The sequence below is a fragment of the Gorilla gorilla genome, chromosome 11 (assembly GCF_029281585.2).
Source record: "Gorilla gorilla gorilla isolate KB3781 chromosome 11, NHGRI_mGorGor1-v2.1_pri, whole genome shotgun sequence".
Classification (NCBI taxonomy): Eukaryota; Metazoa; Chordata; class Mammalia; order Primates; family Hominidae; genus Gorilla; species Gorilla gorilla.
This window is the reverse complement of record NC_073235.2, coordinates 4,198,828-4,343,006: the sequence shown is the minus strand read 5'-3', so window position 1 is coordinate 4,343,006 and position 144,179 is coordinate 4,198,828.

Genomic DNA, 144,179 nt, shown 5'->3' with positions numbered 1-144,179 from the left:
ATATTTCCATGTTCATACAGACAGCGGTGCTGATATTTCCATGTTCATCTAGATGGCTGTGTAGATATATCCATGTTCATAGAGATGGCGGTGATGATATTTCCATGTTCATACAGATGGCGGTGTAGATATTTCCATGTTTATAGAGATATCGGTGTAGTTATTTCCATGTGTAAAGAGATAGCTTTGTAGATATTTCCATGTATATGCAGATAGCTGTGTAGATATTTCTATTTTCATGCAGATAGCGGTGTAGATATTTCCATGTTGAAACAGATAGCGGTGTAGTTATTTCCATGTGTAAAGAGATAGCTGTGTGGATATTTCCATGTATATGCAGATAGCAGTGTAGGTATTTCCATTTTCTTTCAGATAGCGGTGTAGATATTTCCATGGTCCAACAGATAGCGGTGTAGATATTTCCATGTTCATACAGATAGCGTTGTTGATATTTCCATGTTCATACAGATAGCGATGTAGATATTTCCATGTTTATACAGATAGCGGTGAAGATGTATGCATGTTTACACAGATAGCGGTGTAGATATTTCCATCTTCATACAGATAGCGGTGTAGATATTTCCATGTTCATCCAGATGGCTGTGTACATATATCCATGTTCATACAGATGGCGGTGAAGATATTTCCATGTTCATACAGATAGCGGTGTAGGTATTTCCATGTTCATACAGATAGCGGTATAGATATTTCCATGTTCATCCAGATTGCTGTGTAGATATTTCCATGTTCATAAAGATAGCGGTGCTGATATTTTCACGTTTATACAGGTAGCGGTGTAGATATTTCTATGTTTATACAGATTGCGGTGTAGATATTTCCATGTTTATACAGATAGCGGTGTAGATATTTCCAAGTTTATACAGATAGCGGTGTTGATATTTCCATGTTTATACCGGTAGCGGTGAAGATGTATGCATGTTTATACAGATAGCGGTGTTGATATTTCCATGTTTATACATATAGCGGTGAAGATGTATGCATGTTTACACAGATAGCGGTGTAGATATTTCCATGTTCATACAGATAGCGGTGTAGATATTTCCATGTTCATCCAGATGGATGTGTACACATTTCCATGTTCATACAGATAGCGGTGTAGATATTTCCATGTTCATACAGATAGCAGTGTAGCTATTTCCATGTTCGTACAGTTAGCGGTGTAGCTATTTCCATGTTCATACATATAGAGGTGTAGATATTTCCATGTTCATCCAGATGGCTGTGTAGATATATCCATGTTCATACACATGGCGGTGAAGATATTTCCATGTTCATACAGATAGCGGTGTAGATATTTCCATGTTCATTCAGATAGCGTTGTAGCTATTTCCATGTTCATACAGATAGCGGTGTAGATATTTCCATGTTCATCCAGATGGCTGTGTAGATATTTCCATGTTCATACAGATAGTGGTGCTGATATTTCCATGTTTATACAGGTAGCGGTGAAGATATTTCCATGTTTATACAGATAGCAGTGAAGATGTATGCACGTTTACTCAGATAGCGGTGTAGATGTTTCCATGTTCATACAGATAGCGGTGTAGATATTTCCATGTTCATCCAGATGGCTGTGTAGATATATCCATGTTCATACAGATGGCGGTGAAGATATTTCCATGTTCATACAGATAGCGGTGCAGATATTTCCATGTTCATACGGATAGCGGTGTAGATATTTCCATGTTCATACAGACAGCGGTGCTGATATTTCCTTGTTCATCCAGATGGCTGTGTAGATATATCCATGTTCATACATATGGCGGTGAAAATATTTCCATGTTCATACAGATATCAGTGTAGATATTTCCATGTTCATAGATATAGCGGTGTAGATATTTCCATGTTCATACAGATAGCGGTGCTGCTATTTCCATGTATATACAGGTAGCGGTGTAGATATTTCCATGTTTATACAGATAGTGGTGTACATATTTCCATGTTCATACAGATTGCGGTGTAGATATTTCCATGTTCATACAGATAGTGGTGTAGATATTTCCATGTTCATACAGATATCAGTGTAGATATTTCCATGTTCATAGATATAGCGGTGTAGATATTTCCAGGTTTATACAGATAGCGGTGTTGATATCTCCATCTTAATACAGATGGCGGTGTAGATATTTATATGTTCATGCAGATGGTGGTGCAGATATTTCCATGTTCATCCAGAAGGCGGTGTAGATATTTCCATGTTTATAGAGATAGCGGTGTAGTTATTTCCATGTGTAAAGAGATAGCTTTGTAGATATTTCCATGTATATGCAGAGAGCTGTGTAGATATTTCCATTTTCATGCAGATAGCGGTGTAGATATTTCCAAGTTCAAACAGATAGCGGTGTAGATATTTCCATGTATATGCAGATAGCTGTGTAGATATTTCCATGTTCATACAGATAGAGGTGTAGCTATTTCCATGTTCATACAGATAGCGGTGTAGATATTTCCATGTTCATCCAGATGGCTGTGTAGATATATCCAGGTTCATACAGATGGCGGTGAAAATATTTCCATGTTCATACAGATATCGGTGTAGATATTTCCATGTTCATAGAGATAGCGGTGTAGATATTTCCATGTTCATACAGATAGCGGTGCTGATATTTCCATGTTTATACAGGTAGCGGTGTAGATATTTCCATGTTTATACAGATAGCGGTGTAGACATTTCCATGTTTATACAGATAGTGGTGAAGATGTATGCATGTTTACACAGATAGCGGTGTAGATATTTCCATGTTCATACAGACAGCGGTGCTGATATTTCCATGTTCATCTAGATGGCTGTGTAGATATATCCATGTTCATAGAGATGGCGGTGATGATATTTCCATGTTCATACAGATGGCGGTGTAGATATTTCCATGTTTATAGAGATATCGGTGTAGTTATTTCCATGTGTAAAGAGATAGCTTTGTAGATATTTCCATGTATATGCAGATAGCTGTGTAGATATTTCAATTTTCATGCAGATAGCGGTGTAGATATTTCCATGTTGAAACAGATAGCGGTGTAGTTATTTCCATGTGTAAAGAGATAGCTGTGTGGATATTTCCATGTATATGCAGATAGCAGTGTAGGTATTTCCATTTTCATTCAGATAGCGGTGTAGATATTTCCATGGTCCAACAGATAGCGGTGTAGATATTTCCATGTTCATACAGATAGCGTTGTTGATATTTCCATGTTCATACAGATAGCGATGTAGATATTTCCATGTTTATACAGATAGCGGTGAAGATGTATGCATGTTTACACAGATAGCGGTGTAGATATTTCCATCTTCATACAGATAGCGGTGTAGATATTTCCATGTTCATCCAGATGGCTGTGTACATATATCCATGTTCATACAGATGGCGGTGAAGTTATTTCCATGTTCATACAGATAGCGGTGTAGGTATTTCCATGTTCATACAGATAGCGGTATAGATATTTCCATGTTCATCCAGATTGCTGTGTAGATATTTCCATGTTCATAAAGATAGCGGTGCTGATATTTTCACGTTTATACAGGTAGCGGTGTAGATATTTCTATGTTTATACAGATTGCGGTGTAGATATTTCCATGTTTATACAGATAGCGGTGTAGATATTTCCAAGTTTATACAGATAGCGGTGTTGATATTTCCATGTTTATACCGGTAGCGGTGAAGATGTATGCATGTTTATACAGATAGCGGTGTTGATATTTCCATGTTTATACATATAGCGGTGAAGATGTATGCATGTTTACACAGATAGCGGTGTAGATATTTCCATGTTCATACAGATAGCGGTGTAGATATTTCCATGTTCATCCAGATGGATGTGTACACATTTCCATGTTCATACAGATAGCGGTGTAGATATTTCCATGTTCATACAGATAGCAGTGTAGCTATTTCCATGTTCGTACAGTTAGCGGTGTAGCTATTTCCATGTTCATACATATAGAGGTGTAGATATTTCCATGTTCATCCAGATGGCTGTGTAGATATATCCATGTTCATACACATGGCGGTGAAGATATTTCCATGTTCATACAGATAGCGGTGTAGATATTTCCATGTTCATTCAGATAGCGTTGTAGCTATTTCCATGTTCATACAGATAGCGGTGTAGATATTTCCATGTTCATCCAGATGGCTGTGTAGATATTTCCATGTTCATACAGATAGTGGTGCTGATATTTCCATGTTTATACAGGTAGCGGTGAAGATATTTCCATGTTTATACAGATAGCAGTGAAGATGTATGCACGTTTACTCAGATAGCGGTGTAGATGTTTCCATGTTCATACAGATAGCGGTGTAGATATTTCCATGTTCATCCAGATGGCTGTGTAGATATATCCATGTTCATACAGATGGCGGTGAAGATATTTCCATGTTCATACAGATAGCGGTGCAGATATTTCCATGTTCATACGGATAGCGGTGTAGATATTTCCATGTTCATACAGACAGCGGTGCTGATATTTCCTTGTTCATCCAGATGGCTGTGTAGATATATCCATGTTCATACATATGGCGGTGAAAATATTTCCATGTTCATACAGATATCAGTGTAGATATTTCCATGTTCATAGATATAGCGGTGTAGATATTTCCATGTTCATACAGATAGCGGTGCTGCTATTTCCATGTTTATACAGGTAGCGGTGTAGATATTTCCATGTTTATACAGATAGTGGTGTACATATTTCCATGTTCATACAGATTGCGGTGTAGATATTTCCATGTTCATACAGATAGTGGTGTAGATATTTCCATGTTCATACAGATATCAGTGTAGATATTTCCATGTTCATAGATATAGCGGTGTAGATATTTCCAGGTTTATACAGATAGCGGTGTTGATATCTCCATCTTAATACAGATGGCGGTGTAGATATTTATATGTTCATGCAGATGGTGGTGCAGATATTTCCATGTTCATCCAGAAGGCGGTGTAGATATTTCCATGTTTATAGAGATAGCGGTGTAGTTATTTCCATGTGTAAAGAGATAGCTTTGTAGATATTTCCATGTATATGCAGAGAGCTGTGTAGATATTTCCATTTTCATGCAGATAGCGGTGTAGATATTTCCAAGTTCAAACAGATAGCGGTGTAGATATTTCCATGTTCATACAGATAGCGGTGTAGATATTTCCATGTTTATACAGATAGCGGTGAAGATGTATGCATGTTTTCACAGATAGCGGTGTATATATTTCCATGTTCATACAGATAGCGGTGTAGATATTTCCATGTTCATACAGATAGCGGTGTAGATATTTCCATGTTCATACAGATAGCGGTGTAGCTATTTCCATGTTCATACAGATAGTGGTGTAGATATTTCCATGTTCATACAGACAGCGGTGTAGATATTTCCATGTTCATCCAGATGTCTGTGTAGATATATCCATGTTCATGCAGATGGCGGTGAAGATATTTCCATGTTCATACAGATAGCTGTGTAGATATTTCCATGTTCATACAGAGAGCGGTGTAGGTATTTCCATGTTCATACAGATAGAGGGGCTGATATTTCCATGTTCATACAGATAGCGGTGCTGATATTTCCATGTTTATACAGGTAGCAGTGTAGATATTTCCATGTTTATACAGATAGCGGTGTAGATATTTCCATGTTTATACAGATAGCGGTGTAGATATTTCCATGTTTATACAGATAGCGGTGTAGATATCTCCATCTTAATTCAGATGGCCGTGTAGATATTTATATGTTAATACAGATGTCGGTGCAGCTATTTCCATGTTCGTACAGATGGTGGTGTAGATATTTCCATGTTCCTACAGATAGCGGTGTAGTTATTTCCATGTGAAAAGAGATAGCTGTGAAGATATTTCCATGTATATGCAGATAGCTGTGTAGATATTTCCATTTTCATGCAGATAGCGGTGTAGATATTTCCATGTTCAAACAGATTGCGGTGTAGATATTTCCATGTTCATACAGATAGCGGTGTAGATACTTCCATGTTTATACAGATTGCGGTGAAGATGTATGCATATTTACACAGATAGCGGTGTAGATATTTCCATGTTCATACAGATAGCAGTGTAGATATTTCCGTGTTCATCCAGATGGCTGTGTAGATATATCCATGTTCATACAGATAGCAGAGTAGATATTTCCATGTTCATACAGGTAGTGGTGTAGACATTTCCACGTTCATACAGATAGCGTTGTAGCTTTTTCCATGTTCATACAGATAGCAGTGTAGAAATTTCCATGTTCATAGAGATAGCGGTGTAGATATTTCCACGTTCATACAGATAGCGGTGCTGATATTTCCATGTTTATACAGGTAGCGGTGTAGATATTTCCATGTTTATACAGATAGCGGTGTAGATATTTCCATGTTCATACAGATAGCGGTGTAGATATTTCCATGTTTATACAGATTGCGGAGAAGATGTATGCATATTTACACAGATAGCTGTGTAGATATTTCCATGTCCATACAGATAGCGGTGTATATACTTCCGTGTTCATCCAGATGGCTGTGTAGATATATAAATGTTCATACAGATAGCAGTGTAGATATTTCCATGTTCATACAGGTAGTGGTGTAGATATTTCCATGTTCATACAGGTAGCGGTGTAGGTATTTCCATGTTCATACAGATAGCGGTGTAGAAATTTCCATGTTCATAGAGATAGCGGTGTAGATATTTCCAAGTTCATACAGATAGCGTTGCTGATATTTCCATGTTTATACAGGTAGCGGTGTAGATATTTCCATGTTTATACAGATTGCGTTGTAGATATTTCCATGTATATACAGATAGCAGTGTAGATATTTCCAAGTTTATACAGATAGCGGTGTAGATATCTCCATCTTAATATAGATGGCGGTGTAGATGTTTATATGTTCATACAGATGGCGGTGCAGATATTTCGATGTTCATACTGATGGCGGTGTAGATATTTGTATGTTTATAGAGATAGCGCTGTAGATATTTCCATGTGTAAAGTGATAGCTTTGTAGATATTTCCATGTATATGCAGATCGCTGTGTAGATATTTCCATTTTCATGCAGATAGCGGTGTAGATATTTCCATGTTCAAACAGATAGCGGTGTAGATATTTCCATGTTCAAACAGGTAGCAGTGTAGATATTTCCATGTTTGTACAGATAGTGGTGAAGATGTATGCATGTTTACACGGATAGCGGTGTAGATATTTCCATGTTCATACAGATAGCGTTGTAGATATTTCCATGTTTATACAGATAGCGGTGTAGATATATACATCTTAATACAGATGGCGGTGTAGATATTTATAAGTTCATACACATGGCTGTGCAGATATTTCCATGTTCATACAGATGGCGGTGTAGATATTTCCATATTCATACAGATAGCGGTGTAGTTATTTCCATGGGTAAAGTGATAGCTGTGTAGATATTTCCATGTATATGCAGATAGCTGTGTAGATATTTCCATTTTCGTGCTGATAGCGGTTTAGATATTTCCATGTTCAAACAGATAGTGGTGTACATATTTCCATTTTCATACAGATAGCGGTGCAGATATTTCCATGCTTATACAGATTGCGGTGAAGATGTATGCATGTTTACACAGATAGCGGTGTAGATATTTCCATGTTCATGCAGATGGCTGTGTAGATATATCCATGTTCATACAGATAGCGGTGTAGATATTTCCATGTTCATACAGATAGCCATGTAGATATTTCCATGTTCATAACGATAGCGGTGTAGATATTTGCATGTTCATACAGATAGCGGTGCTGATATTTCCATGTTTATACAGGTAGCGGTGCAGATATTTCCATGCTTATACAGATTGCGGTGAAGATGTATGCATGTTTACACAGATAGCAGTGTAGATATTTCCATGTTCATAAAGATAGCGGTGTAGATATTTCCATGTTAATACAGATAGCAGTGTAGATATCTCCTTCTTAATACAGATGGCGGTGTAGATATTTGTATGTTCATACAGATGGCGGTGCAGTTATTTCCATGTTCATACAGATTGCGGTGTAGATATTTCCATGTTTATAGAGATAGCGGTGTAGTTATTTCCATGTGTAATGAGATCGCTGTGTAGATATTTCCATGCATATGCAGACAGCTGTGTAGATATTTCCATTTTCATGCAGACAGCGGTGTAGATATTTCCATGTTCATACAGATATCAGTGTAGATATTTCCATGTTCATACAGATAGTGGTGTAGATATTTCCTTGTTCATACAGAGAGCGTTGTAGCTATTTCCATGTTCATACATATAGCGGTGTAGATATTTCCATGTTCGTACAGATAGCGGTGTAGATATTTCCATGTTCATACATATAGCGGTGCTGATATTTCCATGTTTATACAGGTAGCGGTGTAGATATCTCCATCTTAATATAGATGGCGGTGTAGATATTTATGTGTTCATACTGATGGCGGTGCAGATATTTCCATGTTCATACTGATGGCGGTGTAGATATTTGTATGTTTATAGAGATAGCGCAGTAGTTATTTCCATGTGTAAAGTGATAGCTTTGTAGATATTTCCATGTATATGCAGATCGCTGTGTAGATATTTCCATTTTCATGCAGATAGCGGTGTAGATATTTCCATGTTCAAACAGATAGCGGTGTAGATATTTCCATGTTCAAACAGATAGCAGTGTAGATATTTCCATGTTTGTACAGATAGTGGTGAAGATGTATGCATGTTTACACAGATAGCGGTGTAGATATTTCCATGTTCATGCAGATAGCGGTGTAGATATTTCCATGTTCATCGAGATGGCTGTGTAGATATATCCATGTTCATACAGATGGCGGTGAAGATATTTCCGTGTTCATACAGATAGCGGTGTAGTTATTTCCATGTGTAAAGAGATAGCTCTGTAGATATTTCCATGTATATGCAGATAGCTCTGTTGATATTTCCATTTTCATGCAGATAGCGGTTTAGATATTTCCATGTTCAAACAGATAGCGGTGTAGATATTTCCATGTTCATAGAGATAGCGGTGTAGATATTTCCATGTTCATACAGATAGAGGGGCTGATATTTCCATGTTCATACAGATAGCGGTGTAGATATTTCCATGTTCATACAGGTAGTGGTGTAGATATTTCCATGTTCATACAGATAGCGGTGTAGCTATTTCCATGTTCGTACAGATAGCGGGGTAGAAATATCCATGTTCATAGAGATAGCGGTGTAGATATTTCCATGTTCATTCATATAGCGGTGCTGATATTTCCATGTTTATACAGGTAGCGGTGTAGATATTTCCATGTTTATACAGATTGCGGTGTAGATATTTCCATGTTTATACAGATAGCGGTGTAGATATTTCCAAGTTTATACCGATAGCGGTCTAGATATCTCCATCTTAATATAGATGGCGGTGTAGATATTTATTTGTTCATACAGATAGCGGTGTAGAAATATCCATGTTCATAGAGATAGCGGTGTAGGTATTTCCATGTATATGCAGATAGCTGTGTAGGTATTTCCATTTTCATGCAGATAGCGGTGTAGATATTTCCATGTTCAAACAGATAACGGTGTAGATATTTCCATGTTCATACAGATAGCGGTGTAGATATTTCCATGTTTATACAGATTGCGGTGAAGATGTATGCATATTTACACAGATAGCGGTGTAGATATTTCCATGTTCATACAGATAGCAGTGTAGATATTTCCGTGTTCATCCAGATGGCTGTGTAGATATATCCATGTTCATACAGATAGCAGTGTAGATATTTCCATGTTCATACAGGTTGTGGTGTAGATATTTCCATGTTCATACAGATAGCGGTGTAGTTTTTTCCATGTTCATACAGATAGCGGTGTAGAAATTTCCATGTTCATAGAGATAGCGGTGTAGATATTTCCATGTTTATACAGGTAGCGGTGAAGATGTATGCATGTTTACAAAGATAACGGTGTAGATATTACCATGTTCATACAGATAGCAGTGTAGATATTTCCATGTTCATGCAGATTCCTGTGTAGATATATCCATGTTCATACAGATGGCGGTGAAGATATTTCCATGTTCATACAGATAGCGGTGTAGTTATTTCCATGTGTAAAGAGATAGCTGTGTAGATATTTCCATGTATATGCAGACAGCTGTGTAGATATTTCCATTTTCATGCAGATAGTGGTTTAGATATTTCCATGTTCAAACAGATAGCGCTGTAGATATTTCCATGTTCATAGAGAGAGCGGTGTAGATATTTCCATGTTCATACAGATAGAGGGGCTGATATTTCCATGTTCAGACAGATAGCGGTGCTCATATTTCCATGTTTATACAGATAGCGGTGTAGATATTTCCATGTTTATACAGATAGCACTGTAGATATTTCCATGTTTATACAGATAGCGGTGTAGATATATACACCTTAATACAGATGGCGGTGTAGATATTTATAAGTTCATACACACGGCTGTGCAGATATTTCCATGTTCATACAGATATTGGTGTAGATATTTCCATGTATATACAGATAGCGGTGTAGATATTTCCATGTTCATGCAGATGGCTGTGTGGATATATCCATGTTCATACAGATAGCGGAGTGTATATTTCCATGTTCATACAGATAGCGCTGTAGATATTTCCATGTTCATAGAGATAGCGGTGTAGATATTTCCATGTTCATACAGATAGCGGTGCTGATATTTCCATGTTTATACAGGTAGCGGTTCAGATATTTATATGCTTATACAGATTGTGGTGAAGATGTATGCATGTTTACACAGATAGCGTTGTAGATATTTCCATGTTCATACAGATAGCGGTGTAGATATTTCCATGTTCATCCAGATGGCTGTGTAGATATATCCATGTTTATACAGATAGCGTTGTAGTTATTTCCATGTGAAATGAGATCGCTGTGTAGATATTTCCATGCATATGCAGACAGCTGTGTAGATATTTCCATTTTCATGCAGACAGCGGTGTAGATATTTCCATGTTCATACAGATAGCGGTGTAGATATTTCCATGTTCATACTGATAGTGTTGTAGATATTTCCATGTTCATACAGAGAGCGGTGTAGCTATTTCCATGTGCATACATATAGCGGTGTAGATATTTCCATGTTCGTACAGATAGCGGTGTAGATATTTCCATGTTCATACAGATAGCGGTGCTGATATTTCCATGTTTATACAGATAGCGGTGTAGATATCTCCATCTTAATATAGAAGGCCGTGTAGATATTTATATGTTCATACAGATGTCGGTGCAGCTATTTCCATGTTTAAACAGATGGTGGTTTAGATATTTCCATGTTCATACAGATAGCGGTGTAGATATTTCCTTGTTCATACAGATAGCGGTGCTGATATTTCCATGTTTATACAGGTAGCAGTGTAGATATTTCCATGTTTATACAGATAGCGGTGTAGACATTTCAATGTTTATACAGATAGCGGTCAAGATGTATGCATGTTTACACAGATAGCGGTGTAGATATTTCCATGTTCATACAGATAGAGGGGCTGATATTTCCATGTTCATCCAGATGGTTGTGTAGATATATCCATGTTCATACACATGGCGGTGAAGATATTTCCATGTTCATACAGATATCGGTGTAGATATTTCCATGTTCATCCAGATGGCTGTGTAGATATGTCCATGTTCACACAGATAGCGGTGTTGATATTTCCATGTTCATACAGATAGCGGTGTAGCTATTTCCATGTTAATACAGATAGCGGTGTAGATATTTCCATGTTTATACAGATAGCGGTGTAGATATTTCCATGTTTATACAGATAGCAGTGTAGATATCTCCATCTTAATACAGATGGCGGTGTAGATATTTATATGTTCATACAGATGGCGGTGTAGATATTTCCACGTTCATACAGATGGCGGTGTAGATATTTCCATGTTTATAGAGATAGCGGTGTAGTTATTTCCATGTGTAAAGAGATAGCTGTGTAGATATTTCCATGTATATGCAGATAGCTGTGTAGATATTTCCATTTTCATGCAGATAGCGGTTTAGATATTTCCATGTTCAAACAGATAGCGGTGTAGATATTTCCATGTTCATAGAGATAGCGGTGTAGATATTTCCATGTTCATAGAGATAGAGGGGCTGATATTTCCATGTTCATACAGATAGCGGTGTAGATATTTCCCAGTTCATACAGGTAGTGGTGTAGATATTTCCATGTTCATACAGATAGCGGTGTAGATATTTCTATGTTTATACAGATAGCGGTGAAGATGTATGCATGTTTTCACAGATAGCGGTGTATATATTTCCATGTTCATACAGATAGCGGTGTAGATATTTCCATGTTCATACAGATAGCGGAGTAGCTATTTCCATGTTCATACAGATAGCGGTGTAGCTATTTCCATGTTCATACAGATAGCGGTGTAGATATTTCCATGTTCATACAGACAGCGGTGTAGATATTTCCATGTTCATCCAGATGTCTGTGTAGATATATCCATGTTCATGCAGATGGCGGTGAAGATATTTCCTTGTGCATACAGATAGCGGTGAAGATATTTCCATGTTCATACAGAGAGGGGTGTAGGTATTTCCATGTTCATACAGATAGAGGGGCTGATATTTCCATGTTCATACAGATAGCGGTGTAGATATTTCCAGGTTTATACAGATAGCGGTGTAGATATATCCATCTTAATACAGATGCCCGTGTAGATATTTATATGTTCATTCAGATGTTGGTGCAGCTATTTCCTTGTTCATACAGATGGTGGTGTAGATATTTCCATGTTCCTACAGATAGCGGTGTAGTTATTTCCATGTGTAAAGAGATTGCTGTGAAGATATTTCCATGTATAAGCAGATAGCTGTGTAGATATTTCCATTTTCATGCAGATAGCGGTGTAGATATTTCCATGTTCAAACAGATAGCGGTGTAGATATTTCCATGTTCATACAGATAGCGGTGTAGATATTTCCATGTTTATACAGATTGCGGTGAAGATGTATGCATATTTACACAGATAGCGGTGTAGATATTTCCATGTTCATACAGATTGCAGTGTAGATATTTCCGTGTTCGTCCAGATGGCTGTGTAGATATATCCATGTTCATACAGATAGCAGTGTAGATATTTCCATGTTCATACAGGTAGTGGTGTAGATATTTCCATGTTCATACAGATAGCGGTGTAGCTTTTTCCATGTTCATACAGACAGTGGTGTAGAAATTTCCATGTTCATAGAGATAGCGGTGTAGATATTTCCATGTTCATACAGATAGCGGTGCTGATATTTCCATGTTTATACAGGTAGCGGTGTAGATATTTCCATGTTTATACAGATTGCGGTGTAGATATTTCCATGTTTATACAGATAGCAGTGTAGATATTTCCAAGTTTATACAGATAGCGGTGTAGTTATTTCCATGTGTAAAGTGATAGCTTTGTAGATATTTCCATGTATATGCAGATCGCTGTGTAGATATTTCCATTTTCATGCAGATAGCGGTGTAGATATTTCCATGTTCATAGAGATAGCGGTGTAGTTATTTCCATGTTCAAACAGATAGCAGTGTAGATATTTCCATGTTTGTACAGATAGTGGTGAAGATGTATGCATGTTTACAGAGATAGTGGTGAAGGTGTATGCATGTTTACAGAGATAGCGGTGTAGATATTTCCAAGTTCATACAGATAGCGGTGTAGATATTTCCATGTTCATCCAGATGGCTGTGTAGATATATCCATGTTCTTACAGATGGCGGTGAAGATATTTCCATGTTCATACAGATAGCGGTGTAGTTATTTCCATGTGTAAAGAGATAGCTGTGTAGATATTTCCATGTATATGCAGATAGCTGTGTAGATATTTCCATTTTCATGCAGATAGCGGTTTAGATATTTCCATGTTCAAACAGATAGCGGTGTAGATATTTCCATGTTCATAGAGATAGCGGTGTAGATATTACCATGTTCATACAGATAGAGGGGCTGATATTTCCATGTTCATACAGATAGCGGTGTAGATATTTCCATGTTCATACAGGTAGTGGTGTAGATATTTCCATGTTCATACAGATAGCGGTGTAGCTATTTCCATGTTCATTCAGATAGCGGTGTAGATATTTCCATGTTGATAGAGATAGCGGTGTAGATATTACCATGTTCATACAGATAGAGGGGCTGATATTTCCATGTTCATACAGATAGCGGTGTAGATATTTCCATGTTCATACAGATAGCGGTGCTGTTATTTCCATGTTTATACAGGTAGCGGTGTAGATATTTCCATGTTTATTCAGATTGCGGTGCAGATATTTCCATGTTTATACAGATAGCGGTGTAGATATCTACATCTTAATATAGATGGTGGTGTAGATATTTATATGTTCTTACAGATGGCGGTGCAGATATTTCCATGTTCATACAGATGGCGGTGTAGATATCTCCTTCTTAATACAGATGGCGGTGTAGATATTTGTATGTTCATACAGATGGTGGTGCAGATATTTCTATGTTCATACAGATGGCGGTGTAGATATTTCCATGTTTATACAGATAGCGTTGTAGTTATTTCCATGTGTAATGAGATCGCTGTGTAGATATTTCCATGCATATGCAGACAGCTGTGTAGATATTTCCATTTTCATGCAGACAGCGGTGTAGATATTTCCATGTTCATACAGATAGCGGTGTAGATATTTCCATGTTCATACTGATAGTGGTGTAGATATTTCCATGTTCATACCGAGAGCGGTGTAGCTATTTCCTTGTTCATACATATAGCGGTGTAGATATTTCCATGTTCGTACAGATAGAGGTGTAGATATTTCCATGTTCATACAGATAGCGGTGCTGATATTTCCATGTTTATACAGGTAGTGGTGTAGATATTTCCATGTTTATACAGATAGCGGTGTAGATATCTCCATCTTAATACAGATGGCCGTGTAAATATATATATGTTCATACAGATGTCGATGCAGCTATTTCCATGTTTATGCAGATGGTGGTGTAGATATTTCCATGTTCATACAGATTGCGGTGTAGATATTTCCATGTTCATACAGATAGCGGTGCTGATATTTCCATGTTTATACAGGTAGCAGTGTAGATATTTCCATGTTTATCCAGATAGCGGTGTAGACATTTCCATGTTTATACAGATAGCGGTGAAGATGTATGCATGTTTACACAGATAGCGGTGTAGATATTTCCATGTTCATACAGATAGAGGGGCTGATATTTCCATGTTCATCCAGATGGTTGTGTAGATATATCCTTGTTCATACAGATGGCGGTGAAGATATTTCCATGTTCATACAGATATCCGTGTAGATATTCCCATGTTCATCCAGATGGCTGTGTAGATATATCCATGTTCACACAGATAGCGGTGTTGATATTTCCATGTTCATACGGATAGCGGTGTAGCTATTTCCATGTTCATACAGATAGCGGTGTAGATATTTCCATGTTCATACAGATAGCGGTGTACATATTTCCATGTTCATACAGATAGTGGTGTAGATATTTCCATGTTCATACAGAGAGCGGTGTAGCTATTTCCATGTTCATACAGATAGCGGTGTAGATATTTCCATATTTATACAGATAGCGGTGCTGATATTTCCATGTTTATACAGGTAGCGGTGTAGATATTTCCATGTTTATACAGATAGCGGTGTAGTTATTTCCATGTGTAAAGTGATAGCTTTGTAGATATTTCCATGTATATGCAGATCGCTGTGTAGATATTTCCATTTTCATGCAGATAGCGGTGTAGATATTTCCATGTTCATAGAGATAGCGGTGTAGTTATTTCCATGTTCAAACAGATAGCAGTGTAGATATTTCCATGTTTGTACAGATAGTGGTGAAGATGTATGCATGTTTACAGAGATAGTGGTGAAGGTGTATGCATGTTTACAGAGATAGCGGTGTAGATATTTCCAAGTTCATACAGATAGCGGTGTAGATATTTCCATGTTCATCCAGATGGCTGTGTAGATATATCCATGTTCTTACAGATGGCGGTGAAGATATTTCCATGTTCATACAGATAGCGGTGTAGTTATTTCCATGTGTAAAGAGATAGCTGTGTAGATATTTCCATGTATATGCAGATAGCTGTGTAGATATTTCCATTTTCATGCAGATAGCGGTTTAGATATTTCCATGTTCAAACAGATAGCGGTGTAGATATTTCCATGTTCATAGAGATAGCGGTGTAGATATTACCATGTTCATACAGATAGAGGGGCTGATATTTCCATGTTCATACAGATAGCGGTGTAGATATTTCCATGTTCATACAGGTAGTGGTGTAGATATTTCCATGTTCATACAGATAGCGGTGTAGCTATTTCCATGTTCATTCAGATAGCGGTGTAGATATTTCCATGTTGATAGAGATAGCGGTGTAGATATTACCATGTTCATACAGATAGAGGGGCTGATATTTCCATGTTCATACAGATAGCGGTGTAGATATTTCCATGTTCATACAGATAGCGGTGCTGTTATTTCCATGTTTATACAGGTAGCGGTGTAGATATTTCCATGTTTATTCAGATTGCGGTGCAGATATTTCCATGTTTATACAGATAGCGGTGTAGATATCTCCATCTTAATATAGATGGTGGTGTAGATATTTATATGTTCTTACAGATGGCGGAGCAGATATTTCCATGTTCATACAGATGGCGGTGTAGATATCTCCTTCTTAATACAGATGGCGGTGTAGATATTTGTATGTTCATACAGATGGTGGTGCAGATATTTCTATGTTCATACAGATGGCGGTGTAGATATTTCCATGTTTATACAGATAGCGTTGTAGTTATTTCCATGTGTAATGAGATCGCTGTGTAGATATTTCCATGCATATGCAGACAGCTGTGTAGATATTTCCATTTTCATGCAGACAGCGGTGTAGATATTTCCATGTTCATACAGATAGCGGTGTAGATATTTCCATGTTCATACTGATAGTGGTGTAGATATTTCCATGTTCATACCGAGAGCGGTGTAGCTATTTCCTTGTTCATACATATAGCGGTGTAGATATTTCCATGTTCGTACAGATAGAGGTGTAGATATTTCCATGTTCATACAGATAGCGGTGCTGATATTTCCATGTTTATACAGGTAGTGGTGTAGATATTTCCATGTTTATACAGATAGCGGTGTAGATATCTCCATCTTAATACAGATGGCCGTGTAAATATATATATGTTCATACAGATGTCGGTGCAGCTATTTCCATGTTTATGCAGATGGTGGTGTAGATATTTCCATGTTCATACAGATAGCGGTGTAGATATTTCCATGTTCATACAGATAGTGGTGCTGATATTTCCATGTTTATACAGGTAGCAGTGTAGATATTTCCATGTTTATCCAGATAGCGGTGTAGACATTTCCATGTTTATACAGATAGCGGTGAAGATGTATGCATGTTTACACAGATAGCGGTGTAGATATTTCCATGTTCATACAGATAGAGGGGCTGATATTTCCATGTTCATCCAGATGGTTGTGTAGATATATCCTTGTTCATACAGATGGCGGTGAAGATATTTCCATGTTCATACAGATATCCGTGTAGATATTCCCATGTTCATCCAGATGGCTGTGTAGATATATCCATGTTCACACAGATAGCGGTGTTGATATTTCCATGTTCATACGGATAGCGGTGTAGCTATTTCCATGTTCATACAGATAGCGGTGTAGATATTTCCATGTTCATACAGATAGCGGTGTACATATTTCCATGTTCATACAGATAGTGGTGTAGATATTTCCATGTTCATACAGAGAGCGGTGTAGCTATTTCCATGTTCATACAGATAGCGGTGTAGATATTTCCATATTTATACAGATAGCGGTGCTGATATTTCCATGTTTATACAGGTAGCGGTGTAGATATTTCCATGTTTATACAGATAGTGGTTTAGATATTTCCACGTTTATACAGATAGCGGTGCAGATATTTCCAAGTTTATGCAGGTAGCGGTTTAGATATCTCCATCTTAATACAGATGGCGGTGTAGATATTTATATGTTCTTACAGATGGCGGTGCAGATATTTCCATGTTCATACAGATGGCGGTGTAGATATTTGTATGTTAATAGAGATAGCGCTGTAGTTATTTCCATGTGTAAAGAGATATCTTTGTAGATATTTCCATGTATATGCAGATCGCTGTGTAGATATTTCCATTTTCATGCAGATAGCGGTGTAGATATCTCCATGTTCAAACAGATAGCGGTGTAGATATTTCCATGTTCAAACAGATAGCAGTGTAGATATTTCCATGTTTATACAGATAGCGGTGAAGATGTATGCATGTTTACACAGATAGCGGTGTAGATATTTTCATGTTCATACAGATAGCGGTGTAGATATTTCCATGTTCATCCAGATGGCTGTGTAGATATATCCATGTTCATACAGATGGCGGTGAAGATATTTCCATGTTCATACAGATAGCGGTGTAGTTATTTCCATGTGTAAAGAGATAGCTGTGTAGATATTTCCAAGTATATTCAGATAGCTGTGTAGATATTTCCATTTTCATGCAGATAGCGGTGTAGATATTTCCATGTTCAACCAGAAAGCGGTGTTGATATTTCCATGTTCATAGAGATAGCGGTGTAGATATTTCCATGTTCATACAGATAGAGGGGCTGATATTTCCATGTTCATACAGATAGCGGTGTAGATATTTCCATGTTTATACAGATAGTGGTGTAGATATCTACATCTTAATACAGATGGCGGTGGAGATATTTTTATGTTCACACAGATGGCGGTGCAGATATTTCCATGTTCATACAGATGGCGGTGTAGATATTTCCATATTCATACAGATAGCGGTGTAGTTATTTCCATGTGCAAAGAGATATCTTTGTAGATATTTCCATGTATGTGCAGATCGCTGTGTAGATATTTCCATTTTCATGCAGATAGCGGTGTAGATATCTCCATGTTCAAACAGATAGCGGTGTAGATATTTCCATGTTCAAACAGATAGCAGTGTAGATATTTCCATCTTTATACAGATAGCGGTGAAGATGTATGCATGTTTACACAGATAGCGGTGTAGATATTTCCATGTTCATACAGATAGCGGTGTAGATATTTCCATGTGCATCCAGATGGCTGTGTAGATATATCCATGTTCATACAGATGGCGGTGAATATATTTCCACGTTCATACAGATAGCGGTGTAGATATTTCCATGTTTATACAGGTAGCGGTGTAGATATCTCCATCTTAATACAGATGGCGGTGTAGATATTTATATGTTCATACAGATGGCGGTGCAGTTATTTCCATGTTTATAGAGATAGCGGTGTAGTTATTTCCATGTGTTAAGAAATAGCTTTGTAGATATTTCCATGTATATGCAGATTGCTGTGTAGATATTTCCATTTTCATGCAGATAGCGGTGTAGATATTTCCATGTTCAAACAGATAGCGGTGTAGATATTTCCATGTTCATACAGATAGCGGTGTAGATATTTCCATGTTCATCCAGATGGCTGTGTATATATATCCATGTTCATACAGATGGCGGTGTAGATATTTCCATGTTCATACAGACGGCGGTGAAGATATTTCCATGTTATTTCAGATATCGGTGTAGATATTTCCATGTTCATACAGATAGCGGTGTAGATATTTCCATGTTCATACAGATAGCGGTGCTGATTTTTCCATGTTTATACAGGTAGCGGTGTAGATATTTCCATGTTTATACAGATAGCGGTGTAGATATTTCCATGTTTATGCAGATAGCAGTGTAGATATTTCCATGTTTATAGAGATAGTTGTGTAGATATCTCCATCTTAATACAGATGGCGGTGTAGATATTTATATGTTCATACTGATGGCGGTGCAGATATTTCCATGTTCATACAGATGGGGGTGTAGATATTTCCATGTTTATAGAGATAGCGGTGTAGTTATTTCCATGTGTAAAGAAATAGCTTTGTATATATTTCCATGTATATGCAAATAGCTGTGTAGTTATTTCCATTTTCATGCACATAGCGGTGTAGATATTTCCATGTTCAAACAGATAGCGGTGTAGATATTTCCATGTTCATACAGATAGCGGTGTAGATATTTCCATGTTTATACAGATAGCGGTGAAGATGTATGCATGTTTACACAGATAGCGGTGTAGATATTTCCTAGTTCATACAGATAGTGGTGTAGATATTTCCATGTTCATCCAGATGGCTGTGTAGATATATCCATGTTCATACAGATGGCGGTGGAGATATTTCCATTTTCATACAGATGGCGGTGTAGATATTTACATGTTCATAAAGATGGCGGTGTGGATATTTCCATGTTCATACAGATAGCGGTGTTGCTATTTCCATGTTCATACAGATAACGGTGTAGATATTTCCATGTTCATCCAGATGGCTGTGTAGATATATCCATGTTCATACAGATGGCGGTGAAGATATTTCCATGTTCATACAGATAGCGGTGTAGGTATTTCCATATTCATACAGATAGCGGTGTAGATATTTCCATGTTCATACAGATGGCAGTATAGATATTTCCATGTTCATCCAGATTGCTGTGTAGATATTTCCATGTTCATACAGATGGCGGTGTAGATATTTCCATGTTTATAGAGATAGCGGTTTAGTTATTTCCATGTGTAAAGAAATAGCTTTGTAGATATTTCCATGTATACCCAGATAGCTGTGTAGTTATTTCCATTTTCATGCAGATAGCGGTGTAGATATTTCCATGTTCAAACAGATAGCGGTGTAGATATTTCCATGTTCAGATAGCGGTGTAGATATTTCCTTGTTCATACAGATAGCGGTGCTGATATTTCCATGTTTATACAGGTAGCAGTGTAGATATTTCCATGTTTATCCAGATAGCGGTGTAGACATTTCCATGTTTATACAGATAGCGGTGAAGATGTATGCATGTTTACACAGATAGCGGTGTAGATATTTCCATGTTCATACAGATAGAGGGGCTGATATTTCCATGTTCATCCAGATGGTTGTGTAGATATATCCTTGTTCATACAGATGGCGGTGAAGATATTTCCATGTTCATACAGATATCCGTGTAGATATTCCCATGTTCATCCAGATGGCTGTGTAGATATATCCATGTTCACACAGATAGCGGTGTTGATATTTCCATGTTCATACGGATAGCGGTGTAGCTATTTCCATGTTCATACAGATAGCGGTGTAGATATTTCCATGTTCATACAGATAGCGGTGTACATATTTCCATGTTCATACAGATAGTGGTGTAGATATTTCCATGTTCATACAGAGAGCGGTGTAGCTATTTCCATGTTCATACAGATAGCGGTGTAGATATTTCCATATTTATACAGATAGCGGTGCTGATATTTCCATGTTTATACAGGTAGCGGTGTAGATATTTCCATGTTTATACAGATAGTGGTTTAGATATTTCCACGTTTATACAGATAGCGGTGCAGATATTTCCAGGTTTATGCAGGTAGCGGTTTAGATATCTCCATCTTAATACAGATGGCGGTGTAGATATTTATATGTTCTTACAGATGGCGGTGCAGATATTTCCATGTTCATACAGATGGCGGTGTAGATATTTGTATGTTAATAGAGATAGCGCTGTAGTTATTTCCATGTGTAAAGAGATATCTTTGTAGATATTTCCATGTATATGCAGATCGCTGTGTAGATATTTCCATTTTCATGCAGATAGCGGTGTAGATATCTCCATGTTCAAACAGATAGCGGTGTAGATATTTCAATGTTCAAACAGATAGCAGTGTAGATATTTCCATGTTTATACAGATAGCGGTGAAGATGTATGCATGTTTACACAGATAGCGGTGTAGATATTTTCATGTTCATACAGATAGCGGTGTAGATATTTCCATGTTCATCCAGATGGCTGTGTAGATATATCCATGTTCATACAGATGGCGGTGAAGATATTTCCATGTTCATACAGATAGCGGTGTAGGTATTTCCATGTGTAAAGAGATAGCTGTGTAGATATTTCCAAGTATATTCAGATAGCTGTGTAGATATTTCCATTTTCATGCAGATAGCGGTGTAGATATTTCCATGTTCAACCAGAAAGCGGTGTTGATATTTCCATGTTCATAGAGATAGCGGTGTAGATATTTCCATGTTCATACAGATAGAGGGGCTGATATTTCCATGTTCATACAGATAGCGGTGTAGATATTTCCATGTTTATACAGATAGTGGTGTAGATATCTACATCTTAATACAGATGGCGGTGGAGATATTTTTATGTTCACACAGATGGCGGTGCAGATATTTCCATGTTCATACAGATGGCGGTGTAGATATTTCCATATTCATACAGATAGCGGTGTAGTTATTTCCATGTGCAAAGAGATATCTTTGTAGATATTTCCATGTATGTGCAGATCGCTGTGTAGATATTTCCATTTTCATGCAGATAGCGGTGTAGATATCTCCATGTTCAAACAGATAGCGGTGTAGATATTTCCATGTTCAAACAGATAGCAGTGTAGATATTTCCATCTTTATACAGATAGCGGTGAAGATGTATGCATGTTTACACAGATAGCGGTGTAGATATTTCCATGTTCATACAGATAGCGGTGTAGATATTTCCATGTTTATACAGGTAGCGGTGTAGATATCTCCATCTTAATACAGATGGCGGTGTAGATATTTATATGTTCATACAGATGGCGGTGCAGTTATTTCCATGTTTATAGAGATAGCGGTGTAGTTATTTCCATTGATATACAGATAGCGGTGTAGATATTTCCATGTTCATCCAGATGGCTGTGTAGATATATCCATCTTCATACAGATGGCGGTGAAGATATTTCCATGTTCATACAGATAGCGGTGTAGATACTTCCATGTTCATACAGATAGCGGTGTAGATATTTCCATGTTCATACAGATAGCGGTGTAGATATTTCCATGTTCATACATATAGCGGTGTAGATATTTCCATGTTTATACAGATGGCTGTGTAGATATATCCATGTTCATACAGATGGCGGTGAAGATACTTCCATGTTCATACAGACGGCGGTGTAGATATTTCCATGTTCATACAGATAGCGGTGTGGGCATTTCCATGTTCATACAGATAGCGGTGTAGCTATTTCCATGTTCATACAGATAGCGGTGTAGATATTTCCATGTTCATCCAGATGGCTGTGTAGATATTTCCATGTTCATACAGATAGCGGTGCTGATATTTCCATGTTTATACAGGTAGCGGTGTAGATATTTCCATGTTTATACAGATAGCGGTGTAGATATTTCCATGTTTATACAGATAGTGGTGAAGATGTATGCATGTTTACACAGATAGCGGTGTAGATATTTCCATGTTCATACAGACAGCTGTGCTGATATTTCCATGTTCATCCAGATGGCTGTGTAGATATATCCATGTTCATAGAGATGGCGGTGATGATATTTCCATGTTCATACAGATATCGGTGTAGATATTTCCATGTTCATAGAGATAGCAGTGTAGGTATTTCCATGTTCATACAGATAGCGGTGCTGATATTTCCATGTTTATACAGGTAGCGGTGTAGATATTTCCATGTTTATACAGATAGCGGTGTAGATATTTCCATGTTTATACAGATAGCTGTGTAGATATTTCAATGTTTATACAGAGAGCGGTGTAGATATCTCCATCTTAATACAGATGGCGGTGCGGTTATTTATATGTTCATACAGACGGAGGTGCAGATGTTTCCGTGTTCATACAGATGGTGGTGTAGATATTTCCATGTTTATAGGGATAGCAGTGTAGTTATTTCCATGTGTAAAGAGATAGCTTTGTAGATATTTCCATGTATATGCAGATAGCTGTGTAGATATTTCCATTTTCATGCAGATAGCGGTGTAGATATTTCCATGTTCAAACAGATAGCTATGTAGATATTTCCATGTTCATACAGATAGCGGTGTAGATATTTCCATGTTTATACAGATAGCAGTGAAGGTGTATGCATGTTAACTCAGATGGCCGTGTAGATATTTCCATGTTCATATAGATAGCGGTGTAGATATTTCCATGTTCATACAGATAGCGGTGAAGATATTTCCATGTTTATACAGATAGCGGTGAAGATATATGCATGTTTACACAGATAGCGGTGCAGATATTTCCATGTTCATCCAGATGGCAGTGTAGATATATTCATGTTCATACAGATGGCGGCGAAGATATTTCCATTTTCATACAGATATCGGTGTAGATATTTCCAAGTTCATACAGATAGTGGTGTAGATATTTCCATGTTCATACAGATAGCGGTGTAGATATTTCTATGTTCATCCAGATGGCTGTGTAGCTATTTCCATGTTCATATAGATAGTGGTGTAGATATTTCCATGTTCATACAGATAGCGGTGTAGATATTTCCATGTTCATACAGATTGCGGTGCTGATATTTCCATGTTTATACAGGTTGCAGTGTAGATATTTCCATGTTTATACAGATTGCTGTGTAGATATTTCCATGTTTATACAGATAGCGGTGTAGATATTTCCATGTTTATTCAGACAGCCGTGTGGATATCTCCATCTTAATACAGATGGCGGTGCAGATATTTATATGTTCATACAGACGGAGGTGCAGATATTTCCATGTTCATACAGATAGTGGTGTAGATATTTTCATGTTTATAAGGATAGCAGTGTAGTTATTTCCATGTGTAAAGAGATAGCTCTGTAGATATTTCCATGTTTATGCAGATAGCTGTGTTGATATTTCCATTTTCATGCAGATAGCGGTTTAGATATTTCCATGTTCAAACAGATAGCGGTGTAGATATTTCCATGTTCATAGAGATAACGGTGTAGATATTTCCATGTTCATACAGATAGAGGGGTTTATATTTCCATGTTCATACAGATAGCGGTGTAGATATTTCCAGGTTTATACAGATAGCGGTGTAGATATATACATCTTAATACAGATGGCGGTGTAGATATTTATAAGTTCATACACATGGCTGTGCCGATATTTCCATGTTCATACAGATGGCGGTGTAGATATTTCCATGTTCATACAGATAGCGGTGTAGTTATTTCCATGGGTAAAGAGATAGCTGTGTAGATATTTCCATGTATATGCAGATAGCTGTGTAGATATTTCCATTTTCATGCTGATAGCGGTTTACATATTTCCATGTTCAAACAGATAGCGGTGTAGATATTTGCATTTCCATACAGATAGCGGTGCAGATATTTCCATGCTTATACAGATTGCGGTGAAGATGTATGCATGTTTACACAGATAGCGGTGTAGATATTTCCATGTTCATGCAGATGGCTGTGTAGATATATCCATGTTCATACAGATAGCGGTGTAGATATTTCCATGTTCATACAGATAGCCGTGTAGATATTTCCATGTTAATAGAGATAGCGGTGTAGATATTTCCATGTTCATACAGATAGCGGTGCTGATATTTCCATGTTTATACAGGTAACGGTGCAGATATTTCCATGCTTATACAGATTGCGGTGAAGATGTATGCATGTTTACACAGATAGCGGTGTAGATATTTCCATGTTCATACAGATAGCAGTGTAGATATTTCCATGTTCATACAGATAGCGGTGTAGACATCTCCTTCTCAATACAGAGGGCGGTGTAGATATTTGTATGTTCATACAAATGGCGGTGCAGATATTTCCATGTTCATACAGATTGCGGTGTAGATATTTCCATGTTTATAGAGATAGCGGTGTAGTTATTTCCATGTGTAATGAGATCGCTGTGTAGATATTTCCATGCATATGCAGACAGCTGTGTAGATATTTTCATTTTCATGCAGACAGTGGTGTAGATATTTCCATGTTCATACAGATATCAGTGTAGATATTTCCATGTTCATACAGATAGTGGTGTAGATATTTCCATGTTCATACAGAGAGCGGTGTAGCTATTTCCATGTTCATACATATAGCGGTGTAGATATTTCCATGTTCGTACAGATAGCGGTGTAGATATTTCCAAGTTCATACAGATAGCGGTGCTGATATTTCCATGTTTATACAGGTAGCGGTGTAGATATTTCCATGTTTATACAGATAGCGGTGTAGATATCTCCATCTTAATATAGGTGGCGGTGTAGATATTTATATGTTCATACTGATGGCGGTGCAGATATTTCCATGTTCATACTGATGGCGGTGTAGATATTTGTATGTTTATAGAGATAGCTCAGTAGTTATTTCCATGTGTAAAGTGATTGCTTTGTAGATATTTCCATGTATATGCAGATCGCTGTGTAGATATTTCCATTTTCAAGCAGAGAGCGGTGTAGATATTTCCATGTTCAAACAGATAGCGGTGTAGATATTTCCATGTTTGTACAGATAGTGGTGAAGATGTATGCATGTTTACACAGATAGCGGTGTAGATATTTCCATCTTCATGCAGATAGCGGTGTAGATATTTCCATGTTCATCCAGATGGCTGTGTAGATATATCCATGTTCATACAGATGGCGGTGAAGATATTTCCATGTTCATACAGATAGCGGTGTAGTTATTTCCATGTGTAAAGAGATAGCTCTGTAGATATTTCCATGTATATGCAGAAAGCTGTGTAGATATTTCCATTTTCATGCAGATAGCGGTTTAGATATTTCCATGTTCAAACAGATAGCGGTGTAGTTATTTCCATGTTCATAGAGATAGCGGTGTAGATATTTCCATGTTCATACAGATAGAGGGGCTGATATTTCCATGTTCATACAGATAGCGGTGTAGATATTTCCATGTTCAAACAGGTAGTGGTGTAGATATTTCCATGTTCATACAGATAGCGGTGTAGATATTTCCATGTTCATACAGGTAGTGGTGTAGATATTTCCATGTTCATACAGATAGCGGTGTAGCTATTTCCATGTTCATACAGATAGCGGTGTAGAAATATCCATGTTCATAGAGATAGCGGTGTAGATATTTCCATGTTCATTCATATAGCGGTGCTGATATTTCCATGTTTATACAGGTAGCGGTGTAGATATTTCCAGGTTTATACAGATTGCGGTGTAGATATTTCCATGTTTATACAGATAGCGGAGTAGATATTTCCAAGTTTATACAGATAGCGGTGTAGATATCTCCATCTTAATATAGATGGCAGTGTAGATATTTATTTGTTCATACAGATAGCGGTGTAGAAATATCCATGTTCATAGAGATAGCGGTGTAGATATTTCCATGTATATGCAGATAGCTGTGTAGATATTTCCATTTTCATGCAGATAGCGGTGTAGATATTTCCATGTTCAAACAGATAGCGGTGTAGATATTTCCATGTTCATACAGTTAGCGGTTTAGATATTTCCATGTTTATACAGATTGCGGTGAAGATGTATGCATATTTACACAGATAGCGGTGAAGATATTTCCATGTTCATACAGATAGCAGTGTAGATATTTCCGTGTTCATCCAGATGGCTGTGTAGATATATCCATGTTCATACTGATAGCAGTGTAGGTATTTCCATGTTCATACAGGTAGTGGTGTAGATATTTCCATGTTCATACAGATAGCGGTGTACATATTTCCAAGTTTATACAGATAGCGGTGTAGATATCTCCATCTTAATATAGATGGCGGTGTAGATATTTATTTGTTCATACTGATGGCAGTGCAGATATTTCCATGTTCTTACTGATGGCTGTGTAGATATATCCATGTTCATACAGATAGCGGTGTAGATATTTCCATGTTCAAACAGATAGCAGTGCAGATATTTCCACGTTTATACAGATAGCGGTGAAGATGTATGCATGTTTACAAAGATAGCGGTGTAGATATTACCATGTTCATACAGATAGCGGTGTAGATATTTCCATGTTCATGCAGATTCCTGTGTAGATATATCCATGTTCATACAGATGGCGGTGAAGATATTTCCATGTTCATACAGATAGCGGTGTAGTTATTTCCATGTGTAAAGAGATAGCTGTGTAGATATTTCCATGTATATGCAGATAGCTGTGTAGATATTTCCATTTTCATGCATACAGCTGTTTAGATATTTCCATGTTCAAACAGATAGCGCTGTAGATATTTCCATGTTCATAGAGATAGCGGTGTAGATATTTCCATGTTCATACAGATAGAGGGGCTGATATTTCCATGTTCATACAGATAGCGGTGCTCTTATTTCCATATTTATACAGATAGCGGTGTAGATATTTCCATGTTTATACAGATAGCAGTGTAGATACTTCTATGTTTATACAGATAGCGGTGTAGATATATACATCTTAATACAGATGGCGGTGTAGATATTTATAAGTTCATAAACATGGCTGTGCAGATATTTCCATGTTCATACAGATGTCGGTGTAGATATTTCCATGTTCATACAGATAGGGGTGTAGTTATTTCCATGGGTAAAGAGATAGCAGTGTAGATATTTCCATGTATATGCACATAGCTGTGAAGATATTTCCATTTTCATGCTGATAACGGTTTAGATATTTCCATGTTCAAACAGATAGCGGTGTAGATATTTCCACGTTCATACAGATAGCGGTGCAGATATTTCCATGCTTATACAGATTGCGGTGAAGATGTATGCATGTTCACACAGATAGCGGTGTAGATATTTCCATGTTCATGCAGATGGCTGTGTAGATATATCCATGTTCATACAGATAGCGGTGTAGATATTTCCAAGTTCATACAGATAGCGGTGTAGATATTTCCATGTTCATAGAGATAGCGGTGTAGATATTTCCATGTTCATACAGATAGCGGTGCTGATATTTCCATGTTTATACAGGTAGCGGTGCAGATATTTCCATGCTTACACAGATTGCGGTGAAGATGTATGCATGTTTACACAGATAGCGGTGTAGATATTTCCATGTTCATACAGATAGCGGTGTAGATATTTCCATGTTTATACAGGTAGCGGTGTTGATATTTCCATGTTTATACAGATTGCGGTGTAGATATTTTCATGTTTATATAGATAGCGGTGTAGATATTTCCAAGTTTATACAGATAGCGGTGTAGATATCTCCATCTTAATATAGATGGCGGTGTAGATATTTATTTGTTCATACAGATGGCGGTGCAGATATTTCCATGTTCATACAGATGGCTGTGTAGATATATCCATGTTCATACACATGGCGGTGAAGATATTTCCATGTTCATACAGATAGCGGTGAAGATATTTCCATGTTCATACAGATAGCGGTGTAGATATTTCCATGTTCATGCAGATAGTGGTGTAGATATTTCCATGTTCATTCAGATAGCGGTGTAGATATTTTCATGTTCGTACACATAGCGGTGTAGATATTTCCATGTTCATACAGATAGCGGTGCTGATATTTCCATGTTTATACAGGTAGCGGTGTAGATATTTCCATGTTTATACAGATAGTGGTGTAGATATTTCCATGTTTATAAAGATAGCGGTGTAGATATTTCCAGGTTTATACAGATAGCGGTGTTGATATCTCCATCTTAATACAGAGGGCGGTGTAGATATTTATATGTTCATACAGATGGTGGTGCAGATATTTCCATGTTCATCCAGAAGGCGGTGAAAATATTTCCATGTTTATAGAGATAGCGGTGTAGTTATTTCCATGTGTAAAGAGATAGCTTTGTATATATTTCCATGTATATGCAGAGAGCTGTGTAGATATTTCCATTTTCATGCAGATAGCGGTGTAGATATTTCCAAGTTCAAACAGATAGCGGTGTAGATATTTCCATGTTCATACAGATAGCAGTGTAGATATTTCCATGTTTATACAGATAGCGGTGAAGATGTATGCATGTTTTCACAGATAGCGTTGTATATATTTCCATGATCACACAGATAGCGGTGTAGATATTTCCATGTTCATACAGATAGCGGTGTAGATATTTCCATGTTCATACAGATAGCGGTGTAGCTATTTCCATGTTCGTACAGATAGTGGTGTAGATATTTCCATGTTCATACAGACAGCGGTGTAGATATTTCCATGTTCATCCAGATGTCTGTGTAGTTATATCCATGTTCATGCAGATGGCAGTGAAGATATTTCCATGTTCATACAGATAGCGGTGTAGATATTTCCATGTTCATACAGAGAGCGGTGTAGGTATTTCCATGTTCATACAGATAGAGGGGCTGATATTTCCATGTTCATACAGATAGCGGTGCTGATATTTTCATGTTTATACAGGTAGCGGTGTAGATATTTCCATGTTTATACAGATAGCGGTGTAGATATTTCCATGTTTATACAGATAGCGGTGTAGATATTTCCATGTTTATACAGATAGCGGTGTAGACATCTCCATCTTAATACAGATGGCCGTGTAGATATTTATATGTTCATACAGATGTCGGTGCAGCTATTTCCATGTTCATACAGATGGTGGTGTAGATATTTCCATGTTCCTACAGATAGCGGTGTAGTTATTTCCATGTGAAAAGAGATAGCTGTGAAGATATTTCCATGTATATGCAGATAGCTGTGTAGATATTTCCATTTTCATGCAGATAGCGGTGTAGATGTTTCCATGTTCAAACAGATTGCGGTGTAGATATTTCCATGTTCATACAGATAGCGGTGTAGATATTTCCATGTTTATACAGTTAGCGGTGTAGATATTTCCATGTACATGCAGATAGCTGTGTAGATATTTCCATTTTCATGCAGATAGCGGTTAAGATATTTCCATGTTCAAACAGATAGCGGTGTAGATATTTCCATGTTCATACAGATAGCGGTGTAGATATTTCCATGGTTATACAGATAGCGGTGAAGGTGTATGCATGTTTACACAGATGGCGGTGAAGATATTTCCATGTTCATACAGATAGCGGTGTAGATATTTCCATGTTCATACAGGTAGCGGTGTAGATATTTCCATGTTCATACAGATGGCTGTGTAGATATATCCATGTTCATACAGATGGCGGTGAAGATATTTCCATGTTCATACAGTTGGCGGTGTAGATATTTCCATGTTCATACAGATAACGGTGTAGTTATTTCCATGTGTAAAGAGATAGCTGTTTAGATATTTAAATGTATATGCAGATAGCAGTGTAGATATTTCCATTTTCATGCAGATAGCGGTGTAGATATCTCCATCTTAATATAGACGGCGGTGTAGATATTTATATGTTCATACAGATGTCATTGCAGATATTTCCATGTTCATACAGATGGCGGTGTAGATATTTGTATGTTTATAGAGATAGCACTGTAGTTATTTCCATGTGTAAAGAGATAGCTTTGTAGATATTTCCATGTATATGCAGATCGCTGTGTAGATATTTCCATTTTCATGCAGATAGCGGTGTAGATATTTCCATGTTCAAACAGATAGCAGTGTAGATATTTCCTTTTTCATACAGATAGCAGTGTAGATATTTCCACGTTTATACAGATAGCGGTGAAGATGTATGCATGTTTACACAGATAGCGGTGTAGATATTTCCATCTTCATACAGATAGCGGTGTAGATATTTCCATGTTCATCCAGATGGCTGTGTAGATATATCCATGTTCATACAGATGGCGGTGAAGATATTTCCATGTTCATACAGATAGCGGTGTAGATATTTCCATGTTTATACAGATAGCGGTGTAGATATTTCCATTTTCATGCAGATAGCGGTGAAGATATTTCCATGTTCAAACAGATAGCGGTGTAGATATTTCCATGTTCATACAGATAGCGGTGTAGATATTTCCATGTTTATACAGATAGCGGTGAAGATGTATGCATGGTTACACAGATAGCGGTGTAGATATTTCCATGTTCATGCAGATAGCGGTGTAGATATTTCCATGTTCATCCAGATGGCTGTGTACATATATCCATGTTCATACAGATGGCGGTGAAGTTATTTCCATGTTCATACAGATGGCGGTGTAGATATTTCCATGTTCATACAGATAGCGGTGTGGACATTTCCATGTTCATACAGATAGCGGTGTAGCTATTTCCATGTTCATACAAATAGCGGTGTAGATATTTCTATGTTCATACAGATAGCGGTGTAGATGTTTCCATGTTCGTACAGATTGCGGTGCTGATATTTCCATGTTTATTCAGGTAGCGGTGTAGATATTTCCATGTTTATACAGATAGCGGTGTAGATATTTCCATGTTTATACAGATAGCGGTTTAGATATTTCCATGTTTATACAGATAGCGGTGTAGATATCTTCATCTTAATACAGATGGCGGTGTAGATATTTATATGTTCATACAGATGGCGGTGAAGGTATTTCCATGTTCATACAGATGGCGGTGTAGATATTTCCATGTTCATACAGATAGCGATGTGGACATTTCCATGTTCATACAGATAGCGGTGTAGCTATTTCCATGTTCATACAGATAGCGGTGAAGATATTTCTATGTTCATACAGATAGCGGTGTAGATATTTCCATGTTCATACAGATTGTGGTGCTGATATTTCCATGTTTATACAGGTAGCGGTGTAGATATTTCCATGTTCATACAGATAGCGGTGTTGATATTTCCATGTTTATACAGATAGCGGTGTAGATATTTCCATGTTTATACAGATAGCGGTGTAGATATCTTCATCTTAATACAGATGGCGGTGTAGATATTTATATGTTCATACAGACGGCGATGTAGATATTTCCATGTTCATACAGATGGCGGTGTAGATATTTCCATGTTTATAGAGATAGCGGTGTAGTTATTTCCATGTGTAAAGAGATAGCTGTATAGATATTTCCATGTATATGCAGATAGCTTTGTAGATATTTCCATTTTCATGCTGATACCGGTGTATATATTTCCATGTTCAAACAGATAGTGGTGTAGATATTTCCATGTTCATACAGAGAGCAGTGTAGATATTTCCATGTTTATACAGATAGTGGTGAAGATGTACGCATGTTTACACAGATAGCGGTGTAGATATTTCCATGTTCATACAGATAGCGGTGTAGATATTTCCATGTTCATCCAGATGGCTGTGTAGATATATCCATGTTCTAACAGATGGCGGTGAAGATATTTCCATGTTCATACAGATAGCGGTGTAGATATTTCCATGTTCATACAGATAGCGGTGTAGATATTTCCATTTTCATGCAGATAGCGGTTAAGATATTTCCATGTTCAAACAGATAGCGGTGTAGATATTTCCATGTTCATACAGATAGCGGTGTAGATATTTCCATGGTTATACAGATAGCGGTGAAGGTGTATGCATGTTTACACAGATGGCGTTGAAGATATTTCCATGTTCATACAGATAGAGGTGTAGATATTTCCATGTTCATACAGGTAGCGGTGTAGATATTTCCATGTTCATACAGATGGCTGTGTAGATATATCCATGTTCATACAGATGGCGGTGAAGATATTTCCATGTTCATACAGTTGGCGGTGTAGATATTTCCATGTTCATACAGATAACGGTGTAGTTATTTCCATGTGTAAAGAGATAGCTGTTTAGATATTTAAATGTATATGCAGATAGCAGTGTAGATATTTCCATGTTTACACAGATAGCGGTGTAGATATTTCCATGTTTATACAGATAGCGGTTTAGATATTTCCATGTTTATACAGATAGCGGAGTAGATATCTTCATCTTAATACAGATGGCGGTGTAGATATTTATATGTTCATACAGACGGCGGTGTACATATTTCCATGTTCATACAGATGGCGGTGTAGAAATTTCCATGTTTATAGAGATAGCGGTGTAGTTATTTCCATGTGTAAAGAGATAGCTGTATAGATATTTCCATGTATATGCAGATAGCTTTGTAGATATTTCCATTTTCATGCTGATACCGGTGTAGATATTTCCATGTTCAAACAGATAGTGGTATAGATATTTCCACGTTCATACATATAGCGGTGTAGATATTTCCATGTTCATCCAGATGGCTGTGTAGATATATCCATGTTCACACAGATGGCGGTGAAGATATTTCCATGTTCATACAGATAGCGGTGTAGATATTTCCGTGTTCATACAGATAGCGGTGTAGGTATTTCCATGTTCATACAGATAGAGGGGCTGATATTTTCATGTTCATACAGATACCGGTGCTGATATTTCCATGTTTATACAGGTAGCGGTGTAGATATTTCCATGTTTATAGAGATAGCGGTGTAGATATTTCCATGTTTATACAGATAGCGGTGTAGATATTTCCATGTTTATACAGATACCGGTGTAGATATATCCATCTTTATACAGATGGCCGTGTAGATATTTATATGTTCATACAGATGGCGGTGCAGATATTTCCGTGTTCATACAGATGGCGGTGTAGATATTTCCATGTTCATACAGTTAGTGGTGTAGTTATTTCCATGTGTAAAGAGATAGCTGTGTAGATATTTCCATGTATATGCAGATAGCTGTGTAGATATTTCCATTTTCATGCAGATAGCGGTGTAGATATTTCCATGTTCAGATAGCGGTGTAGATATTTCCATGTTCATACAGATAGCGGTGTAGATATTTCCATGTTTATACAGATTGCGGTGAAGATGTATGCATATTTACACAGATAGCGGTGTAGATATTTCCATGTTCATACAGATAGCAGTGCAGATATTTCTGTGTTCATCCAGATGGCTGTGTAGATATATCCATGTTCATACAGATAGCGGTGTAGATATTTCCATGTTCATACAGGTCGTGGTGTAGATATTTCCCTGTTCATACAGATAGCGGTGCAGCTATTTCCAAGTTCATATAGATAGTGGTGTAGAAATTTCCATGTTCATAGAGATAGCGGTGTAGATATTTCCATGTTCATACAGATAGCGGTGCTGATGTTTCCATGTTTATACAGGTAGCGGTGTAGATATTTCCATGTTTATACAGATTGCAGTGTAGATATTTCCATGTTTATACAGATAGCGGTGTAGATATTTCCAAGTTTATACAGATAGTGGTGTAGATATCTCCATCTTAATATAGATGGCGGTGTAGATATTTATATGTTCATACAGATGGCGGTGCAGATATTTCCATGTTCATACAGATGGCGGTGTAGATATTTGTATGTTTATAGAGATAGCGCTGTAGATATTTCCATGTGTAAAGAGATAGCTTTGTAGATATTTCCATGTATATGCAGATCGCTATGTAGATATTTCCATTTTCATGCAGATAGCGGTGTAGATATTTCCTTGTTCAAACAGATATCGGTGTAGATATTTCCAAGTTCATAGAGATAGCAGTGTAGATATTTCCATGTTTATATAGATAGCGGGGAAGATGTACGCATGTTTTCACAGATAGCATTGTAGATATTTCCATCTTCATACAGATAGCGGTGTAGATATTTCCATGTTCATCCAGATGGCTGTGTAGATATATCCATGTTCATATAGATGGCGGTGAAGATATTTCCATGTTCTTACAGATAGCGGTGTAATTATTTCCAAGTGTAAAGAGATAGCTGTGTAGATATTTCCATGTACATGCAGATAGCTGTGTAGATATTTCCATTTTCATGCAGATAGAGGTTAAGATATTTCCATGTTCAAACAGATAGCGGTGTAGATATTTCCATGTTCACACAGATGGTGGTGTAGATATTTCCATGTTCATACAGATAGCTGTGCTGATATTTCCATGTTTATACAGGTAGTGGTGTAGATATTTCCATGTTTATACAGATAGCGGTGTAGATATTTCCATGTTTATACAGATAGCGGTGGAGATATTTCCATGTTTATACAGATAGCAGTGTAGATATCTCCATCTTAATACAGATGGCGGTGTAGATATTTATATGTTCATACAGATGGCGGTGCAGATATTTCCATGTTCATACAGATGGCGGTGTAGATATTTCCATGTTCATACAGATAGCGGTGTAGTTATTTCCATGTGTAAAGAGATAGCTGTGTAGATATTTAAATATATATGCAGATAGCAGTGTAGATATTTCCATTTTCATGCAGATAGCGGTGTAGATATTTCCATGTTCAAACAGATAGCGGTGTAGATATTTCCATGTTCATACAGATAGCGGTGTAGATATTTCCATGTTCATACAGATAGCGGTGTAGATATTTCCATGTTTATACAGATAGCGGTGAAGATCTATGCATGTTTACAGAGACAGCGGTGTATATATTTCCATGTTCATCCAGATGGCTGTGTAGATATATCCATGTTCATACAATTAGCGGTGTAGCTATTTCCATGTTCATACAGATAGCGGTGTAGATATTTCCATGATCATACAGATAGCGGTGTAGATATTTCCATGTTCATACAGATAGCGGTGCTGATATTTCCTTGTTTATACAGGCAGCGGTGTAGATATTTCCATGTTTATACAGATAGCGGTTTAGATATTTCCTTCTTAATACAGATGGCGGTGTAGATATTTATATGTTCATACAGATGGCGGTGTAGATATTTCCATATTTATACAGATATCAGTGTAGATATCTCCATCTTAATACAGATGGCGGTGTAGATATTTATATGTTCATACAGATGGCGGTGCAGATATTTCCGTGTTCATACAGATGGCGGTGTAGATATTTCCATGTTCAAACAGATAGCGGTGTAGTTATTTCCATGTGTAAAGAGATAGCTGTGCAGATATTTAAATGAATATGCAGATAGCAGTGTAGATATTTCCATTTTCATGCAGATAGCGGTGTAGATATTTCCATGTTCAAACAGATAGCAGTGTAGATATTTCCATGCTCATACAGATAGCGGTGTGGATATTTCCATGTACATACAGATAACGGTGTAGATATTTCCATGTTCATACAGAAAGCAGTGTAGATATTTCCATGTTCATACAGATAGCGGTGTAGATATTTCCATGTTCATACAGATAGCGGTGCTGATATTTCCATGTTTATACAGATAGCGGTGAAGATCTATGCATGTTTACAGAGATAGCTTTGTAGATATTTCCATGTTCATCCAGATGGCTGTGTAGATATATCCATGTTCATACAGATAGCGGTGTAGCTATTTCCATGTTCATACAGATAGCGGTGTAGATATTTCCATGATCATACAGATAGCGGTGTATATATTTCCATGTTCATACAGATAGCGGTGCTGATATTTCCTTGTTTATACAGGCAGCGGTGTAGATATTTCCATGTTTATACAGATAGCGTTTTAGATATTTCCTTCTTAATACAGATGGCGGTGTAGATATTTATATGTTCATACAGATTTCGGTGTAGATATTTCCATGTTTATACAGATATCAGTGTAGATATCTCCATCTTAATACAGATGGCGGTGTAGATATTTATATTTTCATACAGATGGCGGTGCAGATATTTCCGTGTTCATACAGATGGCGGTGTAGATATTTCCATGTTCAAACAGATAGCGGTGTAGTTATTTCCATGTGTAAAGAGATAGCTGTGCAGATATTTAAATGAATATGCAGACAGCAGTGTAGATATTTCCATTTTCATGCAGATAGCGGTGTAGATATTTCCATGTTCAAACAGATAGCAGTGTAGATATTTCCATGCTCATACAGATAGCGGTGTGGATATTTCCATGTTCATACAGATAGCGGTGTAGATATTTCCATGTTTATACAGATAGCGGTGAAGTTCTATGCATGTTTACACAGATAGCGGTGTAGATATTTCCATGTTCATCCAGATGGCTGTGTAGATATATCCATGTTCATACAAATAGCGGTGTAGATATTTCCATGTTCAGACAGATAGTGGTGTAGCTATTTCCATGTTCATACAGATAACGGTGTAGATATTTCCATGTTCATACAGAAAGCAGTGTAGATATTTCCATGTTCATACAGATAGCGATGTAGATATTTCCATGTTCATACAGATAGCGGTGCTGATATTTCCATGTTTATACAGGCAGCGGTGTAGATATTTCCATGTTTATACAGATAGCGGTTTAGATATTTCCTTCTTAATACAGATGGCGGTGTAGATATTTATATTTTCATAGAGACGGCGGTGCAGATATTTCCATGTTCATACAGATAGCAGTGTAGATATTTCCATGTTCATACAGATAGCGGTGTAGATATTTCCATGGTTATACAGATAGCGTTGTAGATATTTCCATGTTTATACAGATAGCGGTGTAGATATTTCCATGTTTATTCAGATAGCGGTGTAGATATCTCCATCTTAATACAGATGGCGGTGTAGATATTTATATGTTCATACAGATGGCGGTGCAGATATTTCCATGTTCATACAGACGGCGGTGTAGATATTTCCATGTTCATACAGATAGCGGTGTAGTTATTTCCATGTGTAAAGGGATAGCTGTGTAGATATTTCCATGTATATGCAGATAGCTGTGTAGATATTTCCATTTTCATGCAGATAGCGGTGTATGTATTTCCATCTTCAAACAGATAGCGGTGTAGATATTTCCATGCTCATACAGATAGCGGTGTAGATATTTCCATGTTTATACAGATAGCGGTGAAGATGTATGTATGTTTACACAGATAGCGGTGTGGATATTTCCATGTTCATCCATAGGGCTGTGTAGATATATCCATGTTCATACAGATAGCGGTGTAGATATTTACTTGTTCATACTGATAGCGGTGTAGATATTTCCATGTTCATTCAGATAGCAGTGTAGATATTTCCATGTTCATACAGATAGCGGTGTAGATATTTCCATGTTCATACAGATAGCGGTGCTGATATTTCCATGTTTATACAGGTAGCAGTGTAGATATTTCCATGTTTATACAGATAGCGGTGTAGATGTTTCCTTGTTTATACAGATATCGGTGTAGATATCTCCATCTTCATACAGATGGCGGTGTAGATATTTATATGTTCATACAGATGGCGGTGCAGATATTTCCATGTTCATACAGATGGCGGTGTGGATATTTCCATGTTCATACAGATAGTGGTGTAGTTATTTCCATGTGTAGTGATATAGCTGTGTAGATATTTCCATGTATATGCAGATAGCAGTGTAGATATTTCCATTTTCATGCAGATAGCGGCGTAGATATTTCCATGTTCAAACAGATAGCGGTGTAGATATTTCCATGTTCATACAGATAGCGGTGTAGATATTTCCATGTTCATACAGATAGCGGTGTAGATATTTCCATGTTTATACAGATAGCGGTGAAGATGTATGCTTGTTTACACAGATAGCTGTGTAGATATTTCCATGTTCATACAGATAGTGGTGTAGATATTTCCATGTTCATCCAGATGGCTGTGTTGATATATCCATGTTCATACAGATAGAGGTGTAGATATTTCCATGTTCATACAGATAGCGGTGCTGATATTTCCATGTTTATACAGGCAGCGGTGTAGCTATTTCCATGTTCCTACAGATAGCGGTGTAGATATTTCCATGTTCATACAGATAGCGGTGCTGATATTTCCATGTTTATACAGGCAGCGGTGTAGATATTTCCATGTTTATACAGATAGTGGTTTAGATATTTCCTTCTTAATACAGATGGCGGTGTATTTATATGTTCGTACATATGGCGGTGTAGATATTTCCATGTTTATACAGATTGCAGTGTAGATATCTCCATCTTAATACAGGTGGCGGTGTAGATATTTATATGTTCATACAGATGGCGGTGCAGATATTTCCATGTTCATACAGATGGCGGTGTAGTTATTTCCATGTTCATACAGATAGTGCTGTAGTAATTTCCATGTGTAAAGAGATAGCTGTGTAGATATTTAAATGTATATGCAGATAGCAGTGTAGATATTTCCATTTTCATGCAGATAGCGGTGTAGTTATTTCCATGTCCAAACAGATAGCGGTGTAGGTATTTCCATGTTCATACAGATAGCGGTGCAGATATTTCCATGTTCATACCGATAGCGGTGCAGATATTTCCATGTTTATACAGATAGTGGTGAAGATGTATGCATGTTTACACAGATAGCGGTGTAGATATTTCCATGTTCATCCAGATGGCTGTGTAGATATATCCATGTTCATACAGATAGCGGTGTAGATATTTCCATGTTCATACAGATAGCGGTGTAGATATTTCCATGTTCATCCAGATGGCTGTGTAGATATATCCATGTTGATACAGATAGCGGTGTAGATATTTCCATGTTCATACAGATAGCGGTGTAGCTATTTCCATTTTCATACACATAACGGTGTAGCTATTTCCATGTTCATACAGATAGCAGTGTAGATATTTCCATGTTCATACAGATAGCGGTGTAGATATTTCCATTTTCATACAGAGAGCGGTGCTGATATTTCCGTGTTTATACAGATAGCGGTTTAGATATTTCCTTCTTAATACAGAATGCGGTGTAGATATTTATATGTTCAAACAGATGGCGGTGCAGATATTTCCATGTTCATACAGATGGTGGTGTAGATATTTCCATGTTTATAGTTATAGCGGTGTAGTTATTTCCATGTGTAAAGAGATAGCTTTGTAGATATTTCCATGTATATGCAGATCGCTGTGTAGATAATTACATTTTCATGCAGATAGCGGTGTAGATATTTCCATGTTCAAATAGATAGCAGTGTAGATATTTCTTTTTTCATACAGATAGCAGTGTAGATATTTCCACGTTTATACAGATAGCGGTGAAGATGTATGCATGTTTACACAGATAGCGGTGTAGATGTTTCCATCTTCATACAGATAGCGGTGTAGATATTTCCATGTTCATCCAGATGGCTGTGTAGATATATCCATGTTCATACAGATGGCGGTGAAGATATTTCCATGCTCATACAGATAGCGGTGTAGTTATTTCCATGTGTAAAGAGATAGCTGTGTAGATATTTCCATGTATATGCAGATAGCTGTGTAGATATTTCCATTTTCATGCAGATAGCGGTTAAGATATTTCCATGTTCAAACAGATAGCGGTGTAGATATTTCCATGTTCACACAGACGGTGGTGTAGATATTTCCATGTTCATACAGATAGCGGTGCTGATATTTCCATGTTTATACAGGTAGTGGTGTAGATATTTCCATGTTTATACAGATAGCGGTGTAGATATTTCCATGTTTATACAGATAGCGGTGGAGATATTTCCATGTTTATACAGATAGCAGTGTAGATATCTCCATCTTAATACAGATGGCGGTGTAGATATTTATATGTTCATACAGATGGCGGTGCAGATATTTCCATGTTCATACAGATGGCGGTGTAGATATTTCCATGTTCATACAGATAGCGGTGTAGTTATTTCCATGTGTAAAGAGATAGCTGTGTAGATATTTAAATGTATATGCAGATAGCAGTGTAGATATTTCCATTTTCATGCAGATAGCGGTGTAGATATTTCCATGTTCAAACAGATAGCGGTGTAGATATTTCCATGTTCATACAGATAGCGGTGTAGATATTTCCATGTTCATACAGATAGCGGTGTAGATATTTCCATGTTTATACAGATAGCGGTGAAGATCTATGCATGTTTACAGAGATAGCGTTGTAGATATTTCCATGTTCATCCAGATGGCTGTGTAGATATATCCATGTTCATACAGATAGCGGTGTAGCTATTTCCATGTTCATACAGATAGCGGTGTAGATATTTCCATGCTCATACAGATAGCGGTGTGGATATTTCCAGGTTCATACAGATAGCGGTGCTGATATTTCCATGTTTATACATGTAGCGGTGTAGATATTTCCATGTTTATGCAGATAGCGGTGTAGATATTTCCATGTTTATACAGATAGCGGTGTAGATATTTCCATGTTTATTCAGATAGCGGTGTAGATATCTCCATCTTAATAGAGATGGCGGTGTAGATATTTATATGTTCATACAGATGGCGGTGCAGATATTTCCATGTTCATGCAGATGGCGGTGTAGATATTTCCATGTTCATACAGATTGCGGTGTAGTTATTTCATGTGTAAAGAGATAGCTGTGTAGATATTTCCATCTATAGGCAGATAGCTGTGTAGATATTTCCATTTTCATGCAGATAGCGGTGTATATATTTCCATCTTCAAACAGATAGCGGTGTAGGTATTTCCATGTTCATAGAGATAGCGGTATAGATATTTCCATGTTTCTACAGATAGCGGTGAAGATGTATGCATGTTTACACAGATAGCGGTGTGGATATTTCCATGTTCATCCAGAGGGCTGTGTAGATATATCCATGTTTATACAGATAGCGGTGTAGATATTTCCATGTTCATACAGATAGCAGTGTAGATATTTCCATGTTCATACAGACAGCGGTGCTGATATTTCCATGTTTATACAGGTAGCGGTGTAGATATTTCCATGTTTATACAGATAGCGGTGTAGATATTTCCATGTTTATACAGATAGCGGTGTAGATATTTCCATGTTTATACAGATAGCGGTGTAGATATCTCCATCTTAATACAGATGGCGGTGTAGATATATATATGTTCATACAGATGGCGGTGCAGATATTTCCATGTTCATACAGATGGCGGTGTAGATATTTCCATGTTCATACAGATAGCGGTGTAGTTATTTCCATGTGTAAAGAGATAGCTGTGTAGATATTTCCATGTATATGCAGATAGCAGTGTAGATATTTCCATTTTCATGCAGATAGCGGTGTAGATATTTCCATGTTCAAACAGATAGCGGTGTAGATATTTCCATGTTCTTACAGATAGCGGTGCAGATATTTCCATGTTCATACAGATAGCAGTGTAGATATTTCCATGTTTATACACATAGCGGTGAAGATGTATGCATGTTTACACAGATAGCGGTGTAGATATTTCCATGTTCATCCAGATGGCTGTGTAGATATATCCATGTTCATACAGATAGCGGTGTAGATATTTCCATGTTCATACAGATAGCGGTGTAGTTATTTCCATGTGTAAAGAGATTGCTGTGTAGATATTTCCATCTATATGCAGATAGCTGTGTAGATATTTCCATTTTCATGCAGATAGCGATGTATATATTTCCATCTTCAAACAGATAGCGGTGTAGATATTTCCATGTTCATACAGATAGCGGTGTAGATATTTCCATGTTTATACAGGTAGCGGTGAATATGTATGCATGTTTACACAGATAGCGGTGTGGATATTTCCGTGTTCATTCTGAGGGCTGTGTAGATATATCCATGTTCATACACATAGCGGTGTATATATTTCCATGTTCATACAGATAGCGGTGTAGGTATTTCCATGTTCATACAGATAGCGGTGCTGATATTTCCATGTTCATTCAGATAGCGGTGTAGGTATTTCAATGTGTAAAGAGATAGCTGTGTAGATATTTCCATCTATATGCAGATAGCTGTGTAGATATTTCCCTTTTCATGCAGATAGCTGTGTATATATTTCCATCTTCAAACAGATAGCGGTGTAGATATTTCCATGTTCATAGAGATAGCGGTGTAGATATTTCCATGTTTATACAGATAGCGGTGAAGATGTATGCATGTTTACACAGATAGCGGTGTAGAGATTTCCATGTTCATCCAGAGGGCTGTGTACGTATATCCATGTTCATACAGATAGCGGTGTAGATATTTCCATGTTCATACAGATAGCGGTGTAGATATTTCCATGTTCATACAGATAGCGGTGCTGATATTTCCATGTTTATACAGGTAGTGGTGTAGATATTTCCATGTTTATACAGATAGCGGTGTAGGTATTTCCATGTTTATACAGATAGCGGTGTTGATATTTCCATGTTTATGCAGATAGCGGTGTAGATATCTCCATCTTAATACAGATGGCGGTGTAGATATTTATATGTTCATACAGATGGCGGTGCAGATATTTCCATGTTCATACAGATGGCGGTGTAGATATTTCCATGTTTATACAGATAGCGGTGTAGTTATTTCCATGTGTAAAGAGATAGCTGTGTAGATATTTCCATCTATATGCAGATAGCTGTGTAGATATTTCCATTTTCATGCAGATAGCGGTGTATATATTTCCATCTTGAAACAGATAGCGGTGTAGATATTTCCATATTCATAAGGATAGCAGTGTAGATATTTCCATGTTTATACAGATAGCGGTGAAGATGTATGCATGTTTACACAGATAGCGGTGTGGATATTTCCATGTTCATCCAGAGGGCTGTGTAGATATATCCATGTTCATACAGATAGCGGTGTAGATATTTCCATGTTCATACAGATAACGGTGTAGATATTTCTATGTTCATACAGATAGCGGTGCTGATATTTCCATGTTTATACAGGTAGCGGTGTAGATATTTCCATGTTTATACAGATAGCGGTGTAGATATTTCCATGTTTACACAGATAGCGGTGTAGATATTTCCATGTTTATACAAATAGCGGTGTACATATCTCCATCTTAATACAGATGGCGGTGTAGATATTTATATGTTCATACAGATGGCGGTGCAGATATTTCCATGTTCATACAGATGGCGGTGTAGATATTTCCATGTTCATACAGATGGAGGTGTAGATATTTCCATGTTTATACAGATAGCGGTTTAGATATTTCCTTCTTAATACAGATGGCGGTGTAGATATTTATATGTTCATACAGATGGCGGTGCAGGTATTTCCATGTTCATAAAGATGGCGGTGTAGATATTTCCATGTTTATAGATATAGCGGTGTAGTTATTTCCATGTGTAAAGAGATAGCTGTGTAGATATTTCCATGTATATGCAGATAGCTTTGAAGATATTTCCATTTTCATGCAGATAGCGGTGTAGATATTTCCATGTTCAAACAGATAGCGGTGTAGATATTTCCAGGTTCATACAGATAGCGGTGCTGATACTTCCATGTTTATACAGGCAGCGGTGTAGATATTTCCATGTTTATACAGATAGCGGTTTAGATATTTCCTTCTTAATACAGATGGCGGTGTATTTATATGTTCATACAGATGGCGGTGTAGATATTTCCATGTTTATACAGATAGCAGTGTAGATATCTCCATCTTAATACAGATGGCTGTGTAGATATTTATATGTTCATACAGATGGCGGTGCAGATATTTCCATGTTCATACAGATGGCGGTGTAGTTATTTCCATGTTCATACTGATAGTGGTGTAGTTATTTCCATGTGTAAAGAGATAGCTGTGTAGATATTTAAATGTATATGCAGATAGCAGTGTAGATATTTCCATTTTCATGCAGATAGCGGTGTAGATATTTCCATGTCCAAACAGATAGCGGTGTAGGTATTTCCATGTTCATACAGATAGCGGTGTTGATATTTCCATCTTCATACCGATAGCGGTGCAGATATTTCCATGTTTATACAGATAGTGGTGAAGATGTATGCATGTTAACACAGATAGCGGTGTAGATATTTCCATGTTCATCCAGATGGCTGTGTAGATATATCCATATTCATACAGATAGAGGTGTAGATATTTCCATGTTCATACAGATAGCGGTGTAGATATTTCCATGTTCATCCAGAAGGCTGTGTAGATATATCCATGTTCATACAGATAGAGGTGTAGATATTTCCATGTTCATTCAGATAGCGGTGTAGATATTTCCATGTTCATCCAGAAGGCTGTGTAGATATATCCATGTTCATACAGATAGCGGTGTAGATATTTCCATGTTCATACAGATAGCGGTGTAGCTATTTCCATTTTCATACACATAACGGTGTAGCTATTTCCATGTTCATACATATAGCAGTGTAGATAATTCCATGTTCATACAGATAGCGGTGTAGATATTTCCATTTTCATACAGAGTGCGGTGCTGATATATCCGTGTTTATACAGATAGCAGTTTAGATATTTCCTTTTTAATACAGATGGCGGTGTAGATATTTATATGTTCAAACAGATGGCGGAGCAGATATTTCCATGTTCATACAGATGGTGGTGTAGATATTTCCATGTTTATAGATATAGCGGTGTAGTTATTTCCATGTGTAAAGAGATAGCTGTGTAGATATTTCCATGTATATACAGATAGCTTTGTAGATATTTCCATTTTCATGCAGATAGCGGTGTAGATATTTCCATGTTCAAACACATAGTGGTGTAGATATTTCCATGTTCATTCAGATAGCTTTGTAGATATTTCCATGTTCATACAGATAGCGGTGTAGATATTTCCATGTTCATACAGATAGCGGTGTAGAAATTTCCAGGTTCATACAGATAGCGGTGATGATATTTCCATGTTTATACAGGTAGCGGTGTAGATATTTCCATGTTTATACAGATAGCGGTTTAGATATTTCCATGTTTATACAGATAGCGGTGTAGATATTTCCATGTTTATTCAGATAGCGGTGTAGATATCTCCATCTTAATAGAGATGGCGGTGTAGATATTTATATGTTCATACAGATGGCGGTGCAGATATTTCCATGTTCATACAGATGGCGGTGTAGATATTTCCATGTTCATACAGATAGCGGTGTAGTTATTTCCGTGTGTAAAGAGATAGCTGTGTAGATATTTCCATCTATATGCAGATAGCTGTGTAGATATTTCCATTTTCATGCAGATAGCGGTGTATATATTTCCATCTTCAAACAGATAGCGGTGTAGATATTTCCATGTTCACAGAGATAGCGGTGTAGATATTTCCATGTTTATACAGATAGTGGTGAAGATGTATGCATGTTTACACAGATAGCGCTGTGGATATTTCCATGTTCATCCAGAGGGCTGTGTAGATATATCCATGTTCATACAGATAGCGGTGTAGATATTTCCATGTTCATACAGATAGCAGTGTAGATATTTCCATGTTCATACAGATAGCGGTGCTGATATTTCCATGTTTATACAGGTAGCGGTGTAGATATTTCCATGTTTATACAGATAGCGGTGTAGATATTTCCATGTTTATACAGATAGCGGTGTAGATATTTCCATGTTTATACAGATAGCCGTGTAGATATCTCCATCTTAATACAGATGGCGGTGTAGATACTTATATGTTCATACAGATGGCGATGCAGATATTTCCATGTTCATACAGATGGCGGTGTAGATATTTCCATGTTCATACAGATAGCGGTGTAGTTATTTCCATGTGTAATGAGATAGCTGTGTAGATATTTCCATGTATATGCAGATAGCAGTGTAGATATTTCCATGTTCATACAGATAGCGGTGTAGATATTTCCATGTTCATATAGATAGCGGTGTAGATATTTCCATGTTCATACAGATTGCGGTGCAGATATTTCCATGTTCGTACAGATAGCAGTGTAGATATTTCCATGTTTATACAGATAGCGGTGAAGATGTATGCATGTTTACACAGATAGCGGTGTAGATATTTCCATGTTCATCCAGATGGCTGTGTAGATATATCCATGTTCATACAGATAGCGGTGTAGATATTTCCATGTTCATACAGATAGCGGTGTAGATATTTCCATGTTCATGCAGATGGCTGTGTAGATATATCCATGTTCATACAGATCGCGGTGTAGATATTTCCATGTTCCTACAGATAGCGGTGTAGCTATTTCCATGTTCATACAGATAACGGTGTAGCTATTTCCATGTTCATACAGATAGCAGTGTAGATATTTCCATGTTCATACAGATATCGGTGTAGATATTTCCATGTTTATTCAGATAGCGGTGTAGATATCTCCATCTTAATACAGATGGCGGTGTAGATATTTATATGTTCATACAGATGGCCGTGCAGTTATTTCCATGTTCATACACATGGCGGTGTAGATATGTCCATGTTCATACAAATAGCGGTGTAGTTATTTCAAGTGTAAAGAGATTGCTGTGTAGATATTTCCATCTATATGCAGAGAGCTGTGTAGATATTTCCATTTTCATGCAGATAGCGATGTATATATTTCCATCTTCAAACAGATAGTGTTGTAGATATTTCCATGTTCATACAGATAGCGGTGTAGATATTTCCATGTTTACACAGATAGCGGTGAAGATGTATGCATGTTTACACAGATAGCGGTGTGGATATTTCCATGTTCATCCAGAGGGCTGTGTAGATATATCCATGTTCATACAGATAGCGGTGTAGATATTTCCATGTTCATACAGATAGCGGTGTAGATATTTCCATGTTCATACAGATAGCGGTGCTGGTATTTCCATGTTCATCCAGATGGCTGTGTAGTTATTTCCATGTTCATACAGATAATGGTGTAGTTATTTCCATGTGTAAAGAGATAGCTGTGTAGATATTTAAATGTATATGCAGATAGAAGTGTAGATATTTCCATTTTCATGCAGATAGCGGTGTAGTTATTTCCATGTCCAAACAGATAGCGGTGTCGGTATTTACATGTTCATACAGATAGCGGTGTAGATATTTCCATGTTCATACCGATAGCGGTGCAGATATTTCCATGTTTATACAGATAGTGGTGAAGATGTATGCATGTTTACACAGATAGCGGTGTAGATATTTCCATGTTCATTAAGATGGCTGTGTAGATATATCCATGTTCCTACAGATAGCGGTGTAGATATTTCCATGTTCATACAGATAGCGGTGTAGATATTTCCATGTTCATCCAGATGGCTGTGTAGATATATCCATGTTCATACAGATAGCGGTGTAGATATTTCCATGTTCATACAGATAGCTGTGTAGCTATTTCCATTTTCATACACAAAACGGTGTAGCTATTTCCATGTTCATACAGATAGCAGTGTAGATATTTCCATGTTCATACAGATAGCGGTGTAGATATTTCCATTTTCATACAGAGAGCGGTGCTGATATTTCCATGTTTATACAGACAGCGGTTTAGATATTTCCTTCTTAATACAGATGGCGGTGTAGATATTTATATGTTCAAACAGATGGCGGTGCAGATATTTCCATGTTTATTCAGATAGCGGTGTAGATATCTCCATCTTAATAGAGATGGCGGTGTAGATATTTATATGTTCATACAGATGGCGGTGCAGATATTTCCGTGTTCATACAGATGGCGGTGTCGGTATTTCCATGTTCATACAGATAGCGGTGTAGTTATTTCCATGTGTAAAGAGATAGCTGTGTAGATATTTCCATCTATATGCAGCTAGCTGTGTAGATATTTCCATTTTCATGCAGATAGCTGTGTATATATTTCCATCTTCAAACAGATAGCGGTGTAGATATTTCCATGTTCATAGAGATAGCGGTGTAGATATTTCCATATTTTTACAGATAGCGGTGAAGATGTATGCATGTTTACACAGATAGCGGTGTGGATATTTCCATGTTCATCCAGAGGGCTGTGTAGATATATCCATGTTCATACAGATAGCGGTGTAGATATTTCCATGTTCATACAGATAGTAGTGTAGATATTTCCATGTTCATACAGATAGCGGTGCTGACATTTCCATGTTTATACAGGTAGCGGTGTAGATATTTCCATGTTTATACAGATAGCGGTGTAGATATTTCCATGTTTATACAGATAGCGGTGTAGATATTTCCATGTTTATACAGATAGCCGTGTAGATATCTCCATCTTAATCCAGATGGCGGTGTAGATATTTATATGTTCATACAGATGGCGGTGCAGATATTTCCATGTTCATACAGATGGCGGTGTAGATATTTCCATGTTCATACAGATAGCGGTGTAGTTATTTCCATGTGTAAAGAGATAGCTGTGTAGGTATTTCCATGTATATGCAGATAGCAGTGTAGATATTTCCATTTTCATGCAGATAGCGGTGTAGATATTTCCATGTTCAAACAGATAACGGTGTAGATATTTCCATGTTCATACAGATAGCGGTGCAGATATTTCCATGTTCATACAGATAGCAGTGTAGATGTTTCCATGTTTATACAGATAGCGGTGAAGATGTATGCATGTTTACACAGATAGCGGGGGAGATATTTCCATGTTCATCCAGATGGCTGTGTAGATATATCCATGTTCATACAGATAGCGGTGTAGATATTTCCATGTTCATACAGATAGCGGTGTAGATATTTCCATGTTCATCCAGATGGCTGTGTAGATATATCCATGTTCATACAGATAGCGGTGTAGATATTTCCATGTTCATCCAGATGGCTGTGTAGATATATCCATGTTCATACAGATAGCGGTGTAGATATTTCCATGTTCATACAGATAGCGGTGTAGCTATTTCCATGTTCATACAGATAACGGTGTAGCTATTTCCATGTTCATACAGATAGCAGTGTAGATATTTCCATGTTCATACAGATAGCGGTGTAGATATTTCCATGTTTATTCAGATAGCGGTGTAGATATCTCCATCTTAATAGAGATGGCGGTGTAGATATTTATATGTTCATACAGATGGCGGTGCAGATATTTCCATGTTCATACAGATGGCGGAGTAGATATTTCCATGTTCATACAGATAGCGGTGTAGATATTTCCATGTGTAAAGAGATAGCTGTGTAGATATTTCCATTTATATGCAAATAGCTGTGTAGATATTTCCATTTTCATGCAGATAGCGGTGTATATATTTCCATCTTCAAACAGATAGCGGTGTAGATATTCCCATGTTCATAGAGATAGCGGTGTAGATATTTCCATGTGTATACAGATAGCGGTGAAGATGTATGCATGTTTACACAGATAGCGGTGTGGATATTTCCATGTTCATCCAGAGGGCTGTGTAGATATATCCATGTTCATACAGATAGCGGTGTAGCTATTTCCATGTTCATACAGATAGCGGTGTAGATATTTCCATGATCATACAGATAGCGGTGTAGATATTTCCATGTTCATACAGATAGCGGTGCTGATATTTCCTTGTTTATACAGGCAGCGGTGTAGATATTTCCATGTTTATACAGATAGCGGTTTAGATATTTCCTTCTTAATACAGATGGCGGTGTAGATATTTATATGTTCATACAGATGGCGGTGTAGAGATTTCCATGTTTATACAGATATCAGTGTAGATATCTCCATCTTAATACAGATGGCGGTGTAGATATTTTTTTGTTCATACAGATGGCGGTGCAGATATTTCCGTGTTCATACAGATGGCGGTGTAGATATTTCCATGTTCAAACAGATAGCGGTGTAGTTATTTCCATGTGTAAAGAGATAGCTGTGCAGATATTTAAATGTATATGCAGATAGCAGTGTAGATATTTCCATTTTCATGCAGATAGCGGTGTAGATATTTCCATGTTCAAACAGATAGCAGTGTAGATATTTCCATGCTCATACAGATAGCGGTGTGGATATTTCCATGTTCATACAGATAGCGGTGTAGATATTTCCATGTTTATACAGATAGCGGTGAAGTTCTATGCATGTTTACACAGATAGCGGTGTAGATATTTCCATGTTCATCCAGATGGCTGTGTAGATATATCCATGTTCATACAGATAGCGGTGTAGATATTTCCATGTTCATACAGATAGCGGTGTAGATATTTCCATGTTCATCCAGATGGCTGTGTAGATATATCCATGTTCATACAGACAGCGGTGTAGATATTTCCATGTTCAGACAGATAGTGGTGTAGCTATTTCCATGTTCATACAGATAACGGTGTAGATATTACCATGTTCATACAGAAAGCAGTGTAGATATTTCCATGTTCATACAGATAGCGATGTAGATATTTCCATGTTCATACAGATAGCGGTGCTGATATTTCCATGTTTATACAGGCAGCGGTGTAGATATTTCCATGTTTATACAGATAGCGGTTTAGATATTTCCTTCTTAATACAGATGGCGGTGTAGATATTTATATGTTCATAGAGACGGCGGTGCAGATATTTCCATGTTCATACAGATAGCAGTGTAGATATTTCCATGTTCATACAGATTGCGGTGTAGATATTTCCATGGTTATACAGATAGCGTTGTAGATATTTCCATGTTTATACAGATAGCGGTGTAGATATTTCCATGTTTATTCAGATAGCGGTGTAGATATCTACATCTTAATACAGATGGCGGTGTAGATATTTATATGTTCATACAGATGGCGGTGCAGATATTTCCATGTTCATACAGATGGCGGTGTAGATATTTCCATGTTCATACAGATAGCGGTGTAGTTATTTCCATGTGTAAAGAGATAGCTGTGTAGATATTTCCATGTATATGCAGATAGCTGTGTAGATATTTCCATTTTCCTGCAGATAGCGGTGTATGTATTTCCATCTTCAAACAGATAGCGGTGTAGATATTTCCATGTTCATACAGATAGCGGTGTAGATATTTCCATGTTTATACAGATAGCGGTGAAGATATATGTATGTTTACACAGATAGCGGTGTTGATATTTCCATGTTCATCCAGAGGGCTGTGTAGAAATATCCATGTTCATACAGATAGCGGTGTAGATATTTCCTTGTTCATACTGATAGCGGTGTAGATATTTCCATGTTCATTCAGATAGCGGTGTAGATATTTCCATGTTCATGCAGATAGCGGTGTAGATATTTCCATGTTCATACAGATAGAGGTGCTGATATTTCCATGTTTATACAGGTAGCGGTGTAGATATTTCCATGTTTATACAGACAGCGGTGTAGATATTTCCATGTTTACAGATAGCGGTGCAGATATTTCCATGTTTATACAGATAGCGGTGTAGATATCTCCATCTTAATACAGATGGCGGTGTAGATATTTATATGTTCATACAGATGGTGGTGCAGATATTTCCATGTTCATGCAGATGGCGGTGTGGATATTTCCATGTTCATTCAGATAGCGGTGTAGTTATTTCCATGTGTAGTGATATAGCTGTGTAGATATTTCCATGTATATGCAGATAGCAGTGCAGATATTTCCATGTATATGCAGATAGCAGTGTAGATATTACCATTTTCATGCAGATAGCGGTGTAGGTATTTCCATGTTCAAACAGAGAGCGGTGTAGATATTTCCATGTTCATACAGATAGCGGTGTAGATATTTCCATGTTCATACAGATAGCGGTGTAGATATTTCCATGTTTATACAGATAGCGGTGAAGATGTATGCCTGTTTACACAGATAGCGGTGTAGATATTTCCATGTTCATACAGATAGTGGTGTAGATATTTCCATGTTCCTCCAGATGGCTGTGTACATATATCCATGTTCATACAGATAGTGGAGTAGATATTTCCATGTTCATACAGATAGCGGTGCTGATATTTCCTTGTTTTTACAGGCAGCGGTGTAGCTATTTCCATGTTCCTACAGATAGCGGTGTAGATATTTCCATGTTCATACAGATAGCGGTGCTGATATTTCCATGTTTATACAGGCAGCGGTGTAGATATTTCCATGTTTATACAGATAGCGGTTTAGATATTTCCTTCTTAATACAGATGGCAGTGTATTTATATGTCCATACAGATGGCGGAGTAGATATTTCCATGTTTATACAGATAGCAGTGTAGATATCTCCATCTTAATACAGGTGGCGGTGTAGATATTTATATGTTCATACAGATGGCGGTGCAGATATTTCCATGTTCATACAGATGGCGGTGTAGTTATTTCCATGCTCATACAGATAGTGGTGCAGTTATTTCCATGTGTAAAGACATAGCTGTGTAGATATTTAAATGTATATGCAGATAGCAGTGTATATATTTCCATTTTCATGCAGATAGCGGTGTAGTTATTTCCATGTCCAAACAGATAGCGGTGTAGGTATTTCCTTGTTCATACAGATAGCTGTGCAGATATTTCCATGTTCATACCGAGAGCGGTGCAGATATTTCCATGTTTATACAGATAGTGGTGAAGATGTATGCATGTTTACACAGATAGCGGTGTAGATATTTCCATGTTCATCCAGATGGCTGTGTAGATATATCCATGTTCATACAGATAGCGGTGTAGATATTTCCATGTTCATACAGATAGCGGTGTAGCTATTTCCATTTTCATACACATAACGGTGTAGCTATTTCCATGTTCATACAGATAGCAGTGTAGATATTTCCATGTTCATACAGATAGCCGTGTAGATACTTCCATTTTCATACAGAGAGCGGTGCTGATATTTCCGTGTTTATACAGATAGCGGTTTAGATATTTCCTTCTTAATACAGATGGCGGTGTAGATATTTATATGTTCAAAGAGATGGCGGTGCAGATATTTCCATGTTCATACAGATGGTGGTGTAGATATTTCCATTTTTATAGATATAGCGGTGTAGTTATTTCCATGTGTAAAGAGATAGCTGTGAAGATATTTCCATGTATATGCAGATAGCTTTGTAGATATTTCCATTTTCATGCAGATAGCGGTGTAGATATTTACATGTTCAAACAGATAGCGGTGTAGATATTTCCATGTTCATGCAGATAGCGGTGTAGATATTTCCATGTTCATACACATAGCGGTGTAGATATTTCCAGGTTCATACAGATAGCGGTGCTGATATTTCCATGTTTATACAGGTAGCGGTGTAGATATTTCCATGTTTATACAGATAGCGGTGTAGATATTTCCATGTTTATACAGATAGCGGTGTAGATATTTCCATGTTTATTCAGATAGCCGTGTAGATATCTCCATCTTAATAGAGATGACGGTGTAGATATTTATATGCTCATACAGATGGCGGTGCAGAAATTTTCATGTTCATACAGATGGCGGTGTAGATATTTCCATGTTCATACAGATAGCGGTGTAGCTATTTCCATGTGTAAAGAGAAAGCTGTGTAGATATTTCCATCTATATGCAGACAGCTGTGTAGATATTTCCATTTTCATGCAGATAGCGGTGTATATATTTCCATCTTCAAGCAGATAGCGGTGTAGATATTTCCATGTTCATAGAGATAGCGGTGTAGATATTTCCATGTTTATACAGATAGCGGTGAAGATGTTTGCATGTTTACACAGATAGCGGTGTGGATATTTCCATGTTCATCCAGAGGGCTGTGTAGATATATCCATGTTCATACAGATAGCGGTGTAGGTATTTCCATGTTCATACAGATAGCAGTGTATATATTTCCATGTTCATACAGATAGCGGTGCTGATATTTCCATGTTTATACAGGTAGCGGTGTAGATATTTCCATGTTTATACAGATAGCGGTGTAGATATTTCCATGTTTATACAGATAGCGGTGTAGATATTTCCATGTTTATACAGATAGCGGTGTAGATATCTCCATCTTAATACAGATGGCGGTGTAGATATTTATATGTTCATACAGATGGCGGTGCAGATATTTCCATGTTCATACAGATGGCGGTGTAGATATTTCCATGTTCATACAGATAGCGGTTTAGTTATTTCCATGTGTAAAGAGATAGCTGTGTAGATATTTCCATGTATATGCAGATAGCAGTGTAGATATTTCCATCTATATGCAGATAGCGGTGTAGATATTTCCATGTTCAAACAGATAGCGGTGTAGATATTTCCATGTTCATACAGATAGCGGTGCAGATATTTCCATGTTCATACAGATAGCAGTGTAGATATTTCCATGTTTATACAGATAGCGGTGAAGATGTATGCATGTTTACACAGATAGCGGTGCATATATTTCCATGTTCATCCAGGTGGCTGTGTAGATATATCCATGTTCATACAGATAGCGGTGTAGGTATTTCCATGTTCATACAGATAGCGGTGTAGATATTTCCATGTTCATGCAGATGGCTGTGTAGATATATCCATGTGCATTCAGATAGCGGTGTAGATATTTCCATGTTCATACAGATAGCGGTGTAGCTATTTCCATGTTCATACAGATAACGGTGTAGCTATTTCCATGTTCATACAGATAGCAGTGCAGATATTTCCATGTTCATACAGATATCGGTGTAGATATTTCCATGTTTATTCAGATAGCGGTGTAGATATCTCCATCTTAATACAGATGGCGGTGTAGATATTTATATGTTCATACAGATGGCCGTGCAGATATTTCCATGTTCATACACATGGCGGTGTAGATATGTCCATGTTCATACAAATAGCGGTGTAGTTATTTCCATGTGTAAAGAGATTGCTGTGTAGATATTTCCATCTATATGCAGAGAGCTGTGTAGATATTTCCATTTTCATGCAGATAGCGATGTGTATATTTCCATGTTAAAACAGATAGTGTTGTAGATATTTCCATGTTCATACAGATAGCGGTGTAGATATTTCCATGTTTATACAGATAGCGGTGAAGGTGAATGCATGTTTACACAGATAGCGGTGTGGATATTTCCATGTTCATCCAGAGGACTGTGTAGATATATCCATGTTCATACAGATAGCGGTGTAGATATTTCCATGTTCATACAGATAGCGGTATAGATATTTCCATGTTCATACAGATAGCGGTGCTGATATTTCCATGTTCATCCAGATGGCTGTGTAGTTATTTCCATGTTCATACAGATAGTGGTGTAGTTATTTCCGTGTGTAAAGGGATAGCTGTGTAGATATTTTAATGTATATGCAGATAGCAGTGTAGATATTTCCATTTTCATGCAGATAGCGGTGTAGTTATTTCCATGTCCAAACAGATAGCGGTGTAGGTATTTCCATGTTCATACAGATAGCGGTGAAGATATTTCCATGTTCATACCGATAGCGGTGCAGATATTTCCATGTTTATACAGATAGTGGTGAAGATGTATGCATGTTTACACAGATAGCGGTGTAGATATTTCCATGTTCATCCAGTTGGCTGTGTAGAAATATCCATGTTCATACAGATAGCGGTGTAGATATTTCCATGTTCATACAGATAGCGGTGTAGCTATTTCCATTTTCATACACATAACGGTGTAGCAATTTCCATGTTCATACAGATAGCAGTGTAGATATTTCCATGTTCATACAGATAGCGGTTTAGATATTTCCATTTTCATACAGAGAGCGGTGCTGATATTTCCGTGTTTATACTGATAGCGGTTTAGATATTTCCTTCTTAATACAGATGGCGGTGTAGATATTTATATGTTCAAACAGATGGCGGTGCAGATATTTCCATGTTCATACATATGGTGGTGTAGATATTTCCATGTTTATAGATATAGCGGTGTCGTTATTTCCATGTGTAAAGAGATAGCTGTGTAGATATTTCCATGTATATGCAGATAGCTTTGTAGATATTTCCATTTTCATGCAGATAGCGGTGTAGATATTTACATGTTCAAACAGATAGCGGTGTAGATATTTCCTTGTTCATTCAGATAGCTTTGTAGATATTTCCATGTTCATGCAGATAGCGGTGTAGATATTTCCAGGTTCATACAGATAGCAGTGCTGATATTTCCATGTTCATGCAGATAGCGGTGTAGATATTTCCATGTTCATCCAGAGGGCTGTGTAGATATATCCATGTTCATACAGATAGCGGTGTAGATATTTCCATGTTCATACAGATAGCGGTGTAGGTATTTCCATGTTCATACAGATAGCGGTGCTGATATTTCCATGTTCATTCAGATAGCGGTGTAGATATTTCAATGTGTAAAGAGATAGCTGTGTAGATATTTCCATCTATATGCAGATAGCTGTGTAGATATTTCCATTTTCATGCAGATAGCTGTGTATATATTTCCATCTTCAAACAGATAGCGGTGTAGATATTTCCATGTTCATAGAGATAGCGGTGTGGATATTTCCATGTTTATACAGATAGCGGTGAAGATGTATGCATGTTTACACAGACAGCGGTGTAGAGATTTCCATGTTCATCCAGAGGGCTGTGTACGTATATCCATGTTCATACAGATAGCGGTGTAGATATTTCCATGTTCATACAGATAGCGGTGTAGATATTTCCATGTTCATACAGACAGCGGTGCTGATATTTCCATGTTTATACAGGTAGCGGTGTAGATATTTCCATGTTTATACAGATAGCGGTGTAGATATTTCCATGTTTATACAGATAGCGGTGTTGATATTTCCATGTTTATACAGATAGCGGTGTAGATATCTCCATCTTAATACAGATGGCGGTGTAGATATTTATATGTTCATACAGATGGCGGTGCAGATGTTTCCATGTTCATACAGATGGCGGCGTAGATATTTCCATGTTCATACAGATAGCGGTGTGGTTATTTCCATGTGTAAAGAGATAGCTGTGTAGATATTTCCATCTATATGCAGATAGCTGTGTAGATATTTCCATTTTCATGCAGATAGTGGTGTATATATTTCCATCTTCAAACAGATGGCGGTGTAGATATTTATATGTTCATAAAGATGGCGGTGCAGGTATTTCCATGTTCATACAGATGGCGGTGTAGATATTTCCATGTTCATACAGATAGCGGTGTAGATATTTCCGTGTTCATACAGATAGCGGTGTAGATATTTCCATGTTCATACAGATAGCGGTGTAGATACTTCCATGTTCATACAGATAGAGGGGCTGATATTTCCAAGTTCATACAGATAGCGGTGCTGATATTTCCATGTTTATACAGATAGCGGTGTAGATATTTCCATGTTTATACAGATAGCGGTGTAGATATTTCCATGTTCATACAGATAGCGGTGTAGGAATCTCCATCTTAATACAGATGGCGGTGTAGATATTTATGTGTTCATACAGATGGCGGTGAAGATATTTCCATGTTCATACAGATGGCGGTGTAGATATTTCCATGTTCATACAGATAGCGGTGAAGCTATTTCCATGTTAATACAGATAGCGGTGTAGATATTTCCATGTTCATCCAGATGGCTGTGTAGATATATCCATGTTCATACAGATAGCGGTGTAGATATTTCCATGTTCGTACAGATTGCGGTGTAGATATTTCCATGTTCATACAGATAGCCTTGTAGACATTTCCATGTTTATACAGATAGCGGTGAAGATGTATGCATGTTTACACAGATAGCGGTGTAGATATTTCCATGTTCATACAGATAGCGGTGAAGATATTTCAATGTTCATACACATAGCGGTTTAGATATTTCCTTCTTAATACAGATGGCGGTGTAGATATTTATATGTTCATACAGATGGCGGTGCAGATATTTCCAATTTCATACAGATGGCGTTGTAGATATTTCCATGTTTATAGAGATAGAGGTGTAGTTATTTCCATGTGTTAAGAGACAGCTGTGTAGATATTTCCATGTATATGCAGATAGCTGTGTAGGTATTTCCATTTTCATGCAGACAGGGGTGTAGATATTTCCATGTTCAAACAGATAGCGGTGTAGATATTTCCATGTTCATACAGATAGCGGTGTAGATATTTCCATGTTCATACAGATAGCGGTGTAGATATTTCCATGTTCATACAGATGGCGGTGTAGATATTTCCATGTTCATTCAGATAGCGGTGCTGACATTTCCATGTTTATACAGGTAGTGGTGTAGATATTTCCATGTTTATACAGATAGCGGTGTAGATATTTCCGTGTTTATACAGATAGCGGTGCAGATATTTCCATGTTTATGCAGATAGCAGTGTAGATATCTCCATCTTAATACAGATGGCGGTGTAGATATTTATATGTTCATACAGATGGCGGTGCAGATATTTCCATGTTCATACAGATGGCGGTGTAGATATTTCCATGTTCATACAGATAGCGGTGTAGTTATTTCCAAGTGTAAAGAGGTAGCTGTGTAGATATTTAAATGTATATGCAGATAGCAGTGTAGATATTTCCATTTTCATGCAGATAGCGGTGTAGATATTTCCATGTTCATACAGATAGCGGTGTAGATATTTCCATGTTCATACAGATAGCGGTGTAGATATTTCCATGTTTATACAGATAGCGGCGAAGATCTATGCATGTTTACAGAGATAGCGGTGTAGATATTTACATGTTCATCCAGATGGCTGTATAGATATATCCATGTTCATACAGATAGCGGTGTAGCTATTTGCATGTTCATACAGATAGCGGTGTAGATATTTCCATGTTCATACAGATAGCGGTGTAGATATTTCCATGTTCATACAGATAGCGGTGCTGATATTTCCTTGTTTATACAGGCAGCGGTGTAGATATTTCCATGTTTATACAGATAGCTGTTTAGATATTTCCTTCTTAATACAGATGGCGGTGTAGATATTTATATGTTCATACAGATGGCGGTGTAGATATTTCCATGTTTATACAGATATCAGTGTAGATATCTCCATCTTAATACAGATGGTGGTGTAGATATTTATATGTTCATACAGATGGCGGTGCAGATATTTCCGTGTTCATTCAGATGGCGGTGTAGATATTTCCATGTTCAAACAGATAGCGGTGTAGTTATTTCCATGTGTAAAGTGATAGCAGTGCAGATATTTAAGTGAATATGCAGATAGCAGTGTAGATATTTCCATTTTCATGCAGATAGCGGTGTAGATATTTCCATGTTCAAACAGATAGCGGTGTAGATATTTCCATGCTCATACAGATAGCGGTGTGGATATTTCCATGTTCATACAGATAGCGGTGTAGATATTTCCATGTTTATACAGATAGCTGTGAAGATCTATGCATGTTTACACAGATAGCGGTGTAGATATTTCCATGTTCATCCAGATGGCTGTGTAGATATATCCATGTTCATACAGACTGCGGTGTAGATATTTCCATGTTCATACAGATAGCGGTGTAGATATTTCCATGTTCATCCAGAAGGCTGTGTAGATCTATCCATGTTCATACAGATAGCGGTGTAGATATTTCCATGTTCATACAGATGGTGGTGTAGCTATTTCCATGTTCATACAGATAACGGTGTAGCTATTTCCATGTTCATACAGACAGCAGTGTAGATATTTCCATGTTCATACAGATAGTGATGTAGATATTTCCATGTTCATACAGATAGCGGTGCTGATATTTCCATGTTTATACAGGCAGCGGTGTATATATTTCCATGGTTATACGTATAGCAGTTTAGATATTTCCTTCTTAATACAGATGGCGGTGTAGATATTTATATGTTCATACAGATGGCGGTGCAGATATTTCCATGTTCATACAGATGGCGGTGTAGATATTTCCATGTTCATACAGATAGCGGTGTAGATATTTCCATGTTCATACAGATAGCCTTGTAGACATTTCCATGTTTATACAGATAGCGGTGAAGATGTATGCATGTTTACACAGATAGCGGTGTAGATATTTCCATGTTCATACAGATAGCGGTGTAGATATTTCAATGTTCATACAGATAGCGGTTTAGATATTTCCTTCTTAATACAGATGGCGGTGTAGATATTTATATGTTCATACAGATGGCGGTGCAGATATTTCCAATTTCATACAGATGGCGTTGTAGATATTTCCATGTTTATAGAGATAGAGGTGTAGTTATTTCCATATGTTAAGAGACAGCTGTGTAGATATTTCCATGTATATGCAGATAGCTGTGTAGGTATTTCCATTTTCATGCAGACAGGGGTGTAGATATTTCCATGTTCAAACAGATAGCGGTGTAGATATTTCCATGTTCATACAGATAGCGGTGTAGATATTTCCATGTTCATACAGATAGCGGTGTAGATATTTCCATGTTCATACAGATGGCGGTGTAGATATTTCCATGTTCATTCAGAAAGCGGTGATGATATTTCCATGTTTATACAGGTAGTGGTGTAGATATTTCCATGTTTATACAGATAGCGGTGTAGATATTTCCATGTTTATACAGATAGCGGTGCAGATATTTCCATGTTTATACAGATAGCAGTGTAGATATCTCCATCTTAATACAGATGGCAGCAGATATTTATATGTTCATACAGATGGCGGTGCAGATATTTCCATGTTCATACAGATGGCGGTGTAGATATTTCCATGTTCATACAGATAACGGTGTAGCTATTTCCATGTTCATACAGATAGCAGTGCAGATATTTCCATGTTCATACAGATATCGGTGTAGATATTTCCATGTTTATTCAGATAGCGGTGTAGATATCTCCATCTTAATACAGATGGCGGTGTAGTTATTTATATGTTCATACAGATGGCCGTGCAGATATTTCCATGTTCATACACATGGCGGTGTAGATATGTCCATGTTCATACAAATAGCGGTGTAGTTCTTTCCATGTGTAAAGAGATTGCTGTGTAGATATTTCCATCTATATGCAGAGAGCTGTGTAGATATTTCCATTTTCATGCAGATAGCGATGTATATATTTCCATGTTAAAACAGATAGTGTTGTAGATATTTCCATGTTCATACAGATAGCGGTGTAGATATTTCCATGTTTATACAGATAGCGGTGAAGATGAATGCATGTTTACACAGATAGCGGTGTGGATATTTCCATGTTCATCCAGAGGGCTGTGTAGATATATCCATGTTCATACAGATAGCGGTGTAGATATTTCCATGTTCATACAGATAGCGGTATAGATATTTCCATGTTCATACAGATAGCGGTGCTGATATTTCCATGTTCATCCAGATGGCTGTGTAGTTATTTCCATGTTCATACAGATAGTGGTGTAGTTATTTCCGTGTGTAAAGAGATAGCTGTGTAGATATTTTAATGTATATGCAGATAGCAGTGTAGATATTTCCATTTTCATGCAGATAGCGGTGTAGTTATTTCCATGTCCAAACAGATAGCGGTGTAGGTATTTCCATGTTCATACAGATAGCGGTGAAGATATTTCCATGTTCATACCGATAGCGGTGCAGATATTTCCATGTTTATACAGATAGTGGTGAAGATGTATGCATGTTTACACAGATAGCGGTGTAGATATTTCCATGTTCATCCAGATGGCTGTGTAGATATATCCATGTTCATACAGATAGCGGTGTAGATATTTCCATGTTCATACAGATAGCGGTGTAGCTATTTCTATTTTCATACACATAACGGTGTAGCAATTTCCATGTTCATACAGATAGCAGAGTAGATATTTCCATGTTCATACAGATAGCGGTTTAGATATTTCCATTTTCATACAGAGAGCGGTGCTGATATTTCCGTGTTTATACAGATAGCGGTTTAGATATTTCCTTCTTAATACAGATGGCGGTGTAGATATTTATATGTTCAAACAGATGGCGGTGCAGATATTTCCATGTTCATACATATGGTGGTGTAGATATTTCCATGTTTATAGATATAGCGGTGTCGTTATTTCCATGTGTAAAGAGATAGCTGTGTAGATATTTCCATGTATATGCAGATAGCTTTGTAGATATTTCCATTTTCATGCAGATAGCGGTGTAGATATTTACATGTTCAAACAGATAGCGGTGTAGATATTTCCATGTTCATTCAGATAGCTTTGTAGATATTTCCATGTTCATGCAGATAGCGGTGTAGATATTTCCATGTTCATGCAGATAGCGGTGTAGATATTTCCAGGTTCATACAGATAGCGGTGCTGATATTTCCATGTTTATACTGGTAGCGGTGTAGATATTTCCATGTTTATACAGATAGCGGTGTAGATATTTCCATGTTTATACAGATAGCGGTGTAGTTATTTCCATGTGTAAAGAGATAGCTGTGTAGATATTTCCATCTATATGCAGATAGCTGTGTAGATATTTCCATTTTCATGCAGATAGCGGTGTATATATTTCCATCTTCAAACAGATAGCGGTGTAGATATTTTCATGTTCATAGAGATAGCGGTGTAGATATTTCCATGTTTATACAGATAGCGGTGAAGATGTATGCATGTTTACACAGATAGCTGTGTGGATATTTCCATGTTCATCCAGAGGGCTGTGTAGATATATCCATGTTCATACAGATAGCGGTGTAGATATTTCCATGTTCATACAGATAGCAGTGTAGATATTTCCATGTTCATACAGATAGCGGTGCTGATATTTCCATGTTTATACAGGTAGCGGTGTAGATATTTCCATGTTTATACAGATAGCGGTGTAGATATTTCCATGTTTATACAGATAGCAGTGTAGATATTTCCATGTTTATACAGATAGCGGTGTAGATATCTCCATCTTAATACAGATGGCGGTGTAGATATTTATATGTTCATACAGATGGCGGTGCAGATAGTTCCAAGTTCATACAGACGGCGGTGTAGATATTTCCATGTTCATACAGATAGCGGTGTAGTTATTTCCATGTGTAAAGAGATAGCTGTGTAGATATTTCATGTATATGCAGATAGCAGTGTAGATATTTCCATTTTCATGCAGATAGCGGTGTAGATATTTCCATGTTCAAACAGATAGCAGTGTAGATATTTCCATGTTCATACAGATAGCGGTGCAGATATTTCCATGTTCATACAGATAGCAGTGTAGATATTTCCATGTTTATACAGATAGCGGTGAAGATTTATGCATGTTTACACAGATAGCGGTGTAGGTATTTCCATGTTCATCCAGATGGCTGTGTAGATATATCCATGTTCATACAGATAGCGGTTTAGATATTTCCATGTTCATACAGATAGCGGTGTAGTTATTTCCATGTGTAAAGAGATTGCTGTGTAGATATTTCCATCTATATGCAGATAGCTGTGTAGATATTTCCATTTTCATGCAGATAGTGGTGTATATATTTCCATCTTCAAACAGATGGCGGTGTAGATATTTATATGTTCATAAAGATGGCGGTGCAGGTATTTCCATGTTCATACAGATGGCGGTGTAGATATTTCCATGTTCATACAGATAGCGGTGTAGATATTTCCGTGTTCATACAGATAGCGGTGTAGATATTTCCATGTTCATACAGATAGCGGTGTAGATACTTCCATGTTCATACAGATAGAGGGGCTGATATTTCCAAGTTCATACAGATAGCGGTGCTGATATTTCCATGTTTATACAGATAGCGGTGTAGATATTTCCATGTTTATACAGATAGCGGTGCTGATATTTCCATGTTCATACAGATAGCGGTGTAGATATTTCCATGTTTATACAGATAGCGGTGAAGATGTATGCATGTTTACACAGATAGCGGTGTGGATATTTCCATGTTCATCCAGAGGGCTGTGTAGATATATCCATGTTCATACAGATAGCGGTGTAGATATTTCCATGTTCATACAGATAGCGGTGTAGGTATTTCCATGTTCATACAGATAGCGGTGCTGATATTTCCATGTTCATTCAGATAGCGGTGTAGATATTTCAATGTGTAAAGAGATAGCTGTGTAGATATTTCCATCTATATGCAGATAGCTGTGTAGATATTTCCATTTTCATGCAGATAGCTGTGTATATATTTCCATCTTCAAACAGATAGCGGTGTAGATATTTCCATGTTCATAGAGATAGCGGTGTGGATATTTCCATGTTTATACAGATAGCGGTGAAGATGTATGCATGTTTACACAGACAGCGGTGTAGAGATTTCCATGTTCATCCAGAGGACTGTGTACGTATATCCATGTTCATACAGATAGCGGTGTAGATATTTCCATGTTCATACAGATAGCGGTGTAGATATTTCCATGTTCATACAGATAGCGGTGCTGATATTTCCATGTTTATACAGGTAGCGGTGTAGATATTTCCATGTTTATACAGATAGCGGTGTAGATATTTCCATGTTTATACAGATAGCGGTGTTGATATTTCCATGTTTATACAGATAGCGGTGTAGATATCTCCATCTTAATACAGATGGCGGTGTAGATATTTATATGTTCATACAGATGGCGGTGCAGATGTTTCCATGTTCATACAGATGGCGGCGTAGATATTTCCATGTTCATACAGATAGCGGTGTGGTTATTTCCATGTGTAAAGAGATAGCTGTGTAGATATTTCCATCTATATGCAGATAGCTGTGTAGATATTTCCATTTTCATGCAGATAGTGGTGTATATATTTCCATCTTCAAACAGATGGCGGTGTAGATATTTATATGTTCATAAAGATGGCGGTGCAGGTATTTCCATGTTCATACAGATGGCGGTGTAGATATTTCCATGTTCATACAGATAGCGGTGTAGATATTTCCGTGTTCATACAGATAGCGGTGTAGATATTTCCATGTTCATACAGATAGCGGTGTAGATACTTCCATGTTCATACAGATAGAGGGGCTGATATTTCCAAGTTCATACAGATAGCGGTGCTGATATTTCCATGTTTATACAGATAGCGGTGTAGATATTTCCATGTTTATACAGATAGCGGTGTAGATATTTCCATGTTCATACAGATAGCGGTGTAGGAATCTCCATCTTAATACAGATGGCGGTGTAGATATTTATGTGTTCATACAGATGGCGGTGAAGATATTTCCATGTTCATACAGATGGCGGTGTAGATATTTCCATGTTTATACAGATATCAGTGTAGATATCTCCATCTTAATACAGATGGTGGTGTAGATATTTATATGTTCATACAGATGGCGGTGCAGATATTTCCGTGTTCATTCAGATGGCGGTGTAGATATTTCCATGTTCAAACAGATAGCGGTGTAGTTATTTCCATGTGTAAAGTGATAGCAGTGCAGATATTTAAGTGAATATGCAGATAGCAGTGTAGATATTTCCATTTTCATGCAGATAGCGGTGTAGATATTTCCATGTTCAAACAGATAGCGGTGTAGATATTTCCATGCTCATACAGATAGCGGTGTGGATATTTCCATGTTCATACAGATAGCGGTGTAGATATTTCCATGTTTATACAGATAGCTGTGAAGATCTATGCATGTTTACACAGATAGCGGTGTAGATATTTCCATGTTCATCCAGATGGCTGTGTAGATATATCCATGTTCATACAGACTGCGGTGTAGATATTTCCATGTTCATACAGATAGCGGTGTAGATATTTCCATGTTCATCCAGAAGGCTGTGTAGATCTATCCATGTTCATACAGATAGCGGTGTAGATATTTCCATGTTCATACAGATGGTGGTGTAGCTATTTCCATGTTCATACAGATAACGGTGTAGCTATTTCCATGTTCATACAGACAGCAGTGTAGATATTTCCATGTTCATACAGATAGTGATGTAGATATTTCCATGTTCATACAGATAGCGGTGCTGATATTTCCATGTTTATACAGGCAGCGGTGTATATATTTCCATGGTTATACGTATAGCAGTTTAGATATTTCCTTCTTAATACAGATGGCGGTGTAGATATTTATATGTTCATACAGATGGCGGTGCAGATATTTCCATGTTCATACAGATGGCGGTGTAGATATTTCCATGTTCATACAGATAGCGGTGTAGATATTTCCATGTTCATACAGATAGCCTTGTAGACATTTCCATGTTTATACAGATAGCGGTGAAGATGTATGCATGTTTACACAGATAGCGGTGTAGATATTTCCATGTTCATACAGATAGCGGTGTAGATATTTCAATGTTCATACAGATAGCAGTTTAGATATTTCCTTCTTAATACAGATGGCGGTGTAGATATTTATATGTTCATACAGATGGCGGTGCAGATATTTCCAATTTCATACAGATGGCGTTGTAGATATTTCCATGTTTATAGAGATAGAGGTGTAGTTATTTCCATATGTTAAGAGACAGCTGTGTAGATATTTCCATGTATATGCAGATAGCTGTGTAGGTATTTCCATTTTCATGCAGACAGGGGTGTAGATATTTCCATGTTCAAACAGATAGCGGTGTAGATATTTCCATGTTCATACAGATAGCGGTGTAGATATTTCCATGTTCATACAGATAGCGGTGTAGATATTTCCATGTTCATACAGATGGCGGTGTAGATATTTCCATGTTCATTCAGAAAGCGGTGATGATATTTCCATGTTTATACAGGTAGTGGTGTAGATATTTCCATGTTTATACAGATAGCGGTGTAGATATTTCCATGTTTATACAGATAGCGGTGCAGATATTTCCATGTTTATACAGATAGCAGTGTAGATATCTCCATCTTAATACAGATGGCAGCAGATATTTATATGTTCATACAGATGGCGGTGCAGATATTTCCATGTTCATACAGATGGCGGTGTAGATATTTCCATGTTCATACAGATAACGGTGTAGCTATTTCCATGTTCATACAGATAGCAGTGCAGATATTTCCATGTTCATACAGATATCGGTGTAGATATTTCCATGTTTATTCAGATAGTGGTGTAGATATCTCCATCTTAATACAGATGGCGGTGTAGTTATTTATATGTTCATACAGATGGCCGTGCAGATATTTCCATGTTCATACACATGGCGGTGTAGATATGTCCATGTTCATACAAATAGCGGTGTAGTTCTTTCCATGTGTAAAGAGATTGCTGTGTAGATATTTCCATCTATATGCAGAGAGCTGTGTAGATATTTCCATTTTCATGCAGATAGCGATGTATATATTTCCATGTTAAAACAGATAGTGTTGTAGATATTTCCATGTTCATACAGATAGCGGTGTAGATATTTCCATGTTTATACAGATAGCGGTGAAGATGAATGCATGTTTACACAGATAGCGGTGTGGATATTTCCATGTTCATCCAGAGGGCTGTGTAGATATATCCATGTTCATACAGATAGCGGTGTAGATATTTCCATGTTCATACAGATAGCGGTATAGATATTTCCATGTTCATACAGATAGCGGTGCTGATATTTCCATGTTCATCCAGATGGCTGTGTAGTTATTTCCATGTTCATACAGATAGTGGTGTAGTTATTTCCGTGTGTAAAGAGATAGCTGTGTAGATATTTTAATGTATATGCAGATAGCAGTGTAGATATTTCCATTTTCATGCAGATAGCGGTGTAGTTATTTCCATGTCCAAACAGATAGCGGTGTAGGTATTTCCATGTTCATACAGATAGCGGTGAAGATATTTCCATGTTCATACCGATAGCGGTGCAGATATTTCCATGTTTATACAGATAGTGGTGAAGATGTATGCATGTTTACACAGATAGCGGTGTAGATATTTCCATGTTCATCCAGATGGCTGTGTAGATATATCCATGTTCATACAGATAGCGGTGTAGATATTTCCATGTTCATACAGATAGCGGTGTAGCTATTTCTATTTTCATACACATAACGGTGTAGCAATTTCCATGTTCATACAGATAGAAGAGTAGATATTTCCATGTTCATACAGATAGCGGTTTAGATATTTCCATTTTCATACAGAGAGCGGTGCTGATATTTCCGTGTTTATACAGATAGCGGTTTAGATATTTCCTTCTTAATACAGATGGCGGTGTAGATATTTATATGTTCAAACAGATGGCGGTGCAGATATTTCCATGTTCATACATATGGTGGTGTAGATATTTCCATGTTTATAGATATAGCGGTGTCGTTATTTCCATGTGTAAAGAGATAGCTGTGTAGATATTTCCATGTATATGCAGATAGCTTTGTAGATATTTCCATTTTCATGCAGATAGCGGTGTAGATATTTACATGTTCAAACAGATAGCGGTGTAGATATTTCCATGTTCATTCAGATAGCTTTGTAGATATTTCCATGTTCATGCAGATAGCGGTGTAGATATTTCCATGTTCATGCAGATAGCGGTGTAGATATTTCCAGGTTCATACAGATAGCGGTGCTGATATTTCCATGTTTATACTGGTAGCGGTGTAGATATTTCCATGTTTATACAGATAGCGGTGTAGATATTTCCATGTTTATACAGATAGCGGTGTAGTTATTTCCATGTGTAAAGAGATAGCTGTGTAGATATTTCCATCTATATGCAGATAGCTGTGTAGATATTTCCATTTTCATGCAGATAGCGGTGTATATATTTCCATCTTCAAACAGATAGCGGTGTAGATATTTTCATGTTCATAGAGATAGCGGTGTAGATATTTCCATGTTTATACAGATAGCGGTGAAGATGTATGCATGTTTACACAGATAGCTGTGTGGATATTTCCATGTTCATCCAGAGGGCTGTGTAGATATATCCATGTTCATACAGATAGCGGTGTAGATATTTCCATGTTCATACAGATAGCAGTGTAGATATTTCCATGTTCATACAGATAGCGGTGCTGATATTTCCATGTTTATACAGGTAGCGGTGTAGATATTTCCATGTTTATACAGATAGCGGTGTAGATATTTCCATGTTTATACAGATAGCAGTGTAGATATTTCCATGTTTATACAGATAGCGGTGTAGATATCTCCATCTTAATACAGATGGCGGTGTAGATATTTATATGTTCATACAGATGGCGGTGCAGATAGTTCCAAGTTCATACAGACGGCGGTGTAGATATTTCCATGTTCATACAGATAGCGGTGTAGTTATTTCCATGTGTAAAGAGATAGCTGTGTAGATATTTCATGTATATGCAGATAGCAGTGTAGATATTTCCATTTTCATGCAGATAGCGGTGTAGATATTTCCATGTTCAAACAGATAGCAGTGTAGATATTTCCATGTTCATACAGATAGCGGTGCAGATATTTCCATGTTCATACAGATAGCAGTGTAGATATTTCCATGTTTATACAGATAGCGGTGAAGATTTATGCATGTTTACACAGATAGCGGTGTAGGTATTTCCATGTTCATCCAGATGGCTGTGTAGATATATCCATGTTCATACAGATAGCGGTTTAGATATTTCCATGTTCATACAGATAGCGGTGTAGTTATTTCCATGTGTAAAGAGATTGCTGTGTAGATATTTCCATCTATATGCAGATAGCTGTGTAGATATTTCCATTTTCATGCAGATAGTGGTGTATATATTTCCATCTTCAAACAGATGGCGGTGTAGATATTTATATGTTCATAAAGATGGCGGTGCAGGTATTTCCATGTTCATACAGATGGCGGTGTAGATATTTCCATGTTCATACAGATAGCGGTGTAGATATTTCCGTGTTCATACAGATAGCGGTGTAGATATTTCCATGTTCATACAGATAGCGGTGTAGATACTTCCATGTTCATACAGATAGAGGGGCTGATATTTCCAAGTTCATACAGATAGCGGTGCTGATATTTCCATGTTTATACAGATAGCGGTGTAGATATTTCCATGTTTATACAGATAGCGGTGCTGATATTTCCATGTTCATACAGATAGCGGTGTAGATATTTCCATGTTTATACAGATAGCGGTGAAGATGTATGCATGTTTACACAGATAGCGGTGTGGATATTTCCATGTTCATCCAGAGGGCTGTGTAGATATATCCATGTTCATACAGATAGCGGTGTAGATATTTCCATGTTCATACAGATAGCGGTGTAGGTATTTCCATGTTCATACAGATAGCGGTGCTGATATTTCCATGTTCATTCAGATAGCGGTGTAGATATTTCAATGTGTAAAGAGATAGCTGTGTAGATATTTCCATCTATATGCAGATAGCTGTGTAGATATTTCCATTTTCATGCAGATAGCTGTGTATATATTTCCATCTTCAAACAGATAGCGGTGTAGATATTTCCATGTTCATAGAGATAGCGGTGTGGATATTTCCATGTTTATACAGATAGCGGTGAAGATGTATGCATGTTTACACAGACAGCGGTGTAGAGATTTCCATGTTCATCCAGAGGACTGTGTACGTATATCCATGTTCATACAGATAGCGGTGTAGATATTTCCATGTTCATACAGATAGCGGTGTAGATATTTCCATGTTCATACAGATAGCGGTGCTGATATTTCCATGTTTATACAGGTAGCGGTGTAGATATTTCCATGTTTATACAGATAGCGGTGTAGATATTTCCATGTTTATACAGATAGCGGTGTTGATATTTCCATGTTTATACAGATAGCGGTGTAGATATCTCCATCTTAATACAGATGGCGGTGTAGATATTTATATGTTCATACAGATGGCGGTGCAGATGTTTCCAGGTTCATACAGATGGCGGCGTAGATATTTCCATGTTCATACAGATAGCGGTGTGGTTATTTCCATGTGTAAAGAGATAGCTGTGTAGATATTTCCATCTATATGCAGATAGCTGTGTAGATATTTCCATTTTCATGCAGATAGTGGTGTATATATTTCCATCTTCAAACAGATGGCGGTGTAGATATTTATATGTTCATAAAGATGGCGGTGCAGGTATTTCCATGTTCATACAGATGGCGGTGTAGATATTTCCATGTTCATACAGATAGCGGTGTAGATATTTCCGTGTTCATACAGATAGCGGTGTAGATATTTCCATGTTCATACAGATAGCGGTGTAGATACTTCCATGTTCATACAGATAGAGGGGCTGATATTTCCAAGTTCATACAGATAGCGGTGCTGATATTTCCATGTTTATACAGATAGCGGTGTAGATATTTCCATGTTTATACAGATAGCGGTGTAGATATTTCCATGTTCATACAGATAGCGGTGTAGGAATCTCCATCTTAATACAGATGGCGGTGTAGATATTTATGTGTTCATACAGATGGCGGTGAAGATATTTCCATGTTCATACAGATGGCGGTGTAGATATTTCCATGTTCATACAGATAGCGGTGAAGCTATTTCCATGTTCATACAGATAGCGGTGTAGATATTTCCATGTTCATCCAGATGGCTGTGTAGATATATCCATGTTCATACAGATAGCGGTGTAGATATTTCCATGTTCGTACAGATTGCGGTGTAGATATTTCCATGTTCATACAGATAGCCTTGTAGTCATTTCCATGTTTATACAGATAGCGGTGAAGATGTATGCATGTTTACACAGATAGCGGTGTAGATATTTCCATGTTCATACAGATAGCGGTGTAGATATTTCAATGTTCATACACATAGCGGTTTAGATATTTCCTTCTTAATACAGATGGCGGTGTAGATATTTATATGTTCATACAGATGGCGGTGCAGATATTTCCAATTTCATACAGATGGCGTTGTAGATATTTCCATGTTTATAGAGATAGAGGTGTAGTTATTTCCATGTGTTAAGAGACAGCTGTGTAGATATTTCCATGTATATGCAGATAGCTGTGTAGGTATTTCCATTTTCATGCAGACAGGGGTGTAGATATTTCCATGTTCAAACAGATAGCGGTGTAGATATTTCCATGTTCATACAGATAGCGGTGTAGATATTTCCATGTTCATACAGATAGCGGTGTAGATATTTCCATGTTCATACAGATGGCGGTGTAGATATTTCCATGTTCATTCAGATAGCGGTGCTGACATTTCCATGTTTATACAGGTAGTGGTGTAGATATTTCCATGTTTATACAGATAGCGGTGTAGATATTTCCGTGTTTATACAGATAGCGGTGCAGATATTTCCATGTTTATGCAGATAGCAGTGTAGATATCTCCATCTTAATACAGATGGCGGTGTAGATATTTATATGTTCATACAGATGGCGGTGCAGATATTTCCATGTTCATACAGATGGCGGTGTAGATATTTCCATGTTCATACAGATAGCGGTGTAGTTATTTCCAAGTGTAAAGAGGTAGCTGTGTAGATATTTAAATGTATATGCAGATAGCAGTGTAGATATTTCCATTTTCATGCAGATAGCGGTGTAGATATTTCCATGTTCATACAGATAGCGGTGTAGATATTTCCATGTTCATACAGATAGCGGTGTAGATATTTCCATGTTTATACAGATAGCGGCGAAGATCTATGCATGTTTACAGAGATAGCGGTGTAGATATTTACATGTTCATCCAGATGGCTGTATAGATATATCCATGTTCATACAGATAGCGGTGTAGCTATTTGCATGTTCATACAGATAGCGGTGTAGATATTTCCATGTTCATACAGATAGCGGTGTAGATATTTCCATGTTCATACAGATAGCGGTGCTGATATTTCCTTGTTTATACAGGCAGCGGTGTAGATATTTCCATGTTTATACAGATAGCGGTTTAGATATTTCCTTCTTAATACAGATGGCGGTGTAGATATTTATATGTTCATACAGATGGCGGTGTAGATATTTCCATGTTTATACAGATATCAGTGTAGATATCTCCATCTTAATACAGATGGAGGGGTAGATATTTATATGTTCATACAGATGGCGGTGCAGATATTTCCGTGTTCATTCAGATGGCGGTGTAGATATTTCCATGTTCAAACAGATAGCGGTGTAGTTATTTCCATGTGTAAAGTGATAGCAGTGCAGATATTTAAGTGAATATGCAGATAGCAGTGTAGATATTTCCATTTTCATGCAGATAGCGGTGTAGATATTTCCATGTTCAAACAGATAGCGGTGTAGATATTTCCATGCTCATACAGATAGCGGTGTGGATATTTCCATGTTCATACAGATAGCGGTGTAGATATTTCCATGTTTATACAGATAGCTGTGAAGATCTATGCATGTTTACACAGATAGCGGTGCAGATATTTCCATGTTCATCCAGATGGCTGTGTAGATATATCCATGTTCATACAGACTGCGGTGTAGATATTTCCATGTTCATACAGATAGCGGTGTAGATATTTCCATGTTCATCCAGAAGGCTGTGTAGATCTATCCATGTTCATACAGATAGCGGTGTAGATATTTCCATGTTCATACAGATGGTGGTGTAGCTATTTCCATGTTCATACAGATAACGGTGTAGCTATTTCCATGTTCATACAGACAGCAGTGTTGATATTTCCATGTTCATACAGATAGTGATGTAGATATTTCCATGTTCATACAGATAGCGGTGCTGATATTTCCATGTTTATACAGGCAGCGGTGTATATATTTCCATGGTTATACGTATAGCAGTTTAGATATTTCCTTCTTAATACAGATGGCGGTGTAGATATTTATATGTTCATACAGATGGCGGTGCAGATATTTCCATGTTCATACAGATGGCGGTGTAGATATTTCCATGTTCATACAGATAGCGGTGTAGATATTTCCATGTTCATACAGATAGCCTTGTAGACATTTCCATGTTTATACAGATAGCGGTGAAGATGTATGCATGTTTACACAGATAGCGGTGTAGATATTTCCATGTTCATACAGATAGCGGTGTAGATATTTCAATGTTCATACAGATAGCGGTTTAGATATTTCCTTCTTAATACAGATGGCGGTGAAGATATTTATATGTTCATACAGATGGCGGTGCAGATATTTCCAATTTCATACAGATGGCGTTGTAGATATTTCCATGTTTATAGAGATAGAGGTGTAGTTATTTCCATATGTTAAGAGACAGCTGTGTAGATATTTCCATGTATATGCAGATAGCTGTGTAGGTATTTCCATTTTCATGCAGACAGGGGTGTAGATATTTCCATGTTCAAACAGATAGCGGTGTAGATATTTCCATGTTCATACAGATAGCGGTGTAGATATTTCCATGTTCATACAGATAGCGGTGTAGATATTTCCATGTTCATACAGATGGCGGTGTAGATATTTCCATGTTCATTCAGATAGCGGTGCTGATATTTCCATGTTTATACAGGTAGTGGTGTAGATATTTCCATGTTTATACAGATAGCGGTGTAGATATTTCCATGTTTATACAGATAGCGGTGCAGATATTTCCATGTTTATACAGATAGCAGTGTAGATATCTCCATCTTAATACAGATGGCGGTGCAGATATTTATATGTTCATACAGATGGCGGTGCAGATATTTCCATGTTCATACAGATGGCGGTGTAGATATTTCCATGTTCATACAGATAACGGTGTAGCTATTTCCATGTTCATACAGATAGCAGTGCAGATATTTCCATGTTCATACAGATATCGGTGTAGATATTTCCATGTTTATTCAGATAGCGGTGTAGATATCTCCATCTTAATACAGATGGCGGTGTAGTTATTTATATGTTCATACAGATGGCCGTGCAGATATTTCCATGTTCATACACATGGCGGTGTAGATATGTCCATGTTCATACAAATAGCGGTGTAGTTATTTCCATGTGTAAAGAGATTGCTGTGTAGATATTTCCATCTATATGCAGAGAGCTGTGTAGATATTTCCATTTTCATGCAGATAGCGATGTATATATTTCCATGTTAAAACAGATAGTGTTGTAGATATTTCCATGTTCATACAGATAGCGGTGTAGATATTTCCATGTTTATACAGATAGCGGTGAAGATGAATGCATGTTTACACAGATAGCGGTGTGGATATTTCCATGTTCATCCAGAGGGCTGTGTAGATATATCCATGTTCATACAGATAGCGGTGTAGATATTTCCATGTTCATACAGATAGCGGTATAGATATTTCCATGTTCATACAGATAGCGGTGCTGATATTTCCATGTTCATCCAGATGGCTGTGTAGTTATTTCCATGTTCATACAGATAGTGGTGTAGTTATTTCCGTGTGTAAAGAGATAGCTGTGTAGATATTTTAATGTATATGCAGATAGCAGTGTAGATATTTCCATTTTCATGCAGATAGCGGTGTAGTTATTTCCATGTCCAAACAGATAGCGGTGTAGGTATTTCCATGTTCATACAGATAGCGGTGAAGATATTTCCATGTTCATACCGATAGCGGTGCAGATATTTCCATGTTTATACAGATAGTGGTGAAGATGTATGCATGTTTACACAGATAGCGGTGTAGATATTTCCATGTTCATCCAGATGGCTGTGTAGATATATCCATGTTCATACAGATAGCGGTGTAGATATTTCCATGTTCATACAGATAGCGGTGTAGCTATTTCTATTTTCATACACATAACGGTGTAGCAATTTCCATGTTCATACAGATAGCAGTGTAGATATTTCCATGTTCATACAGATAGCGGTTTAGATATTTCCATTTTCATACAGAGAGCGGTGCTGATATTTCCGTGTTTATACAGATAGCGGTTTAGATATTTCCTTCTTAATACAGATGGCGGTGTAGATATTTATATGTTCAAACAGATGGCGGTGCAGATATTTCCATGTTCATACATATGGTGGTGTAGATATTTCCATGTTTATAGATATAGCGGTGTCGTTATTTCCATGTGTAAAGAGATAGCTGTGTAGATATTTCCATGTATATGCAGATAGCTTTGTAGATATTTCCATTTTCATGCAGATAGCGGTGTAGATGTTTACATGTTCAAACAGATAGCGGTGTAGATATTTCCATGTTCATTCAGATAGCTTTGTAGATATTTCCATGTTCATACAGATAGCGGTGTAGATATTTCCATGTTCATGCAGATAGCGGTGTAGATATTTCCAGGTTCATACAGATAGCGGTGCTGATATTTCCATGTTTATACTGGTAGCGGTGTAGATATTTCCATGTTTATACAGATAGCGGTGTAGATATTTCCATGTTTATACAGATAGCGGTGTAGTTATTTCCATGTGTAAAGAGATAGCTGTGTAGATATTTCCATTTTCATGCAGATAGCGGTGTATATATTTCCATCTTCAAACAGATAGCGGTGTAGATATTTTCATGTTCATAGAGATAGCGGTGTAGATATTTCCATGTTTATACAGATAGCGGTGAAGATGTATGCATGTTTACACAGATAGCTGTGTGGATATTTCCATGTTCATCCAGAGGGCTGTGTAGATATATCCATGTTCATACAGATAGCGGTGTAGATATTTCCATGTTCATACAGATAGCAGTGTAGATATTTCCATGTTCATACAGATAGCGGTGCTGATATTTCCATGTTTATACAGGTAGCGGTGTAGATATTTCCATGTTTATACAGATAGCGGTGTAGATATTTCCATGTTTATACAGATAGCAGTGTAGATATTTCCATGTTTATACAGATAGCGGTGTAGATATCTCCATCTTAATACAGATGGCGGTGTAGATATTTATATGTTCATACAGATGGCGGTGCAGATATTTCCAAGTTCATACAGACGGCGGTGTAGATATTTCCATGTTCATACAGATAGCGGTGTAGTTATTTCCATGTGTAAAGAGATAGCTGTGTAGATATTTCATGTATATGCAGATAGCAGTGTAGATATTTCCATTTTCATGCAGATAGCGGTGTAGATATTTCCATGTTCAAACAGATAGCAGTGTAGATATTTCCATGTTCATACAGATAGCGGTGCAGATATTTCCATGTTCATACAGATAGCAGTGTAGATATTTCCATGTTTATACAGATAGCGGTGAAGATGTATGCATGTTTACACAGATAGCGGTGTAGGTATTTCCATGTTCATCCAGATGGCTGTGTAGATATATCCATGTTCATACAGATAGCGGTTTAGATATTTCCATGTTCATACAGATAGCGGTGTAGTTATTTCCATGTGTAAAGAGATTGCTGTGTAGATATTTCCATCTATATGCAGATAGCTGTGTAGATATTTCCATTTTCATGCAGATAGTGGTGTATATATTTCCATCTTCAAACAGATGGCGGTGTAGATATTTATATGTTCATAAAGATGGCGGTGCAGGTATTTCCATGTTCATACAGATGGCGGTGTAGATATTTCCATGTTCATACAGATAGCGGTGTAGATATTTCCGTGTTCATACAGATAGCGGTGTAGATATTTCCATGTTCATACAGATAGCGGTGTAGATACTTCCATGTTCATACAGATAGAGGGGCTGATATTTCCAAGTTCATACAGATAGCGGTGCTGATATTTCCATGTTTATACAGATAGCGGTGTAGATATTTCCATGTTTATACAGATAGCGGTGCTGATATTTCCATGTTCATACAGATAGCGGTGTAGATATTTCCATGTTTATACAGATAGCGGTGAAGATGTATGCATGTTTACACAGATAGCGGTGTGGATATTTCCATGTTCATCCAGAGGGCTGTGTAGATATATCCATGTTCATACAGATAGCGGTGTAGATATTTCCATGTTCATACAGATAGCGGTGTAGGTATTTCCATGTTCATACAGATAGCGGTGCTGATATTTCCATGTTCATTCAGATAGCGGTGTAGATATTTCAATGTGTAAAGAGATAGCTGTGTAGATATTTCCATCTATATGCAGATAGCTGTGTAGATATTTCCATTTTCATGCAGATAGCTGTGTATATATTTCCATCTTCAAACAGATAGCGGTGTAGATATTTCCATGTTCATAGAGATAGCGGTGTGGATATTTCCATGTTTATACAGATAGCGGTGAAGATGTATGCATGTTTACACAGACAGCGGTGTAGAGATTTCCATGTTCATCCAGAGGGCTGTGTACGTATATCCATGTTCATACAGATAGCGGTGTAGATATTTCCATGTTCATACAGATAGCGGTGTAGATATTTCCATGTTCATACAGATAGCGGTGCTGATATTTCCATGTTTATACAGGTAGCGGTGTAGATATTTCCATGTTTATACAGATAGCGGTGTAGATATTTCTTTGTTTATACAGATAGCGGTGTTGATATTTCCATGTTTATACAGATAGCGGTGTAGATATCTCCATCTTAATACAGATGGCGGTGTAGATATTTATATGTTCATACAGATGGCGGTGCAGATGTTTCCATGTTCATACAGATGGCGGCGTAGATATTTCCATGTTCATACAGATAGCGGTGTGGTTATTTCCATGTGTAAAGAGATAGCTGTGTAGATATTTCCATCTATATGCAGATAGCTGTGTAGATATTTCCATTTTCATGCAGATAGTGGTGTATATATTTCCATCTTCAAACAGATGGCGGTGTAGATATTTATATGTTCATAAAGATGGCGGTGCAGGTATTTCCATGTTCATACAGATGGCGGTGTAGATATTTCCATGTTCATACAGATAGCGGTGTAGATATTTCCGTGTTCATACAGATAGCGGTGTAGATATTTCCATGTTCATACAGATAGCGGTGTAGATACTTCCATGTTCATACAGATAGAGGGGCTGATATTTCCAAGTTCATACAGATAGCGGTGCTGATATTTCCATGTTTATACAGATAGCAGTGTAGATATTTCCATGTTTATACAGATAGCGGTGTAGATATTACCATGTTCATACAGATAGCGGTGTAGGAATCTCCATCTTAATACAGATGGCGGTGTAGATATTTATGTGTTCATACAGATGGCGGTGAAGATATTTCCATGTTCATACAGATGGCGGTGTAGATATTTCCATGTTCATACAGATAGCGGTGAAGCTATTTCCATGTTAATACAGATAGCGGTGTAGATATTTCCATGTTCATCCAGATGGCTGTGTAGATATATCCATGTTCATACAGATAGCGGTGTAGATATTTCCATGTTCGTACAGATTGCGGTGTAGATATTTCCATGTTCATACAGATATCCTTGTAGACATTTCCATGTTTATACAGATAGCGGTGAAGATGTATGCATGTTTACACAGATAGCGGTGTAGATATTTCCATGTTCATACAGATAGCGGTGTAGATATTTCAATGTTCATACACATAGCGGTTTAGATATTTCCTTCTTAATACAGATGGCGGTGTAGATATTTATATGTTCATACAGATGGCGGTGCAGATATTTCCAATTTCATACAGATGGCGTTGTAGATATTTCCATGTTTATAGAGATAGAGGTGTAGTTATTTCCATGTGTTAAGAGACAGCTGTGTAGATATTTCCATGTATATGCAGATAGCTGTGTAGGTATTTCCATTTTCATGCAGACAGGGGTGTAGATATTTCCATGTTCAAACAGATAGCGGTGTAGATATTTCCATGTTCATACAGATAGCGGTGTAGATATTTCCATGTTCATACAGATAGCGGTGTAGATATTTCCATGTTCATACAGATGGCGGTGTAGATATTTCCATGTTCATTCAGATAGCGGTGCTGACATTTCCATGTTTATACAGGTAGTGGTGTAGATATTTCCATGTTTATACAGATAGCGGTGTAGATATTTCCGTGTTTATACAGATAGCGGTGCAGATATTTCCATGTTTATGCAGATAGCAGTGTAGATATCTCCATCTTAATACAGATGGCGGTGTAGATATTTATATGTTCATACAGATGGCGGTGCAGATATTTCCATGTTCATACAGATGGCGGTGTAGATATTTCCATGTTCATACAGATAGCGGTGTAGTTATTTCCAAGTGTAAGGAGGTAGCTGTGTAGATATTTAAATGTATATGCAGATAGCAGTGTAGATATTTCCATTTTCATGCAGATAGCGGTGTAGATATTTCCATGTTCATACAGATAGCGTTGTAGATATTTCCATGTTCATACAGATAGCGGTGTAGATATTTCCATGTTTATACAGATAGCGGCGAAGATCTATGCATGTTTACAGAGATAGCGGTGTAGATATTTACATGTTCATCCAGATGGCTGTATAGATATATCCATGTTCATACAGATAGCGGTGTAGCTATTTGCATGTTCATACAGATAGCGGTGTAGATATTTCCATGTTCATACAGATAGCGGTGTAGATATTTCCATGTTCATACAGATAGCGGTGCTGATATTTCCTTGTTTATACAGGCAGCGGTGTAGATATTTCCATGTTTATACAGATAGCGGTTTAGATATTTCCTTCTTAATACAGATGGCGGTGTAGATATTTATATGTTCATACAGATGGCGGTGTAGATATTTCCATGTTTATACAGATATCAGTGTAGATATCTCCATCTTAATACAGATGGTGGTGTAGATATTTATATGTTCATACAGATGGCGGTGCAGATATTTCCGTGTTCATTCAGATGGCGGTGTAGATATTTCCATGTTCAAACAGATAGCGGTGTAGTTATTTCCATGTGTAAAGTGATAGCAGTGCAGATATTTAAGTGAATATGCAGATAGCAGTGTAGATATTTCCATTTTCATGCAGATAGCGGTGTAGATATTTCCATGTTCAAACAGATAGCGGTGTAGATATTTCCATGCTCATACAGATAGCGGTGTGGATATTTCCATGTTCATACAGATAGCGGTGTAGATATTTCCATGTTTATACAGATAGCTGTGAAGATCTATGCATGTTTACACAGATAGCGGTGTAGATATTTCCATGTTCATCCAGATGGCTGTGTAGATATATCCATGTTCATACAGACTGCGGTGTAGATATTTCCATGTTCATACAGATAGCGGTGTAGATATTTCCATGTTCATCCAGAAGGCTGTGTAGATCTATCCATGTTCATACAGATAGCGGTGTAGATATTTCCATGTTCATACAGATGGTGGTGTAGCTATTTCCATGTTCATACAGATAACGGTGTAGCTATTTCCATGTTCATACAGACAGCAGTGTAGATATTTCCATGTTCATACAGATAGTGATGTAGATATTTCCATGTTCATACAGATAGCGGTGCTGATATTTCCATGTTTATACAGGCAGCGGTGTATATATTTCCATGGTTATACGTATAGCAGTTTAGATATTTCCTTCTTAATACAGATGGCGGTGTAGATATTTATATGTTCTACAGATGGCGGTGCAGATATTTCCATGTTCATACAGATGGCGGTGTAGATATTTCCATGTTCATACAGATAGCGGTGTAGTTATTTCCATGTGTAAAGAGATAGCTGTGTAGATATCTCCATCTATATGCAGATAGCTGTGTAGATATTTCCATTTCCATGCAGATAGTGGTGTATATATTTCCATCTTCAAACAGACAGCGGTGTAGATATTTCCATGTTCATAGAGATAGCGGTGTAGATATTTCCATGTTTATACAGATAGCGGTGAAGATGTATGCATGTTTACACAGATAGCGGTGTGGATATTTCCATGTTCATCCAGAGGGCTGTGTAGATATATCCATGTTCATACAGATAGCGGTGTAGTTATTTCCATGTTCATACAGATAGCAGTGTAGATATTTCCATGTTCATACAGATAGCGGTGCTGATATTCCCATGTTTATACAGGTAGCGGTGTACATATTTCCATGCTTATACAGATAGCGGTGTAGATATTTCCATGTTTATACAGATAGCGGTGTAGATATCTCCATGTTAATACAGATGGCGGTGTAGATATTTATATGTTCATACAGATGGCGGTGCAGATATTTCCATGTTCATACAGATGGCGGTGTAGATATTTCCATATTCATACAGATAGCGGTGTAGTTATTTCCATGTGTAAAGAGATAGCTGTGTAGATATTTCCATGTATATGCAGATAGCAGTGTATATATTTCCATCTATATGCAGATAGCGGTGTAGATATTTCCATGTTCAAACAGATAGCGGTGTAGTTATTTCCATGTTCATACAGATAGCGGTGCAGATATTTCCATGTTCATACTGATAGCAGTGTGGATATTTCCATGTTTATACAGATAGCGGTGAAGATGTATGCATGTTTACACAGATAGCGGTGTGGATATTTCCATGTTCATCCAGAGGGCTGTGTAGATATATCCATGTTCATACAGATAGCGGTGTAGATATTTCCATGTTCATACAGATCACGGTGTAGATTTTTCGATGTTCAACCAGATGGATGTGTAGACATATCCATGTTCATACAGATGGCTGTGAAGGTATTTCCATGTTCATACAGATAGCGGTGTAGATATTTCCATGTTCATACAGATAGCGGTGTAGATATTTCCATGTTCATACAGATGGCTGTGTAGATATATCCATGTTCATACAGATGGCGTTGAAGATATTTCCATGTTCATACAGATAGTGGTGTAGCTATTTCCATGTTCATACAGATATCGGTGTAGATATTTCCATGTTGTACCTATAGCTGTGCTGATATTTCCACGTTTATACAGGTAGCGGTGTAGATATTTCCATGTTTATACAGATAGCGGTGTAGATATTTCCAAGTTTTTTCAGATAGCGGTGTAGATATCTCCATCTTAATACAGATGGCGGTGTAGATATTTATATGTTCATACAGATGGCGGTGCAGGTATTTCCATGTACATACAGATGGCGGTGTAGATATTTCCATGTTCATACAGATAGCGGTGTAGTTATTTCCATGTGTAAAGAGATAGCTGTGTAGATATTGCCATGTATATGCAGATAGCTGTGTAGATATTTCCATTTTCATGCAGGTAGCGGTGTATATATTTCCATCTTCAAACAGATAGCGGTGTAGATATTTCCATGTTCATACAGATAGCGGTGTAGATATTTCCATGTTTATTCAGATAGCGGTGAAGGTGTATGCATGTTTACACATATAGCGGTGTGGATATTTCCATGTTCATCCAGAGGGCTGTTTAGATATATCCATGTTCACACAGATGGCGGTGAAGATTTTTCCATGTTCATCCAGATGGCTGTGTAGATATATCCATGTTCATACAGATGGCGGTGAAGATATTTCCATGTTCATACAGATAGCGGTGTAGATATTTCCATGTTTATTCAGATAGCGGTGTAGATATTTCCATTTTCATGCAGATAGCGGTGCAGATATTTCCATGTTCATACAGATAGCAGTGTAGATATTTCCATGTTTATACAGATAGCGGTGAAGATGTATGCATGTTTACACAGATAGCGGTGTAGATATTTCCATGTTCATCCAGATGGCTGTGTAGATATATCCATGTTCATACAGATAGCGGTGTAGATATTTCCATGTTCTTACAGATAGCGGTGTAGGTAATTCCGTGTTCATCCAGATGGCTGTGTAGATATATCCATGTTCATACAGATAGCGGTGTAGATATTTCCATGTTCATCCAGATAGCGGTGTAGCTATTTCCATGATCATACAGAAAGCGGTGTAGCTATTTCCATGTTCATACAGATAGCAGTGTAGATATTTCCATGTTCATACAGATAGCGGTGTAGATATTTCCATGTTTATTCAGATAGCGGTGTAGATATCTCCATCTTAATACAGATGGTTGTGTAGATGTTTATATGTTCATACAGATGGCCGTGCAGATATTTCCAATTTCATACAGATGGCGGTGTAGATATTTCCATGTTTATAGAGATAGAGGTGTAGTTATTTCCATGTGTTAAGAGATAGCTGTGTAGATATTTCCATGTATATGCAGATAGCTGTGTAGGTATTTCCATTTTCATGCAGACAGCGGTGTAGATATTTCCATGTTCAAACAGATATCGGTGTAGATATTTCCATGTTCATACAGATAGCGGTGTAGATATTTCCATGTTCATACAGATAGCGGTGTAGATATTTCCATGTTCATACAGATGGCGGTGCAGATATTTCCATGTTCATACAGATAGCGGTGCTGATATTTCCATGTTTATACAGGTAGTGGTGTAGATATTTCCATGTTTATACAGGCAGCGGTGTAGATATTTCCATGTTCATACAGATAGCGCTGTAGATATTTCCATGTTCATACAGATAGCAGTGCTGATATTTCCTTGTTTATACAGATAGCGGTGAAGATGTATGCATGTATACACAGATAGCGGTGTGGATATTTCCATGTTCATCCAGAGGGCTGTGTAGATATATCCATGTTCATACAGATAGCGGTGTAGATATTTCCATGTTCATACAGATAGCGGTGTAGATATTTCCATGTTCATTCAGATAGCGGTGCTGATATTTCCATGTTCATCCAGATGGCTGTGTAGTTATTTCCATGTTCATACAGATAGTGGTGTAGTTATTTCCATGTGTAAAGAGATAGCTGTGTAGATATTTTAATGTATATGCAGATAGCAGTGTAGATATTTCCATTTTCATGCAGATAGCGGTGTAGTTATTTCCATGTCCAAACAGATAGCGGTGTAGATATTTCCATGTTCATACAGATAGCGGTGTAGATATTTCCATGTTCATACCGATAGCGGTGCAGATATTTCCATGTTTATACAGATAGTGGTGAAGATGTATGCATGTTTACACAGATAGCGGTGTAGATATTTCCATGTTCATCCAGATGGCTGTGTAGATATATCCATGTTCATACAGATAGCGGTGTAGATATTTCCATGTTCATACAGATAGCGGTGTAGATATTTCCATGTTCATCCAGATGGCTGTGTAGATATATCCATGTTCATACAGATAGCGGTGTAGATATTTCCATGTTCATACAGATAGCGGTGTAGATATTTCCTTGTTCATACTGATAGCGGTGTAGATATTTCCGTGTTCATTCAGATAGCGTTGTAGATATTTCCATTTTCATACAGATAGCGGTGTAGATATTTCCATGTTCATACAGATAGCGGTGCTGATATTTCCATGTTTATACAGGTAGCGGTGTAGATATTTCCATGTTTATACAGATAGCGGTGTAGATGTTTCCATGTTTATACAGATCGCGGTGTAGATATTTCCATGTTTATACAGATATCGGTGTAGATATCTCCATCTTAATACAGATGGCGGTGTGGATATTTCCATGTTCATACAGATAGCGGTGTAGTTATTTCCATGTGTAGTGATATAGCTGTGTAGATATTTCCATGTATATGCAGATAGCAGTGTAGATATTTCCATTTTCATGCAGATAGCGGTGTAGATATTTCCATGTTCAAACAGATAGCTGTGTAGATATTTCCAAGTTCATACAGATAGCGGTGTAGATATTTCCATGTTCATACAGATAGTGGTGTAGATATTTCCATGTTTATACAGATAGCGGTGAAGATGTATGCTTGTTTACACAGATAGCGGTGTAGATATTTCCATGTTCATACAGATAGTGGTGTAGATATTTCCATGTTCATCCGGATGGCTGTGTAGATATATCCATGTTCACACAGATAGAGGTGTAGATATTTCCATGTTCATACAGATAGCGGTGCTGATATTTCCATGTTTATACAGGCAGCGGTGTAGCTATTTCCATGTTCCTACAGATAGCGGTGTAGATATTTCCATGTTCATACAGATAGCGGTGCTGATATTTCCATGTTTATACAGGCAGCGGTGTAGATATTTCCATGTTTATACAGATAGCGGTTTAGATATTTCCTTCTTAATACAGATGGCAGTGTATTTATATGTTCGTACATATGGCGGTGTAGATATTTCCATGTTTATACAGATTTCAGTGTAGATATCTCCATCTTAATACAGGTGGCGGTGTAGATATTTATATGTTCATACAGATGGCGGTGCAGATATTTCCATGTTCATACAGATGGCGGTGTAGTTATTTCCATGTTCATACAGATAGCAGTGTAGATATTTCCATGTTCATACAGATAGCAGTGTAGATATTTCCATGTTCATACAGATAGCGGTGTAGATATTTCCATTTTCATACAGAGAGCGGTGCTGATATTTCCGTGTTTATACAGATAGCGGTTTAGATATTTCCTTCTTAATACAGAATGCGGTGTAGATATTTATATGTTCAAACAGATGGCGGTGCAGATATTTCCATGTTCATACAGATGGTGGTGTAGTTATTTCCATGTTTATAGATATAGCGGTGTAGTTATTTCCATGTGTAAAGAGATAGCTTTGTAGATATTTCCATGTATATGCAGATCGCTGTGTAGATATTTCCATTTCCATGCAGATAGCGGTGTAGATATTTCCATGTTCAAACAGATAGCAGTGTAGATATTTCCTTTTTCATACAGATAGCAGTGTAGATATTTCCACGTTTATACAGATAGCGGTGAAGATGTATCAATGTTTACACAGATAGCGGTGTAGATATTTCCATCTTCATACAGATAGTGGTGTAGATATTTCCATGTTCATCCAGATGGCTGTGTAGATATATCCATGTTCATACAGATGGCGGTGAAGATATTTCCATGCTCATACAGATAGCGGTGTAGTTATTTCCATGTGTAAAGAGATAGCTGTGTAGATATTTCCATATATATGCATATAGCTGTGTAGATATTTCCATTTTCATGCAGATAGTGGTTAAGATATTTCCATGTTCAAACAGATAGCGGTGTAAATATTTCCATGTTCACACAGACGGTGGTGTAGATATTTCCATGTTCAAACAGATAGCGGTGTAGATATTTCCATGTTCATACAGATAGCGGTGTAGATATTTCCATGTTCATACAGATAGCGGTGTAGATATTTCCATGTTTATACAGATAGCGGTGAAGATCTATGCATGTTTACAGAGATAGCGGTGTAGATATTTCCATGTTCATCCAGATGGCTGTGTAGATATATCCATGTTCATACAGATAGCGGTGTAGCTATTTCCATGTTCATACAGATAGCGGTGTAGATATTTCCATGATCATACAGATAGCGGTGTAGATATTTCCATGTTCATACAGATAGCGGTGCTGATATTTCCTTGTTTATACAGGCAGCGGTGTAGATATTTCCATGTTTATACAGATAGCGGTTTAGATATTTCCTTCTTAATACAGATGGCGGTGTAGATATTTATATGTTCATACAGATTTCGGTGTAGATATTTCCATGTTTATACAGATATCAGTGTAGATATCTCCATCTTAATACAGATGGCGGTGTAGATATTTATATGTTCATACAGATGGCAGTGCAGATATTTCCGTGTTCATACAGATGGCGGTGTAGATATTTCCATGTTCAAACAGATAGCGGTGTAGTTATTTCCATGTGTAAAGAGATAGCTGTGCAGATATTTAAATGAATATGCAGACAGCAGTGTAGATATTTCCATTTTCATGCAGATAGCGGTGTAGATATTTCCATGTTCAAACAGATAGCAGTGTAGATATTTCCATGCTCATACAGATAGCGGTGTGGATATTTCCATGTTCATACAGATAGTGGTGTAGATATTTCCATGTTTATACAGATAGCGGTGAAGTTCTATGCATGTTTACACAGATAGCGGTGTAGATATTTCCATGTTCATCCAGAGGGCTGTGTAGATATATCCATGTTCATACAGATAGCGGTGTAGATATTTCCATGTTCATACAGATAGCGGTGTAGATATTTCCATGTTCATCCAGATGGCTGTGTAGATATATCCATGTTCATACAGATAGCGTTGTAGATATTTCCATGTTCAGACAGATAGTGGTGTAGCTATTTCCATGTTCATACAGATAACGGTGTAGATATTTCCATGTTCATACAGAACGCAGTGTAGATATTTCCATGTTCATACAGATAGCGATGTAGATATTTCCATGTTCATACAGATAGCGGTGCTGATATTTCCATGTTTATACAGGCAGCGGTGTAGCTATTTCCATGTTTATACAGATAGCGGTTTAGATATTTCCTTCTTAATACAGATGGCGGTGTAGATATTTATATGTTCATAGAGACGGCGGTGCAGATATTTCCATGTTCATACAGATAGCAGTGTAGATATTTCCATGTTCATACAGATAGCGGTGTAGATATTTCCATGGTTATACAGATAGCGTTGTAGATATTTCCATGTTTATACAGATAGCGGTGTAGATATTTCCATGTTTATTCAGATAGCGGTGTAGATATCTCCATCTTAATACAGATGGCGGTGTAGATATTTATATGTTCATAGAGATGGCGGTGCAGATATTTCCATGTTCATACAGATGGCGGTGTAGATATTTCCATGTGTAGTGATATAGCTGTGTAGATATTTCCATGTATATGCAGATAGCAGTGTAGATATTTCCATTTTCATGCAGATAGCGGTGTAGATATTTCCATGTTCAAACAGATAGCGGTGTAGATATTTCCATGTTCATACAGATAGCGGTGTAGATATTTCCATGTTCATACAGATAGCGGTGTAGATATTTCCATGTTTATACAGATAGCGGTGAAGATGTATGCTTGTTTACACAGATAGCTGTGTAGATATTTCCATGTTCATACAGATAGTGGTGTAGATATTTCCATGTTCATCCAGATGGCTGTGTTGATATATCCATGTTCATACAGATAGAGGTGTAGATATTTCCATGTTCATACAGATAGCGGTGCTGATATTTCCATGTTTATACAGGCAGCGGTGTAGCTATTTCCATGTTCCTACAGATAGCGGTGTAGATATTTCCATGTTCATACAGATAGCGGTGCTGATATTTCCATGTTTATACAGGCAGCGGTGTAGATATTTCCATGTTTATACAGATAGTGGTTTAGATATTTCCTTCTTAATACAGATGGCGGTGTATTTATATGTTCGTACATATGGCGGTGTAGATATTTCCATGTTTATACAGATTGCAGTGTAGATATCTCCATCTTAATACAGGTGGCGGTGTAGATATTTATATGTTCATACAGATGGCGGTGCAGATATTTCCATGTTCATACAGATGGCGGTGTAGTTATTTCCATGTTCATACAGATAGTGGTGTAGTAATTTCCATGTGTAAAGAGATAGCTGTGTAGATATTTAAATGTATATGCAGATAGCAGTGTAGATATTTCCATTTTCATGCAGATAGCGGTGTAGTTATTTCCATGTCCAAACAGATAGCGGTGTAGGTATTTCCATGTTCATACAGATAGCGGTGCAGATATTTCCATGTTCATACCGATAGCGGTGCAGATATTTCCATGTTTATACAGATAGTGGTGAAGATGTATGCATGTTTACACAGATAGCGGTGTAGATATTTCCATGTTCATCCAGATGGCTGTGTAGATATATCCATGTTCATACAGATAGCGGTGTAGATATTTCCATGTTCATACAGATAGCGGTGTTGATATTTCCATGTTCATCCAGATGGCTGTGTAGATATATCCATGTTGATACAGATAGCGGTGTAGATATTTCCATGTTCATACAGATAGCGGTGTAGCTATTTCCATTTTCATACACATAACGGTGTAGCTATTTCCATGTTCATACAGATAGCAGTGTAGATATTTCCATGTTCATACAGATAGCGGTGTAGATATTTCCATTTTCATACAGAGAGCGGTGCTGATATTTCCGTGTTTATACAGATAGCGGTTTAGATATTTCCTTCTTAATACAGAATGCGGTGTAGATATTTATATGTTCAAACAGATGGCGGTGCAGATATTTCCATGTTCATACAGATGGTGGTGTAGATATTTCCATGTTTATAGATATAGCGGTGTAGTTATTTCCATGTGTAAAGAGATAGCTTTGTAGATATTTCCATGTATATGCAGATCGCTGTGTAGATATTTCAATTTTCATGCAGATAGCGGTGTAGATATTTCCATGTTCAAATAGATAGAAGTGTAGATATTTCTTTTTTCATACAGATAGCAGTGTAGATATTTCCACGTTTATACAGATAGCGGTGAAGATGTACGCATGTTTACACAGATAGCGGTGTAGATGTTTCCATCTTCATACAGATAGCGGTGTAGATATTTCCATGTTCATCCAGATGGCTGTGTAGATATATCCATGTTCATACAGATGGCGGTGAAGATATTTCCATGCTCATACAGATAGCGGTGTAGTTATTTCCATGTGTAAAGAGATAGCTGTGTAGATATTTCCATGTATATGCAGATAGCTGTGTAGATATTTCCATTTTCGTGCAGATAGCGGTTAAGATATTTCCATGTTCAAACAGATAGCGGTGTAGATATTTCCATGTTCACACAGACGGTGGTGTAGATATTTCCATGTTCATACAGATAGCGGTGCTGATATTTCCATGTTTATACAGGTAGTGGTGTAGATATTTCCATGTTTATACAGATAGCGGTGTAGATATTTCCATGTTTATACAGATAGCGGTGGAGATATTTCCATGTTTATACAGATTGCAGTGTAGATATCTCCATCTTAATACAGATGGCGGTGTAGATATTTATATGTTCATACAGATGGCGGTGCAGATATTTCCATGTTCATACAGATGGCGGTGTAGATACTTCCATGTTCATACAGATAGCGGTGTAGTTATTTCCATGTGTAAAGAGATAGCTGTGTAGATATTTAAATGTATATGCAGATAGCAGTGTAGATATTTCCATTTTCATGCAGATAGCGGTGTAGATATTTCCATGTTCAAACAGATAGCGGTGTAGATATTTCCATGTTCATACAGATAGCGGTGTAGATATTTCCATGTTCATACAGATAGCGGTGTAGATATTTCCATGTTTATACAGATAGCGGTGAAGATCTATGCATGTTTACAGAGATAGCGGTGTAGATATTTCCATGTTCATCCAGATGGCTGTGTAGATATATCCATGTTCATACAGATAGCGGTGTAGCTATTTCCATGTTCATACAGATAGCGGTGTAGATATTTCCATGATCATACAGATAGCGGTGTAGATATTTCCATGTTCATACAGATAGCGGTGCTGATATTTCCTTGTTTATACAGGCAGCGGTGTAGATATTTCCATGTTTATACAGATAGCGGTTTAGATATTTCCTTCTTAATACAGATGGCGGTGTAGATATTTATATATTCATACAGATTTCTGTGTAGATATTTCCATGTTTATACGGATATCAGTGTAGATATCTCCATCTTAATACAGATGGCGGTGTAGATATTTATATGTTCATACAGATGGCGGTGCAGATATTTCCGTGTTCATACAGATGGCGGTGTAGATATTTCCATGTTCAAACAGATAGCGGTGTAGTTATTTCCATGAGTAAAGAGATATCTGTGCAGATATTTAAATGAATATGCAGATAGCAGTGTAGATATTTCCATTTTCATGCAGATAGCGGTGTAGATATTTCCATGTTCAAACAGATAGCAGTGTAGATATTTCCATGCTCATACAGATAGCGGTGTGGATATTTCCAGGTTCATACAGATAGCGGTGCTGATATTTCCATGTTTATACATGTAGCGGTGTAGATATTTCCATGTTTATGCAGATAGCGGTGTAGATATTTCCATGTTTATACAGATAGCGGTGTAGATATTTCCATGTTTATTCAGATAGCGGTGTAGATATCTCCATCTTAATAGAGATGGCGGTGTAGATATTTATATGTTCATACAGATGGCGGTGCAGATATTTCCATGTTCATGCAGATGGCGGTGTAGATATTTCCATGTTCATACAGATAGCGGTGTAGTTATTTCATGTGTAAAGAGATAGCTGTGTAGATATTTCCATCTATAGGCAGATAGCTGTGTAGATATTTCCATTTTCATGCAGATAGCGGTGTATATATTTCCATCTTCAAACAGATAGCGGTGTAGGTATTTCCATGTTCATAGAGATAGCGGTATAGATATTTACATGTTTCTACAGATAGCGGTGAAGATTTATGCATGTTTACACAGATAGCGGTGTGGATATTTCCATGTTCATCCAGAGGGCTGTGTAGATATATCCATGTTTATACAGATAGCGGTGTAGATATTTCCATGTTCATAAAGATAGCAGTGTAGATATTTCCATGTTCATACAGACAGCGGTGCTGATATTTCCATGTTTATACAGGTAGCGGTGTAGATATTTCCATGTTTATACAGATAGCGGTGTAGATATTTCCATGTTTATACAGATAGCGGTGTAGATATTTCCATGTTTATACAGATAGCGGTGTAGATATCTCCATCTTAATACAGATGGCGGTGTAGATATTTATATGTTCATACCGATGGCGGTGCAGATATTTCCATGTTCATACAGATGGCGGTGTAGATATTTCCATGTTCATACAGATTGCGGTGTAGTTATTTCCATGTGTAAAGAGATAGCTGTGTAGATATTTCCATGTATATGCAGATAGCAGTGTAGATATTTCCATTTTCATGCAGATAGCGGTGTAGATATTTCCATGTTCAAACAGATAGCGGTGTAGATATTTCCATGTTCATACAGATAGCGGTGCAGATATTTCCATGTTCATACAGATAGCAGTGTAGATATTTCCATGTTTATACACATAGCGGTGAAGATGTATGCATGTTTACACAGATAGCGGTGTAGATATTTCCATGTTCATCCAGATGGCTGTGTAGATATATCCATGTTCATACAGATAGCGGTGTAGATATTTCCATGTTCATACAGATAGCGGTGTAGTTATTTCCATGTGTAAAGAGATAGCAGTGTAGATATTAAAATGTATATGCAGATAGCAGTGTAGATATTTCCATTTTCATGCAGATAGCGGTGTAGATATTTCCATGTTCAAACAGATAGCGGTGTAGATATTTCCATGTTCATACAGATAGCGGTGTAGATATTTCCATGTTCATACAGATAGCGGTGTAGATATTTCCATGTTTATACAGATAGCGGTGAAGATCTATGCATGTTTACAGAGATAGCGGTGTAGATATTTCCATGTTCATCCAGATGGCTGTGTAGATATATCCATGTTCATACAGATAGCGGTGTAGCTATTTCCATGTTCATACAGATAGCGGTGTAGATATTTCCATGATCATACAGATAGCGGTGTAGATATTTCCATGTTCATACAGATAGCGGTGCTGATATTTCCTTGTTTATACAGGCAGCGGTGTAGATATTTCCATGTTTATACAGATAGCGGTTTAGATATTTCCTTCTTAATACAGATGGCGGTGTAGATATTTATATGTTCATACAGATTTCGGTGTAGATATTTCCATGTTTATACGGATATAAGTGTAGATATCTCCATCTTAATACAGATGGCGGTGTAGATATTTATATGTTCATACAGATGGCGGTGCAGATATTTCCGTGTTCATACAGATGGCGGTGTAGATATTTCCATGTTCAAACAGATAGCGGTGTAGTTATTTCCATGTGTAAAGAGATAGCTGTGCAGATATTTAAATGAATATGCAGATAGCAGTGTAGATATTTCCATTTTCATGCAGATAGCGGTGTAGATATTTCCCTGTTCAAACAGATAGCAGTGTAGATATTTCCATGCTCATATAGATAGCGGTGTGGATATTTCCAGGTTCATACAGATAGCGGTGCTGATATTTCCATGTTTATACATGTAGCGGTGTAGATATTTCCATGTTTATGCAGATAGCGGTGTAGATATTTCCATGTTTATACAGATAGCGGTGTAGATATTTCCATGTTTATTCAGATAGCGGTGTAGATATCTCCATCTTAATAGAGATGGCGGTGTAGATATTTATATGTTCATACAGATGGCGGTGCAGATATTTCCATGTTCATGCAGATGGCGGTGTAGATATTTCCATGTTCATACAGATAGCGGTGTAGTTATTTCATGTGTAAAGAGATAGCTGTGTAGATATTTCCATCTATAGGCAGATAGCTGTGTAGATATTTCCATTTTCATGCAGAGAGCGGTGTATATATTTCCATCTTCAAACAGATAGCGGTGTAGGTATTTCCATGTTCATAGAGATAGCGGTATAGATATTTCCATGTTTATACAGATAGCGGTGAAGATGTATGCATCTTTACACAGATAGCGGTGTGGATATTTCCATGTTCATACAGAGGGCTGTGTAGATATATCCATGTTCATACAGATAGCGGTGTAGATATTTCCATGTTCATACAGATAACGGTGTAGATATTTCCATGTTCATACAGATAGTGGTGCTGATATTTCCATGTTTATACAGGTAGCGGTGTAGATATTTCCATGTTTATACAGATAGCGGTGTAGATATTTCCATGTTTACACAGATAGCGGTGTAGATATTTCCATGTTTATACAAATAGCGGTGTACATATCTCCATCTTAATGCAGATGGCGGTGTGGATATTTATATGTTCATACAGATGGCGGTGCAGATATTTCCATGTTCATACAGATGGCGGTGTAGATATTTCCATGTTCATACAGATGGCGGTGTAGATATTTCCATGTTTATACAGATAGCGGTTTAGATATTTCCTTCTTAATACAGATGGCGGTGTAGATATTTATATGTTCATACAGATGGCGGTGCAGATATTTCCATGTTCATAAAGATGGTGGTGTAGATATTTCCATGTTTATAGATATAGCGGTGTAGTTATTTCCATGTGTAAAGAGATAGCTGTGTAGATATTTCCATGTATATGCAGATAGCTTTGAAGATATTTCCATTTTCATGCAGATAGCGGTGTAGATATTTCCATGTTCAAACAGATAGCGGTGTAGATATTTCCAGGTTCATACAGATAGCGGTGCTGATACTTCCATGTTTATACAGGCAACGGTGTAGATATTTCCATGTTTATACAGATAGCGGTTTAGATATTTCCTTCTTAATACAGATGGCGGTGTATTTATATGTTCATACAGATGGCGGTGTAGATATTTCCATGTTTATACAGATGGCAGTGTAGATATCTCCATCTTAATACAGATGGCTGTGTAGATATTTATATGTTCATACAGATGGCGGTGCAGATATTTCCATGTTCATACAGATGGCGGTGTAGTTATTTCCATGTTCATACAGATAGTGGTGTAGTTATTTCCATGTGTAAAGAGATAGCTGTGTAGATATTTAAATGTATATGCAGATAGCAGTGTAGATATTTCCATTTTCATGCAGATAGCGGTGTAGATATTTCCATGTCCAAACAGATAGCGGTGTAGGTATTTCCATGTTCATACAGATAGCGGTGTTGATATTTCCATCTTCATACCGATAGCGGTGCAGATATTTCCATGTTTATACAGATAGTGGTGAAGATGTATGCATGTTTACACAGATAGCGGTGTAGATATTTCCATGTTCATCCAGATGGCTGTGTAGATATATCCATGTTCATACAGATAGAGGTGTAGATATTTCCATGTTCATACAGATAGCGGTGTAGATATTTCCATGTTCATCCAGAAGGCTGTGTAGATATATCCATGTTCATACAGATAGAGGTGTAGATATTTCCATGTTCATACAGATAGCGGTGTAGATATTTCCATGTTCATCCAGAAGGCTGTGTAGATATATCCATGTTCATACAGATAGCGGTGTAGATATTTCCATGTTCATACAGATAGCGGTGTAGCTATTTCCACTTTCATACACATAACGGTGTAGCTATTTCCATGTTCATACAGATAGCAGTGTAGATATTTCCATGTTCATACAGATAGCGGTGTAGATATTTCCATTTTCACACAGAGTGCGGTGCTGATATATCCGTGTTTATACAGATAGCAGTTTAGATATTTCCTTTTTAATACAGATGGCAGTGTAGATATTTATATGTTCAAACAGATGGCGGTGCAGATATTTCCATGTTCATACAAATGGTGGTGTAGATATTTCCATGTTTATAGATATAGCGGTGTAGTTATTTCCATGTGTAAAGAGATAGCTGTGTAGATATTTCCATGTATATGCAGATAGCTTTGTAGATATTTCCATTTTCATGCAGATAGCGGTGTAGATATTTCCATGTTCAAACAGATAGTGGTGTAGATATTTCCATGTTCATTCAGATAGCTTTGTAGATATTTCCATGTTCATACAGATAGCGGTGCTGATATTTCCATGTTTATACAGGTAGTGGTGTAGATATTTCCATGTTTATACAGATAGCGGTGTAGATATTTCCATGTTTATACAGATAGCGGTGGAGATATTTCCATGTTTATACAGATAGCAGTGTAGATATCTCCATCTTAATACAGATGGCGGTGTAGATATTTATATGTTCATACAGATGGCGGTGCAGATATTTCCATGTTCATACAGATGGCGGTGTAGATATTTCCATGTTCATACAGATAGCGGTGTAGTTATTTCCATGTGTAAAGAGATAGCTGTGTAGATATTTAAATGTATATGCAGATAGCAGTGTAGATATTTCCATTTTCATGCAGATAGCGGTGTAGATATTTCCATGTTCAAACAGATAGCGGTGTAGATATTTCCATGTTCATACAGATAGCGGTGTAGATATTTCCATGTTCATACAGATAGCGGTGTAGATATTTCCATGTTTATACAGATAGCGGTGAAGATCTATGCATGTTTACAGAGATAGCGGTGTAGATATTTCCATGTTCATCCAGATGGCTGTGTAGATATATCCATGTTCATACAGATAGCGGTGTAGCTATTTCCATGTTCATACAGATAGCGGTGTAGATATTTCCATGATCATACAGATAGCGGTGTAGATATTTCCATGTTCATACAGATAGCGGTGCTGATATTTCCTTGTTTATACAGGCAGCGGTGTAGATATTTCCATGTTTATACAGATAGCGGTTTAGATATTTCCTTCTTAATACAGATGGCGGTGTAGATATTTATATGTTCATACAGATTTCGGTGTAGATATTTCCATGTTTATACGGATATAAGTGTAGATATCTCCATCTTAATACAGATGGCGGTGTAGATATTTATATGTTCATACAGATGGCGGTGCAGATATTTCCGTGTTCATACAGATGGCGGTGTAGATATTTCCATGTTCAAACAGATAGCGGTGTAGTTATTTCCATGTGTAAAGAGATAGCTGTGCAGATATTTAAATGAATATGCAGATAGCAGTGTAGATATTTCCATTTTCATGCAGATAGCGGTGTAGATATTTCCATGTTCAAACAGATAGCAGTGTAGATATTTCCATGCTCATACAGATAGCGGTGTGGATATTTCCAGGTTCATACAGATAGCGGTGCTGATATTTCCATGTTTATACATGTAGCGGTGTAGATATTTCCATGTTTATGCAGATAGCGGTGTAGATATTTCCATGTTTATACAGATAGCGGTGTAGATATTTCCATGTTTATTCACATAGCGGTGTAGATATCTCCATCTTAATAGAGATGGCGGTGTAGATATTTATATGTTCATACAGATGGCGGTGCAGATATTTCCATGTTCATGCAGATGGCGGTGTAGATATTTCCATGTTCATACAGATAGCGGTGTAGTTATTTCATGTGTAAAGAGATAGCTGTGTAGATATCTCCATCTATAGGCAGATAGCTGTGTAGATATTTCCATTTTCATGCAGATAGCGGTGTATATATTTCCATCTTCAAACAGATAGCGGTGTAGGTATTTCCATGTTCATAGAGATAGCGGTATAGATATTTACATGTTTCTACAGATAGCGGTGAAGATGTATTCATGTTTACACAGATAGCGGTGTGGATATTTCCATGTTCATCCAGAGGGCTGTGTAGATATATCCATGTTTATACAGATAGCGGTGTAGATATTTCCATGTTCATAAAGATAGCAGTGTAGATATTTCCATGTTCATACAGACAGCGGTGCTGATATTTCCATGTTTATACAGGTAGCGGTGAAGATATTTCCATGTTTATACAGATAGCGGTGTAGATATTTCCATGTTTATACAGATAGCGGTGTAGATATTTCCATGTTTATACAGATAGCGGTGTAGATATCTCCATCTTAATACAGATGGCGGTGTAGATATTTATATGTTCATACAGATGGCGGTGCAGATATTTCCATGTTCATACAGATGGCGGTGTAGATATTTCCATGTTCATACAGATAGCGGTGTAGTTATTTCCATGTGTAAAGAGATAGCTGTGTAGATATTTCCATGTATATGCAGATAGCAGTGTAGATATTTCCATTTTCATGCAGATAGCGGTGTAGATATTTCCATGTTCAAACAGATAGCGGTGTAGATATTTCCATGTTCATACAGATAGCGGTGCAGATATTTCCATGTTCATACAGATAGCAGTGTAGATATTTCCATGTTTATACACATAGCGGTGAAGATGTATGCATGTTTACACAGATAGCGGTGTAGATATTTCCATGTTCATCCAGATGGCTGTGTAGATATATCCATGTTCATACAGATAGCGGTGTAGATATTTCCATGTTCATACAGATAGCGGTGTAGTTATTTCCATGTGTAAAGAGATTGCTGTGTAGATATTTCCATCTATATGCAGATAGCTGTGTAGATATTTCCATTTTCATGCAGATAGCGATGTATATATCTCCATCTTCAAACAGATAGCGGTGTAGATATTTCCATGTTCATACAGATAGCGGTGTAGATATTTCCATGTTTATACAGATAGCGGTGAATATGTATGCATGTTTACACAGATAGCGGTGTGGATATTTCCGTGTTCATTCAGAGGGCTGTGTAGGTATATGCATGTTCATACACATAGCGGTGTATATATTTCCATGTTCATACAGATAGCGGTGTAGGTATTTCCATGTTCATACAGATAGCGGTGCTGATATTTCCATGTTCATTCAGATAGCGGTGTAGGTATTTCAATGTGTAAAGAGATAGCTGTGTAGATATTTCCATCTATATGCAGATAGCTGTGTAGATATTTCCCTTTTCATGCAGATAGCTGTGTATATATTTCCATCTTCAATCAGATAGCGGTGTAGATATTTCCATGTTCATAGAGATAGCGGTGTAGATATTTCCATGTTTATACAGATAACGGTGAAGATGTATGCATGTTTACACAGATAGCGGTGTAGAGATTTCCATGTTCATCCAGAGGGCTGTGTAGATATATCCATGTTCATACAGATAGCGGTGTAGATATTTCCATGTTCATACAGATAGCGGTGTAGATATTTCCATGTTCATACAGATAGCGGTGCTGATATTTCCATGTTTATACAGGTAGCGGTGTAGATATTTCCATGTTTATACAGATAGCGGTGCAGATATTTCCATGTTTATACAGATAGCGGTGTAGATATTTCCATGTTTATACAGATAGCCGTGTAGATATCTCCATCTTAATCCAGATGGCGGTGTAGATATTTATATGTTCATACTGATCGCGGTGCAGATATTTCCATGTTCATACAGATGGCGGTGTAGATATTTCCATGTTCATACAGATAGCGGTGTAGTTATTTCCATGTGTAAAGAGATAGCTGTGTAGATATTTCCATGTATATGCAGATAGCAGTGTAGATATTTCCATTTTCATGCAGATAGCGGTGTAGATATTTCCATGTTCAAACAGATAGCGGTGTAGATATTTCCATGTTCATACAGATAGCGGTGCAGATATTTCCATGTTCATACAGATAGCAGTGTAGATGTTTCCATGTTTATACAGATAGCGGTGAAGATGTATGCATGTTTACACAGATAGCGGTGTAGATATTTCCATGTTCAACCAGATGGCTGTGTAGATATATCCATGTTCATACAGATAGCGGTGTAGATATTTCCATGTTCATACAGATAGCGGTGTAGATATTTCCATGTTCATCCAGCTGGCTGTGTAGATATATCCATGTTCATACAGATAGCGGTGTAGATATTTCCATGTTCATCCAGATGGCTGTGTAGATATATCCATGTTCATACAGATAGCGGTGTAGATATTTCCATGTTCATACAGATAGCGGTGTAGCTATTTCCATGTTCATACAGATAACGGTGTAGCTATTTCGATGTTCATACAGATAGCAGTATAGATATTTCCATGTTCATACAGATAGCGGTGTAGATATTTCCATGTTTATTCAGATAGCGGTGTAGATATCTCCATCTTAATAGAGATGGCGGTGTAGATATTTATATGTTCATACAGATGGCGGTGCAGATATTTCCATGTTCATACAGATGGCGGAGTAGATATTTCCATGTTCATACAGATAGCGGTGTAGATATTTCCATGTGTAAAGAGATAGCTGTGTAGATATTTCCATCTATATGCAAATAGCTGTGTAGATATTTCCATTTTCATGCAGATAGCGGTGTATATATTTCCATCTTCAAACAGATAGCGGTGTAGATATTCCCATGTTCATAGAGATAGCGGTGTAGATATTTCCATGTGTATACTGATAGCGGTGAAGATGTATGCATGTTTACACAGATAGCGGTGTGGATATTTCCATGTTCATCCAGAGGCCTGTGTAGATATGTCCATGTTCATACAGATAGCGGTGTAGCTATTTCCATGTTCATACAGATAGCGGTATAGATATTTCCATGATCATACAGATAGCGGTGTAGATATTTCCATGTTCATACAGATAGCGGTGCTGATATTTCCTTGTTTATACAGGCAGCGGTGTAGATATTTCCATGTTTATACCGATAGCGGTTTAGATATTTCCTTCTTAATACAGATGGCGGTGTAGATATTTATATGTTCATACAGATGGCGGTGTAGAGATTTCCATGTTTATACAGATATCAGTGTAGATATCTCCATCTTAATACAGATGGCGGTGTAGATATTTTTATGTTCATACAGATGGCGGTGCAGATATTTCCGTGTTCATACAGATGGCGGTGTAGATATTTCCATGTTCAAACAGATAGCGGTGTAGTTATTTCCATGTGTAAAGAGATAGCTGTGCAGATATTTAAATGAATATGCAGATAGCAGTGTAGATATTTCCATTTTCATGCAGATAGCGGTGTAGATATTTCCATGTTCAAACAGATAGCAGTGTAGATATTTCCATGCTCATACAGATAGCGGTGTGGATATTTCCATGTTCATACAGATAGCGGTGTAGATATTTCCATGTTTATACAGATAGCGGTGAAGTTCTATGCATGTTTACACAGATAGCGGTGTAGATATTTCCATGTTCATCCAGATGGCTGTGTAGATATATCCATGTTCATACAGATAGCGGTGTAGATATTTCCATGTTCATACAGATAGCGGTGTAGATATTTCCATGTTCATCCAGATGGCTGTGTAGATATATCCATGTTCATACAGACAGCGGTGTAGATATTTCCATGTTCAGACAGATAGTGGTGTAGCTATTTCCATGTTCATACAGATAACGGTGTAGATATTTCCATGTTCATACAGAAAGCAGTGTAGATATTTCCATGTTCATACAGATAGCGATGTAGATATTTCCATGTTCATACAGATAGCGGTGCTGATATTTCCATGTTTATACAGGCAGCGGTGTAGATATTTCCATGTTTATAGAGATAGCGGTTTAGATATTTCCTTCTTAATACAGATGGCGGTGTAGATATTTATATGTTCATAGAGACGGCGGTGCAGATATTTCCATGTTCATACAGATAGCAGTGTAGATATTTCCATGTTCATACAGATTGCGGTGTAGATATTTCCATGGTTATACAGATAGCGTTGTAGATATTTCCATGTTTATACAGATAGCGGTGTAGATATTTCCATGTTTATTCAGATAGCGGTGTAGATATCTACATCTTAATACAGATGGCGGTGTAGATATTTATATGTTCATACAGATGGCGGTGCAGATATTTCCATGTTCATACAGATGGCGGTGTAGATATTTCCATGTTCATACAGATAGCGGTGTAGTTATTTCCATGTGTAAAGAGATAGCTGTGTAGATATTTCCATGTATATGCAGATAGCTGTGTAGATATTTCCATTTTCATGCAGATAGCGGTGTATGTATTTCCATCTTCAAACAGATAGCGGTGTAGATATTTCCATGTTCATACAGATAGTGGTGTAGATATTTCCATGTTTATACAGATAGCGGTGAAGATATATGTATGTTTACACAGATAGCGGTGTGGATATTTCCATGTTCATCCAGAGGGCTGTGTAGAAATATCCATGTTCATACAGATAGCGGTGTAGATATTTCCTTGTTCATACTGATAGCGGTGTAGATATTTCCATGTTCATTCAGATAGCGGTGTAGATATTTCCATGTTCATGCAGATAGCGGTGTAGATATTTCCATGTTCATACAGATAGCGGTGCTGATATTTCCATGTTTATACAGGTAGCGGTGTAGATATTTCCATGTTTATACAGACAGCGGTGTAGATATTTCCATGTTTACAGATAGCGGTGCAGATATTTCCATGTTTATACAGATAGCGGTGTAGATATCTCCATCTTAATACAGATGGCGGTGTAGATATTTATATGTTCATACAGATGGTGGTGCAGATATTTCCATGTTCATGCAGATGGCGGTGTGGATATTTCCATGTTCATACAGATAGTGGTGTAGATATTTCCATGTTCCTCCAGATGGCTGTGTAGATATATCCATGTTCATACAGATAGTGGAGTAGATATTTCCATGTTCATACAGATAGCGGTGCTGATATTTCCTTGTTTATACAGGCAGCGGTGTAGCTATTTCCATGTTCCTACAGATAGCGGTGTAGATATTTCCATGTTCATACAGATAGCGGTGCTGATATTTCCATGTTTATACAGGCAGCGGTGTAGATATTTCCATGATTATACAGATAGCGGTTTAGATATTTCCTTCTTAATACAGATGGCAGTGTATTTATATGTTCATACAGATGGCGGAGTAGATATTTCCATGTTTATACAGATAGCAGTGTAGATATCTCCATCTTAATACAGGTGGCGGTGTAGATATTTATATGTTCATACAGATGGCGGTGCAGATATTTCCATGTTCATACAGATGGCGGTGTAGTTATTTCCATGCTCATACAGATAGTGGTGTAGTTATTTCCATGTGTAAAGACATAGCTGTGTAGATATTTAAATGTATATGCAGATAGGAGTGTAGATATTTCCATTTTCATGCAGATAGCGGTGTAGTTATTTCCATGTCCAAACAGATAGCGGTGTAGGTATTTCCTTGTTCATACAGATAGCTGTGCAGATATTTCCATGTTCATACCGAGAGCGGTGCAGATATTTCCATGTTTATACAGATAGTGGTGAAGATGTATGCATGTTTACACAGATAGCGGTGTAGATATTTCCATGTTCATCCAGATGGCTGTGTAGATATATCCATGTTCATACAGATAGCGGTGTAGATATTTCCATGTTCATACAGATAGCGGTGTAGCTATTTCCATTTTCATACACATAACGGTGTAGCTATTTCCATGTTCATACAGATAGCAGTGTAGATATTTCCATGTTCATACAGATAGCCGTGTAGATACTTCCATTTTCATACAGAGAGCGGTGCTGATATTTCCGTGTTCATACAGATAGCGGTTTAGATATGTCCTTCTTTATACAGATGGCGGTGTAGATATTTATATGTTCAAAGAGATGGCGGTGCAGATATTTCCATGTTCATACAGATGGTGGTGTAGATATTTCCATGTTTATAGATATAGCGGTGTAGTTATTTCCATGTGTAAAGAGATAGCTGTGAAGATATTTCCATGTATATGCAGATAGCTTTGTAGATATTTCCATTTTCATGCAGATAGCGGTGTAGATATTTACATGTTCAAACAGATAGCGGTGTGGATATTTCCATGTTCATGCAGATAGCGGTGTAGATATTTCCATGTTCATACAGATAGCGGTGTAGATATTTCCAGGTTCATACAGATAGCGGTGCTGATATTTCCATGTTTATACAGGTAGCGGTGTAGATATTTCCATGTTTATACAGATAGCGGTGTAGATATTTCCATGTTTATACAGATAGCGGTGTAGATATTTCCATGTTTATTCAGATAGCCGTGTAGATATCTCCATCTTAATAGAGATGACGGTGTAGATATTTATATGTTCATACAGATGGCGGTGCAGAAATTTTCATGTTCATACAGATGGCGGTGTAGATATTTCCATGTTCATACAGATAGCGGTGTAGTTATTTCCATGTGTAAAGAGAAATCTGTGTAGATATTTCCATCTATATGCAGATAGCTGTGTAGATATTTCCATTTTCATGCAGATAGCGGTGTATATATTTCCATCTTCAAACAGATAGCGGTGTAGATATTTCCATGTTCATAGAGATAGCGGTGTAGATATTTCCATGTTTATACAGATAGCGGTGAAGATGTTTGCATGTTTACACAGATAGCGGTGTGGATATTTCCATGTTCATCCAGAGGGCTGTGTAGATATATCCATGTTCATACAGATAGCGGTGTAGATATTTCCATGTTCATACAGATAGCAGTGTATATATTTCCATGTTCATACAGATAGCGGTGCTGATATTTCCATGTTTATACAGGTAGCGGTGTAGATATTTCCATGTTTATACAGATAGCGGTGTAGATATTTCCATGTTTATACAGATAGCGGTGTAGATATTTCCATGTTTATACAGATAGCGGTGTAGATATCTCCATCTTAATACAGATGGCGGTGTAGATATTTATATGTTCATACAGATGGCGGTGCAGATATTTCCATGTTCATACAGATGGCGGTGTAGATATTTCCATGTTCATACAGATAGCGGTTTAGTTATTTCCATGTGTAAAGAGATAGCTGTGTAGATATTTCCATGTATATGCAGATAGCAGTGTAGATATTTCCATCTATATGCAGATAGCGGTGTAGATATTTCCATGTTCAAACAGATAGCGGTGTAGATATTTCCATGTTCATACAGATAGCGGTGCAGATATTTCCATGTTCATACAGATAGCAGTGTAGATATTTCCATGTTTATACAGATAGCGGTGAAGATGTATGCATGTTTACACAGATAGCGGTGTATATATTTCCATGTTCATCCAGATGGCTGTGTAGATATATCCATGTTCATACAGATAGCGGTGTAGGTATTTCCATGTTCATACAGATAGCGGTGTAGATATTTCCATGTTCATGCAGATGGCTGTGTAGATATATCCATGTGCATTCAGATAGCGGTGTAGATATTTCCATGTTCATACAGATAGCGGTGTAGCTATTTCCATGTTCATACAGATAACGGTGTAGCTATTTCCATGTTCATACAGATAGCAGTGCAGATATTTCCATGTTCATACAGATATCGGTGTAGATATTTCCATGTTTATTCAGATAGCGGTGTAGATATCTCCATCTTAATACAGATGGCGGTGTAGATATTTATATGTTCATACAGATGGCCGTGCAGATATTTCCATGTTCATACACATGGCAGTGTAGATATGTCCATGTTCATACAAATAGCGGTGTAGTTATTTCCATGTGTAAAGAGATTGCTGTGTAGATATTTCCATCTATATGCAGAGAGCTGTGTAGATATTTCCATTTTCATGCAGATAGTTATGTATATATTTCCATGTTAAAACAGATAGTGTTGTAGATATTTCCATGTTCATACAGATAGCGGTGTAGATATTTCCATGTTTATACAGATAGCGGTGAAGATGAATGCATGTTTACACAGATAGCGGTGTGGATATTTCCATGTTCATCCAGAGGGCTGTGTAGATATATCCATGTTCATACAGATAGCGGTGTAGATATTTCCATGTTCATACAGATAGCGGTATAGATATTTCCATGTTCATACAGATAGCGGTGCTGATATTTCCATGTTCATCCAGATGGCTGTGTAGTTATTTCCATTTTCATACAGATAGTGTTGTAGTTATTTCCGTGTGTAAAGAGATAGCTGTGTAGATATTTTAATGTATATGCAGATAGCAGTGTAGATATTTCCATTTTCATGCAGATAGCGGTGTAGTTATTTCCATGTCCAAACAGATAGCGGTGTAGGTATTTCCATGTTCATACAGATAGCGGTGAAGGTATTTCCATGTTCATACCGATAGCGGTGCAGATATTTCCATGTTTATACAGATAGTGGTGAAGATGTATGCATGTTTACACAGATAGCGGTGTAGATATTTCCATGTTCATCCAGATGGCTGTGTAGATATATCCATGTTCATACAGATAGCGGTGTAGATATTTCCATGTTCATACAGATAGCGGTGTAGCTATTTCCATTTTCATACACATAACGGTGTAGCAATTTCCATGTTCATACAGATAGCAGTGTAGATATTTCCATGTTCATACAGATAGCGGTTTAGATATTTCCATTTTCATAGAGAGAGCGGTGCTGATATTTCTGTGTTTATACAGATAGCGGTTTAGATATTTCCTTCTTAATACAGATGGCGGTGTAGATATTTATATGTTCAAACAGATGGCGGTGCAGATATTTCCATGTTCAGATGGCGGTGTAGATATTTCCATGTTCATACAGATAGCGGTGTAGTTATTTCCAAGTGTAAAGAGGTAGCTGTGTAGATATTTAAATGTATATGCAGATAGCAGTGTAGATATTTCCATTTTCATGCAGATAGCGGTGTAGATATTTCCATGTTCATACAGATAGCGGTGTAGATATTTCCATGTTCTTACAGATAGCGGTGTAGATATTTCCATGTTTATACAGATAGCGTGAAGATCTATGCATGTTTACAGAGATAGCGGTGTAGATATTTACATGTTCATCCAGATGGCTGTATAGATATATACATGTTCATACAGATAGCGGTGTAGCTATTTGCATGTTCATACAGATAGCGGTGTAGATATTTCCATGTTCATACAGATAGCGGTGTAGATATTTCCATGTTCATACAGATGGCGGTGTAGATATTTCCATGTTCATACAGATGGCGGTGTAGATATTTCCATGTTTATACAGATAGCGGTTTAGATATTTCCTTCTTAATACAGATGGCGGTGTAGATATTTATATGTTCATACAGATGGCGGTGCAGATATTTCCATGTTCATAAAGATGGTGGTGTAGATATTTCCATGTTTATAGATATAGCGGTGTAGTTATTTCCATGTGTAAAGAGATAGCTGTGTAGATATTTCCATGTATATGCAGATAGCTTTGAAGATATTTCCATTTTCATGCAGATAGCGGTGTAGATATTTCCATGTTCAAACAGATAGCGGTGTAGATATTTCCAGGTTCATACAGATAGCGGTGCTGATACTTCCATGTTTATACAGGCAACGGTGTAGATATTTCCATGTTTATACAGATAGCGGTTTAGATATTTCCTTCTTAATACAGATGGCGGTGTATTTATATGTTCATACAGATGGCGGTGTAGATATTTCCATGTTTATACAGATGGCAGTGTAGATATCTCCATCTTAATACAGATGGCTGTGTAGATATTTATATGTTCATACAGATGGCGGTGCAGATATTTCCATGTTCATACAGATGGCGGTGTAGTTATTTCCATGTTCATACAGATAGTGGTGTAGTTATTTCCATGTGTAAAGAGATAGCTGTGTAGATATTTAAATGTATATGCAGATAGCAGTGTAGATATTTCCATTTTCATGCAGATAGCGGTGTAGATATTTCCATGTCCAAACAGATAGCGGTGTAGGTATTTCCATGTTCATACAGATAGCGGTGTTGATATTTCCATCTTCATACCGATAGCGGTGCAGATATTTCCATGTTTATACAGATAGTGGTGAAGATGTATGCATGTTTACACAGATAGCGGTGTAGATATTTCCATGTTCATCCAGATGGCTGTGTAGATATATCCATGTTCATACAGATAGAGGTGTAGATATTTCCATGTTCATACAGATAGCGGTGTAGATATTTCCATGTTCATCCAGAAGGCTGTGTAGATATATCCATGTTCATACAGATAGAGGTGTAGATATTTCCATGTTCATACAGATAGCGGTGTAGATATTTCCATGTTCATCCAGAAGGCTGTGTAGATATATCCATGTTCATACAGATAGCGGTGTAGATATTTCCATGTTCATACAGATAGCGGTGTAGCTATTTCCACTTTCATACACATAACGGTGTAGCTATTTCCATGTTCATACAGATAGCAGTGTAGATATTTCCATGTTCATACAGATAGCGGTGTAGATATTTCCATTTTCACACAGAGTGCGGTGCTGATATATCCGTGTTTATACAGATAGCAGTTTAGATATTTCCTTTTTAATACAGATGGCAGTGTAGATATTTATATGTTCAAACAGATGGCGGTGCAGATATTTCCATGTTCATACAAATGGTGGTGTAGATATTTCCATGTTTATAGATATAGCGGTGTAGTTATTTCCATGTGTAAAGAGATAGCTGTGTAGATATTTCCATGTATATGCAGATAGCTTTGTAGATATTTCCATTTTCATGCAGATAGCGGTGTAGATATTTCCATGTTCAAACAGATAGTGGTGTAGATATTTCCATGTTCATTCAGATAGCTTTGTAGATATTTCCATGTTCATACAGATAGCGGTGCTGATATTTCCATGTTTATACAGGTAGTGGTGTAGATATTTCCATGTTTATACAGATAGCGGTGTAGATATTTCCATGTTTATACAGATAGCGGTGGAGATATTTCCATGTTTATACAGATAGCAGTGTAGATATCTCCATCTTAATACAGATGGCGGTGTAGATATTTATATGTTCATACAGATGGCGGTGCAGATATTTCCATGTTCATACAGATGGCGGTGTAGATATTTCCATGTTCATACAGATAGCGGTGTAGTTATTTCCATGTGTAAAGAGATAGCTGTGTAGATATTTAAATGTATATGCAGATAGCAGTGTAGATATTTCCATTTTCATGCAGATAGCGGTGTAGATATTTCCATGTTCAAACAGATAGCGGTGTAGATATTTCCATGTTCATACAGATAGCGGTGTAGATATTTCCATGTTCATACAGATAGCGGTGTAGATATTTCCATGTTTATACAGATAGCGGTGAAGATCTATGCATGTTTACAGAGATAGCGGTGTAGATATTTCCATGTTCATCCAGATGGCTGTGTAGATATATCCATGTTCATACAGATAGCGGTGTAGCTATTTCCATGTTCATACAGATAGCGGTGTAGATATTTCCATGATCATACAGATAGCGGTGTAGATATTTCCATGTTCATACAGATAGCGGTGCTGATATTTCCTTGTTTATACAGGCAGCGGTGTAGATATTTCCATGTTTATACAGATAGCGGTTTAGATATTTCCTTCTTAATACAGATGGCGGTGTAGATATTTATATGTTCATACAGATTTCGGTGTAGATATTTCCATGTTTATACGGATATAAGTGTAGATATCTCCATCTTAATACAGATGGCGGTGTAGATATTTATATGTTCATACAGATGGCGGTGCAGATATTTCCGTGTTCATACAGATGGCGGTGTAGATATTTCCATGTTCAAACAGATAGCGGTGTAGTTATTTCCATGTGTAAAGAGATAGCTGTGCAGATATTTAAATGAATATGCAGATAGCAGTGTAGATATTTCCATTTTCATGCAGATAGCGGTGTAGATATTTCCATGTTCAAACAGATAGCAGTGTAGATATTTCCATGCTCATACAGATAGCGGTGTGGATATTTCCAGGTTCATACAGATAGCGGTGCTGATATTTCCATGTTTATACATGTAGCGGTGTAGATATTTCCATGTTTATGCAGATAGCGGTGTAGATATTTCCATGTTTATACAGATAGCGGTGTAGATATTTCCATGTTTATTCACATAGCGGTGTAGATATCTCCATCTTAATAGAGATGGCGGTGTAGATATTTATATGTTCATACAGATGGCGGTGCAGATATTTCCATGTTCATGCAGATGGCGGTGTAGATATTTCCATGTTCATACAGATAGCGGTGTAGTTATTTCATGTGTAAAGAGATAGCTGTGTAGATATCTCCATCTATAGGCAGATAGCTGTGTAGATATTTCCATTTTCATGCAGATAGCGGTGTATATATTTCCATCTTCAAACAGATAGCGGTGTAGGTATTTCCATGTTCATAGAGATAGCGGTATAGATATTTACATGTTTCTACAGATAGCGGTGAAGATGTATTCATGTTTACACAGATAGCGGTGTGGATATTTCCATGTTCATCCAGAGGGCTGTGTAGATATATCCATGTTTATACAGATAGCGGTGTAGATATTTCCATGTTCATAAAGATAGCAGTGTAGATATTTCCATGTTCATACAGACAGCGGTGCTGATATTTCCATGTTTATACAGGTAGCGATGAAGATATTTCCATGTTTATACAGATAGCGGTGTAGATATTTCCATGTTTATACAGATAGCGGTGTAGATATTTCCATGTTTATACAGATAGCGGTGTAGATATCTCCATCTTAATACAGATGGCGGTGTAGATATTTATATGTTCATACAGATGGCGGTGCAGATATTTCCATGTTCATACAGATGGCGGTGTAGATATTTCCATGTTCATACAGATAGCGGTGTAGTTATTTCCATGTGTAAAGAGATAGCTGTGTAGATATTTCCATGTATATGCAGATAGCAGTGTAGATATTTCCATTTTCATGCAGATAGCGGTGTAGATATTTCCATGTTCAAACAGATAGCGGTGTAGATATTTCCATGTTCATACAGATAGCGGTGCAGATATTTCCATGTTCATACAGATAGCAGTGTAGATATTTCCATGTTTATACACATAGCGGTGAAGATGTATGCATGTTTACACAGATAGCGGTGTAGATATTTCCATGTTCATCCAGATGGCTGTGTAGATATATCCATGTTCATACAGATTGCGGTGTAGATATTTCCATGTTCATACAGATAGCGGTGTAGTTATTTCCATGTGTAAAGAGATTGCTGTGTAGATATTTCCATCTATATGCAGATAGCTGTGTAGATATTTCCATTTTCATGCAGATAGCGATGTATATATCTCCATCTTCAAACAGATAGCGGTGTAGATATTTCCATGTTCATACAGATAGCGGTGTAGATATTTCCATGTTTATACAGATAGCGGTGAATATGTATGCATGTTTACACAGATAGCGGTGTGGATATTTCCGTGTTCATTCAGAGGGCTGTGTAGGTATATGCATGTTCATACACATAGCGGTGTATATATTTCCATGTTCATACAGATAGCGGTGTAGGTATTTCCATGTTCATACAGATAGCGGTGCTGATATTTCCATGTTCATTCAGATAGCGGTGTAGGTATTTCAATGTGTAAAGAGATAGCTGTGTAGATATTTCCATCTATATGCAGATAGCTGTGTAGATATTTCCCTTTTCATGCAGATAGCTGTGTATACATTTCCATCTTCAATCAGATAGCGGTGTAGATATTTCCATGTTCATAGAGATAGCGGTGTAGATATTTCCATGTTTATACAGATAACGGTGAAGATGTATGCATGTTTACACAGATAGCGGTGTAGAGATTTCCATGTTCATCCAGAGGGCTGTGTAGATATATCCATGTTCATACAGATAGCGGTGTAGATATTTCCATGTTCATACAGATAGCGGTGTAGATATTTCCATGTTCATACAGATAGCGGTGCTGATATTTCCATGTTTATACAGGTAGCGGTGTAGATATTTCCATGTTTATACAGATAGCGGTGCAGATATTTCCATGTTTATACAGATAGCGGTGTAGATATTTCCATGTTTATACAGATAGCCGTGTAGATATCTCCATCTTAATCCAGATGGCGGTGTAGATATTTATATGTTCATACTGATCGCGGTGCAGATATTTCCATGTTCATACAGATGGCGGTGTAGATATTTCCATGTTCATACAGATAGCGGTGTAGTTATTTCCATGTGTAAAGAGATAGCTGTGTAGATATTTCCATGTATATGCAGATAGCAGTGTAGATATTTCCATTTTCATGCAGATAGCGGTGTAGATATTTCCATGTTCAAACAGATAGCGGTGTAGATATTTCCATGTTCATACAGATAGCGGTGCAGATATTTCCATGTTCATACAGATAGCAGTGTAGATGTTTCCATGTTTATACAGATAGCGGTGAAGATGTATGCATGTTTACACAGATAGCGGTGTAGATATTTCCATGTTCAACCAGATGGCTGTGTAGATATATCCATGTTCATACAGATAGCGGTGTAGATATTTCCATGTTCATACAGATAGCGGTGTAGATATTTCCATGTTCATCCAGCTGGCTGTGTAGATATATCCATGTTCATACAGATAGCGGTGTAGATATTTCCATGTTCATCCAGATGGCTGTGTAGATATATCCATGTTCATACAGATAGCGGTGTAGATATTTCCATGTTCATACAGATAGCGGTGTAGCTATTTCCATGTTCATACAGATAACGGTGTAGCTATTTCGATGTTCATACAGATAGCAGTATAGATATTTCCATGTTCATACAGATAGCGGTGTAGATATTTCCATGTTTATTCAGATAGCGGTGTAGATATCTCCATCTTAATAGAGATGGCGGTGTAGATATTTATATGTTCATACAGATGGCGGTGCAGATATTTCCATGTTCATACAGATGGCGGAGTAGATATTTCCATGTTCATACAGATAGCGGTGTAGATATTTCCATGTGTAAAGAGATAGCTGTGTAGATATTTCCATCTATATGCAAATAGCTGTGTAGATATTTCCATTTTCATGCAGATAGCGGTGTATATATTTCCATCTTCAAACAGATAGCGGTGTAGATATTCCCATGTTCATAGAGATAGCGGTGTAGATATTTCCATGTGTATACTGATAGCGGTGAAGATGTATGCATGTTTACACAGATAGCGGTGTGGATATTTCCATGTTCATCCAGAGGCCTGTGTAGATATGTCCATGTTCATACAGATAGCGGTGTAGCTATTTCCATGTTCATACAGATAGCGGTATAGATATTTCCATGATCATACAGATAGCGGTGTAGATATTTCCATGTTCATACAGATAGCGGTGCTGATATTTCCTTGTTTATACAGGCAGCGGTGTAGATATTTCCATGTTTATACCGATAGCGGTTTAGATATTTCCTTCTTAATACAGATGGCGGTGTAGATATTTATATGTTCATACAGATGGCGGTGTAGAGATTTCCATGTTTATACAGATATCAGTGTAGATATCTCCATCTTAATACAGATGGCGGTGTAGATATTTTTATGTTCATACAGATGGCGGTGCAGATATTTCCGTGTTCATACAGATGGCGGTGTAGATATTTCCATGTTCAAACAGATAGCGGTGTAGTTATTTCCATGTGTAAAGAGATAGCTGTGCAGATATTTAAATGAATATGCAGATAGCAGTGTAGATATTTCCATTTTCATGCAGATAGCGGTGTAGATATTTCCATGTTCAAACAGATAGCAGTGTAGATATTTCCATGCTCATACAGATAGCGGTGTGGATATTTCCATGTTCATACAGATAGCGGTGTAGATATTTCCATGTTTATACAGATAGCGGTGAAGTTCTATGCATGTTTACACAGATAGCGGTGTAGATATTTCCATGTTCATCCAGATGGCTGTGTAGATATATCCATGTTCATACAGATAGCGGTGTAGATATTTCCATGTTCATACAGATAGCGGTGTAGATATTTCCATGTTCATCCAGATGGCTGTGTAGATATATCCATGTTCATACAGACAGCGGTGTAGATATTTCCATGTTCAGACAGATAGTGGTGTAGCTATTTCCATGTTCATACAGATAACGGTGTAGATATTTCCATGTTCATACAGAAAGCAGTGTAGATATTTCCATGTTCATACAGATAGCGATGTAGATATTTCCATGTTCATACAGATAGCGGTGCTGATATTTCCATGTTTATACAGGCAGCGGTGTAGATATTTCCATGTTTATAGAGATAGCGGTTTAGATATTTCCTTCTTAATACAGATGGCGGTGTAGATATTTATATGTTCATAGAGACGGCGGTGCAGATATTTCCATGTTCATACAGATAGCAGTGTAGATATTTCCATGTTCATACAGATTGCGGTGTAGATATTTCCATGGTTATACAGATAGCGTTGTAGATATTTCCATGTTTATACAGATAGCGGTGTAGATATTTCCATGTTTATTCAGATAGCGGTGTAGATATCTACATCTTAATACAGATGGCGGTGTAGATATTTATATGTTCATACAGATGGCGGTGCAGATATTTCCATGTTCATACAGATGGCGGTGTAGATATTTCCATGTTCATACAGATAGCGGTGTAGTTATTTCCATGTGTAAAGAGATAGCTGTGTAGATATTTCCATGTATATGCAGATAGCTGTGTAGATATTTCCATTTTCATGCAGATAGCGGTGTATGTATTTCCATCTTCAAACAGATAGCGGTGTAGATATTTCCATGTTCATACAGATAGTGGTGTAGATATTTCCATGTTTATACAGATAGCGGTGAAGATATATGTATGTTTACACAGATAGCGGTGTGGATATTTCCATGTTCATCCAGAGGGCTGTGTAGAAATATCCATGTTCATACAGATAGCGGTGTAGATATTTCCTTGTTCATACTGATAGCGGTGTAGATATTTCCATGTTCATTCAGATAGCGGTGTAGATATTTCCATGTTCATGCAGATAGCGGTGTAGATATTTCCATGTTCATACAGATAGCGGTGCTGATATTTCCATGTTTATACAGGTAGCGGTGTAGATATTTCCATGTTTATACAGACAGCGGTGTAGATATTTCCATGTTTACAGATAGCGGTGCAGATATTTCCATGTTTATACAGATAGCGGTGTAGATATCTCCATCTTAATACAGATGGCGGTGTAGATATTTATATGTTCATACAGATGGTGGTGCAGATATTTCCATGTTCATGCAGATGGCGGTGTGGATATTTCCATGTTCATACAGATAGTGGTGTAGATATTTCCATGTTCCTCCAGATGGCTGTGTAGATATATCCATGTTCATACAGATAGTGGAGTAGATATTTCCATGTTCATACAGATAGCGGTGCTGATATTTCCTTGTTTATACAGGCAGCGGTGTAGCTATTTCCATGTTCCTACAGATAGCGGTGTAGATATTTCCATGTTCATACAGATAGCGGTGCTGATATTTCCATGTTTATACAGGCAGCGGTGTAGATATTTCCATGATTATACAGATAGCGGTTTAGATATTTCCTTCTTAATACAGATGGCAGTGTATTTATATGTTCATACAGATGGCGGAGTAGATATTTCCATGTTTATACAGATAGCAGTGTAGATATCTCCATCTTAATACAGGTGGCGGTGTAGATATTTATATGTTCATACAGATGGCGGTGCAGATATTTCCATGTTCATACAGATGGCGGTGTAGTTATTTCCATGCTCATACAGATAGTGGTGTAGTTATTTCCATGTGTAAAGACATAGCTGTGTAGATATTTAAATGTATATGCAGATAGGAGTGTAGATATTTCCATTTTCATGCAGATAGCGGTGTAGTTATTTCCATGTCCAAACAGATAGCGGTGTAGGTATTTCCTTGTTCATACAGATAGCTGTGCAGATATTTCCATGTTCATACCGAGAGCGGTGCAGATATTTCCATGTTTATACAGATAGTGGTGAAGATGTATGCATGTTTACACAGATAGCGGTGTAGATATTTCCATGTTCATCCAGATGGCTGTGTAGATATATCCATGTTCATACAGATAGCGGTGTAGATATTTCCATGTTCATACAGATAGCGGTGTAGCTATTTCCATTTTCATACACATAACGGTGTAGCTATTTCCATGTTCATACAGATAGCAGTGTAGATATTTCCATGTTCATACAGATAGCCGTGTAGATACTTCCATTTTCATACAGAGAGCGGTGCTGATATTTCCGTGTTCATACAGATAGCGGTTTAGATATGTCCTTCTTTATACAGATGGCGGTGTAGATATTTATATGTTCAAAGAGATGGCGGTGCAGATATTTCCATGTTCATACAGATGGTGGTGTAGATATTTCCATGTTTATAGATATAGCGGTGTAGTTATTTCCATGTGTAAAGAGATAGCTGTGAAGATATTTCCATGTATATGCAGATAGCTTTGTAGATATTTCCATTTTCATGCAGATAGCGGTGTAGATATTTACATGTTCAAACAGATAGCGGTGTGGATATTTCCATGTTCATGCAGATAGCGGTGTAGATATTTCCATGTTCATACAGATAGCGGTGTAGATATTTCCAGGTTCATACAGATAGCGGTGCTGATATTTCCATGTTTATACAGGTAGCGGTGTAGATATTTCCATGTTTATACAGATAGCGGTGTAGATATTTCCATGTTTATACAGATAGCGGTGTAGATATTTCCATGTTTATTCAGATAGCCGTGTAGATATCTCCATCTTAATAGAGATGACGGTGTAGATATTTATATGTTCATACAGATGGCGGTGCAGAAATTTTCATGTTCATACAGATGGCGGTGTAGATATTTCCATGTTCATACAGATAGCGGTGTAGTTATTTCCATGTGTAAAGAGAAATCTGTGTAGATATTTCCATCTATATGCAGATAGCTGTGTAGATATTTCCATTTTCATGCAGATAGCGGTGTATATATTTCCATCTTCAAACAGATAGCGGTGTAGATATTTCCATGTTCATAGAGATAGCGGTGTAGATATTTCCATGTTTATACAGATAACGGTGAAGATGTTTGCATGTTTACACAGATAGCGGTGTGGATATTTCCATGTTCATCCAGAGGGCTGTGTAGATATATCCATGTTCATACAGATAGCGGTGTAGATATTTCCATGTTCATACAGATAGCAGTGTATATATTTCCATGTTCATACAGATAGCGGTGCTGATATTTCCATGTTTATACAGGTAGCGGTGTAGATATTTCCATGTTTATACAGATAGCGGTGTAGATATTTCCATGTTTATACAGATAGCGGTGTAGATATTTCCATGTTTATACAGATAGCGGTGTAGATATCTCCATCTTAATACAGATGGCGGTGTAGATATTTATATGTTCATACAGATGGCGGTGCAGATATTTCCATGTTCATACAGATGGCGGTGTAGATATTTCCATGTTCATACAGATAGCGGTTTAGTTATTTCCATGTGTAAAGAGATAGCTGTGTAGATATTTCCATGTATATGCAGATAGCAGTGTAGATATTTCCATCTATATGCAGATAGCGGTGTAGATATTTCCATGTTCAAACAGATAGCGGTGTAGATATTTCCATGTTCATACAGATAGCGGTGCAGATATTTCCATGTTCATACAGATAGCAGTGTAGATATTTCCATGTTTATACAGATAGCGGTGAAGATGTATGCATGTTTACACAGATAGCGGTGTATATATTTCCATGTTCATCCAGATGGCTGTGTAGATATATCCATGTTCATACAGATAGCGGTGTAGGTATTTCCATGTTCATACAGATAGCGGTGTAGATATTTCCATGTTCATGCAGATGGCTGTGTAGATATATCCATGTGCATTCAGATAGCGGTGTAGATATTTCCATGTTCATACAGATAGCGGTGTAGCTATTTCCATGTTCATACAGATAACGGTGTAGCTATTTCCATGTTCATACAGATAGCAGTGCAGATATTTCCATGTTCATACAGATATCGGTGTAGATATTTCCATGTTTATTCAGATAGCGGTGTAGATATCTCCATCTTAATACAGATGGCGGTGTAGATATTTATATGTTCATACAGATGGCCGTGCAGATATTTCCATGTTCATACACATGGCAGTGTAGATATGTCCATGTTCATACAAATAGCGGTGTAGTTATTTCCATGTGTAAAGAGATTGCTGTGTAGATATTTCCATCTATATGCAGAGAGCTGTGTAGATATTTCCATTTTCATGCAGATAGTTATGTATATATTTCCATGTTAAAACAGATAGTGTTGTAGATATTTCCATGTTCATACAGATAGCGGTGTAGATATTTCCATGTTTATACAGATAGCGGTGAAGATGAATGCATGTTTACACAGATAGCGGTGTGGATATTTCCATGTTCATCCAGAGGGCTGTGTAGATATATCCATGTTCATACAGATAGCGGTGTAGATATTTCCATGTTCATACAGATAGCGGTATAGATATTTCCATGTTCATACAGATAGCGGTGCTGATATTTCCATGTTCATCCAGATGGCTGTGTAGTTATTTCCATTTTCATACAGATAGTGTTGTAGTTATTTCCGTGTGTAAAGAGATAGCTGTGTAGATATTTTAATGTATATGCAGATAGCAGTGTAGATATTTCCATTTTCATGCAGATAGCGGTGTAGTTATTTCCATGTCCAAACAGATAGCGGTGTAGGTATTTCCATGTTCATACAGATAGCGGTGAAGGTATTTCCATGTTCATACCGATAGCGGTGCAGATATTTCCATGTTTATACAGATAGTGGTGAAGATGTATGCATGTTTACACAGATAGCGGTGTAGATATTTCCATGTTCATCCAGATGGCTGTGTAGATATATCCATGTTCATACAGATAGCGGTGTAGATATTTCCATGTTCATACAGATAGCGGTGTAGCTATTTCCATTTTCATACACATAACGGTGTAGCAATTTCCATGTTCATACAGATAGCAGTGTAGATATTTCCATGTTCATACAGATAGCGGTTTAGATATTTCCATTTTCATAGAGAGAGCGGTGCTGATATTTCTGTGTTTATACAGATAGCGGTTTAGATATTTCCTTCTTAATACAGATGGCGGTGTAGATATTTATATGTTCAAACAGATGGCGGTGCAGATATTTCCATGTTCAGATGGCGGTGTAGATATTTCCATGTTCATACAGATAGCGGTGTAGTTATTTCCAAGTGTAAAGAGGTAGCTGTGTAGATATTTAAATGTATATGCAGATAGCAGTGTAGATATTTCCATTTTCATGCAGATAGCGGTGTAGATATTTCCATGTTCATACAGATAGCGGTGTAGATATTTCCATGTTCTTACAGATAGCGGTGTAGATATTTCCATGTTTATACAGATAGCGGTGAAGATCTATGCATGTTTACAGAGATAGCGGTGTAGATATTTACATGTTCATCCAGATGGCTGTATAGATATATACATGTTCATACAGATAGCGGTGTAGCTATTTGCATGTTCATACAGATAGCGGTGTAGATATTTCCATGTTCATACAGATAGCGGTGTAGATATTTCCATGTTCATACAGATAGCGGTGCTGATATTTCCTTGTTTATACAGGCAGCGGTGTAGATATTTCCATGTTTATACAGATAGCGGTTTAGATATTTCCTTCTTAATACAGATGGCGGTGTAGATATTTATATGTTCATACAGATGGCGGTGTAGATATTTCCATGTTTATACAGATATCAGTGTAGATATCTCCATCTTAATACAGATGGTGGTGTAGATATTTATATGTTCATACAGATGGCGGTGCAGATATTTCCGTGTTCATTCAGATGGCGGTGTAGATATTTCCATGTTCAAACAGATAGCGGTGTAGTTATTTCCATGTGTAAAGTGATAGCTGTGCAGATATTTAAATGAATATGCATATAGCAGTGTAGATATTTCCATTTTCATGCAGATAGCGGTGTAGATATTTCCATGTTCAAACAGATAGCGGTGTAGATATTTCCATGCTCTTACAGATAGCGGTGTGGATATTTCCATGTTCATAGAGATAGCGGTGTAGATATTTCCATGTTTATACAGATAGCGGTGAAGATCTATGCATGTTTACACAGATAGCGGTGTAGATATTTCCATGTTCATACAGATAGCGGTGTAGATATTTCCATGTTCATACAGATAGCGGTGTAGATATTTCCATGTTCATACAGATAGCGGTGTAGATATTTCCATTTTCATACAGAGAGCGGTGCTGATATTTCCGTGTTTATACAGATAGCGGTTTAGATATTTCCTTCTTAATACAGAATGCGGTGTAGATATTTATATGTTCAAACAGATGGCGGTGCAGATATTTCCATGTTCATACAGATGGCGGTGTAGATATTTCCATGTTCATACAGATAGCGGTGTAGTTATTTCCATGTGTAAAGAGATAGCTGTGTAGATATTTCCATCTATATGCAGATAGCTGTGTAGATATTTCCATTTCCATGCAGATAGTGGTGTATATATTTCCATCTTCAAACAGACAGCGGTGTAGATATTTCCATGTTCATAGAGATAGCGGTGTAGATATTTCCATGTTTATACAGATAGCGGTGAAGATGTATGCATGTTTACACAGATAGCGGTGTGGATATTTCCATGTTCATCCAGAGGGCTGTGTAGATATATCCATGTTCATACAGATAGCGGTGTAGTTATTTCCATGTTCATACAGATAGCAGTGTAGATATTTCCATGTTCATACAGATAGCGGTGCTGATATTTCCATGTTTATACAGGTAGCGGTGTAGATATTTCCATGCTTATACAGATAGCGGTGTAGATATTTCCATGTTTATACAGATAACGGTGTAGATATCTCCATGTTAATACAGATGGCGGTGTAGATATTTATATGTTCATACAGATGGCGGTGCAGATATTTCCATGTTCATACAGATGGCGGTGTAGATATTTCCATATTCATACAGATAGCGGTGTAGTTATTTCCATGTGTAAAGAGATAGCTGTGTAGATATTTCCATGTATATGCAGATAGCAGTGTAGATATTTCCATCTATATGCAGATAGCGGTGTAGATATTTCCATGTTCAAACAGATAGCGGTGTAGTTATTTCCATGTTCATACAGATAGCGGTGCAGATATTTCCATGTTCATACAGATAGCAGTGTGGATATTTCCATGTTTATACAGATAGCGGTGAAGATGTATGCATGTTTACACAGATAGCGGTGTGGATATTTCCATGTTCATCCAGAGGGCTGTGTAGATATATCCATGTTCATACAGATAGCGGTGTAGATATTTCCATGTTCATACAGATAGCGGTGTAGATATTTCCATGTTCATAGAGATAGCGGTGCTGATATTTCCATGTTCATCCAGATGGCTGTGTAGTTATTTCCATGTTCATACAGATAGTGGTGTAGTTATTTCCATGTGTAAAGAGATAGCTGTGTAGATATTTTAATGTATATGCAGATAGCAGTGTAGATATTTCCATTTTCATGCAGATAGCGGTGTAGTTATTTCCATGTCCAAACAGATAGCGGTGTAGGTATTTCCATGTTCATACAGATAGCGGTGTAGATATTTCCATGTTCATACCGATAGCGGTGCAGATATTTCCATGTTTATACAGATAGTGGTGAAGATGTATGCATGTTTACACAGATAGCGGTGTAGATATTTCCATGTTCATCCAGATGGCTGTGTAGGTATATCCATGTTCATACAGATAGCGGTGTAGATATTTCCATGTTCATACAGATAGCGGTGTAGATATTTCCATGTTCATCCAGATGGCTGTGTAGATATATCCATGTTCATACAGATATCGGTGTAGATAATTCCATGTTCATACACATAGCGGTGTAGCTATTTCCATTTTCATACACATAACGGTGTAGCTATTTCCATGTTCATACAGATAGCAGTGTAGATATTTCCATGTTCATGCAGATAGCGGTGTAGATATTTCCATTTTCATACAGAGAGCGGTGCTGATATTTCCGTGTTTATACAGATAGCGGTTTAGATATTTCCTTCTTAATACAGATGGATGTGTAGATATTTATATGTTCAAACAGATGGCGGTGCAGATATTTCCATGTTCACACAGATGGTGGTGTAGATATTTCCATGTTTAGAGATATAGCAGTGTAGTTATTTCCATGTGTAAAGAGATAGCTTTGTAGATATTTCCATGTATATGCAGATAGCTGTGTAGATATTTCCATTTTCATGCAGATAGCGGTGTAGATATTTCTACGTTCAAACAGATAGCGGTGTAGATATTTCCATGTTCAAACAGATAGCAGTTTAGATATTTCCTTTTTCATACAGATAGCAGTGTAGATATTTCCACGTTTATACAGATAGCGGTGAAGGTGTATGCATGTTTACACAGATAGCGGTGTAGATATTTCCATCTTCATACAGATAGCGGTGTAGATATTTCCATGTTCATCCAGATGGCTGTGTAGATATATCCATGTTCATACATATGGCGGTGAAGATATTTCCATGTTCATACAGATAGCGGTGTAGTTATTTCCATGTGTAAAGAGATAGATCTGTAGGTATTTCCATGTATATTCAGATAGCTGTGTAGATATTTCCATTTTCATGCAGATAGCGGTTTAGATATTTCCATGTTCAAACAGATAGCGGTGTAGATATTTCCATGTTCATTCAGATAGCGGTGTAGATATTTCCATGTTTATACAGATAGAGGTGAAGTTGTATGCATGTTTACACAGATAGCGGTGTAGATATTCCCATGTTCATACAGATCACGGTGTAGATTTTTCCATGTTCATCCAGATGGATGTGTAGACATATCCATGTTCATACAGATGGCTGTGAAGGTATTTCCATGTTCATACAGATAGCGGTGTAGATATTTCCATGTTCATACAGATAGCGGTGTAGATATTTCCATGTTCATACAGATGGCTGTGTAGATATATCCATGTTCATACAGATGGCGTTGAAGATATTTCCATGTTCATACAGATAGTCGTGTAGCTATTTCCATGTTCATACAGATATCGGTGTAGATATCTCCATCTTAATACAGATGGCGGTGTAGATATTTATATGTTCATACAGAAGGCGGTGCAGATATTTCCATGTACATACAGATGGCGGTGTAGTTATTTCCATGTGTAAAGAGATAGCTGTGTAGATATTGCCATGTATATGCAGATAGCTGTGTAGATATTTCCATTTTCATGCAGGTAGCGGTGTATATATTTCCATCTTCAAACAGATAGCGGTGTAGATATTTCCATGTTCATACAGATAGCGGTGTAGATATTTCCATGTTTATTCAGATAGCGGTGAAGGTGTATGCATGTTTACACAGATAGCGGTGTGGATATTTCCATGTTCATCCAGAGGGCTGTTTAGATATATCCATGTTCACACAGATGGCGGTGAAGATTTTTCCATGTTCATACAGATAGCGGTGTAGATATTTCCATGTTCATACAGATAGCGGTGTAGATATTTCCATGTTCATACAGATAGCGGTGTAGCTATTTCCATGTTCAAACAGATAGCGGTGTAGATATTTCCATGTTCATCCAGATGGCTGTGTAGATATATCCATGTTCAAACAGATGGCGGTGAAGATATTTCCATGTTCATACAGATAGCGGTGTAGATATTTCCATGTTTATACAGATAGCGGCGTAGATATTTCCATTTTCATGCAGATAGCGGTGCAGATATTTCCATGTTCATACAGATAGCAGTGTAGATATTTCCATGTTTATACAGATAGCGGTGAAGATGTATGCATGTTTACACAGATAGCGGTGTAGATATTTCCATGTTCATCCAGATGGCTGTGTAGATATATCCATGTTCATACAGATAGCGGTGTAGATATTTCCATGTTCTTACAGATAGCGGTGTAGGTAATTCCATGTTCATCCAGATGGCTGTGTAGATATATCCATGTTCATACAGATAGCGGTGTAGATATTTCCATGTTCATCCAGATAGCGGTGTAGCTATTTCCATGTTCATACAGATAACGGTGTAGCTATTTCCATGTTCATACAGATAGCAGTGTAGATATTTCCATGTTCATACAGATAGCGGTGTAGATATTTCCATGTTTATTCAGATAGCGGTGTAGATATCTCCATCTTAATACAGATGGTTGTGTAGATGTTTATATGTTCATACAGATGGCCGTGCAGATATTTCCATGTTCATACACATGGCGGTGTAGATATGTCCATGTTCATACAGATAGCGGTGTAGTTATTTCCATGTGTAAAGAGATTGCTGTGTAGATATTTCCATCTATATGCAGATAGCTGTGTAGGTATTTCCATTTTCATGCAGATAGCGATGTATATATTTCCATCTTCAAACAGATAGTGTTGTAGATATTTCCATGTTCATACAGATAGCGGTGTAGATATTTCCATGTTCATACAGATAGCGGTGCTGGTATTTCCATGTTCATACAGATAGGGGTGCTGATATTTCCATGTTCATTCAGATAGCGGTGTAGATATTTCAATGTGTAAAGAGATAGCTGTGTAGATATTTCCATCTATATGCAGATAGCTGTGTAGATATTTCCATTTTCATGCAGATAGCTGTGTATATATTTCCATCTTCAAACAGATAGCGGTGTAGATATTTCCATGTTCATAGAGATAGCGGTGTAGATATTTCCATGTTTATACAGATAGCGGTGAAGATGTATGCATGTTTACACAGATAGCGGTGTAGAGATTTCCATGTTCATCCAGAGGGCTGTGTACGTATATCCATGTTCATACAGATAGCGGTGTAGATATTTCCATGTTCATACAGATAGCGGTGTAGATATTTCCATATTCATACAGATAGCGGTGCTGATATTTCCATGTTTATACAGGTAGCGGTGTAGATATTTCCATGTTTATACAGATAGTGGTGTAGATATTTCCATGTTTATACAGATAGCGGTGTTGATATTTCCATGTTTATACAGATAGCGGTGTAGATATCTCCATCTTAATACAGATGGCGGTGTAGATATTTATATGTTCATACAGATGGCGGTGCAGATATTTCCATGTTCATACAGATGGCGGTGTAGATATTTCCATGTTCATACAGATAGCGGTGTAGATATTTCCGTGTTCATACAGATAGCGGTGTAGATATTTCCATGTTCATACAGATAGCGGTTTAGATACTTCCATGTTCATACAGATAGAGGGGCTGATATTTCCATGTTCATACAGATAGCGGTGCTGATAATTCCATGTTTATACAGATAGCAGTGTAGATATTTCCATGTTTATACAGATAGCGCTGTAGATATTTCCATGTTTATACAGATAGCGGTGTAGGAATCTCCATCTTAATACAGATGGCCGTGTAGATATTTATGTGTTCATACAGATGGCGGTGAAGATATTTCCATGTTCATACAGATGGCGGTGTAGATATTTCCATGTTCATACAGATAGCGGTGAAGCTATTTCCATGTTCATACAGATAGCGGTGTAGATATTTCCATGTTCATCCAGATGGCTGTGTAGATATATCCATGTTCATACAGATAGCGGTGTAGATATTTCCATGTTCATACAGATAGCGGTGTAGATATTTCCATTTTCATACAGAGAGCGGTGCTGATATTTCCGTGTTTATACAGATAGCGGTTTAGATATTTCCTTCTTAATACAGAATGCGGTGTAGATATTTATATGTTCAAACAGATGGCGGTGCAGATATTTCCATGTTCATACAGATGGTGGTGTAGATATTTCCATGTTTATAGATATAGCGGTGTAGTTATTTCCATGTGTAAAGAGATAGCTTTGTAGATATTTCCATGTATATGCAGATCGCTGTGTAGATATTTCCATTTCCATGCAGATAGCGGTGTAGATATTTCCATGTTCAAACAGATAGCAGTGTAGATATTTCCTTTTTCATACAGATAGCAGTGTAGATATTTCCAAGTTTATACAGATAGCGGTGTAGATGTGTGAATGTTTACACAGATAGCGGTGTAGATATTTCCATCTTCATACAGATAGTGGTGTAGATATTTCCATGTTCATCCAGATGGCTGTGTAGATATATCCATGTTCATACAGATGGCGGTGAAGATATTTCCATGCTCATACAGATAGCGGTGTAGTTATTTCCATGTGTAAAGAGATAGCTGTGTAGATATTTCCATGTATATGCATATAGCTGTGTAGATATTTCCATTTTCATGCAGATAGCGGTTAATATATTTCCATGTTCAAACAGATAGCGGTGTAAATATTTCCATGTTCACACAGACGGTGGTGTAGATATTTCCATGTTCAAACAGATAGCGGTGTAGATATTTCCATGTTCATACAGATAGCGGTGTAGATATTTCCATGTTCATACAGATAGCGGTGTAGATATTTCCATGTTTATACAGATGGTGGTGTAGATATTTCCATGTTTATAGATATAGCGGTGTAGTTATTTCCATGTGTAAAGAGATAGCTTTGTAGATATTTCCATGTATATGCAGATCGCTGTGTAGATATTTCCATTTCCATGCAGATAGCGGTGTAGATATTTCCATGTTCAAACAGATAGCAGTGTAGATATTTCCTTTTTCATACAGATAGCAGTGTAGATATTTCCAAGTTTATACAGATAGCGGTGTAGATGTGTGAATGTTTACACAGATAGCGGTGTAGATATTTCCATCTTCATACAGATAGTGGTGTAGATATTTCCATGTTCATCCAGATGGCTGTGTAGATATATCCATGTTCATACAGATGGCGGTGAAGATATTTCCATGCTCATACAGATAGCGGTGTAGTTATTTCCATGTGTAAAGAGATAGCTGTGTAGATATTTCCATGTATATGCATATAGCTGTGTAGATATTTCCATTTTCATGCAGATAGCGGTTAATATATTTCCATGTTCAAACAGATAGCGGTGTAAATATTTCCATGTTCACACAGACGGTGGTGTAGATATTTCCATGTTCAAACAGATAGCGGTGTAGATATTTCCATGTTCATACAGATAGCGGTGTAGATATTTCCATGTTCATACAGATAGCGGTGTAGATATTTCCATGTTTATACAGATAGCGGTGAAGATCTATGCATGTTTACAGAGATAGCGGTGTAGATATTTCCATGTTCATCCAGATGGCTGTGTAGATATATCCATGTTCATACAGATAGCGGTGTAGCTATTTCCATGTTCATACAGATAGCGGTGTAGATATTTCCATGATCATACAGATAGCGGTGTAGATATTTCCATGTTCATACAGATAGCGGTGCTGATATTTCCTTGTTTATACAGGCAGCGGTGTAGATATTTCCATGTTTATACAGATAGCGGTTTAGATATTTCCTTCTTAATACAGATGGCGGTGTAGATATTTATATGTTCTTACAGATTTCGGTGTAGATATTTCCATGTTTATACAGATATCAGTGTAGATATCTCCATCTTAATACAGATGGCGGTGTAGATATTTATATGTTCATACAGATGGCGGTGCAGATATTTCCGTGTTCATACAGATGGCGGTGTAGATATTTCCATGTTCAAACAGATAGCGGTGTAGTTATTTCCATGTGTAAAGAGATAGCTGTGCAGATATTTAAATGAATATGCAGACAGCAGTGTAGATATTTCCATTTTCATGCAGATAGCGGTGTAGATATTTCCATGTTCAAACAGATAGCAGTGTAGATATTTCCATGCTCATACAGATAGAGGTGTGGATATTTCCATGTTCATACAGATAGCGGTGTAGATATTTCCATGTTTATACAGATAGCGGAGAAGTTCTATGCATGTTTACACAGATAGCGGTGTAGATATTTCCATGTTCATCCAGATGGCTGTGTAGATATATCCATGTTCATACAGATAGCGGTGTAGATATTTCCATGTTCATACAGATAGCGGTGTAGATATTTCCATGTTCATCCAGATGGCTGTGTAGATATATCCATGTTCATACAGACAGCGGTGTAGATATTTCCATGTTCAGACAGATAGTGGTGTAGCTATTTCCATGTTCATACAGATAACGGTGTAGATATTTCCATGTTCATACAGAAAGCAGTGTAGATATTTCCATGTTCATACAGATAGCGATGTAGATATTTCCATGGTCATACAGATAGCGGTGCTGATATTTCCATGTTTAAACAGGCAGCGGTGTAGATATTTCCATGTTTATACAGATAGCGGTTTAGATATTTCCTTCTTAATACAGATGGCGGTGTAGATATTTATATGTTCATAGAGACGACGGTGCAGATATTTCCATGTTCATACAGATAGCAGTGTAGATATTTCCATGTTCATACAGATTGCGGTGTAGATATTTCCATGGTTATACAGATAGCGTTGTAGATATTTCCATGTTTATACAGATAGCGGTGTAGATATTTCCATGTTTATTCAGATAGCGGTGTAGATATCTACATCTTAATACAGATGGTGGTGTAGATATTTATATGTTCATACAGATGGCGGTGCAGATATTTCCATGTTCATACAGATGGCGGTGTAGATATTTCCATGTTCATACAGATAGCGGTGTAGTTATTTCCATGTGTAAAGAGATAGCTGTGTAGATATTTCCATGTATATGCAGATATCTGTGTAGATATTTCCATTTTCATGCAGATAGCGGTGTATGTATTTCCATCTTCAAACAGATAGCGGTGTAGATATTTCCATGTTCATACAGATAGCGGTGTAGATATTTCCATGTTTATACAGATAGCGGTGAAGATATATGTATGTTTACACAGATAGCGGTGTGGATATTTCCATGTTCATCCAGAGGGCTGTGTAGAAATATCCATGTTCCTACAGATAGCGGTGTAGATATTTCCATGTTCATACAGATAGCGGTGCTGATATTTCCATGTTTATACAGGTAGCGGTGTAGATATTTCCATGTTTATACAGACAGCGGTGTAGATATTTCCATGTTCATACAGATAGCGGTGCTGATATTTCCATGTTTATACAGGTAGCGGTGTAGATATTTCCATGTTTATACAGATAGCGGTGTAGATATCTCCATCTTAATACAGATGGCGGTGTAGATATTTATATGTTCATACAGATGGTGGTGCAGATATTTCCATGTTCATGCAGATGGCGGTGTGGATATTTCCATGTTCATACAGATAGCGGTGTAGTTATTTCCATGTGTAGTGATATAGCTGTGTAGATATTTCCATGTATATGCAGATAGCAGTGCAGATATTTCCATGTATATGCAGATAGCAGTGTAGATATTTCCATTTTCATGCAGATAGCGGTGTAGATATTTCCATGTTCAAACAGATAGCGGTGTAGATATTTCCATGTTCATACAGATAGCGGTGTAGATATTTCCATGTTCATACAGATAGCGGTGTAGATATTTCCATGTTTATACAGATAGCGGTGAAGATGTATGCTTGTTTACACAGATAGCGGTGTAGATATTTCCATGTTCATACAGATAGTGGTGTAGATATTTCCATGTTCCTCCAGATGGCTGTGTAGATATATCCATGTTCATACAGATAGTGGAGTAGATATTTCCATGTTCATACAGATAGGGGTGCTGATATTTCCTTGTTTATACAGGCAGCGGTGTAGCTATTTCCATGTTCCTACAGATAGCGGTGTAGATATTTCCATGTTCATACAGATAGCGGTGCTGATATTTCCATGTTTATACAGGCAGCGGTGTAGATATTTCCATGATTATACAGATAGCGGTTTAGATATTTCCTTCTTAATACAGATGGCAGTGTATTTATATGTTCATACAGATGGCGGAGTAGATATTTCCATGTTTATACAGATAGCAGTGTAGATATCTCCATCTTAATACAGGTGGCGGTGTAGATATTTATATGTTCATACAGATGGCGGTGCAGATATTTCCATGTTCATACAGATGGCGGTGTAGTTATTTCCATGCTCATACAGATAGTGGTGTAGTTATTTCCATGTGTAAAGACATAGCTGTGTAGATATTTAAATGTATATGCAGATAGCAGTGTAGATATTTCCATTTTCATGCAGATAGCGGTGTAGTTATTTCCATGTCCAAACAGATAGCGGTGTAGGTATTTCCTTGTTCATACAGATAGCTGTGCAGATATTTCCATGTTCATACCGAGAGCGGTGCAGATATTTCCATGTTTATACAGATAGTGGTGAAGATGTATGCATGTTTACACAGATAGCGGTGTAGATATTTCCATGTTCATCCAGATGGCTGTGTAGATATATCCATGTTCATACAGATAGCGGTGTAGATATTTCCATGTTCATACAGATAGCGGTGTAGCTATTTCCATTTTCATACACATAACGGTGTAGCTATTTCCATGTTCATACAGATAGCGGTGTAGCTATTTCCATTTTCATACACATAACGGTGTAGCTATTTCCATGTTCATACAGATGGCGGTGTAGATATTTCCATGTTCATACAGATAGCGGTGAAGCTATTTCCATGTTCATACAGATAGCGGTGTAGATATTTCCATGTTCATCCAGATGGCTGTGTAGATTTATCCATGTTCATACAGATAGCGGTGTAGATATTTCCATGTTCATACAGATAGCGGTGTAGATATTTCCATTTTCATACAGAGAGCGGTGCTGATATTTCCGTGTTTATACAGATAGCGGTTTAGATATTTCCTTCTTAATACAGAATGCGGTGTAGATATTTATATGTTCAAACAGATGGCGGTGCAGATATTTCCATGTTCATACAGATGGTGGTGTAGATATTTCCATGTTTATAGATATAGCGGTGTAGTTATTTCCATGTGTAAAGAGATAGCTTTGTAGATATTTCCATGTATATGCAGATCGCTGTGTAGATATTTCCATTTCCATGCAGATAGCGGTGTAGATATTTCCATGTTCAAACAGATAGCAGTGTAGATATTTCCTTTTTCATACAGATAGCAGTGTAGATATTTCCAAGTTTATACAGATAGCGGTGTAGATGTGTGAATGTTTACACAGATAGCGGTGTAGATATTTCCATCTTCATACAGATAGTGGTGTAGATATTTCCATGTTCATCCAGATATCTGTGTAGATATATCCATGTTCATACAGATGGCGGTGAAGATATTTCCATGCTCATACAGATAGCGGTGTAGTTATTTCCATGTGTAAAGAGATAGCTGTGTAGATATTTCCATGTATATGCATATAGCTGTGTAGATATTTCCATTTTCATGCAGATAGCGGTTAATATATTTCCATGTTCAAACAGATAGCGGTGTAAATATTTCCATGTTCACACAGACGGTGGTGTAGATATTTCCATGTTCAAACAGATAGCGGTGTAGATATTTCCATGTTCATACAGATAGCGGTGTAGATATTTCCATGTTCATACAGATAGCGGTGTAGATATTTCCATGTTTATACAGATAGCGGTGAAGATCTATGCATGTTTACAGAGATAGCGGTGTAGACATTTCCATGTTCATCCAGATGGCTGTGTAGATATATCCATGTTCATACAGATAGCGGTGTAGCTATTTCCATGTTCATACAGATAGCGGTGTAGATATTTCCATGATCATACAGATAGCGGTGTAGATATTTCCATGTTCATACAGATAGCGGTGCTGATATTTCCTTGTTTATACAGGCAGCGGTGTAGATATTTCCATGTTTATACAGATAGCGGTTTAGATATTTCCTTCTTAATACAGATGGCGGTGTAGATATTTATATGTTCTTACAGATTTCGGTGTAGATATTTCCATGTTTATACAGATATCAGTGTAGATATCTCCATCTTAATACAGATGGCGGTGTAGATATTTATATGTTCATACAGATGGCGGTGCAGATATTTCCGTGTTCATACAGATGGCGGTGTAGATATTTCCATGTTCAAACAGATAGCGGTGTAGTTATTTCCATGTGTAAAGAGATAGCTGTGCAGATATTTAAATGAATATGCAGACAGCAGTGTAGATATTTCCATTTTCATGCAGATAGCGGTGTAGATATTTCCATGTTCAAACAGATAGCAGTGTAGATATTTCCATGCTCATACAGATAGCGGTGTGGATATTTCCATGTTCATACAGATAGCGGTGTAGATATTTCCATGTTTATACAGATAGCGGAGAAGTTCTATGCATGTTTACACAGATAGCGGTGTAGATATTTCCATGTTCATCCAGATGGCTGTGTAGATATATCCATGTTCATACAGATAGCGGTGTAGATATTTCCATGTTCATACAGATAGCGGTGTAGATATTTCCATGTTCATCCAGATGGCTGTGTAGATATATCCATGTTCATACAGACAGCGGTGTAGATATTTCCATGTTCAGACAGATAGTGGTGTAGCTATTTCCATGTTCATACAGATAACGGTGTAGATATTTCCATGTTCATACAGAAAGCAGTGTAGATATTTCCATGTTCATACAGATAGCGATGTAGATATTTCCATGTTCATACAGATAGCGGTGCTGATATTTCCATGTTTAAACAGGCAGCGGTGTAGATATTTCCATGTTTATACAGATAGCGGTTTAGATATTTCCTTCTTAATACAGATGGCGGTGTAGATATTTATATGTTCATAGAGACGGCGGTGCAGATATTTCCATCTTCATACAGATAGCAGTGTAGATATTTCCATGTTCATACAGATTGCGGTGTAGATATTTCCATGGTTATACAGATAGCGTTGTAGATATTTCCATGTTTATACAGATAGCGGTGTAGATATTTCCATGTTTATTCAGATAGCGGTGTAGATATCTACATCTTAATACAGATGGCGGTGTAGATATTTATATGTTCATACAGATGGCGGTGCAGATATTTCCATGTTCATACAGATGGCGGTGTAGATATTTCCATGTTCATACAGATAGCGGTGTAGTTATTTCCATGTGTAAAGAGATAGCTGTGTAGATATTTCCATGTATATGCAGATATCTGTGTAGATATTTCCATTTTCATGCAGATAGCGGTGTATGTATTTCCATCTTCAAACAGATAGCGGTGTAGATATTTCCATGTTCATACAGATAGCGGTGTAGATATTTCCATGTTTATACAGATAGCGGTGAAGATATATGTATGTTTACACAGATAGCGGTGTGGATATTTCCATGTTCATCCAGAGGGCTGTGTAGAAATATCCATGTTCATACAGATAGCGGTGTAGATATTTCCATGTTCATACAGATAGCGGTGCTGATATTTCCATGTTTATACAGGTAGCGGTGTAGATATTTCCATGTTTATACAGACAGCGGTGTAGATATTTCCATGTTCATACAGATAGCGGTGCTGATATTTCCATGTTTATACAGGTAGCGGTGTAGATATTTCCATGTTTATACAGATAGCGGTGTAGATATCTCCATCTTAATACAGATGGCGGTGTAGATATTTATATGTTCATACAGATGGTGGTGCAGATATTTCCATGTTCATGCAGATGGCGGTGTGGATATTTCCATGTTCATACAGATAGCGGTGTAGTTATTTCCATGTGTAGTGATATAGCTGTGTAGATATTTCCATGTATATGCAGATAGCAGTGCAGATATTTCCATGTATATGCAGATAGCAGTGTAGATATTTCCATTTTCATGCAGATAGCGGTGTAGATATTTCCATGTTCAAACAGATAGCGGTGTAGATATTTCCATGTTCATACAGATAGCGGTGTAGATATTTCCATGTTCATACAGATAGCGGTGTAGATATTTCCATGTTTATACAGATAGCGGTGAAGATGTATGCTTGTTTACACAGATAGCGGTGTAGATATTTCCATGTTCATACAGATAGTGGTGTAGATATTTCCATGTTCCTCCAGATGGCTGTGTAGATATATCCATGTTCATACAGATAGTGGAGTAGATATTTCCATGTTCATACAGATAGGGGTGCTGATATTTCCTTGTTTATACAGGCAGCGGTGTAGCTATTTCCATGTTCCTACAGATAGCGGTGTAGATATTTCCATGTTCATACAGATAGCGGTGCTGATATTTCCATGTTTATACAGGCAGCGGTGTAGATATTTCCATGATTATACAGATAGCGGTTTAGATATTTCCTTCTTAATACAGATGGCAGTGTATTTATATGTTCATACAGATGGCGGAGTAGATATTTCCATGTTTATACAGATAGCAGTGTAGATATCTCCATCTTAATACAGGTGGCGGTGTAGATATTTATATGTTCATACAGATGGCGGTGCAGATATTTCCATGTTCATACAGATGGCGGTGTAGTTATTTCCATGCTCATACAGATAGTGGTGTAGTTATTTCCATGTGTAAAGACATAGCTGTGTAGATATTTAAATGTATATGCAGATAGCAGTGTAGATATTTCCATTTTCATGCAGATAGCGGTGTAGTTATTTCCATGTCCAAACAGATAGCGGTGTAGGTATTTCCTTGTTCATACAGATAGCTGTGCAGATATTTCCATGTTCATACCGAGAGCGGTGCAGATATTTCCATGTTTATACAGATAGTGGTGAAGATGTATGCATGTTTACACAGATAGCGGTGTAGATATTTCCATGTTCATCCAGATGGCTGTGTAGATATATCCATGTTCATACAGATAGCGGTGTAGATATTTCCATGTTCATACAGATAGCGGTGTAGCTATTTCCATTTTCATACACATAACGGTGTAGCTATTTCCATGTTCATACAGATAGCAGTGTAGATATTTCCATGTTCATACAGATAGCCGTGTAGATACATCCATTTTCCTACAGAGAGCGGTGCTGATATTTCCGTGTTCATACAGATAGCGGTTTAGATATGTCCTTCTTTATACAGATGGCGGTGTAGATATTTATATGTTCAAAGAGATGGCGGTGCAGATATTTCCATGTTCATACAGATGGTGGTGTAGATATTTCCATGTTTATAGATATAGCGGTGTAGTTATTTCCATGTGTAAAGAGATAGCTGTGAAGATATTTCCATGTATATGCAGATAGCTTTGTAGATATTTCCATTTTCATGCAGATAGCGGTGTAGATATTTACATGTTCAAACAGATAGCGGTGTGGATATTTCCATGTTCATGCAGATAGCGGTGTAGATATTTCCATGTTCATACAGATAGCGGTGTAGATATTTCCAGGTTCATACAGATAGCGGTGCTGATATTTCCATGTTTATACAGGTAGCGGTGTAGATATTTCCATGTTTATACAGATAGCGGTGTAGATATTTCCATGTTTATACAGACAGCGGTGTAGATATTTCCATGTTTATTCAGATAGCCGTGTAGATATCTCCATCTTAATAGAGATGACGGTGTAGATATTTATATGTTCATACAGATGGCGGTGCAGAAATTTTCATTTTCATACAGATGGCGGTGTAGATATTTCCATGTTCATACAGATAGCGGTGTAGTTATTTCCATGTGTAAAGAGAAATCTGTGTAGATATTTCCATCTATATGCAGATAGCTGTGTAGATATTTCCATTTTCATGCAGATAGCGGTGTATATATTTCCATCTTCAAACAGATAGCGGTGTAGATATTTCCATGTTCATAGAGATAGCGGTGTAGATATTTCCATGTTTATACAGATAGCGGTGAAGATGTTTGCATGTTTACACAGATAGCGGTGTGGATATTTCCATGTTCATCCAGAGGGCTGTGTAGATATATCCATGTTCATACAGATAGCGGTGTAGATATTTCCATGTTCATACAGATAGCAGTGTATATATTTCCATGTTCATACAGATAGCGGTGCTGATATTTCCATGTTTATACAGGTAGCGGTGTAGATATTTCCATGTTTATACAGATAGCGGTGTAGATATTTCCATGTTTGTACAGATAGCGGTGTAGATATTTCCATGTTTATACAGATAGCGGTGTAGATATCTCCATCTTAATACAGATGGCGGTGTAGATATTTATATGTTCATACAGATGGCGGTGCAGATATTTCCATGTTCATACAGATGGCGGTGTAGATATTTCCATGTTCATACAGATAGCGGTTTAGTTATTTCCATGGGTAAAGAGATAGCTGTGTAGATATTTCCATGTATATGCAGATAGCAGTGTAGATATTTCCATCTATATGCAGATAGCGGTGTAGATATTTCCATGTTCAAACAGATAGCGGTGTAGATATTTCCATGTTCATACAGATAGCGGTGCAGATATTTCCATGTTCATACAGATAGCAGTGTAGATATTTCCATGTTTATACAGATAGCGGTGAAGATGTATGCATGTTTACACAGATAGCGGTGTATATATTTCCATGTTCATCCAGATGGCTGTGTAGATATATCCATGTTCATACAGATAGCGGTGTAGGTATTTCCATGTTCATACAGATAGCGGTGTAGATATTTCCATGTTCATGCAGATGGCTGTGTAGATATATCCATGTGCATTCAGATAGCGGTGTAGATATTTCCATGTTCATACAGATAGCGGTGTAGCTATTTCCATGTTCATACAGATAACGGTGTAGCTATTTCCATGTTCATACAGATAGCAGTGCAGATATTTCCATGTTCATACAGATATCGGTGTAGATATTTCCATGTTTATTCAGATAGCGGTGTAGATATCTCCATCTTAATACAGATGGCGGTGTAGATATTTATATGTTCATACAGATGGCCGTGCAGATATTTCCATGTTCATACACATGGCGGTGTAGATATGTCCATGTTCATACAAATAGCGGTGTAGTTATTTCCATGTGTAAAGAGATTGCTGTGTAGATATTTCCATCTATATGCAGAGAGTTGTGTAGATATTTCCATTTTCATGCAGATAGCGATGTATATATTTCCATGTTAAAACAGATAGTGTTGTAGATATTTCCATGTTCATACAGATAGCGGTGTAGATATTTCCATGTTTATACAGATAGCGGTGAAGATGAATGCATGTTTACACAGATAGCGGTGTGGATATTTCCATGTTCATCCAGAGGGCTGTGTAGATATATCCATGTTCATACAGATAGCGGTGTAGATATTTCCATGTTCATACAGATAGCGGTATAGATATTTCCATGTTCATACAGATAGCGGTGCTGATATTTCCATGTTCATCCAGATGGCTGTGTAGTTATTTCCATGTTCATACAGATAGTGTTGTAGTTATTTCCGTGTGTAAAGAGATAGCTGTGTAGATATTTTAATGTATATGCAGATAGCAGTGTAGATATTTCCATTTTCATGCAGATAGCGGTGTAGTTATTTCCATGTCCAAACAGATAGCGGTGTAGGTATTTCCATGTTCATACAGATAGCGGTGAAGATATTTCCATGTTCATACCGATAGCGGTGCAGATATTTCCATGTTTATACAGATAGTGGTGAAGATGTATGCATGTTTACACAGATAGCGGTGTAGATATTTCCATGTTCATCCAGATGGCTGTGTAGATATATCCATGTTCATACAGATAGCGGTGTAGATATTTCCATGTTCATACAGATAGCGGTGTAGCTATTTCCATTTTCATACACATAACGGTGTAGCAATTTCCATGTTCATACAGATAGCAGTGTAGATATTTCCATGTTCATACAGATAGCGGTTTAGATATTTCCATTTTCATAGAGAGAGCGGTGCTGATATTTCTGTGTATATACAGATAGCGGTTTAGATATTTCCTTCTTAATACAGATGGCGGTGTAGATATTTATATGTTCAAACAGATGGCGGTGCAGATATTTCCATGTTCATACATATGGTGGTGTAGATATTTCCATGTTTATAGATATAGCGGTGTCGTTATTTCCATGTGTAAAGAGATAGCTGTGTAGATATTTCCATGTATATGCAGATAGCTTTGTAGATATTTCCATTTTCATGCAGATAGCGGTGTAGATATTTACATGTTCAAACTGATAGCGGTGTAGATATTTCCATGTTCATTCAGATAGCTTTGTAGATATTTCCATGTTCATGCAGATAGCGGTTTAGATATTTCCATGTTCATGCAGATAGCGGTGTAGATATTTCCAGGTTCATACAGATAGCGGTGCTGATATTTCCATGTTTATACAGGTAGCGGTGTAGATATTTCCATGTTTATACAGATAGCGGTGTAGATATTTCCATGTTTATACAGATAGCGGTGTAGTTATTTCCATGTGTAAAGAGATAGCTGTGTAGATATTTCCATCTATATGCAGATAGCTGTGTAGATATTTCCATTTTCATGCAGATAGCGGTGTATATATTTCCATCTTCAAACAGATAGCGGTGTAGATATTTTCATGTTCATAGAGATAGCGGTGTAGATATTTCCATGTTTATACAGATAGCGGTGAAGATGTATGCATGTTTACACAGATAGCTGTGTGGATATTTCCATGTTCATCCAGAGGGCTGTGTAGATATATCCATGTTCATACAGATAGCGGTGTAGATATTTCCATGTTCATACAGATAGCAGTGTAGATATTTCCATGTTCATACAGATAGCGGTGCTGATATTTCCATGTTTATACAGGTAGCGGTGTAGATATTTCCATGTTTATACAGATAGCGGTGTAGATATTTCCATGTTTATACAGATAGCAGTGTAGATATTTCCATGTTTATACAGATAGCGGTGTAGATATCTCCATCTTAATACAGATGGCGGTGTAGATATTTATATGTTCATACAGATGGCGGTGCAGATATTTCCATGTTCATACAGATGGCGGTGTAGATATTTCCATGTTCATACAGATAGCGGTGTAGTTATTTCCATGTGTAAAGAGATAGCTGTGTAGATATTTCATGTATATGCAGATAGCAGTGTAGATATTTCCATTTTCATGCAGATAGCGGTGTAGATATTTCCATGTTCAAACAGATAGCAGTGTAGATATTTCCATGTTCATACAGATAGCGGTGCAGATATTTCCATGTTCATACAGATAGCAGTGTAGATATTTCCATGTTTATACAGATAGCGGTGAAGATGTATGCATGTTTACACAGATAGCGGTATAGGTATTTCCATGTTCATCCAGATGGCTGTGTATATATATCCATGTTCATACAGATAGCGGTTTAGATATTTCCATGTTCATACAGATAGCGGTGTAGTTATTTCCATGTGTAAAGAGATTGCTGTGTAGATATTTCCATCTATATGCAGATAGCTGTGTAGATATTTCCATTTTCATGCAGATAGCGATGTATATAATTCCATCTTCAAACAGATAGCGGTGTAGATATTTCCATGTTCATACAGATAGCGTTGTAGATATTTCCATGTTTATACAGATAGCGGTGAAGATGTATGCATGTTTACACAGATAGCGGTGTGGATGTTTCCATGTTCATCCAGAGGGCTGTGTAGATATATCCATGTTCATACAGATAGCGGTGTAGATATTTCCATGTTCATACAGATAGCGGTGTAGGTATTTCCATGTTCATACCGATAGCGGTGCTGATATTTCCATGTTCATTCAGATAGCGGTGTAGATATTTCAATGTGTAAAGAGATAGCTGTGTAGATATTTCCATCTATATGCAGATAGCTGTGTAGATATTTCCATTTTCATGCAGATAGCTGTGTATATATTTCCATCTTCAAACAGATAGCGGTGTAGATATTTCCATGTTCATAGAGATAGCGGTGTAGATATTTCCATGTTTATACAGATAGCGGTGAAGATGTATGCATGTTTACACAGACAGCGGTGTAGAGATTTCCATGTTCATCCAGAGGGCTGTGTACGTATATCCATGTTCATACAGATAGCGGTGTAGATATTTCCATGTTCATACAGATAGCGGTGTAGATATTTCCATGTTCATACAGATAGCGGTGCTGATATTTCCATGTTTATACAGGTAGCGGTGTAGATATTTCCATGTTTATACAGATAGCGGTGTAGATATTTCCATGTTTATACAGATAGCGGTGTTGATATTTCCATGTTTATACAGATAGCGGTGTAGATATCTCCATCTTAATACAGATGGCGGTGTAGATATTTATATGTTCATACAGATGGCGGTGCAGATATTTCCATGTTCATACAGATGGCGGCGTAGATATTTCCATGTTCATACAGATAGCGGTGTGGTTATTTCCATGTGTAAAGAGATAGCTGTGAAGATATTTCCATCTATATGCAGATAGCTGTGTAGATATTTCCATTTTCATGCAGATAGCGGTGTATATATTTCCATCTTCAAACAGATGGCGGTGTAGGTATTTCCATGTTCATACAGATGGCGGTGTAGATATTTCCATGTTCATACAGATAGCGGTGTAGATATTTCCGTGTTCATACAGATAGCGGTGTAGATATTTCCGTGTTCATACAGATAGCGGTGTAGATAATTCCATGTTCATACAGATAGCGGTGTAGATACTTCCATGTTCATACAGATAGAGGGGCTGATATTTCCAAGTTCATACAGATAGCGGTGCTGATATTTCCATGTTTATACAGATAGCGGTGTAGATATTTCCATGTTTATACAGATAGCGGTGTAGATATTTCCATGTTCATACAGATAGCGGTGTAGGAATCTCCATCTTAATACAGATGGCGGTGTAGATATTTATGTGTTCATACAGATGGCGGTGAAGATATTTCCATGTTCATACAGATGGCGGTGTAGATATTTCCATGTTCATACAGATAGCGGTGAAGCTATTTCCATGTTCATACAGATAGCGGTGTAGATATTTCCATGTTCATCCAGATGGCTGTGTAGATATATCCATGTTCATACAGATAGCGGTGTAGATATTTCCATGTTCGTACAGATTGCGGTGTAGATATTTCCATGTTCATACAGATAGCCTTGTAGACATTTCCATGTTTATACAGATAGCGGTGAAGATGTATGCATGTTTACACAGATAGCGGTGTAGATATTTCCATGTTCATACAGATAGCGGTGTAGATATTTCAATGTTCATACAGATAGCGGTTTAGATATTTCCTTCTTAATACAGATGGCGGTGTAGATATTTATATGTTCATACAGATGGCGGTGCAGATATTTCCAATTTCATACAGATGGCGGTGTAGATATTTCCATGTTCACACAGACGGTGGTGTAGATATTTCCATGTTCATTCAGATAGCGGTGCTGATATTTCCATGTTTATACAGGTAGTGGTGTAGATATTTCCATGTTTATACAGATAGCGGTGTAGATATTTCCATGTTTATACAGATAGCGGTGCAGATATTTCCATGTTTATACAGATAGCAGTGTAGATATCTCCATCTTAATACAGATGGCGGTGTAGATATTTATATGTTCATACAGATGGCGGTGCAGATATTTCCATGTTCAGATGGCGGTGTAGATATTTCCATGTTCATACAGATAGCGGTGTAGTTATTTCCATGTGTAAAGAGGTAGCTGTGTAGATATTTAAATGTATATGCAGATAGCAGTGTAGATATTTCCATTTTCATGCAGATAGCGGTGTAGATATTTCCATGTTCATACAGATAGCGGTGTAGATATTTCCATGTTCATACAGATAGCGGTGTAGATATTTCCATGTTTATACAGATAGCGGTGAAGATCTATGCATGTTTACAGAGATAGCGGTGTAGATATTTACATGTTCATCCAGATGGCTGTATAGATATATCCATGTTCATACAGATAGCGGTGTAGCTATTTGCATGTTCATACAGATAGCGGTGTAGATATTTCCATTTTCATACAGATAGCGGTGTAGATATTTCCATGTTCATACAGATAGCGGTGCTGATATTTCCTTGTTTATACAGGCAGCGGTGTAGATATTTCCATGTTTATACAGATAGCGGTTTAGATATTTCCTTCTTAATACAGATGGCGGTGTAGATATTTATATGTTCATACAGATGGCGGTGTAGATATTTCCATGTTTATACAGATATCAGTGTAGATATCTCCATCTTAATACAGATGGTGGTGTAGATATTTATATGTTCATACAGATGGCGGTGCAGATATTTCCGTGTTCATTCAGATGGCGGTGTAGATATTTCCATGTTCAAACAGATAGCGGTGTAGTTATTTCCATGTGTAAAGTGATAGCTGTGCAGATATTTAAATGAATATGCATATAGCAGTGTAGATATTTCCATTTTCATGCAGATAGCGGTGTAGATATTTCCATGTTCAAACAGATAGCGGTGTAGATATTTCCATGCTCTTACAGATAGCGGTGTGGATATTTCCATGTTCATAGAGATAGCGGTGTAGATATTTCCATGTTTATACAGATAGCGGTGAAGATCTATGCATGTTTACACAGATAGCGGTGTAGATATTTCCATGTTCATCCAGATGGCTGTGTAGATATATCCATGTTCATACAGATAGCGGTGTAGATATTTCCATGTTCATACAGATAGCGGTGTAGATATTTCCATGCTCATCCAGAAGGCTGTGTAGATCTATCCATGTTCATACAGATAGCGGTGTAGATATTTCCATGTTCATACAGATGGTGGTGTAGCTATTTCCATGTTCATACAGATAACGGTGTAGCTATTTCCATGTTCATACAGACAGCAGTGTAGATATTTCCATGTTCATACAGATAGTGATGTAGATATTTCCATGTTCATACAGATAGCGGTGCTGATATTTCCATGTTTATACAGGCAGCGGTGTATATATTTCCATGGTTATACGGATAGCGGTTTAGATATTTCCTTCTTAATACAGATGGCGGTGTAGATATTTATATGTTCATACAGATGGCGGTGCAGATATTTCCATGTTCATACAGATGGCGGTGTAGATATTTCCATGTTCATACAGATAGCGGTGTAGTTATTTCCATGTGTAAAGAGATAGCTGTGTAGATATTTCCATCTATATGCAGATAGCTGTGTAGATATTTCCATTTCCATGCAGATAGTGGTGTATATATTTCCATCTTCAAACAGACAGCGGTGTAGATATTTCCATGTTCATAGAGATAGCGGTGTAGATATTTCCATGTTTATACAGATAGCGGTGAAGATGTATGCATGTTTACACAGATAGCGGTGTGGATATTTCCATGTTCATCCAGAGGGCTGTGTAGATATATCCATGTTCATACAGATAGCGGTGTAGTTATTTCCATGTTCATACAGATAGCAGTATAGATATTTCCATGTTCATACAGATAGCGGTGCTGATATTTCCATGTTTATACAGGTAGCGGTGTAGATATTTCCATGCTTATACAGATAGCGGTGTAGATATTTCCATGTTTATACAGATAGCGGTGTAGATATCTCCATGTTAATACAGATGGCGGTGTAGATATTTATATGTTCATACAGATGGCGGTGCAGATATTTCCATGTTCATACAGATGGCGGTGTAGATATTTCCATATTCATACAGATAGCGGTGTAGTTATTTCCAT